At 32.4% G+C, this 144,179-nt stretch overlaps 5 protein-coding genes, 2 long non-coding RNA genes and 2 pseudogenes across 8 annotated transcripts; 6 read left to right on the top strand and 3 right to left on the bottom strand.

Annotated features, from left to right (window-relative positions):
• The first annotated feature begins 1,016 nt into the window (after nt 1-1,016).
• LOC139495918 (cathepsin L-like) lies at nt 1,017-10,242 on the top strand. Its single transcript, XM_071284326.1, has 8 exons — nt 1,017-1,156; nt 4,814-4,950; nt 5,906-6,011; nt 6,792-6,941; nt 7,316-7,439; nt 8,035-8,135; nt 9,551-9,822; nt 10,081-10,242. Exons 2-8 carry the CDS (start codon nt 4,814-4,816, stop codon nt 10,178-10,180), a joined length of 990 nt encoding a protein of 329 aa, XP_071140427.1. The 5' UTR covers nt 1,017-1,156; the 3' UTR covers nt 10,181-10,242.
• Nucleotides 10,243-14,600: 4,358 nt separating this feature from the next.
• LOC139495919 (uncharacterized) lies at nt 14,601-17,387 on the top strand. The gene is made up of 2 exons (XR_011657499.1): nt 14,601-14,735; nt 17,228-17,387. It is a non-coding gene; the product is annotated as an uncharacterized lncRNA (long non-coding RNA).
• A 1,277-nt stretch (nt 17,388-18,664) lies between these two features.
• Nucleotides 18,665-22,125, top strand: LOC139494902 (low affinity immunoglobulin epsilon Fc receptor-like; annotated as a pseudogene).
• Nucleotides 22,126-24,381: 2,256 nt separating this feature from the next.
• Nucleotides 24,382-29,619, top strand: LOC139494903 (perlucin-like protein). The gene is made up of 5 exons (XM_071283042.1): nt 24,382-24,695; nt 25,341-25,432; nt 26,328-26,418; nt 27,157-27,388; nt 29,525-29,619. The coding sequence occupies exons 1-4, from the start codon at nt 24,401-24,403 to the stop codon at nt 27,384-27,386; spliced, it is 708 nt and encodes a 235-aa protein (XP_071139143.1). The 5' UTR covers nt 24,382-24,400; the 3' UTR covers nt 27,387-27,388; nt 29,525-29,619.
• Nucleotides 29,620-38,834: 9,215 nt separating this feature from the next.
• On the top strand, nt 38,835-60,905 carry LOC139495920 (uncharacterized). The gene is made up of 6 exons (XM_071284328.1): nt 38,835-39,401; nt 39,574-40,248; nt 52,132-52,188; nt 54,182-54,371; nt 56,254-56,432; nt 57,469-60,905. Exons 2-6 carry the CDS (start codon nt 40,030-40,032, stop codon nt 59,437-59,439), a joined length of 2,616 nt encoding a protein of 871 aa, XP_071140429.1. The 5' UTR covers nt 38,835-39,401; nt 39,574-40,029; the 3' UTR covers nt 59,440-60,905.
• Nucleotides 60,906-71,409: 10,504 nt separating this feature from the next.
• On the bottom strand, nt 71,410-72,123 carry LOC139494426 (uncharacterized). Its single transcript, XM_071282589.1, has one exon. It carries the CDS (start codon nt 72,121-72,123, stop codon nt 71,410-71,412), a length of 714 nt encoding a protein of 237 aa, XP_071138690.1.
• Nucleotides 72,124-80,261: 8,138 nt separating this feature from the next.
• Nucleotides 80,262-88,191, top strand: LOC139495921 (uncharacterized). 2 transcript variants are annotated; one of them, XR_011657500.1, is made up of 4 exons: nt 80,262-80,298; nt 86,450-86,573; nt 87,208-87,693; nt 88,141-88,191. XR_011657500.1 is itself a non-coding variant. In XM_071284329.1 (2 exons), exon 2 carries the CDS (start codon nt 81,646-81,648, stop codon nt 82,561-82,563), a length of 918 nt encoding a protein of 305 aa, XP_071140430.1. In that variant the 5' UTR covers nt 80,262-80,298; nt 81,560-81,645; the 3' UTR covers nt 82,564-83,775. The 2 variants fall into 2 exon arrangements, 1 of the variants encoding a protein (XP_071140430.1); XM_071284329.1 differs by lacking the exons at nt 86,450-86,573; nt 87,208-87,693; nt 88,141-88,191 and adding an exon at nt 81,560-83,775.
• A 16,762-nt stretch (nt 88,192-104,953) lies between these two features.
• On the bottom strand, nt 104,954-106,294 carry LOC139494904 (uncharacterized; annotated as a pseudogene).
• A 13,825-nt stretch (nt 106,295-120,119) lies between these two features.
• Nucleotides 120,120-123,265, bottom strand: LOC139495922 (uncharacterized). Its single transcript, XR_011657501.1, has 2 exons — nt 122,888-123,265; nt 120,120-120,383 (listed from the first exon to the last, which is right to left on the bottom strand). It is a non-coding gene; the product is annotated as an uncharacterized lncRNA (long non-coding RNA).
• Nucleotides 123,266-144,179: the final 20,914 nt, after the last annotated feature.

A 144,179-nucleotide genomic window follows, 5' to 3' on the forward strand; every position in this document is an offset into this window, starting at 1 on the left:
CTATAACCTTTCTCCTTCATGGCTATGTGCTTGTACATAAAGCAATTACATGTTTTGAAGTCTCGGGTACAAACAGGTTATTGTTTGAAATTCAAACGAAGAATGACCAGGTAGGTCAACAGAAAAACTGCCTCTTAATTTTCATACATTGTCCGCCATACGGCACTAAGAGCATATAAGATTACTTTGAACTTTGTAGAATGTTGGAAATCACCGTTTATAGGTATGGATTTTGTGATGATGTACACAGGCAATCAACTTGAATTATATAAGTTTGTTTTACAAATCTTTATTACTTTTTTTCTACTTTTTCGTTGATTTTTCATACATTTGAGAAAACAATCAAATATGGGACAATAAAATATGTTCTCACTTAAGGTGGTACCTAAATCTACAGGGAGATAACTTTGTAAAGTCAGCTAAACGTTTTAATTACGTTGTGTCGTAATATTAAGCTTCTCAATGATCAAAACTGGTGTTTGTCAAACTGCTATATAACCAGTGTAATTTTTCTGACAAAACGGTTGGTCCAAAATTTTTGAAATTTTTATATTTTTGTTAAAGGGTCAAAGTAAATACTTTGACAAAATTTTATGAAATTAAAAGAGCCAAATTAATTTTAGTGAAAGTGTTGGGTACCACCTTAAGGAGACGTTTTTAAAATAAGATCGACTCTCCAGACAGACATTCAGCAACAGATTTTTGTGTTTCTTATTTTTCAATTGTGATAAAATTTCAGTAAAAAAATGTGTCGTTGTGTTTTTACTGTGAAACTACAACATTCATACATTGTATCTGAACATTCTTTAAACATTTTAATATCTCTGCTAAAATATGATAAATGTTGATCAAGATATATCCATGTGTTGGTTATTTGTGTTGCAGAGTTGCTGGCTATTACATTGACATTTGGCTCCTCGTTTTATTTACAAACTTATGCCAGATTTAAACAAAAAATAAATATGAGAAGTCATGCCAAATGACTGACAAAATTCAATATCATAAAGTGCAATTATTTAGATAAGGTCATATGTTCTAGATTGGACCACATGACCGTCACATTACACATCAAAGAAAGATAAAACGATAGACTGGAATAAAGACTGTTATCATAGCGGACCGCTTTACATATTTCCTTTACAGGTAGATCGGAAAGGTAGGTTCTTGTCTACTCCTTCTTAATATATATTTTTGCTTAAATTTGTAGAGGTACTTTGATGGCGCAAATATTTAGTTTCCCAATTGATTAATTTATTGAGAAACATCCATTGGCAAATATTTTATGCAAAGCTAGCACGGAATATTAATTTATTAATTGATTAATTGTTTGCCGAATGCCCAGTGGCAAATATTTTCATGCAAATTCAGGGCGATATGTTTCATTACGAATATGTTTTAATAATATATATTTTCATTCTTATCAAACATGCACCATTCCTTTCATTTGTATAGACCGAAAAGAAGACATCTCTTTGAATTATCAAATTATATATCAAACGTAAATATTCTGTTTTGCTGAAGACGATTTGCAAGACTAGTCTAAGTATACACCAATGCATAATTGGCAGTACCACTTTTTTTCATTACATTAAATGTCGGTTAGTTTCGATTGAAAAATTTTCGATAAACCAGTCAACCGTGAGGAATAGCATTCAATTTAAAGTATTTTTTTTCTCCTCGTTAATTGTTTTCTGGAATTATTCTGTTTTTTATGTGGTTTTTTTTCTTTTTTTTGTCTGTCTTGTCTGTTTCGATTTACTTTTCTTTTTTTTGGGGGGGGGTGTGAGGGGATGGGGAGGGTGAATTACCTTTTAAGAGTTGTTAGAGGATTTTATTTTGCGATTTGCCGATACAAATTTATATCGTAGGTTTAGCTACAGGTACATCAAAATAGGACTTTATTGCCGATTTTGGTAAATGTTTATATCAGTTGTTCTGGTCAACTTAATCTGGAAAGGTGACATAGAACTCGATGGCCATTGGCAAAAATCATCAATATTTACTTAATGAAGAAATGGGGTAGCTAACTACCTCAACACCTAGTAACTGTTGAATCAGATAGTAATTAGAGAGACCTAGATTAAGGAAGTAGACTCTTAAACACAATTGTACTTTAATTTGAGGGCTAATTGACTAACGCATGTACAATGTAGAGTAAGGTTTTGGTTAGCTTGATTCCTTGCTTGCTTTGTTCCCAATCAAATTTCAGATAGTACACATGTTTACATATGCCTGAAGATATTGATTGCAGATGCCAATTTTAATAAGAATGCTTGAGCAAAAGTGTATACAACCAAAGCAAGCAAGCCAAAAACAGATTTACCCTACATGTACATGCATTAGGAGTCATTTTCATGATAGCAATCGAAGCTTATAAATGTGACATGTTTGTTTCTGTCAATATGCTTGTAGATACGAAATTTTAAACTTGTTGTCCTCTTTCGGTCTTAAATTCAGAAATGCTTTAAATTATTGATGTAGTTCACGCATCATTGTAAATATAACGGAATTTGACGAGACTGTCGTACAAAGTGAGAGGTTTAGCGCTATAAAACCAGGTTTAATCCACCATTTTCTACATTTGAAAATGCCTGTACCAAGTCAGGAATATGACAGTTGTTGTCCATTCTTTTTTTTGTCATTTGATTTTGCCATGTGATTATGGACTTTCCTATTTGATTTTCCTTTTATAGTTCAGTAATATTTGTGATTTTACTTTTTGCAGGGGTTTAAATCAAGGTCAAGTTCAAGACTATCATACCTTACTTAAATCAAAATATCTGAGACCTCCACGACGCGATTATTTACTGATAAAAGGATAACCACCTGCCAATACACACAAGATAAATTGTTGTGAAACGACCTTAAAATAAGGAATCTAGGTTAAGATTTGTTTGTTGTGATAAATGGATGCTAGTTTAACGTCAAGTGGACAAGCTTCAAAGATAATGTTTTATTTTGATTAAAATCAGAAAATATTTTGTACTTGTTCGACTGTGATCCAGATTTTGGACGTGGTACAAATGTAGCTGTCACAATATAGGTTTCAGAAAGACATTCTTTCCTCCCTCCTCCGCGTTATTTTCTTTATTTTTAAATGTCCCTTGTACGATAAAGAATTAGCATTTACAAATTATAAGTTTAGCTTCCATTTTTCCGCTTTGTACCAATACCATAATAAAGATCTGCACCGTGGGAAAACTCTACGACATGCAGGGCTAAAATGAAAGTATAATGTTTACTCTATCTTCATGCGAATTTTCAGCCGTGAGGTATTTCGGTCCATTAAACTATTTAAATAAGCGACTTTTTCCGATTTGTCACTCAACTATAAGAAGCCAACTTCCAAGCAAGGACCGAAGCTCATAAACTCGGCAATCAATTAAACGCAGGACTTCGGGAATGTCCGGAGAACCGACAACCTTGCTTCGGAAGTTGATAATAAGCATGCCAACATAATGAATCAGAATCTTCAAAACCCCTGATATTGTAACAAAAAATTTGTTCAGGCGTGACATTTGTTCCGCCGGAACAAATTTCATAGGAAATATGTTCCACCAGAACTTATGTCACAGAAAATATGTTCAAGCACTATAACACTTGTTCCGGAACTAATTTTTTAACCAAGTGTGAAATAAGTTCCAGAACAAAAATCACAGTACCATGAGTTTTGTTCCAATATTAAAATTAAAAAAAAAGTGAAATAAGTTCCTGTGATATTAGTTTTGAACGAAGGTATTTGGCGGGGTTAGTTTTTCTCAGTCTTAAGTGTTTCCTGATAAAGTGTTTTGTGGACTTTATTATCCTTTCATCATATTTAGTTTTTCCATGTTGTTGTCAGTTTCACTTCAACTAATAAGTTTGTTATGTCCCCTTGGTACATTTTGCCTTTTTTTGTTTGTTAGACCAGCTCGAGGACTGACCGCAGTCACAGATTCACGTAACCAATGAAAACTCTTTTCTATGAGACCATCAGTGTGCCTTCATTTCTATAAGGATTGCACAATAAACGTGTAATATAACAAATAAAAATACAAATGCATACCGAAATATTGTTGAAATAAAATAACCCTTAATTACAAAAAAAGTATTATATACAAGTTAAATGACATATACATTTTTTTTAATAAGCTTAGTAATTTTAATTGTAAGAAAAAATACGAGGCGGCACCAATCTGTATTTTTTGCTATTAAGATGATATATGTTTCACAAGATATTTATATTTATCTTCTACTACTTTTTTTCTTTTTAAACGTAGAATAAATAAGCCAGTATATAAGTACATGTTATTTGTCTGTCTTTTTAAAATGTTGACTTTGCATAGACATGGTTACAAGGAGGCTATTATTTGGTTCCTAAAATTGCAGAATATAAAAAGATTTTCAATTCCATTTATAATTTTCTAATTATTAATTACTGTTAAATCAATGTCATGTTGTGACTTCGAAAATTAAAGATAATGGTGTATTAGCCTAGCATGTTTATTGCAGTAAATGCACATCTTTTGTGCGAGTATCTTATTAGTTACTTACTATTTTGAAATTAAAGAATATAACTGTTAGATGCTTCTAACATTATATGGATATATTTTTTACACTAATGGTTAATCCAAGGTTAAAAGTGGACTACATTTGTATTGCCTTCTATTTCCCCTGGATAGATGGTTCATTTTGTAAACAGGGACCCTTAGCCTGTTCCTGGACGACTAAGGTAATTGTATACAGGAAATATTTCTGAATAAAACGTTAATATGTCTTAAAAAAAAAAAGAAAGATAATGAAAATCTACATAACTATCGTTTTGATTTTGCAGATGATGAAACTATTATTGGTAGCCGTTTTGGTTGCAGTAGCAACTGCACGTTTGACTCAACCAGAACTGGACCAAGAATGGGAGGCCTACAAACAACAACATAAAAAGACATACGAAGGCGAGGAAGAGGCCAGAAGGTACATACATACATGTATTTGAGCAGAACAAATTAAAATTCTATTTCTAATTATAAGATATGCTTAAAGCCCTTCGGTGGATGAACTATGTTTAATGGACATTAAATTTCATTAATCTCCATGTATTTACATATGATAGAAAGTTAACCTGCTTTTTAGGTGTTTCGTGTTCATGATGCTGACATCATTTCTGCTGCAAAGTAAACATATACGTGACCTATAGTTGTTCATATCTGTGTCATTTTGGTCTCTTGTGGAGATTTGTCTCATTTGCAATTATACCACATCTTCTTTTTTATATATACAAAAACCTCAAACTGTTCTTTTTCGACTGCAGTAATTCAATAGTATATAGATATCAATATAAACATCGTATTATAATATTGTTACACGTATTAACATAAATCTGCTTTGTTATGTCGTACTAAAGATCATTTAAATCATAAAATTGAGAATGGAAATGGGGAATGTGTCAAAGAGACAACAACCCGCCCAAATAAAAAACAACAGCAGAAGGTCACCAACAGGTCTTCAATGTAGCGAGAAATTCCCGCACCCGGAGGCGTCCTTCAGCTGGCCCCTAAACAAATATATACTAGTCCAGTGATAATGAACGCCATACTAATTTCCAAATTGTACACAAGAAACTAAAATTAAAATAATACAAGACTAACAAAGGCCAGAGGCTCCTGACTTGGGACAGGCGCAAAATGCGGCGGGGTTAAACATGTTTGTGAGATCTCAACCCTCCCCCTATACCTCTAACCAATGTAGTAAAGTAAACGCATAACAATACGCACATTAAAATTCAGTTCAAGAGAAATCCGAGTCTGATGTCAGAAGATGTAACCAAAGAAAATAAACAAAATGACATTAATACATAAATAACAACAGACTACTAGCAGTTAACTAACATGCCAGCTCCAGACTTCAATTAAACATGCTTATTTTTCAGACGTGTTACCTGGGAACAGCATCTAAACTTTATTGAGAAACACAACTTGGAGGCTGACCGAGGACAGCATACCTTCTGGGTTGGAATGAACGAATACGGAGATATGGTAGGTATATTTGGATCTGAAGTTAGGGAGCAACTATTTAACTACTAGAGATTAGGGGGGGGGGGTATATTTTCCCCGTTATTTTTTTTACGTACGTATTGTGCTTCATACTCTATTATCAACAGTAGGTTTACACAACAAACATGATTTTCTTCATAACCGAGATCAAACAAATTATAGAAAATGCAAGTACATTGAATGTATACCGAAAACTGATACAAACACGAATAACTTTCAACGTTGTTGCTTTTCAAAATTCTATAACAAGCAAAATCATATAAAAAAAAAGTTATGTAGAATTGAACTTGGATATATACGTTCATTATAATTGAATCCATATGTTAATAGAGCGTACGAATCCATAGGTTAATAGAGCATACAAAACCATATGTAAATGAGCATACAAAACAATATGTAAATAGAGCGTACGAATCCCTATTTATATTGAACATACGAATACCTATTTATATTGAGCATACGAATCCATATTTATTTTGAGCATACGAATCCCTATTTATATTGAGCATACGAATCCCTATTTATTTTGAGCATACAAATCCCTATTCATATTGAGCATATGAATCCCTATTTATTTTGAGCATACGAATCACTATTTATTTTGAGCATACGAATCCCTATTTATATTGAGCGTACAAATTCATATGTAAATATAGTGTACGAATCCATATGTTACAGTAAAAAGTGCATACGTGTAATTTGAACTATTCAAGAAGCAATTTTCAATTCTATATTCCTCTTAAAAATCTTTTTCACTAAAAGGACAACGCAGAATTCAACAGAGTAATGAATGGTTACAAAATGGAGAAGAAAACAAGTGGATCAACCTACTTACCTCCATCAAATGTCGGTGATCCTCCAGCATCTGTTGATTGGAGACCCAAAGGTTACGTCACAGGAATTAAAAACCAGGTAGGGAAAGTCTCTCATGATAGAAATTGTTATAACTCAGTTATTTGAAATAATGTTTGTTTCTGTATGTTTTATATTTGTTTTCTTTGAGTAATGTTTTGGGTGTTGTTTGGGTATTATTTGTTGAGGTTGTCTTTAGTTGAATTTTGGTATGTTTGTAGTTTGAACATTTTAGTTCAGGATCAAACTTGACCGTAACCTGAAGTCCTTATATTGAAGAGCGCGAAAGACTTTGTAATAAGATCATGAAGATGAAAGAAAGAATACCGCTTCTTTATTACGAATATACCTAACATGTATTGACTATTTGATAATGAATTCACATCAATGACCACTTTCTTTATTGTGATCATTTATTAAATGTCTGTTTACAGGGACAATGTGGATCCTGTTGGTCTTTCAGTGCCACTGGATCTCTAGAGGGACAATGGTTCAAGAAGACAGGAACATTGACATCTCTCTCTGAACAAAATTTGGTAGACTGTTCAACAAAACAGGGTATGTACATTGAGTAACGAAATATCAGTTGTTATATTTCTATTTATATATAGATGGATATTGGATGCATTATAAATACTTTAGGATCAAATATGATCGTCATTAAATATTTCTAACCTCTGTGATTGTCTTGGTTAAAGTAATATGGAAACGTTGGTTTAATTGAGTTTGAAAATTTAGATTTTATTTGAATAACTTGATTTTGAAATTTATCGAGAATGTTGCATGAAATTTATCATGTGGTTTTCACGTGAAATTCACGTGCGTTTCTCGTTAAAATTAGTATAATGCGAAATTCACGCGAGTTTCACGTAAAAGGTAGTTTGATGTGAAATTCACGTGAGTGATATTTCCTTGTATAATGATAGCTGATGGCTGTGCGTGTCGGAATTGAAACGTTAATTCCGATGCTTCATGTTTGCTCTGCACTTGTAAGAAAAAATCCACTCAGATTTTTATTGCAATGCGTCATAAGGGATTGCATGCGCAAAAGCTTACGAATTTAACTCTTTTTGTATATCTTTTATCAACTTACTGACTAGGCAGCCAGCTTTCTTTGATGCAAAACGCTATGTCTTACATTTGATTTTTTTAGGTAACCATGGTTGTGAAGGAGGATTGATGGATCTGGCTTTCACCTACATTAAAACAAACAATGGTATTGATACCGAGGCTTCATACCCATATACTGCTAAGGTAAGTACATTAAAACAAACATTGGTATTGATACCGAGGCTGGATACCAGTATACTGCTAAGGTAAATAGCATATTGTTGTTTCTAATCTTATACCATAGACCCTTGCGTTCCTGTTGCTGTGTCGAATGTACAAATACATAAGCCACGTTCAATCGCAATGCGAACGTAAAATCTGATGCATTGAGTAAAATAATTGTATGCTCTCTGAACGATAAGTAACTCTTTAAGCATTTCGAAGTCCCAGCTCTTCCTATTTTCGTCTGTTCTACATAAACTACCTATTGTATTAACTGTGATTGTGCTCTCTATACCTGAATATGTATGAAATATTTGCGACTGGATATAAATCAAGCAACACTCAATCAATCAATCTTAGCAGATGCCTTAACTAATGTTATATTTCAAACGGTGATATCTGTACATGGTTATGTAAATGTACATGTAGATGCATTTATTGTCGTTGCTATCAATTTTCACAATTAGAAAATGATAATCAATTTGCTCCTATATCAACGTTCATCAAAATTTGTAAAGACCATGATTATGAAACACAATTCAAATACAATATTAGTTACATAGTGTGCTAGTGACCTAATACGGTATATATGGGGTCAGTAAATTCCATATGGGGTGAGAGCGAAGCTCGAATCCCCATATGGAATTTACTGACCCCATATATACCGTATTACGTCACTAGCACACTATGTAACGAATTTATCTTACCGACTATCTTAACGTGTGAAATTAAGACTAGTGATTCTCAAAATGAGAAAGTCTACTAAGAAAATACTTCCATTGATCCTACAAAAACAGATGCCTACAATAACGACTTGTAAGGTTTAAATGTGTTTTATGATTTTTTTTCAATCTTAATCATCAATTTCTTCGTCTGTTGGAACTTTTAAGATTTTTTCTCAGTACCGTTTTGTTTTTTATAAAGGGATATAACACCTTTACTAACCGTGTATGAAAAAAGCCCCGCCCCCTTCTTACCTAATAAGGAATATAAAGGGACGTAACTCCACTACTAACCGTGTATGAGATAAGCCCCGCCTCCCTACTAACCTAATATCAAATATACACGGTTTGCACGCGGACGCTTTTAACCAATCATATTCCTGGAAATGTATAGGAGGTAAGATAAGTAGTTTTACCCTTCTTGAGAAATTTTTGAAACATTTGTATGCCACGAATACTAGTAAGCCCATAGTAATTGATATACTTTTTAAATGATGTAACACAAAATACTTTTTAAAATAATGACAAAAACACTACACAGTTCATACCAGATGCACTTTTCTGTCTTTATACCTTCATCTAACCCAATTATTTGACACATACAGCCGGGGATGTATTCATATGGTATTTTATTAGGAGCTATATGTATATAAAACCATTAGCCATTTATTTCAGAATGGAAAATGTAACTTCAACGCAGCCAATGTTGGTGCCAACGATACTGGATTTGTTGACATCAAATCAAAAAGTGAGGAAGATTTGATGTCCGCTGTCGCTACACAGGGACCAATCGCCGTAGCCATCGATGCTAGCCATACAAGCTTCCAGCTTTACAAGACTGGTGTATACCATGAATGGTTCTGTAGTCAGACCAGACTTGACCACGGTGTTTTAGCCGTCGGTTACGGAACTGATAACGGAAAGGACTTCTGGATTGTAAAGAACAGGTCAGTTACATGGGGGTCTGGATGGGGTTCTCTGAATAGAGAAGATTTTGTCGATGATATCCTAAATTTGACGCGTACGAAGATATCCTGAGTTTGTCGATTATATTAGAAGTATTCCAACTTATCTTTTTTTTTTAATCCATTACATTTACTGTTCAATTGAGATTGCATACAGAGTTGACGTTAATTTATTTCTATATGCATATTTTATTTGTATTCATATATTTGTTAATTATTACTCAATCTCTTTATTTTCAGCTGGGGAGAATCATGGGGACAGAAAGGTTATATTCAGATGTCCAGGAATAGAAGGAACAACTGTGGTATCTCAACATCAGCCAGTTATCCAACTGTCTAATGTATGAACTGTCTAACTTTGTAATCAACAATATCAATTTGTAATAAAATACTTTGAAGTAGTATATCGTTATAATATAAAAAATCTACACGTTATTGTCAATGGAATTTTATATGTGACTGTCAAACAAGTGAGAGGTTCAACTAGCTACAAACCCAAGTTTAACTCACCATTTTCTACTTAATGAAATGCCTGTACCAAGTCAAGAATATGACAGTTGTTATCCATTCATTTGATATGTTTGAGGTTTGATTTTGCCAATTTATTAGGGACTTCCCGTTTTGAATTTTCCTCGGAGTTCGGTGTTTTTGTTATCTTACTTTTGTCTCTTCCAAACAAGTATGGTTATTTCCTTAAAAGGCAAGTTGTTCGGAAGAGTATATATTGGACCCTGTACTACAAATGTATATGTATGCTAATAAAGGCTGACTATGCGATATATGGGCTTTGTTCATTGTGGAAGTCCGTACGGTGACCTCTAGTTGTTTATTTCTGTCTCATTTTGGTCTCTTGTTGAGAGTCGTCTCATTAGCAATCATACCACATCTTCATTTTTGAATTTTGAGTTTGTGCTACTTACATAATCTAATATGGCTGTCATTGTCGTACATTAAACATATAACCGTATGAGAAAGACATATAAATAACCCAGGTTGTATTTGTTGTGGTACATTCAATGCATAAAATCGGTGGACTAAACACTGTCAAACACTAAAAAAATAGAACAGATACAATCAACACTAAACTGTGTCCACACTTTTAATATAAGAAAATATAAGTTTTCTGTCTGAAAGATCAAATTTATTTGTAATGGAAAATTACATTTAGTGTATAATTTTTATGATGGATGGATAAACGGTTATTGTACGTTCAGTGGCAAATTAAATAGATATAAGAAGATGTGGTATGAATGCGTTGTTATTTTGTTAATCAGAAGCAACATATTTCATAAAACAATTCTAAAGTTACAGGAAAAATCAATGTAACCAATATATTTCAAACGTAAATTTGAACAGATGATAGAATCCATCTAAAATCCAATACAAGAATAAATGTGTATTGTTTGTCAGCTGTGTGGAATTTTCCATTTTTTTTTAAAGTTTCCAAAGCATAAAAGCTTGGAAAAAATGGTAGAAGATGCAAAAAAATTTGCGAGATAGTATTAAAACAACGAATTAACAATTACAGTAGTAACTGGAGTTCACGGAAAACACTGAGCTCTTCAGATTAAAATTGATAATTGGAATCTGATTTCGAATTCAAATATATGATTTTTTATTTTTTTTTTTAAGATCTATTGCATTAATGTACGAACAAGAATTTGGGTAAATTGAGCCAAGTTTAGTTGAAATATAGAAATTACAAAATAAAATAGTTTAGTCCCAATTAATTAGGATTGGAAGACATTTACTAAGAATCAAATGTGATTCAAATTGTCTCAACCAATCAACGTACATGAGACGATAAACCAATCAACGTACATGAGACAATAAACCAATCAACGTACATGAGACAATAAACCAATCAACGTACATGAGACAATATCATACAATCAAGTAGCAGACAATGTTCACTTGGAAGATATCAATTGCACAACCCGTAATACATTCCTCGGTGAGACCGTTAAAAAAGAATAAAATTGAGAATATGTCAAAGAGACAAATCTCAACAAAGAGGACAGAAAACAGCCTAAGGCCACCAATAGGTCCTTATCACAGCGAGAAAATCCCGCACCAGAAGGCCGGCCTATAGCCGACACCCAAATAATTTAATACCTCTTATTGTAATTCCAATTGGGCGTAATTGTCGAAATACGTCGGAAAGCCGAAATACATTTTGTATAAAGCTTGAACATTCTATAATTAAGCGCAGTGTCAACACTTTTACAACCATAAAAAAATACTACAAGAAGCATGTAATACTAACAATTTCATTTCTTGCTTGGATAATAAAACACAATTTCTATCGTGCGTAAAGCGGTCACCGGATTTTAACGAGAAAGTTCCCGCTGAGTTCACAGCATACGGAAAACATATCGACGAATTGTTTAATGGAAGAAAACAATTAAAAAAAATGAATTTCTTCAAAATATTAACAAATAGTAGAATTTTCTTGAGAAAGTATATGTACATACGTTTTATAATAAAAAAAAACTAGCCATATATTTATTTTTATTAATTTGAAAAATATCCCCCTTTCCAGACATTTATACTGTTTCTTAATTTATATTTATGTGTAAAATGTAAAGGTCTGGCTCGTTTTTCTTACTTTCATGCAAGCATATGATTATTTATAAAATGATCGATAAAAGGAAATATAGATTATATTTAACGTGGGAAACTTTTTTTCAAATACTTTAATTTTTCCGGAGTAAACATATCAAATCGATTTCTTTTGTCTTTTGACGATTTGCACCTGATTAAACCAATTTTTCTTCAACAATGCTTTAAGTATTACTTGAGATTAAACAAAGATTTTTCCATATACGAATTTTGAAGAAAACTATCCGTCAATCAAATAAAAATAAGAAAAGTTTTAAGTTACCTATTTGTTTTGAAACATTTAGAGCAAGAGACTCGGCAAGGTTAGTGATGTAAAATTAAGCTTAGTTTTTGTTGTTATCATACTCAAATGCTTGAAGAAAAATGAAACACACCGTCCTGAAAACTGAAGAATAACAGTCAACATTGGATTTTTAACTTGGTCTGTAAATGATTTGAAAAATGATCTGTTTCATAATGAATTTTGATCTTTTATATGATTTAAAAAAATGTTTTATTCTAAATTATACAAATTCTCCGGATTAACTGACAGGAAAACAACCCACAAGCAACAATTGTTTCGTTGGGTTGACACGTTCTGTAATTTTTCTATAATCAGTTTTTAAGTTTCATCTAGCTTGATAACCATGCCTCATTGACTTTTGATCTACGACACATGCAGGATAACATGCATTGCTGCTTCTGCTTCACATTAATCAATTCATATTTTCTGCACAGAAAATAACCATGACAATAACACCAGTTATCCTAGTACATGTAACAACAATGTTGATGAAATTGTGTTGGTCCAATAAGACAGGTAAGTCACAACCTAAAACGTTTCTTTTATTATATTGACCACTTGATATTTCTAAGACATAATACTATTTTGACTTTTCTTTAAAATTAGTCAAAATACTCGATTGAAATTACATGTAGTTGTCACAGAATTCAGTACTACATTTTAAAATAGTCTAGAGGTTTTGTAACCTTGATTTAATCAAATTTAAAGTGTGTTTTTCATCAATTTTAAACATTCTTCCTTATATTTCAATATATAAGATTTGCTTCATAACTGATTTCATGATTGCTCCAGACGTTAGAATTTGAACTTACGGAACAAACCATTTCTTTTCAAGTTAATATGGGTTCTGGTTCAACCATGTGTGGAAACAGTATGAATTTCGATAAGAAAGAAAAAATATCTCTCTACTCCAATGGGAATCTATCAGATGGGATTTGTACAGTTGCGCTCCATGCGGTGCATTGCCAGTTCCCAACCTTCCGTGTATCTGTCAATAAGTTATCATTGGGTACCTGCTCTGCCAAGGTGACATTTACCGGAACATCTTTTAATGTGATTGGTTCACAGTCGAGAGTAAATATTTAGAGTCTATATCATATACCGAAAAATAAATCCACAACTTAACATATCTCAATAAAAAATATTCAGCGGTACATGTTGCCGTTAAAGGTATTTTAATATACTAGTTGCAATTTTACGTTTTTGTTTTTGTCAAAATATACGGTAGGACATCGTTAACCAAAAATGACAAAACATAGTTTTACTTTTAAGTGTTGTTGGGTTTTGATGGTGTTCGTCCTAATCCAATTTTTTGGAATAATTGCTCAAAATATGACAAATCTCTTAAACTGGGTTAATGGGAAGTCTTCAAAAATTATAAACTAATAACCTGTTTTGAAATAGGCTTAACGTTTGTTATAACTTTATATTTACAATTGTGTCAAGTTGCATGCTTTCAATGTTCATCATCAAACCCACAATTCTTCGCGACATATGCAAGAATCAGGTTGACTATGATAAAGAACACATATTTCGCTGTGATACTGTGAATTTATTAACAATTGAAGCACTCTTTGCAAATGGCCCTAGCATGATATAAAGCATGGGGAATTTTTTTTCCAGCCCTTTCCCCTTTTTATCGGTTCTACTCCCTCCTGATCCTGCTTCTCCTACTCTTTATCAACTTTATAATCAGAATCAACAACACCATCATCATCTTGATAAAAATACAATGATTTGCAATTCCTAAAACTCATTTTATCTTGAAATAGTGGATATAATTTTTGAATTTTTACAAACCTTTATTTTTTTTAGGAATTAAGTTGTTTTCCGATCTACCATAACATATTGTCTATAAATTCGAAAACAATGGTCATCACAGTTATAGAGGATCCAAAGTATACTGGTACATATGGATTTAATATGACTGTTATGTTAAACTGCGTCAGATCATCTTCAAGTGGACACGAACTGATGGAAACTAAGGATAGTAAGTTAAATTCAATATAAAATGAGAAGTGTTGATCTAACTGCCAATGAGACAACTATCCACCAAAGTAGACAACCATAGGTTCTTTAACAATGATACAAAAAAATCCATAATGTATAGTCGGCTATAAAAGTTCCCGTCATAACAAAATATGAAACAATTCAATAGAAGAAAATAACAGCCTAATTTATAACAGTGGAAAGCGTGTGACAGACACGAACCACTGAATTACAGACTCATGACTTGGAACAGGCACATATAGATTGTGGCAAGATTAAACAGGTTGTAAGGCGCCAACCCTGCATTAGCCATGAACAGTGACATAACCAGTCAAATACAGAAGAAAAAAACAGTAGTATCAACTGAAAAGGCATTCCTTTCAGTATATGGTTATATTTTATCTATAAATTAACTGTTTACAAAATTTTGAATTTTTGAAATACTAAGGCTTTTCTACCTCATGCATAGATTACCTTAGCTGAATTTGGCAAAACTTTTAGAAATTTTAGTCCTCAATGCTCTTCAACTTCGTACTTTATTTGACCTTTTTAACTTTTTTGGATTCGAGCGTCACTTATGAGTCTTTTGTAGACTAAACCCGCGTCTGGCGTATATATAAAATTTAGTCCTGGTATCTATGATGAGTTTATTTTACACTGAACGGCCGTGGCAGCGGTACATGTAAGTTCAGATCTGGGAGTACTCACAATTACTGACAGCTATAGTTCAAAGCCAGTAGCAACTTTAAAAAAATCAAGCATTGTTTTATATATAATAGTGTTATAGATAACTATTAATTTAAGACTGATTCATTTGATCAAGAACAATTATACGTAAACTTTTAAATTCAGAAATTTAAACACATGAGAACATAGTTTTTTAAACGAAACAACGTTTTGTTGTTATTGAATGAAAAATAGCTGGGTTTTTTTTCACATTAGTTTTACAATTACAAATTTAGGTGCAAAATATTTATTTCCGTGCAGCAGTTAATGTAGAATTATTATAAACTTTTGCAGGTTTATAAACATCGTAAAAAATACCAATATAAAATAAGAAGATGTGGAATGGTTGCCAATGAGACAACTGTCCATCGAAGACCAAAATGACATTCAAGTTAACAACTTACGGGCATCTTACGGATTTCAACAGTGAGCAAAATTCATAACACAAGAGTCAGCTATAAAATTCAACGAAATCACATCACACATATAAAACAATGCCAACAAATAAAGTAACGGCCTCATTTATGTACAAAAGTAAGGAAGATAACACATAATAAACAGCTAAAAAAAGTCCATACCCTACCCATACCTGGGGTATAATTAATGGTGTAACAGTGAAACATAAAATCAGTTGGAAAAGCTAAACTCAACAGATTGATACAAAACATAAATAGTTTAAATACACAAACAAAGACCGGACGTGGCAGTGTAATTAATACGACAAAAAAGACGCTACGTTCAGAAGTGAAAGTATATGCATGAGTCAAATAAAGACAACAGTAGTATATCGCTCTTGGCAATAAAGGCAACAGTCGTATACCGCTGTTCAAAACTCATAAATCCATGGACAAAAACAAAATCGGGGTAACAAACTAAAACTTAGGGAAACGCATAAGAGAACAACGACACAACATTAAAATGAAACACACACATACACACACTTAGAAACGGACTAAGCATTGGACAAAATCCTATGAGAATAACAAATATAACATCAAAACCAAATACATGAATTTGGGATAGTACCGTCACACGTCTTATAGTATCCAAAGTCATAAATCTATAGAGAGAAAACAAATCCCGAACAACAGAAACACTGGTGTGTAACATGATCAAAATGATGAAATAACATGAACTAATTGATACCAAGTACTACATTGAACATATTTGACTTTTGTAAAGATAATTATTATAACAGAATATTTTATCGTAATTGGCAGGTCTTTTTATCGGTTAACAAGATTCCATCTTCACTTATTAAACACATTAATGTTTAACTAAATATTTAAAAATATTTCAACCTCACGATCGGCACTGTCCTCAATGTCACAACACTCCATATGAAAACTCATAATTGTTTAGATTCTTCATTTATTTTCCCCTTATACCAGATGATATGGCCACACTATATAATTGGGTATCTAGCTATTAAAGCTGGTTTAATCCCCTACATAAGGAAATGCATATAATAAGTCAGAAATATGACATTGTTTCCATTCGTATGATTGGTTTGAGTGTTTGAATTTGATATTTGATATTTGATATTTGATATTTGATATTTGATAACGGACTTTCCGATTTGAATTTTCCTTTGAGTTCGGTATATTTGTTAAATACTTTTTTATAAACTTTATATCAGCGTTATGTTTAATACTGTAGCACGTACATTGTACACGTGAAAAATAACAATTATGAGCTAAACAAAAGATGGTGTTCTTGTGCACAAACTAATGACTTGCTTTTTGTCTTTTTATTTGTATTCTTCAGGTAAATCTATAGCCGAAATTGAAGATGAAATCAATGGCAACAGAATAATGGGAGTAGTGGTTGGATGTTCCCTGGCTTTGATTTTCTTGGTCATTTTGTGTATTGCCTATACTTACAATAAGAATAAACCCACATACAGACAACAAAGAAATATTGTGTACCAACCTACAGTTTAAATTATGATGTAATTGTATTATAGAAGAACACTTCACACTAGATTTTAACTACAAACTATACTCGATATTTACAATTGGTATTTTTATTATTTGATACTAATATCCACAATCCGAGGCAACCAACATCCGTCCTGGTTTTAAATGTGGTACTTATTGCGTATAATCGCAATTTCTGTGTTGTACTAAATTTGCCGATGATGTTTTTTTTTTATTGAAATCGTTTTTGTGTTGTCGTTTTCATTTCGACTCTTAAATTATTATCATGATTAAATGTATGATTTATATTGTTGTTATAGGATTTGAAAAAGAATAAACTAGACTATGACACGTGCATGTTTTTTTTTTAATTTACAGAAAAAAATAGTTAAAGGGGCACTAGCTGTCAAATTCATTGTAACCGATTTGACTCAAATTCACATATTTGGTTTATAACAATGTAAAACATTTATCCAAACTATCAAAAGTCTAAAATAAACAGTTTACAGAGCATGGGGTAGATAATATATAGGTTCGTTTCGTGTGTATTTTAGTCCAGACGCCATCTAATTAACTATCGATTTGACCTCAGATGACCATATAAGCGATGTAAACAAAAATAAAGATACGAATAGATTAAACCAACACGTGCAATTGCATTTTCATAGGTCTGTTTGATTTTATTTTATAGATTAAAAATAGATGTTTTTCTCATTGTTTTTAACCATATAAGAATGATTTTATGTGCATCGAATTAGTAATCAAATGATTTACCGTAGTTTCACTTTCATTGTTGACATTCTTTTTCTTTAAATAACCAGTACACGTACAATGCATGCGTTGTCAATCTCTACCTAGGGGTTAACTTGAAGTTCACATGAATACCGGTTAGAATGATGATGACGTTTTCACTTGCAAGTGAATCAGTCAGAAATTATGTTTAATCGCCTATTTCAACAAAATTAAAGGAAATTGATTGCTAAAAGCAAATTATTATTTCATTATTCCAATTTGATTAATGATTGATCTAAAAAAAATCATACTTTATTTTTTTATATATATCGTAGCTAGTGCCCCTTTAACAAAGAAACCAAACTAATGTAGAGAAGTAACGACACTAGAACACATACAACCCTACGAAGACAGATCAAACAATTTCCAATTTCATTACGGCATTACTCTAACAAACTTAATTTTCTGGCATATCCTTCCTGAAGAATAGTCTAATTTGACAATGTACCGAAACCCATATGTGTACCCAAAACGAACAAATTGCAATGACACTACTTGAGGTAGATATGACAAACATTGGTATTGCAAGGAAAAGGTCTGAATACAACAGTGTCACATGGTGGTATTAGATTTTTCTATTTCGATGTGTTCAATATTTTCCACGAAGCATATGCTATTAGTTACTTTTTTTTATTGAAAATCCAATATGTTACCAACATGCAATATTTTATTCCGTCATACAGCATTGGATTCAAAATGAAGTATTTGATTCTATTACCGATTTTGTGTGCATCATGTTTGCCTTCTGAGGAACTTAAGAGGTTTGTCGGATCATCGGATGCAGGAAAGACAGATCCAATGCTATGGATGATTATAAATCAACTCCAAGCTTCCCAGACGAAAATTACAAACCTCGAGCATAAGGTTGAGACTAAAATGAGCAAACTCGGCGAAAAATTAGAAGCAACAATAAGTGATCTTAGAGACAAAGACGACAAACTGAATAAGAAAATTACAGATTTGGAAAAGAAACAGATGGATAACCTTGGAAAACATTTAAGTAACTTCGAGACAAAGATGAGAAAAAATAGTGGAAAAATAATTATATGAAGACCGATATAAACCTAATTAAAAAATGTGAGTTGTTTATACATTTTAATTTGTTCGTATGCACAAGTAAAACGAGTAGTAGCATTTAACAAAGTGAAAAAGTTTTTGTTGCAACCTTTAATATGTACGATCATACAATGTTATACATGAAACTATTTTGAACAGACGGCATATCAGAAAACAATTACTAGTAACTATGCGTTGGGAAGAAAGAGAAATTATTGATTCTTTTTTACACGGTTCGTTAGTTTTTGTCATAAAGTACCATAAGATTAAAGAAAACATGCATTACCTTCAATTAAATGTGTTAGCAGTTTTTTTTTAAATCTACCTCTTTATACCAAAAGTTTTCTATTGAACGTTCATATGATAATATAATCACATAACACATGTTAATTCTTTACGAAGGGATGTTTGTTACATCAAAAATCCAAAAGAAAAGTTTCTTCTTTTATTATATATTTTAAACTCTTTGATTATTCATCGACAGATATGAAGAAAAATTGTAATACTGGATGGAAAAGGTTCAATAACCACTGTTACATGTTTCGATATGATAGACTTACTTGGCATCAAGCAAAGGTATAAATTTCTCCAAATTAATTATAAAATCCTTTAAAGTTTTATTTTAAAAGATGCACCGTTAATCGCCGTTAAAACTATCTGTAGGTAAAAAAAGTAAAATCACAAAAATACTGAACTTAAAGGAAAATCAATTCGGAAAGTCCATAATCACACGGCAAAACCAAATAACAAAACGCATCAAAAACGAATGGACAAGAACTGTCATATTCCTGACTTGGTTCAGGCATTTTCAAATGTAGAAAATGTTGGATTAAACCTGATTCTATAACGCTAACCCTCTCACTTTGATGACAGTCTCATCAAATTTCATGAAATTGAGAATGGAAATGGAGAATATGTCAAAGAGACAACAACATAACCTGAGAGCAGATAACAGCCGAATGCCATCAATGGGTCATCATCGCAGCGAGAAAATCCAGCACCCGGCGGTGCTCCTCAACTGGCCCATCAATAAGAGTGTGTATAATATGTATAAACAAAGGATCTTATCAATGCTAAAACAATAAACGATTATCAAATATGACAGACAACTGCTTAATTAATAACAGGCTCCTAACTTGGGACAGGCAACCAAATAATGTGGTGGGGTTTAATATGTTGATGAGAGCTCATGTACCCGCGTAAACTGTAAAAATCATAACAAGAGTATCACATCACAAGAATAACAACAAAAGCAAAAGGCTTAACAGTAACTGGTCAAATCGGTTAACCTATACGGTTTTAAAACTATATGTATTTCAACAATGTTTTACATTTACGTTTACAGCATGAATGTGAGAACAACAAAGCATATTTAGTTAAAATAGAAACGTCAGCAGAAAACAGATGGATTAGCAACGAAATACATTTTAGAGCAAGTTAGTTAATTTTTAAAGCGAAATCGAGTGCAAATTGCAGCTGATCTTCCAACACAACAATACTTCTTTATTTCATCTATTGTTCGTTATAGAATTCCAATCAAACAAAGTTTTGAAGTATATATTTCCGTCTGTACTTATGTTTGTCTGTCTGAACGTCCGATTATCTGTCGGTCCTGCTTTATGTCCATCGCATAGCTTTTGTTCATTTGAACATTGTTTGATCAAACTTGATATGCGTACACATCATGGATTTTTTTATTAGATTCTTTAAGGTGGAGAGCGGTCATATACTCACGACCTTGAATTTTATTTATTTTCTATATTAGAGTATTACTGACGATTGTTTTATAGACGTAACGCGCGTCTTGACTGTTATACTTATTGTTATTTTGATTTTTTCCTGAAAGATTTGTCACTAAACATAGAGCAAGCACAAATAAATCTATCAATGTCAACAAAGAAACAATATATTTAGTAACGATTTTTAGTATTTCAGTACTGCATAGATGAAATTAAAAGAAAATTAACCATCTTCCAGTTCTATGTGGGTTTTGTGTTGCTCAGTCTTTGGATTTATATACTTTATTTTTCTGTTGTTTTTTTTTTTAATTAGCCGTGGCGTTGTTAGTCTATTTTCAACTTTAGAAGTTAATTGTCCTTCTGGACTCTCTCGTCTATCTTTTTCAGAAATATATGCCATGATGTTTTGTATCGAAGTAGGGTTAAGAGCAACAGCGACACAAACTGGTATTTGTTGTTTTTTTTATGTTATTTTAATTTTTTTTATATGAGTAATTATTTTACATAGGATCAAGCCATGGACAAATCTGGATAGGGTTGAATGATTTGGTACGTGAAGGACATTTTACTTGGGTGGTTGATAACAGTTCAGTTGGTTTTTCAAATTGGTTGAGCGTTGAACCAAACAATTACAATAGAGGTGAAGATTGTGGAGCCATCCAAACAAATGGCCGATCTACATGGAATGATAATCATTGTTCACACAAAACTGGATATGTATGCGAGAAGTATTGGTAATTATGTCATGTATGCCATTGTGTTTTAACATTGTCATCTGCCATGCTATCTAACACGTGGCATCGTTTGATTGTCTAATATTTGTACAGTTTTTCCATTACTAAAACAATACTAACACAGTCGTATGTGTGCACGTTGCTTGGAACCATTTCGCAGACGTGTATTTTAAATGCTTCGTGTACAAAATAAATCTGACTGAGAGAAAATTGTCTCCGTGAAATTATTGTTGGTACACCATTTGAATTGGACCAAAAACAGGAAGATACATTCAAATGTATATTAGAGACTTCCAACTTTAACAATTAGAAATTAAATAAATTGTAAGCCATGTATTCTTTGCTTTGTGTCCTCCTACTGATAGATTTTGATGACTTGATGTTTAAAATCCATGTGAATGTGCTCAACGTAAACGAGATGAAGATACAGAGCAGAAAAAGAAATCAAAAATTGACATACGAATGTCGTAATGTTTGGTTTATAATAAAAGCACAGCATAATGATGCGTGGTTCGATTGATCAAATGTTGATGCAAATGTATACCTGTTTTGTGTAGTATTGTGTCTTTGAATTATTGTGTGGAATTCTTCCTATTTTGTTGGAAGGTGTTGTTACATGGAGTAGATGCCTTATGAAACAAACAAAAATATAATTACAACCTAATTCTGAAATGAACTGTCAATTTGAATAATTGATATATAATTATTTTGTTTCAGAATGATATAGATTTAAAGGAAGACTTGTTCATCGATGGTCTTGTAAGAAATAATACGAATAAACATAGACTAAAAGTATAAAAATATTTAAATTACTGTTTTATTATTTCATAATAGATGTTTCTAAACATCTTACGAACAGACGAAACTTTATGAACGTATTGTTAAGGAGCAGTAATTTTGTTCAATAAAAAATGTCCACCGATATTGCAGTATGTTTCAAGACAACAGTTCACAATATTATATTCTTTTTGCAACCTTGCATTTTATTGTTGTTGTTTAACATTTATAGTTCAAATTTATTTTGTGCTGTTGAATATTTCGTTATCTTACGTCGAGTTTCATTTGTGTACATGTCATATATGCGTTCGATTTATATCCCTTATCCATTTGAAAATGAATATTGTTTTTGTAATGTCGTTGTTCAGTCAATCACCGCATCTCGTTTGCATTTGATTAATTGATTGTTGGATGTTTAATGTTTAGTGGTAAGTGTTCAATGCATAAGATTTTAGCAAGATATTATCATTTGATAAAAGATTGAAAAGTTATTGAGATGAAATAAATTTAATATGTTTCAATTATAGTGTCCACAAGTCTTTTTGATAATCCAGCACAAATTTCAACAACACAAGAAAATTGCAATATTGGGTGACAGTACCAAGGCTCTAAATAATTTAATTTATTTTTACATTTTCTACGTTAACACGCATGCTTCTGCGCCTTTTTCCTCGCATCTGCTCGAAAATCGATAATAGTTATCAAAAGTACCAGGATTGTAATTTAGCACGCCAGACGCGCGTTTCGTCTACATAAGACTCATCAGTGACGCTCATATCAGAAGATTTATAAAGCCAAACAAGTACAAAGTTGAAGAGCATTGAGGATCCAAAATTCCAAAAAGTTGTGCCAAATACGGCTAAGGTAATCTATGTCTGGGATAAGAAAAATGTAAAGCTTTGTAAAAGTGTTGATTCTTTGTTTTTTGTGTGTTTTGTGCTGTGTGTGTGCTGATTTTGTGTCATGGATGGATATCTCATACACTTTGTTTTTCTTTCATATCATGATCGCATATATCCCGTTGAATTTGAAATTATGGATACAAAAGATACAACACAGTCCGTGTCATATCTTGCAATGTCACTTAGAAACTGACAGATATAACTCTGTAAAACATAACTGCACATCAACATGTTCTAAAAGAAGAGTCAAATTGGAATTATTCGGTTGAAAACTGGACTTCCCGATCATGGACCCATATATTAAGATTCTGAATGAGAACTATATGTCTGCAATTTGTTACAACCTTCCGATGTTTGCGTTTCTTCTCATTACTAACTTGATCTAGACATAGATAAATTTATTAAAACAAGAGGTCGAGGCGATTAAATCAGAGTCATGTGTATATTTATAAACACGGATTCGTCCCAATTATATTGTATTAATGACGTTTTTTATTCTAGTTCAGGACATCCCCCGATGCTGTTGTGCCAGCTTTAAATCATATTAGGGATACACTTACTTTTAAGGAGCACGAGAGAGTGCTACCCAGGATTGCAATAGGTTTCATGTTACCAAACATATTAATATTGTAGAATATGTGGACTTGTGCTAGTAAGTCATTTTTCACGGGTGTTATCAAATAATATATAGGAATCACGATTAAAGAAGAAACAAAATCAATCTCTAAAAGCATGTATTTTATTTAATTATGTACATGATGTATATCCACAATGTAATCAAAGAAAGTCACGAAATGTAGTTTTTTTTTTCATAAATAACAGCAAAGAAAGTTATTGCTTTAGCAAGTATAGTCTGAATACACAACATTACTACATAGTGAGAATTTTAATTTTCCCGTTCTAATATTTTAGCTATTTTCGATGAAAAGTATGATATTCGATACCTTATTTTTTTAAAAGTCAATCTGTTACCAGCATGCAATGTTATATTCAACAGTAGTGTGTACTCATTGAATTCAAAATGAAGTATTTGGTTCTATTAATGACTTTGTTTGCGTCTTATTTGCCGTCTGAGGAACATAAGAGGTTTGTCGGATCATCTGATGCAGGAAAGTCCGACCCTATGTTATGGATGATTATAAATCAACTTCAAACTTTTCAGACAAAATTGACTAACCTAGAACATAAGGTCGAGACTAAAATTAGTAAACAGTTTGATAAACTAGGAAAACAATTCAGTGGCTTTAAAACAAAACTAATTGCCAATAGCAAGAAAATTGCCGATTTGAAAAATGATGTAAAAGTAATGAAAAACGGTAAGTTGTGTTTATATTTAAATCTGTTCGTTTTGCACTAGAACATTCAACTTAACACGTTTATTATTTCGGAAAGTCGATTAGCATTATATTTGCAACATTGTCAATAAGGACACTAATTTAAACGTTTTACGGAAAAAAATGTTGAACAACATAAAACAAATACTAGTAAACAATTGAAAGAAAGAAAAGATGACTGATGCTGTTTGTACAATACCTCATGCAAAGCTCTGATTCCTTTCACGGATTTGGCTATACTTTTTGGACCTTTTGGATTATAGCTCTTCATCTTTTATATAAGCTTTGGATTTCAAGTATTTTGGCCACGAGCATCACTGAAGAGACATGTATTGTCAAAATGCGCATCTGGTGCAAGAAAATTGTTACCGTTAATTTTATTGACGTACTATGATTTTGTGTTATTTTTTTATTTTTTTTTTACTATGTCTTTAAATTAAGCCTTCGATTTTCAAATATGTTGGTCCGAGCATCACTGAAATACATTTTCGAAATGCGCATCTGGTGCAGAAAAATTGGTACATTTAATGGTAGTGTAAGATCAATGTTGAAAAGATTGACCGAACCTGAATACAGAAAGAACATTTATTCACTATAATTATATACTATTTAATTGTTAATTGACAGTTATGAAGGATATGTGTAATGCTGGATGGAAAAAGTTCAACAATCACTGTTACATGTTTCGATATGGCAAAGTAACATGGCATCAGGCGAAGGTATTAATGTTACAAAATTAATGAATAAAAGTATATGTTACTAAATATCTGTTCGAATTGCTTGGGATGTCATACCTCAGGAAAAGATTACCTAGGCTGTATTTGTCAAAACCGGAATATGTGGTCCTCAATGACCTTATTTGACCTTTTAATTTTCTTGATTTAGGAATGATTGATGATTCTTCCTATAAACGGCGGAACGTGAGTCTGGCGTATAGAAATGTCAATCAAAACAAAAACATGCTACATAAAACACGTTAAATATTTCAAATATTTATGTTTGATTTAACAAGTACCAATGAAGCAAGTCATGTTGATCGCAAGCTGGTAGTCAATGGAAGTAAACTCATCATTAATACCAAGATTGGAGTTTGGTGTAATTGCGCCAGCCGCGCGTATCGTCTACAAAAGACTCATTAGTGACGCTCGAAAAAATAAAGTTGATAAAAAGGCCAAATGAAGTACGAAGTTGATGAGCATTGAGGACCAAAAATTCCTAAAAGTTATGACATTCAAAATAATAAAAATCGTTAGTCGATTCAAACATAATTATTTTACATGCTTCTGTACAAACTCTGTAAATCTGTATAACAAAATGTAAAAAAATCAAAAGAAACAGCCAATCTGAATAATTATAATATCAATTAACGAAAAACATATACGACATACAGCAACCGACGATAACCACTGAATATGTAAAAGACAGGAACATTAATAAAATGTTGCAAGAATAAACATGATTGTTATAGCGCTCAACCAGAGGACAGAAAGGTAACGATACGACAAAAGAATAAACTAAACCAATCCGTTTGGAAAGTCATCTTATATGTTAACCTAAAATCTTTTAAGGAATCACTTGCATGATACTAAGTGGAATTTAATTTTTCATCTACAGCACGAATGTGAGAAAAACAAAGCTTATCTAGTAAAAATAGAAAGTTCGTCTGAAAACAGATGGATAGGCAGCGAAATAAATGTCAATGCAAGTAAGTGAACTTATCGAAGATAATACTTGTCATTATAACTAATCTTTACAGACAATATCGTTTCGATCACATTTTGTACCCTGCATTTTGTTTTTAATGTCCTGTACGGTTGATTATTAATAATGATGTCTGATGGAGTTTTAATTCCCTGAGGGTATCACCAGCCCAGTAGTCAGCACAGAATGTGCTGATATGAATTATCATTGATATGGTCATATTTATAAATTAACTGTATACAAAACTTTTGAATTTTTGAAATACCAAGGCTTTTCTACCTCAGGAATAGATTTCCTTAGCTGTATTTTGCAAACTTTTAGGAATTTTGGTCCTCAATGCTCTTCAACTCCGTACTTTATTTGTTTGGCCTTTTTCACTTTTTTTTCATGCGTCACTGATGAGTCTTTTGTAGACGAAACGCGCGTCTGGCGTAAACACAAAATTTAATCCTGGTATATATGATGAGTTTATCTCATTTCCCTATGTCATCGTCGTCATTGTAGTTGTTTAGCGGGTATCATTCTTTAGGAATCTAATGTATCCCCAAAAAGTGTCATATGACAACAAATGCCAACCATCCTGGCCGTTAAGGCTTAAAATATTAAGAGAATGCTGAAATTAAATCAAAGTATTTGGCTGTTAACTTGTATCAACAATATTTGTTAAGATCAATACTGACGCAACCAGTAAATAGAAATTTTATATTGCATGTACAATAATTTAAAGTAACTGTGTTTATAGGAACAGCCAGTGAACAGGTTTGGGCAGGATTGAATGATTTGTCAAGAGAAGGGCATTTCACTTGGGCACATGATCACAGTTCATTGATATATTCTAATTGGAATGGTGGTGAACCTAATAATGGAAATGGAGGTCCGTATGAACACTGTGGAAGTATCTATATGAATGGTCTTTCAAAGTGGAATGATGCGCCATGTTCGTACAAAACTGGATACATTTGCGAGAAGTAAAGGTAATAATGATATGCAGAAAATAAAATCACAAAAATATTTAACTCCGAGGAAAATTCAAAACTTAAAGTCCCTAATTAATCAAATGGCAAAATAAAACGCTCAAACACATCAAACGAATTGATATCAACTGTCAAATTCCTGACTTGGTAAATGCAATTTTCTATGTAGAAAATGATGGATAAAACCTGTTTTTATGGCTAGCTAAACCTCTCACTTGTATGACAGTCGCATTAAATTCCATTATATTGACAACGATGTGTGAACAAAATAAACCACACATGATAGGTAAAAATGTCAACAATTGGAGTACAGCAGTCAACATAGTGATATAATCTTAATCACTATTAGTACAACGAAATATGTAACAACGAAACACAAAGAGGCATAAAGATTAAGCACTGAAGAAAAAATGAAAGACAAGAATACAAGAATTTAGCATGGTACAATATTGGAGGGATTGTGCTTGATATTCATATGATGAAGACATAATCTTTCAGTTAGTTTAATTGAGGTCTGGAGTTGACATGTCAGTAACTGCTAGTAGCCTAGTCCTTTGTTAATTTATGTATTATTGTCATTTTGTTTAGTTTCATTTGTTACCTATTCTGACATCGGACTCGGTTTTCTCTTAAAATGATTTTTTAACTGTGAGTATTGTTGTGGCCTTTGTTAGTCTTGTATGATTTTGAATTTTAGTCTTGTGTACAATTCGGAGTTTAGTATGACGTCCATTATCACTGAACTAGTATACATATTTGTTTAGGGGCAAGCTGGAGGACGCCTCCGGTGCGGGAGTTTATTTCTGCATTGAAGACCCATTGTTTTCTGCTCTATGGTCGGGTTGTTGTCTGTTTGACACATTCCCCATTTCCATTCTCAATTTTAATAATACAATGACGAGATGTATAAGTACAGATCCACGTCAAATGGATGTCGTCTAAATCAGACTATTCATAACGACAAATAAAAGAATACTATTATAAGTTATATGGTTCCCTACTGACCCCATACGGATCCATAGAGGGTTAGTAAAATCCATAGGGGGTGAGGCCGGAGGTCGAGTCCCCTATGAATTTTATTCACCCTCTATGGATCCGTAGGGGGTCAGTAGTTAACCGTATAACGAATTTATCGGACGCTGGACTTTTTCTGCGGCGTTTTGTTGAAAAATAAACAATGAAACACAACAACATTAATAGATGACGTCGCCATTAACGCGTCATGAACCCCATATGAAACTTACTAACCCCATACGGTCTCATAGGGGGTCACCATGTGACGGCGTTTAACCAATCACAACGTGATAATTCATCTGTGGTCCGATAAGATACGTTATTTGGATAATAAACAACGTCAGTACCAAGAATCTATACTTCAAGATCATCGTGTATTATTTGTGAAGTTGATCAGGAATATTTATCAACAAGGTCTTCGTACCTTCCGATGAACCTTTTCAGAAAAAGGACGAGACGTACATGTATAAGTCATACAGATTTTTGAGCACATGCATACCAATATTCTTACTAACACGTTGTACCATTTGATTTTTAAAGTAAATTTTGTAAGGCATGTTTTTCATTCAGGACGTATTTCGAATACATGATCAGCATGATTGTGGGTGTTTACTGTATTTAACCAATATTTACTTGTACTGATTGACGTAGCGATTGTTTTGTTTGAAGATGCTATTGTGATGGATAGTTAAAATACACTTTTATGGTTAATTCATTGCATTGCTCCACAACAACTGTATGCAAATGACACATTATAAATAAGTGAAGGTAGAGTTAAAGAAATAACAACGAATGGTGTACTTTAGAAAAAAAAAAAAATTATGTTGGTTTTTTTTGGGGGGGGAAAGGAGGGGGGTGTTATAAGTTATTAGGTAAACTCAACATTTTTGGTTGATCAGCAGTGTATGACGTTCGAAAACCAAACAATTAGTGCCAAACGAAAAACAAAGAAAATTAATTTTTGTCTATTCAAAGGTCATCTTCTTCTCAGCAAATTTTTGATAAAAAAAAAAGGTCAACACCCAAGTACTGAGTCAAGTTATTCGTGGGCAGGACGTATGCTTGGCGACTGGTCTTTTTTTTATAAATAATTGCTTAATAGATATCATTTTATATTTTCAGATTGACAGTGAAAGGATGATTTTAGCAGCAATCATGTGAATAGAATGAAAATTGAAAAGAACAGTACTGTTTTATGATAAAAATGTATGCTTTGATATGTCTTGCTATTTGGCTGTTGTAAGGATTATGCAGAGCTGCAATGTTTTTGCACTATTATTTCTCAAATATGCTCAGTGTACAATTCAAAGAGGTTTTCTCTCTAGTATTGACACAATTCGTCTCTTTGAAGCTTGAAATTGATGTGTCAATTAAATGCTATTTGCCCTATTAACGTTTGTCCTGTCAAGATATATAACTTGGCTAAATTATACAAGATGTATATATATTGCCGTTAATTTCAACTGAAATTCAATTCAAAGTTTGCTATATGTGGCACGGTTGGGATTTTGCATCATTATCCTCTTATTACCAACAGGATGTATAATTCATTAAAACGATGAGATGTGAGATTATCAACTTTTCAAAAAGTGAGAGACATTTTTGCGGACAATTTTGTACTATATATACCATGGTTTTTACGAGTTAACATATTTAAACAAACGAATCCGAAGGATGAGTTTGTTTAAATATGTTAATGAGTAAGACACATGGTATATAAAATTTGTAATATAAATAAAATGATTGACAGCTTCAAGACCTTCAATTAATATTAGAAATTGATCACGTTACAGTTTTATCCAATGAAATGGAAGCTCGCGCGTCACTTTTGCGCTTCGTGTATGATCGTCTGTGTATTTTATGTAATAGAGCCCCTGAATTTGCAGAAAGTAAAGAAAATGTCGGATTTTCCCGATTTATTTTAGTTTTGCGCCCCGTGTATGATTGTATGAGCAGGTAATTTCATAATGACTGAGGTAAACAAAAATGTCGGATTCCAGCGACAAGGATTAAATGATTATTCTAATGACGGTAAGAATTGTTTTTCTTTGTTTGTTTTCAATGTATCATACAAGTTAATCATATTTTACAGAATTTTCATCTGATTGAAAAATGTTTTTCTTCCGTTATTTTATTAGATTATTTATTAAAACACAATTTTAATAATAAAACAATGTATTTAAACAGTGGCGGATCCAGAGGGCGTAGATAGTGTACGTCCCCCTAATTGATTGCAAACAAAATCATGTTTTTTTCACAGATATTTGTAGCTGATATTTAGTCCTTTTTATATCGAAATTTAATTGAATTTTCGCAAAGGAAATAATAGTTTTACATTTTTTTTTTTTCAAAACTGAAAGAAGAAACATTAAGTAATTGTTTCCAAAATTAAGGGAATTCGTAACAATCTTATAGTTTGAAAAAGGTTTCTTGAAATGTGGTACACATAATTCATTGCTTTTTCTTATAAAATGAAAACAAATGAAGATCTTGACCTTTTAGTACGTTTTACGGTTTCCTAAATATTTTAGAGGCGGATACATTAAAAAAAAGATGGAGCTTCAGCCATGGAATAACATGAAAATGAATATGTTATACCATGGCTGAAGCTCCGCCTTTTTTCCTTTGGATTTTAGTTGAGTTGCATATTTAATTAGAAAAGTATGGTACAACATAAATTTGCATATAATATACCATGGTTTTCCCTCACCACACTTTTTAAGCAAATTATTTCATAAAAACATCAAAGGAAAAAATCCAATTTATGTTACAACTGGTATTAAACACGATACCAGTTGCAGATGGAGTACGGACTTTTCACATAAAGATGCAAGTGTACATTCTTGTTTAGCCATTGTGCTGTCAGTTTATTTTCGATCTATGAGTTTGACTGTCCCTCTTTTGATCCTGTTTTAAGACACACCTTTAGTGTTATAAGGTTAAACATTCCGTACAACAACAACAAAAACATGTACACCCACTAGGACTCCACACAACCAATTGACTACTCTTATTATAAAATGTTTTCTTAGCGATACAAATATTCAAATTTTAATGACTAAATATCCATCAAAACGACTTCCTGCACTACAGGTCGTTCACTGATTCTTCCTAATGACATTTGTATCGGTTCATGTATAAAAAACTGAAAACGAAGTAAATATTTCCCATCTAGGATTTCTAGGTTAAAATATCCAAACATGTGTAATAATATTTTAATGATTTCTCTCCAATTTTTTCATAAAATATTACATACACAATGCAAAACAAATGCAATAACATATATAATGGGTCTCACTTTTGCACTGAAAATAGCTTGCCTTTTTTACAGTCAATACAAGGATACTTGAAACAATGAATGGAAATTTATCAATTATCAAGTTTTGGAAATATCATCAGAATTCCCTGGTACATGTAGCGTCGCCTTAATACAACATATCAGTTTCATTGTTTGAACAGTACAGCAGACATTTTTTTCATAGTTTTAAAATCTACTTGTCACAGATCGATAATAACTTTTGAAAATAGTCAGTTATGATTCATTTCAACATACGCCGTCCAGTTCTTGTATTAATTACATCTCTTTGATGTTTTAATATAATTCGATAAGTATATAGATATAGGAAGATGTGGTGTGACTGCCAATGAGACAACTCTCCATCCAAATAACAATTTAAAAATAGTAAACTATTAGAGGTCAATGTACGGCATTCAACACGGAGCCTTGTCTCACACCGAACAACAAGCTATAAAGGGCCCCAAAATTACTAGTGTAAAACCATTCAAACAGGACAACCAACGGTCTAATCTATATATATAAAAAAAAAGAAACGAGAAACACGTATAAATTACATAAACAAACTATTGTACATCAGATTCTTGACTTAGGACAGGTGCAAACATTTGCAGCGGGATTAAACGTTTTAATGGATTCAAACCTTCTCCCTTTTTCTGAAACAATAGCATAACATCACAACATTTTCCTACCGGAACAAAGCAAAGACTTGGTTAACTTGTAATGTGTTGATCTCTGGTGATCATGTATATCGTTTTATTAACCAACTAAGTTCATTATTGCCAACAATGACTGTTTATTAAAAATTAGATATTTTCTGTAAGGGCTCTGTTTTTCTGTAATGGCTCAGTTTTTCTGGAATGACCCCGTTTTTCTGTAATGGCTCAGTTTTTCTGGAATGGCCCCGTTTTTCTGTAATGGCCCTGTTTTTTCTGTAATTGCACTGTTTTTTCTGTAATTGCACTGTTTTCTGTAATGGCTCTGTTTTTCTGGAATGGCCCCGTTTTTCTGTAATTGCCCTGTTTTTCTGTAATGGCTCTGTTTTTCTGTAATGGCTCTGCTTTTCTGTAATGGCCCCGTTTTTCTGTAATGGCCCTGTTTTTTCTGTAATTGCCCTGTTTTTCTGTAATGGCTCTGTTTTTCTGGAATGGCCCCGTTTTTCTGTAATGGCCCTGTTTTTTCTGTAATGGCCCTGTTTTTGTGTAATGGCTCTGTTTTTTCTGGAATGGCCCCGTTTTTCTGTAATGGCCCTGTTTTTTCTGTAATGGCCCTGTTTTTCTGTAATGGCTCTGGGTTTTTTTTGAATGGCCCCGTTTTTCTGTAATGGCCCTGTTTTTCTGTAATGGCCCCGTTTTTCTGTAATGGCCCTGTTTTTCTATAAAAGCCCTGTATTAATGCCCAGTTTGTCTGTACTAAGCCCAGTTAGGGTCTTTGATAAAGTTAATAAAATTAAGTTGTAAAGAGTATAATACTTTTTTGTATTTTATCTAATGTAATCACCAGAAACTAACATTTAAGAACCATCCCGTGTTATTTTCTGAAAATTCTAATATGAATAATAAAATAATGAATATAATGAAATAACTACAAAAAAATGTAAGTTAGAAACAAATGTAGCGCTTGTACTTACAAACGACGAACGACAAACTGTAGACGCATCTTTAGCGGTTGCATAGTTTGTCAAAGTTTATGTAAACTTTGCAAACGTATGTTAGAAACAAATGATCAAAACATATGCGCGCTTAGTCGTTTGCATTGTTTGTGTTAGAAAGAAATGCACCCTGAATCGATCGATATCTGGTTAACGTATAGTGACAAATATTTATCTCCTGTGAATTCTAATGAATGAAGGAACTATGCTTCATCACTGATCATTATTTTTCAGGAAGGGTTGGGATCGTAAAGGATTTCCCTAGTTTTCGTCTCGATCGACCCTTTTCCTCTCTAGGCTGTGATATATTGAATTGACTGCTGTTTCCGGGTACCTCAAAAGTCAAAGTAAAGTTACAGAAATCAGTTTCTTTTTAAAACTTTTTTAATAAACCCCAAACGGTGATTGTCTATACAGTTGTTCATTGTAGAAAACTGTACCTTGGTTTGCTGTTTCATTTGTGTATAGCCCACATCTTGGGGTAAGGAGTATATTTACGAGATAACTACCTAAAATATGGCTGAAAAGAAGACTGTATCAAAAATGTACATGTATATGGATAAGAATACACCAAATAATTTAATAAAGTTTCATGAGACAGCAAGCCAACTTTACAAACACACAATAAAATGTTTATGTCACACGTTTGTTTCGGATTTATAGTTTAAATATTAAGCATTTAAAGAAAAAAGTACCTAAAGTAAATAAGTTAATAGAATTAAAGTCCCCTCCAAACAACAAAAAGGTTAAAATATAAAAAATAGATGTGTTTGTAACAAAGTTCGTTGCGAGGCATATTTAATAGTATTGAAATAACTAGTATTGTAATCCGGTACATTTATGCCAGCTGGTCAAAACATGTATATCGTTTTTCGACTACCTAAAGTAATGCTTTTCGCCAAGTTTATAGCATAAAGATATATTGAAATAAAACCGTACATTTTTGGTGTTTTAACGCCACTTTTAGGCTATTTCGTGGCGGCCAGTTTTTATTGGTGGAGGAAGCCGGAGTGCCCGGAGAAAACGACCAACCTTCGATAGGAAAACTGACAATTCTAGTCAATTAAGATTGGAGTCGAGTGCAGCTGTTCGAGCGGGGTTCGAACTCACAAACTCAGTTTTGACCGGCTAGTGATTTACGGTACTTAGACCACTCGGCTACCGAGGCCCCAATTTCATATATTCAATTGTTCATCGTATTATCTGCTGAAATAAAAAAAAAATATATATATAACTTTATGTGTCTAATGGCATAATCCATTGAATCAACAATACCTCACAAAGTGCAATTGTGTGGTCATTCACTTTTTTCTCGGTATTTCAGTTTTCTTCAATAATCAAATATCAGATAGAGTTGTCTCTCTTTACGTAATCGTTCTAATATCATTGACACGGGCACGCAACAGAGCAATGAATGACATACAAATTCAAGTTAATCCATTCAAGCTTTTGTTTCTATCTCCCACAGTTACTCTTAATCGATGTAACATATGTTATATAATTACTGTATGCCCAGCGTCTGCTTATCGGATTCTCCATCTTCAACTTTATTGTTAATCAGGGTGTTGATCTTCGACTTCATTTATTATTTAAAAGATCAGGGAGTTTTCCATTGATTGTGTATTGACCTCCTATGTAACAATAGAAAATTAAAAAAAGTTAACAGAGAAGCACTGACGGTACTGTTGTCAGATACAGATTTGTTTTGGAATTGCTGTTTTAAGGTAAGTTTATATATGTTTCACTGACGGTATTGTTGTCAGATACAGATTTGTTTTGGAATTGCTGTTTTAAGGTAAGTTTATATATGTTTCACTGACGGTACTGTTGTCAGATACAGATTTGTTTTGGAATTGCTGTTTTAAGGTAAGTTTATATATGTTTCACTGACGGTATTGTTGTCAGATACAGATTTGTTTTGGAATTGCTGTTTTGAGGTAAGTTTATATATGTTTCACTGACGGTATTGTTGTCAGATACAGATTTGTTTTGGAATTGCTGTTTTGAGGTAAGTTTATATATGTTTCACTGACGGTACTGTTGTCAGATACAGATTTGTTTTGGAATTGCTGTTTTGAGGTAAGTTTATATATGTTTCACTGACGGTATTGTTGTCAGATACAGATTTGTTTTGGAATTGCTGTTTTGAGGTAAGTTTATATATGTTTCACTGACGGTACTGTTGTCAGATACAGATTTGTTTTGGAATTGCTGTTTTGAGGTAAGTTTATATATGTTTCACTGACGGTATTGTTGTCAGATACAGATTTGTTTTGGAATTGCTGTTTTGAGGTAAGTTTATATATGTTTCACTGACGGTATTGTTGTCAGATACAGATTTGTTTTGGAATTGCTGTTTTGAGGTAAGTTTATATATGTTTCACTGACGGTATTGTTGTCAGATACAGATTTGTTTTGGAATTGCTGTTTTGAGGTAAGTTTATATATGTTTCACTGACGGTACTGTTGTCAGATACAGATTTGTTTGGGATTGCTGTTTTGAGGTAAGTTTATATATGTTTCACTGACGGTACTGTTGTCAGATACAGATTTGTTTTGGAATTGCTGTTTTGAGGTAAGTTTATATATGTTTCACTGACGGTACTGTTGTCAGATACAGATTTGTTTTGGAATTGCTGTTTTGAGGTAAGTTTATATATGTTTCACTGACGGTACTGTTGTCAGATACAGATTTGTTTGGGATTGCTGTTTTGAGGTAAGTTTATAAGTTTGAATGAATTTCAACAGTAGGAGAGAGGTTCTGCTTATGTAAATACTAACGAGGGCCCTCATGGGGTTTTTGATTATGTGATTACTTGGCCGTTTTTTTAATGATTATTTGATTATTAAGCCAAATATTTCATGATTATTTGATTACCTAGGACTGTATTTTTAGTTTATGATTATTTGATTACTAAAGATAAGCAAATATTTAATGATTATGTGATTATATTGGCAAAAAAATGGTGATTATGTGATTCAAACAAATTTACAGAGAATAACTTATCATCCCGTTGTCAAATGCAGATTTACTTTGCAATTATTGAAAGCTCTTTTGAGGTGTATACAATGAGCAACAGAATGAAGCCTTTGTGCATTTCACTAAAATCAAACATGTATGTTCACATTTGAATGAATTTCCAGTAGAGAGTTAGACTGGAGCTCTTGCTATAGACTTAAACCAAACAAGTCTACAGAAAAGTACTGTTAGTCTAGTTGTGAGATAAAGATTTGTTTGGCAATTGTTGAATACTATTTTGAGGTATGTACATTCAGCTAGAAAGAAGCCTTTGTTACTTCACTTACAGTAGTCCTACTCAACATAAATTAGCTGATTATGGTGTTTTCTTTCTTGTCTTGAGTTAAAGAATATATGATTTAATATGTCTGCAAATGACAGCTCGTAAAGTGTATTAATTTTACGCAATTGTATATAATTTGATATCATTTTATTACACCTTTTTATAGTATTGTGTCCCCTGTAAATGGACAAGCACATATATTAAGCCGACGAGCCTGAACAGTCTAACCTTCTATTGTATGTCCTCATTAGGGTTATACTTTGGGGAACACTTATGGGCATTATGTTTTCTGTCTGTGCGTCGTGCCGTACGTCCGTCCGTCTGTCCGTCCGTCCGTCCGTCTGTCCGTCCATTCGTTCGTCTGTTCGTTCGTTAGTACGTGCGTCCGTCTGTCCCGCTTCAGGTTAAAGTTTTTGGTCGAGGTAGTTTTTGATGAAGTTCAAGTGAAGTCCAGTCAACTTGAAACTTAGTACACATGTTCCCTATGACATGATCTTTCTAATTTTAATTCCAAATTATAGATGTAACCCCATTTTCATGGTCCACTGAGAGGGAATCCGTGTACTGAGGACACATTCTTGTTTTCCTTTGTTTTTCTGCAGTGGGATATAAACTTGTGAGTCGAGAACAATGAAAAAAGTAACTTTCTCCGAAATCATTTACCTTGGGATAAGAATATCACAATGATTCATCTCTCTTACTTGAAACTGGTTAAAATTTAAATACATCTTTATCAGAATAATATTAACTTGCAATGTAGTGTTTGCTAATGCATGTATGGTACATTTTTACATTTAGTGATAATTCTATTTGTTTTTGTGTTTATGTTTGATAACATTTACCTTAAAAGACATGACTATGAATTTAAAATTATTTAAAGCAAAATAACTGTTGTTTTATATTATTTAAAACTATAGTTTGCCTTACTTTCATTATTTCTCTCGTCCTGAATATGCATGAAATACTTGCTACTGGACATTAAGCAAGCCAGTCTTCAACATAATTTTAATAGTTGCATTTTAAAGATGTTCATCTTTGTTGCATATCGATAATTCCTAATAAAAATTCGAAAAATGATTCTGCAGAACCATGTGACTCCCATGTACAATATAATGGCTACTGCCGGTGTAAATGGGTAGTGGAGACTGTCAAAAAGTATGTCTATTCATCAATAAAATGAGAACATTTTAATGCCCCATTTATGAGCATTATGTTTTCTGGTATGTGCGTCCGTCCGTTCGTCCGTCTGTCCCGCTTCAGGTTAAAGTTTTTGGTCAAGGTAGGTTCAAGTTTTTGGTCGAGGTAGTTTTTGATGAAGTTGAAGTAAAATCAACTTGAAACTTAGTACACATGTTCCCTATGAATTGAGCTTTCTTATTTTAATGCCAAATTAGATATTCCCCCCTCCCCATTTTCACGGTCCACTGAACATAGAAAATGATAGTGCGGATAGGGCATCCATGTACTGGGGATATTCTTGTTTAGTTTTGAAAATGTATTAGATCTTCTGATGATATTTTGTTAATTTATAGAACGTCTTTCGAACATGCATGATGCACAACATTCCTTCAAGGTTTACCAAAGTCATTGACGTTTTTTCAAAAAGAACAATAAACCGTATGTAAAATAAAATGTTAACTGCAAATAACTAAGTCAATCTATAACAAAATAGAAGAAAAAGTACATGTGCGTCATATATATCGCCTAATGATCATAAACAAGCTTTTGCATATGTTTCATAAGATTATATACAGGTTAGACAAAGTTATTTCTGTTATATAAAACAAACTTTAACCCAAAACTTATCTGAAAAATTTAATTAATTTCCATGAATATTTGACAAAGTTATTGATGTCAAGAAAAACGTTGACCACAGACGGAACCTAAATGTTGACAAAGATGACGAAACGTTGGACCGCTATGCAGTCTTGAATCGCCGGCGAAACAATGTCGCAGAATCGGCGCCTGAAAACAAAATATACAAAAAAAAATTACAAAAAAAAAATCTTTTACTATAGTCTGGTGATGCAAGATCGTAACATACAAAGTTCTAGTTCTGCTTCGTATTTTTGAGTGCAAAGATTTTGCTCAATTGTTTCTACTAGTAAATGGAGTTTTTGTTTCTTTTTTTTCTCAATTATTTAAGAATTGTCTATACCCCGAGAGCTGGACGTCATCTGGTTAACACATATATACAATGAAAAAGAATCCGTATGTGTAACGTATCAAGGAATTGTATATTAAACCTGAGACTAAAATATACACGAAATGAAGCTACATATTATCGAGCTCATGTCCGATATATTGTTTATTTTATACTTTTTATAATTTGGCTACTAGTTTATGTTTTCACATTGTTATAAATGAAATATCGAAACTTAAGTTAAATCGAGTTGAATATGAATTTGACAGTTAGTGTCCCCTTTAACACAAACGTTACAGTAGTCTTAAATTTAAATATTATACAATTCCTTCAACTTATTCAAACACTTTATGTCGGTATTAAAAAAAGTAAAAATACAGTTATACTTAAGCAGGTGTGGTGACAACCCTCCTCGGTGCAAATGACTTCTTAATGAATGGAACGGTATCGGCTGCATTTTATTATACAGTGATGATAGAATTTTAATGGTGACTTACTTTCTTGCGGATATTGTGCTAGATTCATTGCGCCATATCGAATTAAAAGAATATTTTAACATTTTTTAAAAAGTTAATGTTAATTCAATATTAACTTGTGTATTCTATTCGGTTTGGGGTTTTGTAATTTTTTTTCATGACCTTAATTTCAATATTATAAATGATATTTTTTTAAGAGAACTGAGAAAAAATATATTGCGCTGTAAATGTTATTCTATATTTTAAATGTTATTCTTTGCTGTATCTAAGCTATTAATAGTTAATGATTATGCTCATAATTGAGCTTTCTTTAATAAAATATTTCGTATTTCGTATAAAAACTACGGAACATATGCATGGTAAATGATTTGAGTTTGTTACAAATATAATATATGCTTAACCTTTACATTGTTAAATCATAACCCTTGAATTTAAACAATTTACAAAATCAAGTAACAAGTCGACCCCGCATGTGCCCCAATCAGTTTCATTCATAAAGAAAATGGGCGGAGCCTAAATGTAATCTCGGAAGGTGTACGACACGAGAATTTGACTGTAAACAAATCCACATGTGTATCGGCGCGTAACTGCCGCGTGCCGATAGATGCTTTTGAAAGATGACAGTCGTATAGACACAAAAAATCTGAAATATGATCTTTGTTGGTAAAGTTAATTACACTGAGACGGCTCATAAACATTGAATGCCGGTTAAAAGAAGGATGTATATTTTGTAAAAGTTGTAGACACTTTGAAAACAAATATGTTTCAAATGAAAGACAAAAACAAAGAAAATAAAAATTCACGGGACCGAGTGAAGAAACACCTTGTATTAACTAAGCGTTTATGGATATTTCTTGTTCTTGGAGCAGTTGTGTCAATTCTTGGATTAATTGTAGGAGGGATTTATTTCAACATTCAGTCGGTCACAACATCATCAGATTTGACAGAAATTTTACCTACTTACATACTTTGTTTATTGGTAAGTTTACCGTTCAAAAAACTTGCAAATAATTTCGTTCTTTCATTTTTTTAAAATTTTTATAAAGGGGGGGGGGGGTGTCGTATTCGCTGAGGGAGATAGAACGAGCAGTGGACGAGTAGAAGTACATATAAACCCAATATACATGTAATTGCATCTACCATGTCTACATTTACACATCAAATGCACAGGTATAAATTCATGCACTTATTTTTTGCAACAGTGAACAGACTAATTGGTCAATGTTTTTAAATGGCTTTCAAAGTTCAACCACTTTTTACTTTTTCTTTAAAACATATTTTCAAACATGCAATATGCATTTCATCATATATTAGATTTAAGCTTTTCTTTGTTGCAATTTTCTCCGACCCCTTTTATCCAAAATTCTGATGACCAAAGCACTGACCTTTTGATTAACTTTTCAGTTTACATGGATCATGATTTTGTAAGAATACCTGTCTGTCATTAATTACTGTACCTGTCAGGTAATCTTGTTATCTCTGAGTTAATTACATCTGTAATTGTCAGGTTAAATCACTTTAGTGTATATGTTTATCCATTGGCTTCTTGTAAAGAATTGAGATTTAAACTTAAACCAGATTTTAAAGATTTGATATTGTCTGTTGACATTTCCTCTTTTTATTTTACGAAAGTCTGTTTTATCCATTGGGTTCTTGTAAAGAATTGAGATTTAAACTTAAACCAGATTTTATAGATTTGATATTGTTTGTTGATATTTGCCTGTTTTATTTTATAAACACTAAAAGTCTGTTTGTTTTGTTTTGTAAACAATTGAAAGTTTATTTATATATACAAAGAATAGTTTATTATTACTGAATGACTGATAGATTTCTACAGTATACATGGTACATGGTATAATAATGCAGTTTTACATAAAAGATTCTTTATGGAATAGTTGACTCATTTATGTACACATATGTGTATGTAGAATAGAATCGAATCGAATAGAACCGAACATACTGTATTGTTCATTTATTATTTATATATAATGACTGAATAAATAGCCAACGATAAATCTTACGGGGCGATTGATCATATAAATATGATACAGTACACTACAAAATATAATATAACCAGTCTAAAAGGGTACAACATTACCAAAAAAATAACAATAAAATGAACAAATGTACGTAACTATAGATATATTTCGAATAACAGATATATCCTTCTTCAGTATGACCACAATTTAAAATGAATCATGACGATGATGATGTCAATCTATATTTTAAGAAGAAGATATAAATATATAAAAATATATATAAAGAAGAAGATATAAATATATAAAAAAATAGAGCAGTGGTCATCAGGAAACAGTTTTGCCGATTTAGCCATGTGAGCTGCCAAAATATAAAATAAAATCACAATATCAATTTCCTCATGAGCCAGACTTCTTAAATTTGAGATTGATTTATTTAAATTCCTGCACATATTAAATTTAAGAGGAATTTGCATAATAATACCACCACCTGTCAATTTGTCCCAGGTAAATGTATGTTTCATTCAGGTATGACAGATTTATGTGTGTCAGTCAGACTCTAAAAGTCTGCTTGTTTTTCTCAAGAAATAGTATACTTTATTGATAGTCTTAAATATACAGTATAATATTTAGAGCTCTCTTATCTATATAATATAACATGAGTACTTAGCACTTTTATGATATGTTTTTTAAGATGTATATCTTTAGAATATGATGTAACCAGGTAATTGTATGTTTAAGGGTGTCAAGATTAAGGTAATGAGGACATAACTTTGGGAAAAAGAGGAATGGTAATTAACCCCACTTCAGTACACTCAAGAAATTTCATGGGGGACAAGGGGTTTCTCTGACCGTTTAAGAAGGGACCAGCTCCAGTCACTGTTCAGTGATTCCTTTATATAGTCAACCATTTTTTTCGACAAAAAAGAGAGGGGGTGGAGGTGCTCCCTGTGCCCACTATATCTGCCTCTGCTTTGATGTACATGTATCAATGGCAGACAGTTTGTATTGGTGGTAGAAGTCTGAAAAAGAACCCAGGAAAAGATCCAAAGACCTTCAACAGGAAAAAGAATAAAGATCTTTACAACCCAATATATATATCATGTATATACATCTCCCCTTGACCACTGATCCTTTCTTCATGCATTTGAATTTCAATTATTATTTTATGTTTCTTTAATCACTCTGTAATGTTTATGTCATGTTGTAATTAATGTTATGCTCTTAGTGGGCCCTTTAATTTGGAAAATAAAAAATATTGTATTGTATTGTATACATTTTTGAAAGTCATGTACTCATGTACTGTATACATGGTATAGGGCCTGAAAAAAAAATAATTAAATAGAATGAAAGCTAGGACATTGAATTTCTGTTTAAAAAAAGAGTATGATATATATTTTATGCAATTGGTTTAAATACAATAATAAAGTTACAAAATTATAGTACAATTTGTACCTTTAACATGTTTAAATTCTTTAAACTGTAAAATAATGTAGTACAAACATGTACAGTAGCAGTATTTATATGATTTTAAAAAAAAGAAAAAGAAAAAAAACATTAGAAAAACAATAAGGTCCTTAATTACAATTTGTACAGTTAAATTCTTTAAACTGTAAAATTATGTAGCACAGTACAAAAAATGTACAGTAGCAGCATTTAGTACAATCAATTAGACTACAATGAACTGAATTTTTTTTTTTAATTTTACCATTTGAAGTTTATATTTGTATTGTTTTGATATATTTCTCAGCCTCTCTATTACACCAGGGTCATTAACAATGATATTTATAATCTATTATCAGTATTGATATATAAATAGATTAAATAACTCCCATTAGCTGTTTAAAGATCATTTAACACAAACTTTATTGTTTTTTTAAACCTATAAATCTATATCCCTTACACAAGTTAAACAGAATTAATAAATATTTCCTTTGTATAAAGCCTTCCTTACTAATAAATTGTTTTTACATACTACCACTCTAAAAATCTAATAAATCTGGCTTGTTTTAAAATCGTGGGAAAATTTCTCATTTTGTCACAGTGATTTAGAAAGCATGTGAAAGTATGCATTTACTGTAAAAACTTGATTAACTAAATAGTGTGGGTGGTTAAGTGGTTGCTGTGATGATGATCAAGAGCAAATTGGTATTAAATTTGATTCTGCAATGTTTGTCCCCTCCAAGAGCATAATTGGGACATAGAAAAACTGTGTGAAACCTGTTCTGGTTTTTGTCTGTCTGTCCGAGCATCTGTCCCTCCAGTCTTGTTAACGCTCTCATGTGAACATTCCTTGCCTATTTCCGTGAAACTTATTACATAGGTTTATATCAGCAATGGCTTCAGACGTGTAATGTACAATTTCAAAAATCAGTGCCAATCAATTATTTTAAGAGTTATGCCCCTTAGAAATATTAATTTTATATATTTCGCCCTTCCATATGTACAATTTTTGCTAGATTATATTGAACTTATATCATAGGTTTGTATCAGCAATGTCTTATACTTAAGTTCGAAAATCATGTAGTATTTAATTATTTTTAATGGGTTATGCCCCTTAGAAATATTACATTTTGTATGGAAAATGCATCCTTAACACAGTCATTCTTTTGAACAATTCTTTCCAGATTTTATGAAACTTATAAATGTATTAAAATTTTATATTAGCAATGTCTGATAAGTTCTAAAATCAGTGCTTATAGATTATTTTCAAAAGATTTGTTGCCCATTGGTAACAATAATTATTAATGGAAAATTGCATTGTAAGCACTGTTGAACAATTTTTGTTATTTTTCTATGAAACTTTTTTTATTCATGTAAGTTTATAACATCAATCATGTCTCAAACCAATTTGAAAATCTGACAGTGTCAGTGATTATTCATAAAAGAGTTATGTCCCTTGGAAATATTGATTATATGGAAAATAGCATTGTAAGCGCTCTCATGTGTACAAATTTATGCAGAATTTTATGAAACTTATATCAAAGGTTTTATATCAGCAATGTCTTTGAGTGGACACTTTAAAAGATAAGTGCCGGGTTTGCCTTTGTTTTAAAGAAGAAGAAAAAAAGCTGTTTTTTTATAATTATTGCCCTTGCACCTTCGATAGATAATTAAAATATGTGCAATTCTGGGGACCTAATATTTTCAATATTTTATTGAAAAATTGGCTTTAAATTTAGCTACATATATATTACATTATGGGGATGCACCCTTCATTTAAAGTTTGCACCTGTCTACTCTTGAATCTGCCACTGATTTGTTCATCTTAAATTTCATCAGGAAACTGGTTTATAAGTGGCCATCAATTGAATGCCTAGAATAATTTAGAAAAAAACATAAAGCTTAAAAAGTATTTACTTATGTACAGCTATGCCTGGAGTTTGATTTTACAGTAGTAAAGTTTTAACATAAACCAGATGTTACCATTGACAGGTGCTAGGTCTTGAGTCATCATGTTACTTTTTATTACAACTTCAGGAGAATGTAATTTTATCTCTATTTTATCCTCTGTATTATGACAAAGTACAGACTTGCTAATGATAGGATCAGTATTTGATGTCCTTTGACCAGGTTAAAGGGATAAATATATAAAAATGAAAATGAGGTGAAATTTACATTTAATTTGTTTATGCATTTTTATCATATTTATATTAGGATGGAGTTGACAGATCTGTTTTGATGGCAAATGAAAACAAATGGGTTAAAATTTGCAGGGTTTCAATTTAGTAGGGCCTGAGGACTGTGGCCTGTTAAGGAACTTAAAGCAGTCTTCATGCATAACCACAAGTCCTATGGCATTGGCTTGCAACATTCTTCTCTACAAGCCAACAGAATTCAAATAAAATTTTCAAAAAATTGAGCTTGTGGAGTGGGGACTCAAATGTTAAGAGTAAAGAAAAATCAGTTATTTATCATGTTGATTTAGGGTCTGGGATGTACGGGAGGCTGGGGACAGGCAAGAGGCTGCAAACAGTGTTTGTTCATTAACACGAAAACACTTTGACAAAATATTTTCAAATTTCTTGAGGAATATATCTATCTGAACAAGACTAACAAAGTTACCACACAAAGGCACAAGGTGTAATTATGATTTTTAGAATGATTTGATCAATTACACACAAAAAATTACCATTTAAAAAACTTTTAAATCTGAATCAATGACACTAAAAACACTTTTTAAATCTGAATCACCAATAATTTTCATAATAGTTGCATTGCAGACGATAATTGTCATAATAGTTGCATTGCAGACCAGAGAGTAATAGTCTAGACGGGATCAGAAAAAGTTAATTGGACCTTATTACAAAAAAATGTACTTACAATAATTGTCATGTATTAGATATATTTGGTAAATTATGCAAACTATATTATATACTAGAACACACCCGTGATATCACGGGTCCGTGACTGATATATAACTACGCGTATGCCTTATTTTAGTATTGGTATTGTCATCTGATAAAGTCATGCCAATTATAACATGTATAAGGTGTACAGTTGCCTCTGCTTTCAAAATCTTTCTGTTTGAACCCGTCGACCTGGAACCTATCAGTTATTGGTAATATTAATAATTTGGAAAACAAAAGGGCCTGGAATGGAATATTTTTTACTCATTACAACAGTATACAGCAAAATTCTAAATACACTGTTTGGTGGTGCGCCTGTCTGATGCGGAACGTACAGATAAGGTAATAGGTAACAGGTGATTATACTATTGGTATCGGTGTCGGACTCGATCCGGAACTTCATAATTATTGGCAATATTAATTACGTGGAAAACAAATGGGCCTAGAGTGGTGTAATTTTTAATCAACACCATTGTACTATATTAGTTATATATAAAGTTGAATTCTTTGATTCATCGTTTTTACGTGATGACGGCTGACAAATTGGACCTCGTAATTTTAGTATTATAGATATATATTTGACATAAGCATGATCAATCTTCAATCTTGTTAATCATGTATATGTTATAAAGTTATTTACATTAATCTAGATCATTTTTAAAAGTGAAAAATCCAAAATTGTTTTAATTGCATGTATTGATGGTGCGACTTTGTAGTGGTACTATGAGGTATTTTATAATTTTATACACTATATAATTAGAAAATATTAAAAATTTTGCTGAGCTTAACCAAAAACATTCATATGATGTGTATATATAAACTAGGAGTAGATTGGATCCTATGTTTGTGTCTTAAAATGCCTGCATTAAATTTTGTATTTGCACATTTAGCAAGTACTAAAATTTGTGTTTGCCTTTAATTTTAAGTTCACTTAAAAAAGAAATCTGATTTTAGAAAATTTTCACCTTTCAGTGTTTAAACTTTTGCTGAAAGCCTGATTAATTTTTGTTCTTTAATGATCATTTTTAAAGATGCTTTGTGATAAAAATTGGAAAATTTGTAAAGAAAAATTTACAGTTTGAATCAATTATCTAGAAATAAATTTAAGGGAAACATCTTTGTGTGAGCTTAACAACAGTTACAAGATGAAAAGTTCAACCTTTAAAATTATCACAATGAGCTATTTCCCTAATTTATACTTTATAAGGGATTCTATAGAAATCTGTATTGTGGTAGAATGTTTGATTCATTGAGAATTAAAGAATATCTTTACACTTTGTATTAAAGAGCAATTTCCCCTACACCCAATAGTCTGGAGTAATTTGATTTGTATAGTCTGTTTCAGATAACTTGGTAATTTTAAAAAAGAACCGAAGTAACTTTTAGGGGTGGGGGCATCCAAGAATTTCAAACTGACTTCATTCAAGAAATCATTGAAAGAAACAAAGATGAATATTTTTGGGGATGTTAAAAATTAATATACTGTGGATTCATTATTTTTCTTTGGATACCAGTTTTCGTGGATTGGTGGGTACTGATGAACCACAAATTCAAATGTTTAACGAATAAAATTGAATAAAAATAAATGGGGAATGTGTCAAAGCGACAACAACCTGACCATAGAGCAGACAACAGCCGAATGCCACCAATGGATCTTCAATGTAGGGAGAATTCCAGCACCCGTAGGTGTCCTTCAACTGGCCCCTAAAAAATAACATGTTTTTGATAGACTTCATATAAATGGATTGGCAAAACCACGAAATCAAATATCCACGAATATATGCAAGTTTTCAGCATTCCACGAAAAAAAATGAATCCACAGTATGATCCACAGTAGAAGGTTAGAAATTTGAGATTTTGGTATTTTTTTTGCAAACAAAGGGAGTCTGGATGAGAAAACATACAAAATGTATACCCTCTAGACTCTGCGCCTTATACTGGAGCCTCCAATGTAACTAAAAGAGATTAAAAAGAGGAAAAGTTAAAATCTTAAAAAGCTAGTTCAACCTTCCAAAAATGTGCAAAACCCCTACTAATTAGTATGATATTGAAGGGCAAAGCAAAGGCCTAATTTATGACAAACAATAAACAGACTGGATCCTGACTTGAGACTGGCAGATACAGAATATGGTGGCAGTGGTTAAAGATGATTGCAACATTTTCATGAGGGTCTGGATGGGGGTCTGTTATTCTGTAAACATTTAGTTTTCACCCCTTTTTTCTCTAATCTTAAAAAAATTAACCCCTTTTTTCTCTAATCTTCAAAAAATTAGACCATGCATTTCTTTAATCTTCATTTTTTTTGCCCGTTAATCTCTAATCTTCATTTTTTAAGGGCATTATTCTTTTAATCATTTAACCCCATCCAAACCCTCTTTCATATACCCATCCAAATTAAGAAACAAGGGCTAGTATATGGAGTTACGTCCCTTTGATGAATATAATTCATAATACCTAATGTCAAATCATCTGTATAAATAAACATATAGAGGGGGAAAAATGTTTTCAAATTTGCATTTAAATGTTTGAATTAGTATGGTATAAATCTGATAAATTTCAATCCTAAATCTTATGGATAATTTTAATATTTTCATCAGAAATACATTAAATTTTGTAAAACAGACTATAAAAATGTATTAACTTTCCATCCATTTTTGGATGAAAAATAGCTAAAAAATGTATCCACGCGAGGAGCATCAGTTCGTCAAACCAACCAAGCGTAGAAACGTACCTCAGGCAACGTGAACGAGTACAATAAATTTAAAACCTGTTAAGTGTTATTAAACCCTTTAATAGCTGTGTTAATGACTTTTTAAAATTTGTAAATATTGGTGAATTAAGAGAAACTTTTAAGTTTTGTGGTTAAAATTTCTTTAGTTTGAAATGTAAACAATGTTCTATAATCATTATAATTTGTATGTTATTCAAGCTTAAAGGTATTCAAATTACTGAAGTGAAATGAATTTATTTTGACCTCTCATAGTTGATAGTAAATGGGGAACATCTGTCGTGTTTTAGCTTTCTTTGTGATGTGTGTGTTTTCCTCAAATATTTCACATAACTCTGGAATCCTGTTTTTTATTAGTTTTTGTATAATTTGTTTAGTTAAACCAGAATACATGTTTTTTCATTTGATTTAGTTTTCATACATGTATCATATGTCACATTTATTTTTCAATAAAGAGTTTTAGACATTTTAATTCACTATAATTAAATGTAATGCCCCAATTATTTTTCTCTCTATGAAAAAAGAATACCATTTTGTTATTTTTTATTTTTAAATCTTTCTTCACAGATAGTCCAGTCATGTCAGTTGTCATGGCTGTATATATATTTAATAGAAAATGTGTTGTACATAGAAAAATATTTCAATTAGAAAATATGTTTTATTAACATTTTTGGTTAAGTACGGTGACTGTCCATACATATCCTCCATTTCACTGAACTAGTAAACATGGTATACATTATTGCTTAGGGGCCAGCTAAACCCTGTGACTGGGTTCAGAATTTTCTTGTTGTGTTGAAGACCTATTGCTGGCCTTGGGCTGTTTTCTTCTCTTTTGTCAGGTTGTTGTCTCTTTGACACATTTCTACTTTACCTTAAATGTTAAACAAAAATCAAGGTATTGTACCTAACTTCCTATACATACTCTTGAAATCTTTCCTTATGCCAGGAGGCAGGAAATAAGTTTACATTTTTTGGCCTTAAGTAATTATATTTTGATGATGTTTTGTGAAGTCTGACAGAAGTTCATCATCTCTCAAGGACGCCCAGACAAGACGGAGATAAAACACCAAGTGGTTCCCCTTCTTCAAGTCATGTGAAGTGGTTTCTCACAGTTTCTCAAAGCTTAGGACGAACATTATTCTTAATAAAAGAGAACGTCAGTTTTTTATGAAGTCATTGGGATGAAAATGATGGGAAAATTATTATCTTAACAAGTAGCTAAAACATGATTGAGTAATTAGAAGGATATAATGGAGCTTACAAAAACATGTAAATCAAAAATGAAATATATTTGTTGTTTGACTTTTTATTACAAAAGTTTAAAAATGGAGCTTTGGAATATATTGAGTCACAGAACTTAAGAAGATGCTAATTATCAAGGCAGCATATGTTGTGAGGGAATTCCGCAGTAGAGCTGTTAAATGCATATGAGTCTGTCCACTTTAGAGAATGTAAATGGAGCATAAAAAATCCTGTAAAATATATATCAAATAGATCTGTTCTTTTAGTGTTATTTTGAGGGTATTTTGCGCTGTATGATATTGAGTGTGTCCACTTTAGCATGTTTAGAGGATGTTAATAAAGGATAAAAAAACTTGCAAAACAAATGAAATAGATTATACAGTATTGTGCCATCTCATCTATTTTTAAATGACTGCAGTTTCTTGCTTATAAAAATTTTGGTGGTTAAACCTTTGGACCACAACTTTTCAAGAACTCAGATGCTTTTAAACAATTACATAAAAAGGACAATTTTCTTTATCTTCCTTCAAAATGTCTGTAGAAATTCTACAGCATGTTGGTCGATACTTGTATTCATAATAAATACTAGTTTAATTTCATCTCCATATAGACTTTTTTTCACATGGTGTAAAGAAAGTCCATCAATCAATTATTAACAAGTCACTTTTCAGTTTGGTTCTGATTACCAAGTAATATATATATATATATATACTTTGTAATATGAATACATGTATATAGATCATTCATATTTCGAATAAAAAGAGAAATTCAGTCAACAAACTCTTCTTTCAATTTCGACAGCAATAATTTTCAACTAATTTTAAAACAATTTTACAAAGCTATATTTTATACAGAATTGAACTTTATGACTGTCTTTAGTCTAGATTTGATATTACTCATCAATGTAGAATTTGATGCATTAGTTAAAAATAAATTCCAGTGGCAATGCCCCAAAATGTAATGAGAATATAATACTTTCTACTGGTAACAAGTCCACACCCAAAGCCAAGAATAGATGTCTCTCAGAGGGGTTATTTGGGGTCGTGATTCTATGAATTTTAGTCATACATTTTAGCTCACCTGGCCGGAAGGGCCAAGTGAGCTTTTATTATCACTTGGCATCTGTCATCCGTCGTCATTAACTTTTAAAAAAATCTTCACCTCTGAAACAAATGGGCTAAATTAAATCAAACTTGGCCACATTCATCATTGGGGTATCTAGTTTAAAGAATGTGTCCAGTGACCCAGCCAACCAACCACGATGGCTGCCATGGCTAAAAATAGAACATAGGGTAAAATGTAGATTTTGGCTTATATCTCTGAAACCAAAGCATTTAGAGCAAATCTGATATGGATAAAACTGTTCATTAGGTCAAGATCTATCTGTCCTGAAATTTTCAGATGAATCAGAGAACCCGTTGTTTGGTTGCTGCCCCTAAATTGGTAATTTTAAGGAAATTTTGACATTTTTTGTTATTATCTTGAATATTATTATATATAGAGATAAACTGTAAACAGCAATAATGTTAAGCCAAGTAAGATCTACAAATAAGTCAACATGACCAAAATGGTCAGTTGACCCCTGAAGGAGTAATTGCCCTTTATAGTCAATTTTTATCAATTTTTTTGAATTTTTTGTAATCTTCTTCTAAAACTACTAAGACAAATTTAACAAAACTTGTCCACATTCATCATTAGGGTATCTAGTTTAAAAAATTTGATGACCGGTGAACCAAGATGGCCGACATGGCTAAAAATAGTACATAGAGTAAAATGCAGCGTTTGGCTCATGTCTCTGAAACCAAAGCATTTAGTGCAAATCTGCTGTGGATAAAATTGTTCATTATAACCTCAAGATCTATCTGCCCTGAAATTTTCAAACCAATCAGGCAACTTGTTGTTGGTTTGCTGCCCCCGAGTTGGTAATTTTAAGAAAATTTTGCAGCTTTTGGGTTATTATCTTGAATATTATTATAGATAGAGATAAACTGTAAACAGCAATAATGTACAGCAACATGACCAAAGTGGTCAGTTGACCCCTTAAGGAGTTATTGCCCTCTATAGTCAATTTTTAAAAATTCTCATAAATTTTGTAAAATTTGTAAATTTTTACAAAAATATTTTCCATCTGGGCCAAGTTCATTATAGATAGAGATAATTGTAAGCAGTAAGATTGTTCAATAAAGTAAGATTTACAAACACATCACCAACACCAAAACACAATTTTGTCATGAATCCATCTGTGTCCTTTGTTTAATATGCACATAGACCAAGGTGAGTGACACAGGCTCTTTAGAGCCTCTATAGTTTGTATGTATATATAGACTAGATAAGTTTTCTTCATTTGAAGTCTTATGAAATATGAAAATATTCTGCTCCCATTTCTCTTTTTAAATGTTTGTTAATTGTTAACTTTAATGTTCTCCTTTTTCTTTGCAGGTTAATTTATGTTCTCCCTTTTCTTTGCAGGTTGTAGTAGCCGGAGTATTTATATTTCCCTTTCTATTTGCAAATATACATAGTAACTCGCGCAATTATTAATTTTATGTTCTCCTTTTTCTTTTCAGGTTGTAGTAACTGGAGTTTTAATTATTACATTATTTTGGAGAAGATATATAATTCAGGTAAAGCTTTTAGAGAAATCATTTTAAGGGAGATAACTCTCTTTTCACATCAATGCATTTCTTGTCATTTTAAACAAAAAAGGAAAGAAAGAATCACATATCCATTCATCTATGCAAGGTCAAATTTTTGAGCTCATAGCCTTCTTTTTTTCCCTTCGTATTGTTCCACTGATAATTCTGGTCACATGTTTATTAAATGCTCAATCATGTTGGTACGTGTCAAAGGCGTATTTACAAATTTCAAAAAAAATGTAGTACAGTTAGATATTAAACACAAGATTCAGCAGGAAAACGATATAGTGAGATCAGATTTTTTTATTCACCAAATTTTGGATGAAGTCTGCAGACATATAATACACCAACAATATGTATTATTAAATACATTTACAGACATCAATATAAAATATATTTTATGTTATGGTTGTATTGGAAAGTTTCAGACATTATAATGATGACTTTTCTTTGTTCAATCATTTTACTGAAACATAAAATGTATTATTTTGATGTCAGAAACTCAAGAAGTTCTAAACAGGAACAATCATGATATTGTGAATGAGTTTATCAAAATCCTTCATTTCTTTGTATTTATTTTAAATTATGATACAGCAACACTAATCTGTACAATAAATAAGTTTTAGCTAGAATTTTATATTCATTCGGTAAGATTTTCTCTATACATCTTTGATGGACATAAAATGTATTTTTGAGGCATCTAGACACCATATATGCAGAGCAAGAATAATTTAAGCAAGTTCATTCCAATTCTCAAATCCTTTGTATCTTTCACTTTCACATTAAATTATGATACAGTTAGTTGTGCTACACTAATCTGTACAATAAGACCACAGTAAATCACAGATTTATAAGTAGCTATTGACATTTTATTATGAAATTTACAACAGAGAGAGAGATGTTATTGATATGTTGTTATTTAGTATTGTAAACAAAAGTGACATTTGTTGGGCATGATTTCTGTAAACATTGACAATTTCCCACGGTAAAAAAATTTACTATAGGAGAAAGAAACAAATTAAAAGTTGAAAAGATTTCCTTCTTGAGTGCAGGTTGTTGATGTGATTTTTATAAAGACATGAAAGAAAAAAAAATTTTATGTAAAAAATATAATCTTGGAAAGCTGTTTACAAATCACAGAGTTATACCATTGAATAGATTGAATAACCTTACTTTGTTCAGCAAACAAAAATTATTATCTCAGGTTTGCTAAGCTGCAATCCACACTATTTTGATGAGAAAGTTTAGCAAACAAGCAAAAAGTATCATACTTGCAGAAAGCCACATAATCTGTTAATTGGGTATGTTCTGGTCCTTTACATCTCTACCCATGTCTCAAAGCTGTAATAGAATAATGAGGGAGCTACCATTTGATTTTTATGGGGGGGGGAGGGGGGGGGGGGCTAGGATGTAATTTGAAAAAAATAGGCAGGACAGGAATTTTGAGTAAAAAAAAAGGCAGGATGACACACTTGCAAAAAAATAAAGGCAGGATGACAATTTAGGTAAAAAAAGGCAGGATAAACTAAAAAAAAAAGGCAGAGCTGAATAGAGTGAAAAATAAAAAGGCAGGACAGATATTACAACTAAAAAAAATGCAGGACAAAATTTTTCATCCTAGCCCCTCCCTCCCCCCCCATAAAAATCAAATGGTAGATCCCTAAGGGAGTGACTGAGCAGGGTGTTGGTGTAGGCAATATCATTTATAAGCATTTAATATTTGCCACTGGATGTTTTAACATCTAATCCATCCATCGACTCATCTCTCTAATACCAAGTTATATAAGTTGGGGAAAATCACTAAGATTCACTTATAAGATATGTTATAAAAGACAAGTCATGTTATGAAGGATATATATATCATTATAAGTTTTGTATTAAGATACCTTGAAAAATATTGGAAACATTGAATTAAATTAAATTCAGTTTTTAGAAATGGCGATTTCTTGTATCATTTATATAATGTTTTTTTATCTTTCAGGTTGTTTCAGTTATAGTTGTTTCCATAGGAACAGGGACTCTCTGTGTTGTTATATCCATACTTACAGGAACACACATACTTAAGCCACTTACCTCCCTTGAGTCATGTGATTACAGTATAACTACCTCAATTTGTTCATGTTTGTCACTTTATAAACGAGACAGTTTAGAATTAGAATATTCCAAAACAGGTGATTATCCCTCTTGTTTATTTTACTATTTTATAGGGCAGTAGAAAATGTAAAAAAAGAAGATGTAATATGATTGCCAAAGAAACAACTCTCCACAAGAGATCAAATGACACAGAAATTAACAGCTATAGGTCACCGTATGGCCTTCAACAATGAGAAAAGCCCATACTTCATAGTCAGCTATAAGCTTTCTGAAACAGTTTAAGACAGGGATAACATTATAAAAATAAGGAGATGTGGTATGATTGCTAATGATACAACTATCCACCATAGTTCAATGAAGGGGATGCAAGCAGTTATAAGCAACAATACTGTCTTCGACAATGAGAAATGCTGACACGGTATAAAGTAGGCTATAAATGCCCCAATCATGTAAAATGTAACACAATTCAACAAGAAAACTAACAGTTTAATTTTAAACTAATTTCTGGTAAATATGCACCAGTTTAAAACTTAAAATGACAAAAATATTTATAATGGAATTGAGCAATTAGGCCACAATTTTTCCTGGAACAGCAAAATTATATCTAATTTCTAAAATACAAAAAACCAAACTTCCATATAAAGCCTATATATTATATTCAACTTTTTAGCTGTTTTCGATTTCAGTATGAAGCATATAAACAAAGCAGTCTTTATACATGTTATACATGCATGTATCATTCCTAACCTACGGTATATGGTTATGTTGAGTTTCAACTGTCTTTTCTAATAAGTTAATTTCAGATAATTTTGACATTAAATTCTAGTTTTTCATTTGTAAAGTATTACTTTTATTTACACAATTTTTACACAATTAAATTACATTTAGAAAACATATCATCAAAACATATCTTAATTACCGGTAATTATTTATTACATGCTAAATCCAAATATGTATTGGTGATAAATTACTTGCCAAAGAGAGATAACTCTAATTGAAATTTTAACTTGCATTGAAAGAAAGTGTAATATGTTCAAAACAAAGGTTACTTAAGTATATTTTGGAATGCTTTCTGTAATAACTTTTTTTATTTTGTTCTATTATTCTTATTCTGAAGTTAAAATGTTTTCTAGAAACACAAATAAGTCAGTCAAAAAAGAATGTAGAAAATAGGAAGTGACTTTATATTTGTCTTTTTATTAGGTGTATTATGCATGTGTAAATATATGAGGGTCTGGAAAGGGTTTACAAAACAGAAAATAATGGACCAAAAATAAAAAGAAAAAGGGGAAAATAATTTACAAAAGAAGAAAAAAAAAATAAACAGAGATTAATGGTGTGATAATGTATAAAGAATAAAGAATGATCTAATGGTCAAAAATATAAAGGAAGACAAAATACCTAAAAATTTATGAAATATAGAAATAGAGGACCCTGCATCTAGTCTGTCATGAGAGGTTCAATTTCTAACATTGTAATGTACTTTACATGATGATCGTTAAATCTATATATAACTGCATTGAACTGCTGCAGTGGCGGATCCAGAACTTTGCCTAAGGGGGGGGGGGCCCGCTCCAGTCATGCTTCAGTGATTCCCTATATAATCAACCAAATTTTTCCCACGAAAGGGGGGGCCCGGGCCACCCTGCCCCCCCCCCCCCCCCCTGGATCCGCCTATGTGCTGCATACATATTTTGACTAGAATAGTTGTAGTGTTTGAAAGTTGTGATAATGTATGTCCAATTCCTTTGCACATATATTTGTAAGTAAGTTATATCTATTGTCTTCTAGATGACAAAAAGACAGTATTTGTCCCCAAAATTAAGTTTTCACAAGAAATGTAACAATTCATTGGAATGGAGATAAGTTAGTCATATACATACATATAAACTGCTAAGAATAATATGTTTACACTTTGCCTTTAAATACATGTTTTGAAACATTTTTGTGTAATTTCAGATAAAACGAGAGTTAATTTTGCGAGGACATCAAGCTGTAAAGCCATACAGGAAGTTTTACCGGCCTTGTTGTATACAGAGATAGGACTATTTTTAGCTGTGTTATGTTTGTGCGCTTTGACAATAGTATTAGCTTATCTTGTACTGAGGACAGAAAGGACTAGACTTAGACTTCTGCAGGTAAGGTCTAATAAAATTATGTATAAAAATAGACAGTTGTGGTATTGCCAATGAGAAAAATGTTCAAAAAAGACAAATATATCAGAATTTAACAGTTATAATTATAGATCACTATACAGCCTTCAACAATGAGTAAAACCTTTACCGCATAGGCAGCTTTTAAAGCCCTGGAAATAACAAATGTAAAACAATTCAAATGTGAGAAATAATGGCCTGATTTATGTAAAAATAATGAATGAAAAACAAATATGATATACAACAATAAGGGACAACCAATTTATTACAATCTCCTGACTTGGGACTGGCACATATGGAATGTGGGGGGGTTAAACATGTAAGATGCCAAGCTGTCCCCCTCACCAGTGTGTGTAACAGTACAACATTTTACAAACTATATAAATTAGGTGAAAGTTCTTAAAGGCTTTTAAAGATTGCCTCTATTTACCTCATTTGTGTTACTACTGTATAAATACCTGAATGCCCTTTGAACCTAAATGCAAACCTCTTATGCCAATTTTCTAAGCCTGATATTAACAGTTGTACCAATTAAGACAAAATTCAAAAAATGTCTACCGATATGTGCTATAGGTTGCATAACGAGAGAACTTGCATTCTGCAGAAATCATGAATCTGTCCAGTGAACTGTATATAAAGTTAAAACCATATATATTGAACATTTGTGATATAAGCTGTTTGTATGTATGTGATAAGGTAGAGGCAGGGGTGTCCCTTTTATTTTTATTGTATAAAGCTAAAGTGATCTTGTCCTGTTTTCTTCGTTTATATTTTAAACCGTGAACTTTGGATTTTAGTGTATATTATTTTAATCTACTAGAAACTTTTATGTGTGCGACAAACTTTTATAACTCCTCATCTGGAAATAATTCTAATGAGAAGGTGTTCCATAATTGGAATTAAATACAAATGTACGTATATATAGAAGAAGAAGAAGTTGAACAGTGTGACTTTTATACACAGGTATGACAGTAATTAAGATAATCATTGTGTAGTTAATGTTTATATATTATCTTTGCAGGAGGAGACATATGATGAAATATTTACAGTAAGTGGAAGTTCTTCAGTATCAGATAGTGATGATGACAATATAGGTAACCAGACTGCAGTGAATGATCTACACTCTGTGATTGGTCAAAATTCTGAACCAATCAGTAGCTTCCCAATTAGTATTTTGAAATCTACAGATAGACAGAATTCATTGGATAGTTCAAGATCACATGGGAAATCAGTTGATAGTGAGAGGTCTAATGAACTATTATTAAGAAATTTGAATCTTCCTGGGGTCAGGAGATCAAGGTCATGTGATTCATTGGATGACATTGATAAAACAAGAAACCTTGATAATAATTTAAAACAACAGAAGGGTCAAGGAAAACTGAAAGAACATAGGAAAAAGGGCAGAAGGGCTGTAACTCTTAATAATTTAGATACAAAACAGTTGATGCTTATTTTAGATTTGCATAAAAAGTATGCTGAAGAAACTGAAATATTGAAATCTCAGGGAAATTTAAATAAAGAGGAGAAACCAAAGTTTGACAATAGACGTGCTTTGACTCCCCAGCCTTATGTTAAACAAAATACAATACCCAAAATTATACGATCTCATACACCTCAACCATATCAAATAAATCACAGTAGCAGTTTTAAGAAAAACCAGGGAGAAAAAAAATTCAAAGAGGAAATAAAAGAATTATTTTTACAACAAAGTGAAAGGTTAAAGGCTGACCTTGAAAAGGTCAAGAATAAAGATCCTGTCAAAAGTGGCTCGAAGTCAGTTCCAAGTCACAAACAGACAATAGATGTTAATTCTAATTCATTATTTGATCCTGTGTATGGAGTAAATATGAATAAACAACAAAGGTCACGACCTTCTGTACAAAGTCATTTTCTTCCAACGGAGCCTATCCGAAGACAAAATGCGGACAAATTAATGTTACCTCCAGAACCACTTACACGTCAGTCAAGTCATGGAGATACTTTACCTCCAAAACCTCTTCAACGAGATGGATCAGCATTTTATGTTGTTGGAAGTCAGTTGGATCTCAGTCAAAATGCAAAGGGCCTGAAAACTCCCGGTGAAATCCGATGTGAAAAAGCAATTCAGGAAAATTTTAAACTGTGCAAAAAATCTGATGAAAATCCATATGCAACACCAAGAAAAGACTTGGGCTATCAAAAACAATATAGTGAGATGTCTAATAACAGACCATCTCAAGAAGAACTTGCTAATTGGAAAGGTCACAGTTCACCAGAAATACTCCCACCATATCCACATCCTCCATCATATTCTGATTTTGTATCCATATCCCAGGACAGTTCGTCAGTCCGCACAGATTCTCAAAGTGATACATGCACTTACGAAACAATGGATCATGGCAAAAGTGAAAGTAGTGATGTTCCGAATGAAAGTCGAGACAGACTTTTAACAGGATCTAGTGACGATGATGTGTTTGTTTCAGAAAGTCAGAAACCTCCTTATAATCAGACTGCTAAAAAAAGGAACATGCCAAAAATGGGAGTTTCAGCAGAGTTAAGGTTACAGCCAAGGACAAATTATCAATCTCCATTTCATCATTTAAATCATAATCATGTTTATGATTCATCTAATCCATATCATTCACCATCATCAGTCATGAAACCCAATTGTGTTCAAGTAGGTAATGTATATCATACATCAGCAAACATTTATCATACACCTCAGGAAATGCCATATCGTGTTCCAAGAACTCCTGTACAAAATTATCACAGATTTCCGGAATCCCCGTACGTTCAGCCAAATCCAGGAAATTTCCATTATTATGAGGAAATTGATAACATTGAGACAAGCTTTATGTACTCAGAAGACATGTTACCTTCTAATAGTAGCACAAGTAGTCAAGCAGCTTTGTTTCCTAGCAACAATCTGACCAATAAGGAGAAAGGATTAAAACCATATAGACCAATCACAACAGTCGATGCTAATGGTGAGGCATTGGAAACAATGATATAGATGTATTTTATGTGAGATTATATTTTATTTTTATGACCCCCTCACCTTTGCTACCTCGAGCAAGGGCTATATGAGTTTACAATAGACTATTTATCATGCTGTTATGCTCATTGTCACACATTGTCACTCATTTATCGAAATATCATTTATATTAAACCTGTAAAAGCTCCTCTTTATTTAAGAATTAAATGCTTATTTTTGTAACTTTATTGGGGTGAAAAAGCGTTGATCGAAGTACATTTTGTATGAAGCACGGAAGTGCTTCATTCTAAAAATGTATGCACGGTCAACGCTTTCACAACCCTCTGAAGTTACAAAAAGAAGCATTCAATACTTATAATTACATTTTTTAGCTAAGATCATAAAAACACGAATTTTATAATTTTTTTATTTAATTCACCTGTGCACTTTATTGTCGGACCGGACCATGTGTTAGAATGAATGAAAAGTTTGATTGAGTAATGCAATTGCTTAAGGAATATCATGTGATATGCAGTTAGCCAATCAGAATAAAATATTATAATGAAACATACATCTAACATCTAATGTAATTATTGGACAATGCAACCAACATGACAAGCATTAGTTTTACACTTTACTATATAGGTTAACCTTTACATCAGTGTACAACTGTTTGATATTCTGAGGAAGGGGATTTTTTGCAGATTTACGATTTGTTTTAACTGTTGCTAGTGCTACGCATGCTCAGATGTTTTCCACATCTTGCAAAACATAAATCTATTTTCACTTTACTACGCAGTTCTTTCTTTTTTTTTCTTTTTAAAATGCCCCCTGTGTTTCCCCCCTCCCCTCCCTAGAATATCTTATGGTTGTACTCAAAACCCAGGTTATGTCATGTTTCTCTGTTTATTTGACAAAAAAAAAACACATGTCTCCAATTATACAAAAGTCAAGAGTGTTGCAAATTGTTTTTTTATTTTAATTAAACTTTTTTTAATGCTCTCATTGAGAGAAGTTTTGATATCAGAATGTAATCACCTTCAATTAGGCATACAAATGAAGCCTGACTATGATCAATGTGTTTCTCAGTAAATCACTCAATACATTGTACCAGTAAGAGGGATTTTTCCCTGATTCATTTTGTTTTTTCTGTCTTGACTTACTCACGGTAAGTCTACTCACTGTAAGTCTTTTGACCCTTTTTAAAAAAAATACTTTAATAATTATATCTTTTATATCTTTTCTTGCATTGGTGGCATTTATATTACACATGTATTAAGGAAACATGCTTTTTTATCATGTTTATTAATATTTGTATACATTCATTTTGCATTTCTTGTTAATTCTCAAAAATATATGTTTTTACCTAATTTTAATACTCGCCAGTCTGCGAAAGATTGATGCTAAAATATAAATCATGTTAATTATGTTTATGTAGTAATTATATACATATAATGTATTTCAGGTGTTTATTTCACATATCGAAATATAGGATATATATTGTCGGGACTTTTATTCCATTTTGATAGAGCAAAACACACCATGAGTGTACATATATTTAAGTTTCTTCTAAATACACTTTAATACTGATATTTAGCATAAAAAGGTAGAGATATCAGGAGTCAACCTATATTGAAACGGTGAAATTGCATAGGAAAAATCTTCAATCCTCTCAATGTCTTGGTTGAACATGTTTCAAGATTAATTAATAGATTGTAATAGATTGATATAATCAGGACACTAACCATGCTTAGATATCTTGTTGTAATCATCATCATGATGATGTCATATATATACTATTGAAAGGAATAAGTTTGGTAAAAGTATATTTGGCCCCATGTTTCCAATGGCAGGAATGGTCAACCAAGATAAAATATTTTCAGGTTGAAAAAAAGACATTTATGATACTAAGTAAAATAGACCTATTTTTGACAAGCTATTTATATAAATTGTTCACATTCACATCCCAAGAAGGTCAACTAGTGGAGGGTATTTATGAAAGTTGACCAAATGATATGAAGTTTTACCAGATTTAGCATGTTTAGACCTCAAATCAAACTCCTTTATACTTGATCTAAAATGCGTCCGTTCGTTAGTTAGTTTGTTCATCTGTCTGTCCCGCTTCAGGTTAAAGTTTTTGGTCAAGGTAGTTTTTGATGAGGTTGAAGTCCGAACAACTTGAAACTTAGTACACATTTAATCTATGATATGATCTTTCTAATTTTATTGTCAAATTAAAAGTTTTACCCCAATTTCACGGTCCACTGAACATAGAAAACAAGTGTGAGTGGGTCATCCATGTACTGGGGACACATTCTTGTTTTTATTTATAAACACACTCCAAAAGTTAGAATTTTTACACATGAGATATAGGTTTTCAGGTGTTGCTGAAGTATTTGATGTAAAGAATTTGAAGTCCCATGTTTAAAGAAATTATTTGTAATAAAAAAAAATCAACCCAAACATACATGATAGGTTATTGTGACAATAATTGGTATATGCAGCTCTTTATTTGCAACCCCATATCAATTAGACCCTCTAACTAAGGTTGGGGCTAGATCAACGGTTCTTTTTATACGACCGCAACAATTGAAAAATTTTTGGTTGTATATTGGTATCACGTCATGAACGTTGGAGTCGTTGTCATCGTCGTCCAAAGACATTTGGTATTCACACTCTTGCTTTAGTAAAAGTAAATAGAAATCTATGAAATTTAACATAAAAGGAAGGTTGGGATTGATTTTTGGTGTTTTGGTCCCAACAGTTTAGGAGTTAGGGGCCAAAAAGGGCCCAAATAAGCATTTTTCTTAGTTTTCGCACAATAACTTTACTATAAGTAAACAGAAATCTATGAAATTTTAACATAAGGTCTATGACCAGAAAAGGAAGTTTGGGATTGATTTTGAGAGTTTTAGTCCCAACAGTTTAGGAATTAGGGGTAAAAAACAGGTCCCAAATAAGCATTTTTCTTGGTTTTTGCACAATAACTTTAGTATAAGTTAATAGAAATCTATGAAATTTTAAGACAAGGTTTATGACCACAAAAGAAAGGTTTGGATTGATTTTGGGAGTTTTGGTCAAAAGGGTCCAAAATTAAACTTTGTTTGATTCCATCAAAAAATGAATTATTGGGGTTCTTTTATATGCCAAATCTAACCGTGTATTCAGATTCTTATTTTTTTGTCTTGTTTTCAAATTGGTCTACATTAAGGTCCAAAGGATCCAAAATTGAATTAACAAAAATTGAATTCTTGAGGTTGTTTGATATGCTGAATCTGAACATGTATTTAGATTTTGGATATTGGACCAAAATAGATAAATGTCCAATTAAAATTTTGTAAGTTTTTTAGTTTAAGTTCTTAGACCACATTCATTCTGTGTCAGAATCCTATGTTGTGTCAACTATTTAATCACAATCCAAATTCAGAGCTGTATCAAGCTTAAATGTTGTGTCCATACTTGCCCCTGTTCAGGGTTCGACCTCTGCATATAAAGTTGCGCCCTGCGGATCATCTGTTTGATATATGATACAAGGAAGGATATAATATTATTGTGTTCATGACATGCATTGCTATTATGTATACTTTACATGTAATTGTCTTGTATTCATGTATATTCATAATGTTTTTGTTTGCATATTCAGTTTAGACAAATTTACTTAATGTAAACAAGAAACATTTTTTCATAAAGATTTTCATATTTTAACATGTTTATGAATTGTCACAATTTTAATTATTTGTTGCTGATGATTGAGGACCAATTGTTAATTTATTTGATTTTTTATAAAGAACTTTTATAGTTATTTGATTTAGATAATAAAACAAACCAAACAAAAATTGAATGTTGGTATTGCTTATTTTTCCCCTATCAACAAAGTCCAAGGGAGTTTTAGGTTTGGACTCCGTGTGTCTGTCTGTCAAACCGTCACTATGTTAAATCAGTTTTCCACACATGTTTTCTTCATGATTGGAAGAGATTGATTTGATATTTAGTAAGCAGTTATATCAGGACAAGTTCAAGATCATGTTAAAATTTTGTTCCGGTCTTTTGATTTTGTGCAGATTTATGGTCCTCACTCAAATAATCAGTTTTCCACACTCTTTTTCGTCATTCTTGAAGATCTTGATATGATAATTGGTATATGGTTTTATTATGACAAGTTGCAGATCACCTTTAAATTTTGTTAAGATGTAATGATTATATGAGAGTCATGGTCCTTGGACTTCACTCAAATAATCAGTTGTCCACACTTTTTTTCTCAAATAATCAGTTTTCTACACTTTTTTTCTCGAATAATCTGTTTTCCACACCTTTTTTCGTCATGTCTGAAGATAAAGACCTGCTATTGCTATATAGCTTGCACCATGACAAATTGAAGATCAAGTTAACATTGTACAATGCCTTTTTAACCGGTAGGGATTAATGTATTGCTATGCAATACTTGGGTTTTTTTTTGTCATTTGTTTAGGTGAACAGTATCCGTTTTCATGGTTTCGATTGCTATCAACAATTCTTTCACTTTCTACAACTATACTGTACAACAAACATACCGACATCAAAATGAAAAAAAAAAAAACGGAAAGTCCATAAACACTGATAAAATCAAACACTATTAATCAACATAATAAAATTAAAAAAAACTGCAATATTCCTGACTTGGTATAGATATTATAGCTGACTATGCGGTATGGGCTTTGCTCATTGTTGAAGGCCATACAGTGACCTATAGTTGTTAATGTCTATGTCCTTTTGGTCTCTTGTTGACAGTTGTGACTTGGTACATATATGTTCGGGTTAACATGTGTTACAAAAAAATGTATAAAAGCTTAACCGCCCATTTGACTGAAAGTTGGTTGTAGTTCCCAGAGCTGCGATGATACAGTGTAATCCGTGCAACCTCACTATCGAGATTCATGTAGATGCTTCACTAAAATACAACAATGAAACAAGAAATATACCCATCCAACACAATGGGAGTACAAGTAAACTCATCATAGATACCAGGACTTAATTTTACATTTACGCCAGACGCGCGTTTCTTCTACAAAAGACTCATCAGTGACGCTCGAACCCCAAAAAGTTGAAAAGGCGAAATAAGGTACGAAGTTGAAGAGCATTAAGGACCAAAATTCCTAAAAAAAAATCCAAATACAGCTAAGGTAATCTATGCCTGAGGTAAAAAAGCCTTAGTTTTTCGAAAATTCTAAATTTTGTAAACAGTTAATTTATAAATATAACCATATCAATGGTAATTCATGTCAGCACAAAAAGTGCTGACTTCTGGGCTGGTTATACCCTCGGGGAAATAAATCTCCACCAGGAGTGGCATCGACCCAGTGGTTGTAAATAAACTTATCATAGATACTAGGACTTAATTTTATATTTACGTTTCGTCTACAAAAGACTCATCAGTGACGCTCTAACCCAAAAGGTTTAAAAGGCCAAATAAGGTACGAAGTTGAAGAGCAGTAAGGACCAAAATTCCTAAAAGTTTTGCCAAATACAGCTAAGGTAATCTATGCCTGAGGTAGAAAAGTCTTAGTTTTTCAAAAATTCTAAATTTTGTAAACTATTAATTTATAAATATAAACACTGTTAAAAGTCTTTTATTATGGTTAGGAAGTTGGAGTACTCGCTGAAAACCAACGGCGGGAACAGACAAACCGAAGAGTCTTCATCAGAATAGTATCAAGGTCAAAGTCTGGAGCAATTTTGAACAACCGATGCCCTCAAAGTACTCATTATGTTTCAACTTCGGTCTGGAAACCAGAAATATGTGTGGGAGGGTAAAACAATCACACTTCTGATGTACAGAAATTTCAAGCTCCCCGAGTTAGAATCGAACCCTAATCATTCAGTAGTGAGTTTTAACCATGAGACCCCTCTCTTGTATTGAAAAAACTTGGTAAGCAATAGCAAACAGATTTACTAGACAATAATAGGTATCCTGCAGCCCAAACTGTAAACATCCATCACAGTTATACCACACAACTGAATAGGATAAAAATCTTTACAAATATATACAAATAAATCTAACAAAGACGCAAACAAAAATAAATAGTAGATTTGAATTTGACACTGTCTTAACAAAAATGTGTTTATCATTGATAGTACATACTGTATACGTAAAATAAAGTATACGGATAAACACAATTGAAAATAAACGTTGTAAAAACTCTTGTGTCCCCGAATCGCACGAAAAGCGAACAACATGAAGGTGGAATGTATACATATGTCATGTCAATGGCATTCGAACAAAAGGGAAAAGACATAATACTACGGAGAAGGAAAAAACGTACACAGCTTCAACACATATAATCTTTATCTCAAGACCATCTTGTATCATTTGTGAATTAGAAACTGGGTATGTATTTATCAGACCTGGGTACTTTCTGATTAACCTTTAGAGTAAAAAGACAAGACATTCTGTGACAAAACTCTGCCTCATTAATTTTTAAGGTCAAATACCCGTGACGTTTTACAAATTCTGAGTAGCAGCTGCTAGCCCTTGCATAGTGTTTGAATCTCGGGTGACGTTGGTTTATTTCTGCGAAGATGAAGAATGTTTATAATTTCAAAACTGAAATCGTCTCTCTATATATATATACATATAGTCTAGAAATAAGTGAACCACTGTTGTCAAGAAAGACATAACTTTTATAAAGTGAACACAAAATACTGAAATTAACATTGACAAATAAAAAAAAAAAATGTGACTGAAATCGTTAATTAGAAATACGTGCTTTAAAATAATATTTTTACAGTTTTTTAATTTTGAACTTGAGACTACATTGGGCAAAAATAAGTTTTATGATAGAAATACATGTAAGTCAATAATCCTTATTAGCAATCATTGCCCTTGAATAATGATTTGTAATTATCATAGGTGCTACCTTGGACGTGTGATCTAAGTAGTGCATTTACAACAATCACTAGCCTTTCCTAACTGAGATTGCGAGTTCAAACCACGCACGCGGCACTTTTCCTTCCAAAAGTCAGAACTTCATTGGTTGTTGGAACGTAATAAATAAAATTATCTTCCCTGTTTAGAGTCGTACGGGTAATGTAATTTACACATATCACTGAATATGTAAAATAGATAATTGAACTCATCATAAAAACTAAAATTGATGAAGGACTGTACATTTGTGTATATTTGTAAATTCCCCTTAGTTACGATTGTTTTTGGGGCTTTTCGAACATAATCTTGAAAACAGTAATGGAAAGTTGTCTGATAGGCAATCATACTACATCTTCTTTTTTATATGGATAAGAAACAGTAGTTTACCAGTTATCGAGTTCAGTAAATAGATCATGAAAAAAGGAACTATAACGAACACAAACTAAGGAAATCGCATGAAATCCCACAGGAGCAAAAACAATTGAGTGGAGAGGGTAAAATTCATCTCCCACCATGACTATCGTAGTTTTAATTTTCAAATGAATATGAATATTAACACTTTTGTTTTCGATTGATAAAGCCATGCCACCTTAACTCCAACATGTACATATATTGGTTGTATTGATACAGACGCGACACATGAATAATCCATACTATATTTTCATAGATATAAATAAAACTAATTTTTTTAAATCTTTTAATTGGTTAGTACAAAACTCACTGTAAATTTATTTATTTTATTTTATTACAGCTAAATGAATGATTTTCTTCTTTGTCACAAGACAAATGCATCAGCAACAATATATAAACAGCATATTCGGAATAACTCTAATTCAAATTATCCCTTTTTGAATAGTAATTGGTATTAGGCGAGTGATATGAGAGCCAAATATACATTTCTAATGCATCTACCTAACATACGGCTAAATTATATATCAATGGAAAGCTTAGACTGTACTTTCTAAATATCCCGGTCGTCAAAAGAAATTATGTGACGACCGGGCAAAAATCAAAGTTAAATCATTGTTCTTTCATTTAAAAAAGAAATTTGCCGTATGTTAGGTTGGTGCATTAAAGTCATTAACTGGACGTCTTTTTCAAATATTACACTCGCCTATATTTAGATAGTTCGGACAAAGTGTTCATATAAAAAAGATATTTTAACTTTTTGGTAACATATCTTTTAACATGATAAACCATTTGTACAACCATTTTTTATAAGAAATATTTGGAGTTCACTTTTTTACAGATGCGTTTATAACTTCCTCCTAAACATCGACATCGTTCTGACAAATATTCAATTAAAATAGGTAATAGTTATACACCGAGGGATATGCGTGTCTGGATAAGAAACCCCGTCGGTCGGATGCCGGACAGTTTTTTTTTATCAAGACACGCCGCATCCCGAAGTATATAACTAGCCTACACTCTAAGTTTAACCCTATATTTGTAAAATTGATTATCAAATGAAAAAGAACGGATAGTATATTTAGTGACAATATAAAACCAGGATTTATAATATTTTTTTACATGAAACCCCACAATTACCTTACTTTAAATTTTAAAGTTCCTGGTTTGCATATTCCTGTTAAATCCATGTGCTTATATGGATCTGCAGGTCAAGATTGACAGTTTCGTACTGTTCTTACAAACTAAATACATCACGCACATTGTATGTAGTTGTCAATATGGAAGGGTATAAGACGGATGAAATTGTGTGGCATGCGTTAGATTTGGTAGAAGAGACTAAAGATAATATTATACCCAAAGTTCTTACTTGTATCAGTTTAATAAAGGTAATCATAACGTTATTTTATATCTAACGGTTTAAAAACACCTCTTCTCGAGAATAAACAAACATTCCTATTCGGACATACTGAGGAATATGTGTGTCTGGATTTTGAAACCCAACGACCGGACATGCTGAACATACTATGATACAGATTGAATATTTAGGAACTCCCTTTTTGTGATCATCAGGGGCGGATCCAACCATTTTTTTCCAATCCAAGAAAAAGGGGGGAAAGGGTCGACCCCCTGACCCTGGATCCGTATCCAAAATTGATGCTAAATATTTTTTCGCTATAGTAATTTCCTTGACTGTGTTTTTTCATATTTTGAAAAATTTGTGGTGAACACTATTAGTAATTTCTTATGTTCATGCTAATTAAAAAATATTCAATTTCTATTATTATTAATGACAATGGACAGTGTTTTCGGGATGTAGAAGCAGGGTTTTCCAGAAACGAAACCCCCTCGTCACACCGTGTTGTCAAAATCTTTTGTATCCGTAACAATAGATCTATTCATATGGTCGTCAATGCTCTTCAACTTCATACTTTATTTGGCCTTTTTAACTTTTTTGGATTTGAGCGTCACCGATGAGTCTTTTGTAGACGAAACGCGCGTCTGGCGTATATACAAAATTTAGTCATGGTATCTATGATGAGTTTTTTCATTATACACTTGTTTCAGAAAAAGAAACTACCAAGTAGGTAATATAACAATGGAGCTGGGGTGTAAGAAATACGCATGTATGTTTCTCTAACAAAAAAAAACCTTCAATAAACCACTTAAATGTATATCAATAGCACTGTAATATCTAGTATGATGTGAGGTTAATTTTGTTTAGCAAAATACCTCACACTTGTTTCATTACTTGTCATATTTCCAGCTTTTACAATAAAAATATGTTTTGAAGATTTGTAGCTGTTTGGTTTAATGTGTTGTATGGCTCAGCTATTACATTTTAACGACGAATTGTGTATTCAACAAAATATGCTGGAATATGGAAGCGTCTCAAATATTCAAATAAAGAAACATTGTCGAATGACCTTTGTAAACTATCGGTTACCCTTTTGAATTTTGTTTCATAAATAATTATCAAATATGGACTTGGAAAAGGTCAATACGTTAAGTATTGGCCTGCTTAGATTTTATTGACCGAGGACAAAGTCCGAGGTTCAACATCATCTACAATTTTACCAGGCCCGTATATAACGTATTACTGAGTGAAAGTACTCAATTTATATATTTCATATGTAGATCATAGCGTAAGTTTGAAAAAAGATATTGTCTCGATGTTACTTCATTTGAAAATGATATTGACGCTGTGTTACATTTTTTGGAAATGCTATTGACGCTATGTTACTATTTTTGGAAATGATATGGACGCTATGTTACTATTTTTGAAAATGATATAATTAAATTAAAATACAAGACTTAGTGTAAAACCTTGCAACATTATACAAATCTCTGACATTGAACAAACTATTAAAGTATAATGTAATATGGTTCGCTACTAATTTTATTCACCCTCTATGGTCCGCAGGGAGTTAGTAGTAAACCGTGTAACGAATTTATCGCACGCTGGAATTTTTCTGCTGCGTTTTGTTGAAAAATAAACAATGAAACACAACAACATTAATAGATAACGTCACCATTAACAGTAGACACTACGTCATGAACCCCTATGAAATTTACTTTAACCCCTATGGATTATAGGGGGCCGTCACGTGACGGATATAATCCAACCAAAAAGTGGTAATTTACCCGCGGTGCGATAATGTAATGCAAATGAAAGAAAATAGTCTATTGAGCAATGTTTCCGTCGATAAATAATTCTTACATTAGGCAAAGTCATACATTTCTATTTTACAAACTATACACGATGATAAATCAAATACCATGGCAATGCTATCTGTCTACTATTAAACGTAAATGTATCCATGTAAAACAGTTAAAAATATTTGAAGCTACATATATTAACTTATATTCTCAATAGTAATGACTTTGTATTTATGTAAGAAAAATTTCAAAAAATTGTGTTATAATTCTGTTTCACTAATTTACTCTTATCCTAACAACGTCTGAACGAAGTTGATTTAACCTATATGTTATGGGAGGAAACAATATGCAAGGAGAAACAAAAAAGTTAGAAATCTAAGTACAAGATTAATTTTCAATCCCGGTTTCTTATATTTCAAAACCTTACACATATTTTTCCAATTGTGTGTTTGAAGTGATTTTATTCTCTTCCCCACCAAATAGTCGTGGAAAAGTCCTAGTTTACAGTGTGTTTTCGTTAACAAATTGTTTTCATTGAGTTTTATATCGTGTCACACATATTTGGAAAGTAATTAGGAATATAAAGATTCATATTAGCATTTCTGATACCATATTAGAATATGAAATACTAAAAAAGAAGAAGCCATGTTCTAAATAAAACACATAACAATCAAGCTTCTGCCCTTGTACTTGTCATTAAATAGTTTAATTGAACCTGAAGTACATGTATACCCACAAATTATTTCTAACTCAAAGACAATAAACATCTGAATGCAATATACATTGAAAATAGATACCGACTTTTAATAACCGCGTGTAGTTTGTACATGTTGTAACAGAATTGAGAAGGAAACATCAGAAAAAATGTTTATGAAAAAAGGAAGTCCTGGCCGTATCATTTACATAAAGCAATTGTAATAACAAACCTTTTAAATGCATGTTTTGCACATAAAAAGAAGAGAGGGTTTTAGACACCCGTAAATTTATGTTGACAATATACCAAATATACATGTGGAAATATATTACAAAATGAAAAAAAACTTTCAATCAATCGAGAAAAAAATGTAACGGCATTGTACATGATCAATGCAAATTGTAACTTTCCTTGTTTAAACCTAAGATTCACTTATAAATACATTTTATTATAAATATATAGATTTATTATTTTCACGATCTCAAACGTAATAAATATTTTTGAATAGCTATGATAATAAAACATATTTCTAAAGATATTTAGATAATAAATTTGATTTAGAATGTTGTTTATTTGAGTCAAGTTGAATTCTTTAAATTCCATTTATATTTATCAATTATATGTAACATATTTGAAATTATTTCTTCGACATTTATGCGTTTTAACAAAAGTTAAAAAGACGAAACTTGATATGCTACTACATTATAAAGCAACCGTTTTCGGGGGTATTTTTTTACTCTCAGACTCTTTAGAAATTTTTTGTCTCAACTCAGTCTTTTTTTGTTCTATTTGTTTCTTCTGTTTCTCGAGACCCTTTTTCGTTTTGTTTAGCTGCTTCAACTTTAGGTCACATTTGGAGGTCGATTTGTACTTCACGCTCCAATCCTCTCTTGTGTTGTTCACATTTACGATATTGGTTTGTAACATGGTTTAGTTTTACTGTGACTTCTAAGACTTCTGCTTTTTTATTTTTCAATTCTACATCGATCTCTTCTATATCTTTCTTGTTTGTAACCTGTACGTTCTTTCTAAATAACTCTGTGCGTTTAATTTTCAGCTGAGTTTCGTCGATACGATTATTGAGATTAATCACACTCGATCGAAATTCTGCATGTATTTCATCATACATAGGTTGATTAGGCATCGAAACCCCTGAATCATGGCTTTCAAGAGAAACACTGTCGGATTCTTCTTCGTCGAAATCGTCATCAAATAGATCTTCATCGTCGTCTAGGTTATACAAAGATTCGTCTAGTTGCTGTAAATTCACTGTTGTATTCAATGTTACAAGGGCTTCTCCCGCTTCTTCGATTATTTTATTTGAAAAATGACATCCGCTATTATCACTTACTACATCTGTTATAATTTTTAACAATGCCGTCACCATTTCATCTTTGCCCTGTCCCGTGGCATTGTTGTCTATTGCAATATGACGATCATTGTATTTCCTAATGAAATCAATGATTGGTGAATCTGTTTCCTCAACATACGACTCGATACTTTTCCCTTCTCTTTTTAATTCATCGGATCTTGTGAAGACTATTATGGAATAATTCCCCATAGATGTGCCAAAAATGTCAAATAATTGTTCTAAAGCCTCGGTTTCCTCGTTTGTTAATCTTGTTATTTGTAACACAATTTAAAATACATGTGGCCCTAGTAATGACAAATGAGCACAGCGAATGAGTTCGTCATTGATTGCAGTATGTGATAAAGTCGTGTCAAACAGTCCCGGTGTATCTATTATTACTAATTGCTTGCCATTGCATATGCCTTCAAATTTTTGACATATTTTAGTAACCGACTTGCCACTGAGATTAGATTTAAATATTATGTTTCCAATATTAATTAAATTACCAGTGGCGCTCTTGCCTGATCCGGTTTTCCCTAGCAATATGATTCGAATTTCTTCTTTGTTTTCTACAAACAAATAAAAAACACATACATAACAAAAGAGTATGTATTGTGCAATTATATAAAACTTTACCAGGATTTTCTTAACATGGAAAGGGTATACAGATCATCAAAACCAGACCGGTTATATTTGATCTATATTCAATTTGATAAATGTTAGAAGCATCAATATTTGTGTTCATATGTCATAGCTGTATGGCAAATCAAATATCGGTTCACAAGAAGACGTTGTGTAAGCTCATAATGCTTAAGGGGTAGGAAAACTTAAGTTTTCAAAATCATATTAACGTTTCATTAGACAATTTTACGAAATTGACCATATTGATTATTTTGTTGTGTGTTGATTAGGAAAATCAATGGGCAAATAATAGAGTCGCATTTAACTACAATTTGAAAGTAGTGATTTCCATATGGGAGTTTCATGACCCTGTTATAAATCTAAAATTTATATAAAAGAGGGACGAAAGATACCAAAGGGACAGTATTGTTGCATATGACTTAACTATTTATTGTATTGTACGCTTGAGGTTGTATGTTGGTTGCCTATACACATAGGATATAAGTTTTTGATATGTTAAAATATTTTGTTGGAACTTGTTTAAGACTTACAAATTAATTCGTTAATTCGTTATTTCATTTCATTTAATGTAATTACTATACTGTAAGATGTCAGAGGAAAGTCTTCAAACAAGCAGACAATTACTACCATAACTACGTTTCTCTATAGGTTTTCAGCGGTACTTTCTAAAAGTAAATTTTGAAGATAAATTAAGCTCGAAATTGCAACAAGATAATGTTCGTTCCATTGACAATACCAAATTTTCTGATCGGGTTTCAATAAATATATCATCCAGGACTAGAAACTAAAGACAAAAAAACACAGCTTTTTCTGCCTCATTGTTAGACTCATAACTCGACTTGACATAAGCGCTCACTTCAGAACCAGAATCTATGTCAAACGAGACGGTTTCAATTTTGTCAATTTGATATAAGCAACTACCCCACCTTAATAGCAATATACCAATTCCAACTGCATATGTGATATACATTTCCAACCTCATTCGGTTTTCAAGTGGTTGTAGCTTCTACCTATATTTTGTTAAACATCATTAGTGTCTGAGCAGAAAGTTGATGAACCAGTGTTATATCAAAGAACTTATCGTCCATTTTCTAAAATAGTTCATCGGGAGATACCAACACCTTTTTGGTAAGTATTCCGTGTCAATTTCACAAATATTACATGCTGGTCTAAAACTATAGATTCTAGGTTTTGACGTTGTTTATGATAACGTGTAATAGTGTTCTATTAATTCTCTTTGTAAAATAATAACCTTTACTTTTTACTCAATCTTGGTAATATCCTTTTGGCTTGGCTCGGTCATTTTGCATCCCGTCAATGTGCTTTGTCTCTATGCCAGTTTACATTTCTTTGTTGAAATATATTTTTTTTATAGAGATTTAGATTACAACACAATGTGGACTGCTGTACCCCTATTTTTCACCTTTCCCTCTTATGTTTATTTGTTTAAGTCACACATCGTTTTCAATATAAAGGAATACAAAATAAAACCAGGTTAAATCCATCCAGGAAATGCATGTACCAAGTCAGGTACTAGTATATGACAGTTGTTTTCCATTCGTCTGATGTGTGCACGCTGTTGATTTTTTTACTTGATAAAATATTTCCTTTTTTTAACAATACTTTTAGATATTTGGGTGATATATTGGCTCTCAATAATGACGATTTCAGTATGTATACTAAAGAATTTTTTCCTGTTGAACTTACTTTAAATAAAGCTTATACTAACAATGACCACTGCACTTTCCTCGATCTTGATATCTATACAGTTATCAAAGGTACCAGGATTATATCATTAACGGGAAGCTTAATACAAAAATTTATGATAAAAAAGATGATTTTTCATTTCCTATCGTTAATTATCCATTTTTAGATGGTGACGTTTCCTTGTCACCATCTTATGGTGTTTATATATCTCAACTTGTACGATTCGCTCGTGTATGTAACAACGTATTAGATTTTAGCGAGAGAAATTTATGTATTACTGAAAAATTATTACACTAGGGTTTTCGATATCATTTTATCATCAGTATAAGGAAATAATTCGTCAATATAACTCAACATGCAGACATCTCATACGTTCAGGTATTTCACATCCAATTTTTTATGGTAATATTCTTTACAAAGCACAAAAATGTCAGTATTCACATCAAAAGCTTACAAAATCTTTAAACAGACTTATTAAGAAGGGATATAGTTACGATACTGTTGTCAGGTCATTAAAGATTGCATATTTTGGCTTTAATATTGATTCACTTATAGGGTCTTTGCATCGGAACTAAACACATTTATTTAAAAAAAAAACAGTTGTTGGCATGACACGGGTTATGTTCTTCTCATATATGTTATGATAGTATGATACTTAACCCCTAACGGGAGGGATTGTGCCTGATATTCATTTGATGAAGACATAATCTTTCAATCAGTTTAATTGAGGTCTTGAGCTGGCATGTCAGTTAACTGCTAGTAGTCTGTTGTTATTTATGTATTATTGTCATTTTATTTGTTTTCTTTTGTTACATCTTCTGACATCGGATTCGGACTTCTCTCGAACTGAATTTTAATGTGCGTATTGTTATGCGTTTACTTTTCTACATTGGCTAGAGGTATAGGAGGAGGGTTGAGATCTCATAAACATGTTTAACCCCGCCGCAATTTTGCGCCTGTCCCAAGTTAGGAGCCTCTGGCCTTTGTTAGTCTTGTATGATTTTTAATTTTAGTTTCTTGTGTATAATTCGGAGTTTAGTATGACGTCCATTATCACTGTACTAATATATATATATATATTATAAGGGTCAGCTGAAGGACGCCTATGGGTGCGGGAGTTTCTCGCTACATGGAAGACACATTGGTGGCCTTCGGCTGTTGTCTGCTCTGGTCGGGTTGTTGTCGCTTTGACACATTTGCAATTGTGATATTTGTTTTATGCGTTATGATACCTTGTAGACTACAAAGTGTATTTGTTAATTGGCATTCGATCAATGTATGTTGTAGACTTTACATAATTTCCATGGCATTTATTTTACCTCTGTTTCTTGAGGTAAAATCTGCAGATAGAACAGGAATCCATCCTTCCTCCCCTTTATATTCCACCCAGTAGTAATCGGAATATTCATTTTTCAGTTTAACTATATTCCCAACCTGCACTTTCAATATCCCAGTAAGTTCCAGTATGATTTACAATCATTTTGTCTAAGATTTCTTAACTTCTTAAATAAAATTCTTATTATACAATCTATATTGATTACACTTTACTACACATTGTTAAATTTATCTAGCTTTCAGCAGTTTTAACTCTCCATAACTTTTTGCTCTATGATACAATTTGCGTTTTTCAGCACATTATCTATTGAACCATGGTTTCCTAACCTTTCTCTTTTTTTAAAGAATTATCAACCTTTCTAATGACCTTTTTTTCCAATTACAAATCCCATTGTGAGGCATCTTGTAAAATTAAAGAATTACATTAACAACTATTGAATTAACAACAATATTATCTATCAGATCAGTATCTATTCAAGTTTAACAACAGTTGAGTGAAAAACAGCTACATCAATACAATCATTTTATTTATTCCTTGGAAATGAACATAATTTTTCCGATTATAACCCTTTGGTAAATCATAATTTCTACTAACCGGAAGACTTATGCAAATTGCACAAACCTATCGCAATATAAATTCCTCAAATGACTTGAGTAAAAAAAAACTTAATCAAGTAAAAATATTATGGATGTAACTTTACAGGTTTTTCAGGTCAATTTAAATGTTTAAATAGTCTTGTGCATTTAAATAGTATTGCCTACACTCATCATTTCAAATTCAAATTAAAATATATCATTTTTCTGAAATTGCATATCTTCGATCTATTTGAAATAGACAAGTCATATGAAGGCAAAATTACAATACTGTCTTTTTAATTTAAGAATAAGTTTTGAGTAAAAAAAAATTACCTAAACAAGTAAAAAATATTATGCATGTAACTTTACAGGTTTTTCAAGTCAATTGAAATGTTAAATAGTCTTGTGCATTTAAATAGTATTGTCTACACTCATTATTTCAAATTAAAATATATCATTTTTCTGAAATTGCATATCTTTGATCAGGATAAATGAAATAGACAAGTCATATGAAGGCAAAATTACAAAACTGTCTTTTTAATTTAAGAATAAGTTTTGGGTAAAAAAAAATTACATAAACAAGTAAAAATATTAAGCATGTAACTTTACAGGTTTTCAGGTCAATTTAAATGTTTAAATAGTCTTGTGCATTTAAATAGTATTGTCTACACTCATTATTTCAAATTAAAATTTAAATATATCATTTTTCTGAAATTGCATATCTTTGATCAGGATAAATGAATTAGACAAGTCATATGAAGACAAAATTACAATACTATCTTTTTAATTTAAGAAGAAGTTCCGAGTAAAAAAATAAATTATCTAAACAAATAAAAATATTATGTATGTAACTTTACAGGTTTTTCAGTTCAATTAAAATGCTTTTAAAATAGTCTTGTGCACTTAAATAGTATTGTCTACACTCATTATTTCAAATTAAAATTAAAATATAGCATTAAATAGCGAAGTCATATGACATGTATGAAGGGAAAATTACAATACTGTTTTTCTTATTAAAGAATAAATGTTGAAGAAAAAAAAATACTTAAACAAGTGAAAAATATTATGTATGTAACTGTACAGGTCTTTTAGGTCAATTTAAATGTTAAAATAGTTTTGTGATTTTTAGTGGTATTGTCTACATTCATTATGTCAGAATATGTATTTTTTCTGAAATTGCATATCTTAAATAGACAAGTCATATTAAATTCGAATCCCGGTTTCTATGATGTGTTTATACATAAGTAAAGGCCATTCTATATATATAGATATGGGTAACTTATTCAAGTAAAAATGGCATACCCCTACCAAAAAATATTGAAATCACCACCATGGTAGCTTTACATGCTGTTCAGGTTAATTAAAATTTTTAACAGTCTTGTGCATTTATCCCAACCAATTACTTAATGAATAACACATTTTTATGAAATAAGAAATCACTGATCAGGTTATTGCATTTCTCAAAGGACTACCCTTCTATGGGATTCATATTGACTTAACAGCTGTGCATATTAACATGTCTTGTCATTATGTAAAGATTAGAGTTAAAACTCAAGTCTATGTAGAAATATGCTGAACAAGCATGCAGGAAAAATCAAAAGAAAAATATCATTTCTTATTGACAACAAGATATATATGCAGCAGAAAAGAATTACTCCCACAGGTAAACAAAAATATAATATATTTTTAATATTAAATTAGATACTCTTAAATGACTTAAATTATAAGTTTTCAGTTCAAGATCAGTAAAATATAAATTAATGGAAAAGAAGTGGAATTGTGACATGCATATTTGTTTATTTTGTTTTAATTTTTCTGTGAAGAGTTGACAATTTATTACAATATAATGACAAAGATTATTATATAATTATAATAATTTCTTTGTTTAAAGAGAGTAAATTTAGTTAATTCATGTAGTTACAATAAACTACTCTTCCCGGAAACCCTCATATTCATTGTTCATAATCTTACTCTATATTTCAACTTAATAGAATTAAGGCAAAATTACAATACTGTCTTTCTTATTCAAGAATAAGTTTCGAGTAAGAAAAAAGTTACCTAAACAAGTAAAAATATTATGTATGTAACTTTACAAGTTTTTCAATCAAAATGTTTAAACAGTTTTGTGCATTTAAGTGGTATTGTCCACACTCATTATTTCAACTTAAAATAAAAATATATAATTTTTCTGAAATTGGATATCTATGATTAGGCTAATTTAAATAGACAAGCCATATTACATGTATGAAGGGAAAATTGCAATACTGTATTTCTTAGTTAGATAAAAGTTTGAGTAAAAATAAAATTACCTAAACAAGTAGAATTATTATGTATGTAACTTTACAGGTTTTTCAGGTTAATAAAAATGTTTCAATCGTCTTTTGCATTTAAATAGTATTGTCTACACTATTTTCTTTCATCAAGATTAAAATATATTATTTTTCTGAAATTGCATATCTTTGATCAGGATAATTGAAATAGACAAGTCTTATGAAGGCAAAATTACAATACTGTCTTTCTTATTTAAGAATAAGTTTCGAGTAAAAAAAAATTACTTAAACAAGTAAAAATATTATTTATGTATAAACTTTAGAAGTTTTTCAAAATGTTTAAATAGTTTTGTACATTCAAGTGGTATTGTCTACACTCATTATTTCAACTTAAAATAAAAATATATCATTTTTCTGATTTGCATATCTATGATCAGGCTAATTTTAATAGACAAGTCATATTACATGTATGAAGGGAAAATTGCAATACTGTCTTTCTTATTTAGGAATAAGATTGAGTAAAAAAAAATTACCTAAACAAGTAAAATTATTATGTATGTAACTTTACAGGTTTTTCAGGTCAATTAAATTGTGTAAAAAGTCTTGTGCATTTAAGTGGTATTATCTACACTCATTATTTCAACTTAAAAAAAATATATATAATTTTTCTGAAATTGCATATCTTTGATCAGGATAATTGAAATAGACAAGTCTTATGAAGGCAAAATTACAATACTGTCTTTCTTATTTAAGAATAAGTTTTGAGTAAAAACAAATTACCTAAACAAGTAAAAATATTATGCATGTAACTTTACAGGTTTTTCAGGTCAATTTAAATGTTTAAATCGTCTTTTGCATTTATAAAGTATTGTCTTCACTATTTTTTTCAAGGCAAAATTACAATACTCTCTTTCTTATTTAAGAATAAGTTTCGAGTAAAAAAAAATACTTAAACAGGCAAATATATTATGCATGTAACTTGACAAGTTTTTCAGGTCAATCAAAATGTTTAATTAGTCTTGTTTATTAAAATGATATTATCTAATCTAATTATTTCAAATTAAAAAGATTATATAATTAACCCTGCTACACTCTGTATGATTGTTTCTCTCCTTAGTCAGATGCCTGTTATTCAGTGGTGGTTGTTTGTTCATGTGTTACTGTAATACATATTTTTTTGTTTTGTTCACTTTTTGTACATAAATTATGTCGTTAGTTTTCTTGTTTCAATTGTTTTACATTGTCATTTCGATCTCTTGTGCAGTGTTGTCTCATTGGCAATTTTGCCATATCCTTGATCAGGTGAATTGAATTAGACAAGTCATATGAAGGGGAAATTTTAATAATGTCTGAACAGAACTAATTTAAGAATGAGTAATGAGTTTTTTTTACTTAAACAAGTAAAAATATTATGATGGTAAAAAGGGGCGGTTCAATTTCCTAATTAATTGGTTTATATATGTGGATGTTACAAAAATATGGGTCATGCATTTTATAGACAAGTCATTGAAGGGAATATAACAATACTGTCTCGACTTATTTGAGAATAAGTTTCGAGTGAAAAAAAATTACTTAAACAAGTAAAATATTTTGTTTTCTCTATATTAAAGTGCATTGGGTTTTGAAATTTCATGTTTATCTTGGGTATATTCTACATTTTCTCTATTGATACCACATCTTCTTATTGATTATAAGTCACATGAAGGGAAAATGTCCATACTGCCTTGACCAATTTAAGAATATATAAGTTTTGAATAAACAAATATTAATTGAACACAATGTCATTATTTATTGTAATATTAACATAACACAATTAAAGAAAAATATAACATGCAGGAACAAGACAATGCAGATGGTAAGTTAAAAATATATGGGGTGATGTTTTTTTTATGTCCAGTTTCATATTCAGGACTGGTCATGATATTGAGAAATTATCTATGACCCTGCTTTGTACAAGAAAGATTGGTGTTCATACCATACTTTCAAGTCCTCATCTGAAGACCTTTGGTTTCTTGACAATAAGAAGTTTAGTAAGATGCCAAAATGTTTTGATATGCCTGTTTACGGGACGTATTACCGTTGTCTGTCTGTCCGTCCGTCATCAACATATCGGACAGTAACTCAAAAACCCTTATGCATGAAACTTAAGTGAATTGTTTATGTCTATTGATGTGAGCTCCCTTTTGTTGTTTTTTTTATAAATTTCAGAATTACCATTTCAGAGTTTGGGGTTTTATTCATTAAAAAGGGTTGATTTTCCATGTTTGTGACAATAACTTGAGAATGATTATGCTTTCACCAACTTGCAAGAAAATTGTGGTGAAATGTTTATATCTTTTGACATGAATTCTGTATTGATTTTTATGAATATTAGATTTTACGTTTCGAAATTGAATGGTTTTATTCATAAAACCAGGTGGATTTTTCAGTTTTCAAACAATAACTAAAAAAAGCTTTCAGCAGTTCTCATGAAACTTTGGTGAATTGTTTATATCTGATAATGTTAGCTGCCTTTAGTATTTTATAAATATTAGATTTTATATTTCTGAGTTATGGGGTTTTATTCCTTAAAAAGGGGGGATTTTCCAGTTTTTGGACAATAACTAAAAAATGCTTTCAGCAGTTATCATGAAAATTGGTGAATCATTTATATCTGTTGATGTAAGCTCCCTTAAGCATTTTATAAATTTTAGATTTTACAAATATTAAATTGCAATCCAAATTCAGACCTGTATCAAGCTTGAATATTGTGTCCATTATTGCCCCATCTGTTCTTGGTTGGACCTCTACTGGTGTATCAAGCTGCGCTCAGCGAAGCAGTTTATTTTGTTTCCTCTGCTAAGCTGGTCCTATCATTCATGATTTCTGGTCTTGTAAAGCATCTGGGCCTGTCCTAAGTCAGGAACCTATAGCTTTTGTTAGTCATGTATATTTTTTTACTTTTAGTTCATCTCCATGTTTCGAAGTGTAGAGTGGTGTTCATTTTCAGAATTAACATTTTTAGCGTCATTTTAGTTGGTTTGTTTTTAACAGCCCTTGAAATTGTGGAGTTTATAATGTGCACTATGATGTCCTTCATGTCCTGATGTCATGTATGTTTACCACTTTGTTTTCAGATGACTTTCCTGAATCCGCTTTTTATCACTTCTTGCTGAGTATAATAACAATTTATTACATTAGCCACCTCTAAGAAACATTTGCAATGTCTGCTTTTAACAAATATAACATGAACATATTGAAAGATATCTGTCGCCTATATAACGGAAGCATAAACCAAAGAAAACGATACCAACAAATCAAGTTTGCAGAAGAAATCTTTGTTTTAATGAAAATAGATGTCAAAAATGAATGTGAACAAGTTCATCCACAATTCCTTTGTAACACTTGTTCTCGCAATTTGTATAGATATAGAGACACAAAAGTTAGTATTCCAGAACTTAATTTAAGTCTGTACCACACGTTTGTACCACATTCTGAAGAATGTGAACTATGCAGTTCAAGAAAAACTCCAAAAAGAGGTCGTCCAAAAAAACGGAAGACAGATGATGCTTTGTTTGATCCAGTAGAAACCAGGATAAAAACAACATGTAACGAAACTGAAGACATAACAAACAGAACAGCAGTGCATCAGTCGGGTCAAACAAATAATGATGCTTATTTTGACAACCAGAACATTGTACCTGGTGCTATATCTCAGAATGAAAATTATTGCACAGATGTTGAATCATTCGACCTAGCTGCTGATGTACTAACAGTGCCGAAAACCTTATCTTTGATACCAGAAGAAACAAGGATGTCCCCTTCAAGCATTAAGAGTCCAGACCAACTAATAACAATTACAGGACAAACAAAAAAACATACCCGTATATCTGATGAATCGTCTCAAGAATGGAATTTACAGAGTGATTTGAAATTATTTGAACCTCCAGAATCAAAATTAAAAATAGAACAGATAACTTCTAGCAATTTGGTCAGAGTGGAAAAGTTACCTTTTATTGGTGCTGAAAATGATAAAAAAAAAAACACAACAAATGAAAATCAACTCAGCAGTGTAGACAGTGCATCTGAAATGAAAGGTCATTTTGATCATCCACTTTTGAATCAAAAGAGCCTTATGTAGAAGAACCTATTGGCAGTTATTTGATTGACCTGACAGAGGGGGATGTACAAGAGGAAAATATTGGCAGAAACATATCTGAACAAGAAAAAAATTCACCAACCATGGATGCAGATAGTTTGATGGAAAAATTTAAAGTTCTAATTTTAAAATGCAACGAAAAGCCAAATTGAAAGTCTGTTTTTTAAATTCTTAGACATGCTGCCTCCGGAAACAATGTCTGTTTTATGCAACTGCATAGGCAGGAAACAAAAGAAGAATATTTCTGAAGATGCAGATTCATTTTCACTATTTTATAAAGACATGGTTGCTATGTCAAATTTCAGCATATTGAAATGGTTAAATCATCGTGATGGGAGTGTTTTGTCATATTTGTTAGGTATTCTTGGAAATGAAATTTCAGATAGCGTTCCTGTTGATCTTAAACAGTTATTCTCTACTGATCTTCTTTTGGTTTCACGTGCATTGGAGCAATTGCATGCTTTAAGTAATAAGAAACTTATATCACCAGTTTCCTTTTTAATTAGTATAGCAGCATATGCATTCACAGGAAGCAAAGTAGTCGTTGATATGATTGGAAACACAAATTCTTCTAGTCATTACAAGATAAATGCAAATTGGTTGAAGTACCAAGGAAGTCAACTACCAGTAATCCCTGTGATTTGATGAATGTCTTTGATAATGAACAAGTCATTGGTAAGAAATATTCAATAAAGCCACGAAACCTAATATCTGTTATTACAAACAAAGGATATGTCAAGTTGCTCTCCAACGAAAATATGCAATGTAAACCAGACCTAAAACCAGAAACGATAATGAAGCCATTAAGAGATATTGATCAAACTGAGGAGGGAGCAATTGAAAAGAAACAAGGGAATAACAAATTGAAGTCTATCATTTCAGACATGATTGATCAGGATAGTGAAGACTACATAAGAATGGAAACACAACATAATGAACAGTTTTATCACCATATTAATCATGCTATACAGATTGTTTTAAAGGATCAAAAAGAGAATGGTTAAGATTTTACAGATTCTATAGACGATTTAGTAAAGAAGAATTTTAACAAGGAAAATTACATAACTTGCAAAAATTGTCATACATTAAATGATAAACTGAAACGAGTCTGCATTGGCTGTAGGGAAAGAGAGGGTATCAAAGAAACTAACGCAATACTAAAAGATAAAAAATCAACTCAACCAAAGAAAGAAATGATACAGAAAATTGTTTTTGAGCATGATAAAGAAAAGACAGACATGAAAGATGCGACTGAAGTACATTCAGAATTTGCCCAGTTTGACCATGTAACATCAAATCATCAAGGAAAGCATGAGTTGTTTCTGTCGATCCTGTATTTTGCAACCCTAATAGCAGTTTGTCAGTTGCTAGATTCTTACGAAAGATTGGAGAAGAGAATGACATACTTCGATATGGTGGTAGAAAAAGACATTGGACTTTTATCTGTTGTGATGGGGGCCTTCCATATATGATCATTATGAAGTTAAAGCAAGAAGCAGTTATTTGTGTATTTGCTGATTGCAACAAATCCTTTTTAACACTTGAAGAATATAACAAACATGCTAATCAGTCTCATCCTGAAGAGCAGAGAAAATATGACTGAGTTTGATTGGTTATACCTCAAGATTGGTCTTGGACATTATGAGATGAATTTGATAAAGTCTTTCTTTGAGCTGAACTGGGTACCATTTCTTGAACAAATGGGTGAAGAGATGGTGTTTGAGTCAGATGCATCTAAACTATTTGCAAAGAGATGCAAAGACCACCATAAGAGTTGGCGTCTCCTTCTCATTTTCCATCTTGGAAGTCTACAAGAACTGGTTTTACCATATGTACGCCATAGCCTACTGCTGAAATCAACACCTTCTGCTAAGGGCTTTCTAGGTTTTAATGCTAGATTTTATAGTTCTAAGGAGTATCCTAACCTAACTTATTTAATGGATCAAGTTGGTAAATACTCCCAAGGAATATTTAATCTTCGAATGGCTACACGTAGGAACAATGCATCATTATTGAGGAGTTCAATGTACATGACAAAAGAGTTGTTTCATGGAAGGCAGCACCCTAAGTACCAAATTATTGAACTGTATGATGCCATTCAATACAAAATGATGCCAGAAGATGTTAGACAGCTGTATGATAATTACTCGTCAATAACAACTAGCGGCAATTATTCCCTAGGAGAAGATTTTGACTTCGTTCTTGAGGAAAAGAATAAGCAGCTGAAATCATGGAGACCACAAGGTGTTCCCACTGATGAAATGTGGCAGACTGTATGTAGAAATATCACCCTACTGGAGAATATCAAAGACCGCTCACTCAGTGTACGAGAATTATCTTCATTAAAAAGTGGTACACACTCTTTGGGTATTGATGATGCTGCTCTTGCCTTTAGAGTTCTCTTAAGGAAAACCAACAGACCACACTTCTATTTCTGGTATGGCTCTTGATGAAGGGTTGATAGGATTCACACAGGCCGCATTGGGGAAAAGAATTCATATTATAAAAACAGAATTTCTAGGTTTACCCTTACAACCCGAGCATTACATATTTCGACATCCTGTTCCAGTCACACCTTTTGAGAGAGAGAAATTAGATAGTACCAGCAATATGATCATAAAAGTACTTCAGGAAAAATTTTTAAAACTTTTAAACGAAATTGCAGACCCTTTCCAATTTGAAAGAATTTCCAAAATATGTATCAGCAGGAAGTGAAAACAAAGGGGAAGGCCAAATATATTCATTTTCTGCAAGAAGTGAAAACAAAGGGGAAGGCCAAATATATTCATTTTCTGCAAGAAGTGAAAACAAAGGGGAAGGCCAAATATATTCATTTTCTGCAAGAAGTGAAAACAAAGGGGAAGGCCAAATATATTCATTTTCTGCAAGAAGTGAAAACAAAGGGGAAGGCCAAATATATTCATTTTCTGCAAGAAGTGAAAACAAAGGGGAAGGCCAAATATATTCATTGTCTGCAAGAAGTGAAAACAAAGGGGAAGGCCAAATATATTCATTTTCTGCAAGAAGTGAAAACAAAGGGGAAGGCCAAATATATTCATTTTCTGCAAGAAGTGAAAACAAAGGGGAAGGCCAAATATATTCATTTTCTGCAAGAAGTGAAAACAAAGGGGAAGGCCAAATATATTCATTTTCTGCAAGAAGTGAAAACAAAGGGGAAGGTCAAATATATTCATTTTCTGCAAGAAGTGAAAACAAAGGGGAAGGCCAAACATATTCATTTTCTACAAGAAGTAAAAACTGCTCTTCATACAGACAATACAGTTGAATTAGGATATGAAATGAACCAGGAATAAACATGTCATAAATAGGTACTAGTTTCGTTCTTTGTCTCATCCTTCATTTGTTAATTTAGGAATTGGGTTATTCATTTCTTTTTAAATAACGCATGATATATTTCATGTATTTTGGAATTATATACAACCATAAAAGTGTGGCTGCAATGCATGATATTATATCTTTGTCTTCATTAACCTATTTTTAAAATGAATGCTGCTTGACTGTGAATTAGATATGTAATATTGTACCCTTTTACCCATAATTTAACAAAATCGTTTTGAGCATCATACATATCATGCATGTTATTTGTTCATCATATGAATAATAAATATGTTTTTTTTCCTATTCTACATTTAAAATTAATTAAAATTTAATTTGAATTGATGAACAACTAACAAATTATGATTCTGTGATATTGTTATTTTTATTGGCATGCTTTATTCCTACATCTGACATTGTCTTAGACCTTATTTTTAGGCCCACAAAAGTAATTTTTCATATTCAACTAAAACATGTGCATGTGTGTATACAGTGAAACCTGTCTAACCCAATAAACATTATTCTATTTTAGATCGCATTTGGAATAAGGATTTATATTCTTCTCTTCAATTGGCAAGCATGTGTATCTTACTTGTTGTAATATTGATATTTTGGCTGGTGATCCAGCGATAACTACGCATTAATTTGCGAGCAAGGTATTTTAATCTGAGATTTTCCATAAACATGAATGTGGGCAGTGATCGCCTTTAATGTGCATGGTTTGCATGTGATTTTATACAGACTAAAGTGCTAAATATATTTATAAAGTAAGGAAAATTCAAGTGAATTCCAGCACTCCCACATTCATAGCTTTTAAGTTTTTTAGCTGAACAAAAATAACAGTAAAAAATCACTTTCATGTTTAACAATTTAAAATTTTAATGCTTTACACGTTGACACTGCTATTTTTAAATGGAATATGCAGCATGATTGTTAACACTGAATGCAAATAATCTAAGTTCACTTTAATGTTATGCTTATGACAGAAAAGGGTTAAATTATATTGAATTTTGTCTGTGCGGTTGTCTTCGTCAATCCTGAAGCAGGTGAAAGTAGTTCTGATGTCACATATACATTTTGTTATCTATAAAAAAAAAGAAGAGGCAAACCAGATAGCAGCAGATAATCAAACCCGGTTGTTGACGTCACATCAATAAAGCTATAAAGAAAAAATGCAAAACAGCCCCCTGCATAACCAAATATGTAAATGCCAAATGTTAGTGTTAAGCTATGAGTTATGTTGATTATTGCTTTTTCATGTTTATTTATTTATTATTCTCTTAATTTCAGTTTCAGAAACCAGTATCCTGACTACTAAAAATGTGAGACATAGGAAAGAGAAACCGGGGGTGCTTAAGACGTATTCGGATAAAAAAGACAAATTCAATTGTAGGATTAACGCGTTGAACGCTTCCAAATCTAGAATCATGTTAAAGTTAAAAAAATTCGCTATAAAGTTAGAGAAAGAGCAGGTTTACGAACCAGTAGATACTCTTTTCATCATAAGGAAACGGGGAACCCATTTATACAGATGTTTTGGATATGGGGAGCTCAGGGAAAGGTTTATAAATGGTGAAGTTCTGACAGACTATCCCCTATATTCAAATAGGAAGGAGCAATCCATGCCAGAGGTTGAAAAAGACACCCAAGTAGAGTTTCTGACACCTGGAAAAGACCCTTTCAGTTTCAGCGGGGTAGTGGCAAGACCCTTGCTGAAAGGCAAAAGGATAAGTTAGATATCTTGCCAATCAGGATAACTCCTGATGAAGTTAATGTGTAAGTAAAAGTTATCCTTCATTTAATAAACATTATTTTGAGGTTGAAAATTGTAAAATTTGATTGGTTTGGATAATTGATTTCTAGCATGTCCAAAATGTTGTAAGGAATTGAAACAATTTGCTGTTACACATCAATAATAAAGCACAGAAATATTTCTTGTTTATACTCCAAAGTACTCTAATTTGGATCATTAGTATGCTCAATGCATGTCTGGCGTAAAAAAAAGAAAAAGCCTAGAACCTTTGACGAGTTTTTATTGCTGTTTTTATCATCCTTCTGTTGAAACTTGTTGTTACTTGGCAATCTTTGTCTTCCATTAAAAGACTCCCATTTCAGTCTTGATAATGCATGTAATAGAAATCATTCAAATTGATATAGAATTTCTTTAATGTTTCATCTTTTTGTTTAAATTGTATTTAAATCCTTTTTTGTATGATGTTTCAGAGAGAAACCAGGACCAGCAAAAACTCAAAGATTAAAAAAGTTATTTGAAAGGTAAGAAGAATTTCAATAATTCTAAATGCAAATGTTTTATTCTATTAGTTTTTAGCTAATTATATTGACCGCATAAATAAGGTATTGACAGAGTTACACTTCTGCTATAACGAATGTTTTAACTAGATTATGGAAAAGGCAACTCCTCTCCTAAATCATGTATCTGGTTGGCACTTTCATTGAACATAAATACCATTTTGTCAGTTTTTAAATTGGGTACATTTGAATATAAATAAGATGTGATATGAGAGCCAATGGGGCAACTCTCTTTCCAAGACACAAGTACATGTATTTACAGTTAGCAATTATACCCAAAGTACAGTCTTCAACACTGAACACAGGCTCATACCAAATAGCTAGCCACAAAGGGCCCCAAAACGACCCGAGCAAAACAAGGAAATTTTATATCTTTCTAACAATTTGAATTTTATTTTATTGATTAATACATTGGCAAATAAAAATACTTTTTTTTATCCAGACCAGTAACAAAGAAACCTAGGAAGCAGTTGTTTATTAATGAATTGTAAATATGACATTTCAATCTTGGGAATATAAAGCTTCCATTCTTAAATTACAAAAAAATAAACATTGTTTGATTTCATCAAAAACTCATTATGTGGGTTCTACAATATGCTGAATCTAACTGTTCATTTAGATTTATTTATTAAGGGCTGTGTTTCCAAATTAGTTCACATCGAATTCCTATTAAGGGTAAAAAATTATTATTATGCCTGCACTCTTTAGAGTGGGGACTATATTGCAATCACCTTATTCGCTCGTTTGTTAGCTTGTTTGCTCGACAAATATTGCTGTCAAACTATTCTCTAAATTGAATGCGAGGAATGACTTCATACTTGGCCACCAGCTTAACAGTGATGAGTAACAACGTGTAAGCACTGTTCAGATTTTTTAAATACCAACTTCATGTTTCCAAATACTTTGAAAATTGACTTTTTTTAATAAATTGAACAGGAAGATAATGTATCAACCATTTTTTTTTAGTTCAAGTGTATCCTGTCAACATACCTCTACAGTCAGTGTGCCAACTGAAAGGTACTTTTTTTTTATTGTCAGACAAATTGTCATGATTGTCAACATACTAATAAATTTATCAAAATAGATTTTGTTAAAATTTGAAGTATTCAATGGTTTCAAAGTCCATACGAAAGTATTACAATGCACATAGGCATAGAAATACATCAAGATTCTGTCTGCATTTAAGACCAGACACCATGTTATTAAATTTCTGAAGATATTCGATGGTCATATATATTAATAAACAATACATGTGCAAGCACGAGCAATGGTAAATAAGTACATGAAGCCGATTTTCAAATATTCTTATAGAAGTTAATCATTAAGATGATGCGTTTGTAAAATTATTTGTGGCAGTTACATACATAACATATTAGTTGTGAAATTCAAATATAACCAGTACATCATATTATAAGAATGGATAATGTAATTTTGATATACTTATACTCTTACAGAATTGAAGACAGTCATGATGAAGAATTCAATGACTTAAGTCCTCTTCTTCCACTAGACTCATCTTTGTTAAGGTAAGCAGATAAAAAATAGGACTATTGTGAAAGAACTTTTGTTCTTGATTTTAAAATTTTTGATTTTCATAGGTGATCAAATCACAAATTCAAGTTTATAAGTAGGTTTCCAAAATTTGAAACCCCAGGAACTAACAGAATTTGGGTAAACCATGGAAATTGATACCCACAGAGAAAAGTACCTTTTGAAATGATTGAGGGTCACCAATGTCATGAATGTTGATAAATTTGCTGAAACCATTTATATGAGAAGCCATTGGTTTCTTTTCAGCCTTCAATTTCATTTGGGAAAAAGCAATACCAAAATAAAATATTATAGCTATAGAGTGACCTTGAAAACATGAAACTATAGAAACATATACACCTGTCTTGACCCCCCCCCCCCCCCCAAAAAAAAATAATAAAAAAGCATTGAATTTAATGTCACAGTTAACACGGTTAACATTTAACAGTTGTCATGGTTGTTATAAATTGTTTTTCATTTTTTTCAGTGAGGCAACAATTCTGATAAAAGAATACAGTTTAATCTAGAAGAAGATCAGGTAACATGTTTAATAAATAATTGTATAAAAATAATATGTAAATATTTCAAATCAGTACATTCTCATAAATTACAAGAAGTATATTGAAAACTAATTATCTGAATAAAAACATTATAGACATACTGGGCAAGAAAGATTTTTTATTTCAATTTAAATTCGATCATTTTCTATATTTCTAATATGAACATGATGGTTGACCACAGATTAAACAACAGCTCTTATAAGACAGCCGGATTTTGTTTAGGTTTATTCAAGGATCATTACCTCTGGACAGTATGAGTGAAAACATCAATAAATTTATAATCTTGACTTCTTTTCTGCAAAACAAACATATTGTATTAAACTTGACCGCTATTTTGGAAAACACACATTATAGAAGAGAAGTGGTTGAACAGTTTATATAAGTTATCACAATGCAACTTTTGAAGGCTATGTTGGTCTGCTGACATTTATACTTTACTAGATTAATATAGCAGAAAGAATTAATCTAGAAACCATTTTAAAAAGACCAAATCTTAAAAATCATAATGTTTGGATTAGGAGGCAGATGCAACACCTATTACAGTAGTCTGAAATTACACATACTTTAATGTAACCCTTTTTTATTTTCTAAAACAAGGAAGAAGGAAAGAAGGAAGAACTAGAAGAAAGCAAGAATGAAGCAAATGATGGAAATAACCTGGAAGAGAACAAAAATGAAGCAAATGATGGAAAAAACCTGGAAGAGAACAAGAATAAAAACCAAGTTATGAGGTAAAGACAATCTTTACTACGTCAATCAATTTTGATATACTGAGCACAACATTCTGTACAACACTGTCATGACAATTACTACAAAAACATTTATTATATTTTATTCACAAGATGACAGGCGTATCATGCGCGTATGGCGCAGCTGTTAATTAAGCAACTGCTGTGTTACTCATGTTGATGTTGTTGTGTTATGATTATGTATTTGTATATTAGGCTGAAATTATGTTATGAATGCAAGACATTTCAATGATTGTTTTTGTTTCAGTGATAAAAAATGATATAAAAAAACGCAGTCAAGCTGACATACATGTCATGGTGAATAGCCTCTAGTTTTCAACAGAATTAAAAAAAAACATGATTGACCTATAATGATTTGATAGACATGATAGACAACTAAAAAAAAATAACCAAATGTTTATCTTTTATTATTTTATTATTTTATAGGTTTTGTATTGGTGAACATATTAAAGTAACCAATGGTAAAATGGATTTCCCTGCTATTGTAAGTTTTAATAAAAACTGTTTTTGGTACAAATTACTAGACATTTCAGTATTTTAGAACCTGAAAATCTGTTAATATATATTCATTAGTTGCTTGATTTAAGGTTTTTAACCATTTAACTTGATTTGTTTTTAATTAATCATGCTTTCTTCTTTAGTTTAGTTTTATATGATTTTTTTTATTTTTTATATAATCTCAATAAATATTTGTATTTAATTAATGTTAGATATAATTTAAGATAAAACTACAAATGGCACTTTGTTTTATATAAAAATAAATAATTCAATGTTGATAGTTTATCACATGCCACCTGAACTCATACAAATGTTATATAACCTAGGAGTCCCTCTGTTTTGTCTGTAAGTGAATCTGATAATTGATTAAGTAGGATATTTGCAATTTATAGTATATTAGAAGTCTTTTAACTCTTTTTCAGGTTACTGACATAGATGATTCTGGCGTATGGGGACAGGTTTTTTTAGAAGAAAAGGTTCAAGCTGGGCTCTTGATGAAATCAAGTATTTCATAATGGAAAAAGACATTATTAAAACATTACAACCACCTGACCTGGTTCAATTATGTGGTTCCCGCTTTTCATATAAATTTGTTGAATTTTGAGTGTCATTAACTTTTGTCTTTTTATTTGGGGGGGGGGGGGGGGTGGTTTAACACATGTTGACATTTATTATGTTTATTATATGCCTTAAGTACCCCTGGTTTCTGATGTGTGTTTAGTTAAAACATTCTTTTGGTACCATTTTAAACTAGAATAACAAATTGAAGCAAGTAACATGCCTTTGTAATGATAACCTTGTTTTACATGCTGAAACTGATCAATATATTATAATTAGCTTTTCAATTTAAATGTAAGATAAGACATTTGTCAGAATAGAAAATGAGAAAATATTCTTGTCATTGAACTCTTAGGTAAAATGAGTCACTTGGTAATTGCTGCTCATTTAATGTGTTATAAAAGGTCAATATAAACTATTTCTCAGAAGAATATTACATACACCACATGTTACTTTACAATTGTACAATGACTTGCTTCAATTTATTATTGTTATTGTAACATGTAAAATGGTCAAGACAGAGCTATAAATTATTCTGTTTAAGCGTTTTCTGCATTTATGACTTGTGTTATACATTGATGTTAGTTGGAAATGTAGTTTCCATAGTTGGAAATGTAGTTTCCAATGGTAGTAATTGTTTAAATGGATTTCATAATGTCAAGAATGTTACCTGTATATATGTATATAGGATATGGCATATTTTATACTGTTACAACATTTTATGCTATTACACTTGTTTTGCTTTAGATATTTTTACAATGTTGTTGTTATTTTTATTATATATTTAATGAATAACGGGTAAAGCCTTTTTGGTGCTTTGTCCCAATTAGCAATTCATTTGCGCCAAAAATAGTGACCATATTTTATCGGTTCATTCTCGTTTATCCAACTTTTTAAAATTATAGGTAGTACAGGTAAAAAAAAATCAAACCCGGTTGTTGACATAAAGAAAAATGCAAAACCACCCCCTGCATAACCAAATTTGTAAATGCCAAATGTCAGTGTTTAAGCTATGAGTTATGTTGATTATTGCTTTTTCATGTTTATTTATTTATTATTCTCTTAATTTCAGTTTCAGAAACCAGTATCCAGACTATTAGACATGTAAGACACAGAAAAGATTGATTGATTGTTGGTTGCTTAACGTCCAGTGGCAAATATTTCATGCATATTCAGGACGAGAACAAGTTCACAATAAATACAATAGGTAGGTTGTTGTAATAGAGGCCATCTAGGATGATGGTCGGGGAAATTTGGACTACCACTGGAAAATGAGGGTATATTGGATAGGGACAGAAATTTTGCCTTGCAAAAGGCCACCTACGGACCCCTCAAAGAGTTGTTGCAAGGGTTCTTAACGTGCAAAGAGCGTGGCACTCTCTTTACACGAGGCATCGGATTTAACGTCCCCTTCTGACGGACGTGACTGCGAACTTGATACATCCCGCACAGCCAAACGGACGCCCCACTTCAGCAAGCGTTTTACTGCCGGTCGGGAGAAGACCAAGTGACCATATTTCTATACCCCAGTCACCCTTGGGGTTGACACAGAAAAGAGAAACCAGGGGTGCTAAAGACTTATTCAGACAAAAAAGACAAATTTAATTGCAGGATTAACGCGTTAAACGCTTCAAAATCTAGGATTATGTTTAAGTTAAAAAAAAAATCGCTATGAAGTTAGAAAAAGAGCAGGTTTACGAACCAGTGGACACTCTTTTTATTATAAGGAAACGTGGAACTCATTTATACAGATGTTTTGGTATGGGGAGCTCAGGGAGAGATTTATTAATGGTGAAGTTCTAACAGACTATCCCCCATATGTAAATAGAAAGGAGTACTCCATGCCAGAGGTGGACAAAGACACTAAAGTAGAGTGTTTAACACCAGGGAAAGACCCTTTCAGTTTCAGCAGGGGGTAGTGGCAAGACCCTTGCTGACAGACAAAAGGATAAACTAGACAATTTGCCAATCAGGATAACTCCATATGAAGTTAATGTGTAGGTAAAAGTTATACTTCATTTAATAAACATTATTTTGAGGTTGTAGATTGTAAAATTTGATTGGTTTGGATAATTGATTTCTAGCATGTCCAGCATATTGTAAGGAATTGAAATAATTTGCTGTTACACATCAATAATAAAGCACAGAAATATTTCTTGTTTAAATTCTTCAATACTATAATTTGGATCATCAATATGCTCAACGCATGCTTTAGGTACCCCTGGTTTTTGTGTTTAGTTAAAACATTCTTTTAGTACCATTTTTAACTAAATAATAACAAATTGAAGCAAGTAACATGCCTTTGTGATGATAACCTTGTTTAACATGCTGAAACTGATTCAATATATTATAATTAGCTTTTCAACTTAAATGTAAGATAAGACATTTGTCAGAATAGAGAATGGAAAAATATTCTTGTCATTGAACTCTTAGGTAAAATGAGTCACTTGGTAATTGCTGCTCATTAAATGTGTTATAAAAGGTCAATATAAACTATTTCTCAGAGGAATATTAAGTACACCACATGTTACTTTACAATTGTACAATGACTTGCTTCAATTTATTATTGTTATTTTAACATGTAAAATGGTCAAGACAGAGCTAAGAATTATTCTGTTTAAGCGTTTTCTACATTTATGACTTGTGTAATACATTGATGTTAGTTGGAAATGTAGTGTCCAATGGTATTACTCGATTTATTTCACTTGACTGGGCGGAGTTTAACCGGTTCGCTCATAATAAACCAGTCCATCTATAGATTTGTATTTTAGAATAAACTCATCAATGAAGTGTCCAGTCATTCTTTTGTAAATTCCTTTGATGACACTGATAGGTGATTACAAATTCATAATTATAACGGCGATCATCCTCATCATACACATCTTCAATAGACTGTCCTTATGCAAATTAAAACGTAAGCTCCTCCCGATCAGTTGAAAAAACATTGGTAATAGTAATTGTTTAAATAGAATTCATAATGTCAAGAATGTTACCTGTATATATGTATATAGGATATGGCATATTTTATACTGTTGCAACATTTTATACTATTACACTTGTTTTGCTTTAGATATTTTAACAATCTTGTTGTTATTTTTATTATACATTTAATGGATAACGGGTAAAGCCTTTTTGGTGCTTTGTCCCAAAAATAGTGACCATATTTCATCGGTTCATTCTCGTTTATCCAACTTTTTAAAATTATAGGTAGTACAGGTAAAAATAAAAGTTGGATAGATGAGATCAAAGGTATTCAAGAACAAAGGGTTTTTCAATTAGAGTTTGAGTTGAATGACAGGCGAAAAATAAGACTGAAAATTATACCCGGATTACATTTTCTGTAGTATTTTTTAGCATAGCATGTTTACATGTGCAACTGACATCACGAGCATCACTGAAGAGACATGTATTGTCGAAATGCGCATCTGGTGCAAGAAAATTAGTACCGTCAATTTTATTAGTTAATGCAATGTCAATCATTTGAAAGTATTTTAAAGTTTTTTTTACCGTTAATTAAAATGTGAATTGGATAGAAAGATATCAGTTTCACTTTTATTCATGAAGAGATTTGTCAATGAGATGAAGCTTTTTTTGTGTAATAGATCCTCTTCGTTCATTTTTTTCTATTTTTCTGACCAAATAATCCAAATGGGACAAAATGTAAGTTGAATGCAATTCAAGCACAATGGTTATAAAATACTGGCACAGAAATATCAATAGCACACCGTGACTAAATGAATGTTCAGTAGAGTGACACAACATACAATGGCACTAAAGGCATGTTCAGTAGATCTTCATCCTAGTTTAAGTAGATGGGATACTGCATCAGTGTAGTGATATACGTTGATCTGTCCTTGCTGTAATCTATCCTTAAGTTGGGTCAGTCTGTTGTGTATGTTGCGGTATTTTAACTTGCGAGTCTTGCGTTTACCCCTTCGGCGTACTGGATGAGTCGAATTTCTGAGGGTGGTTGTTGTCTCTTGGAAATCTGGAAACTAGATTATCTGTGGTGTTCACGGTGCCAGGGCAGTCTATTTCGTTAAATCAGCCTGATACATATAAAACATGAGCCATCAACACAATATTTGCTAAAGCTGCATGCAGTCTTTTGTTAGTGCTTATAGTGTTTAAATTTGAATGTGCTACTCCGATATAAATATTATGTGCTGATATTTGACATTTGTTTTAATATATATATATCTTGCTTAGCTTTTATTCTGCACGTTGTCTCCCTTCTCTTATATAGTTTTAGTTTTATTGTCATGTATTGTAGTTTCAATGGAAAAAAATCACCACAATTATTTGTACACTTTAATTTAAACTGTGATTGTACTGCTCCTCGTGGCGTCTTGATCGACAAATAAAAATTGTTGTTGTTGTTGTGCCATCTATGTATTAATATATATATGTGCTGTATGTTTGTGTTGTATGTGTATCTGATGTTATTACATGTATATTTTGTTTATTAATATCAGTCGGTTTAAAGAGCTCATGTTCATTGTTATAGTGTATGTATGTGAATGTAGGACAGAAAGTCACATAACAAAAAGTCACAGGACAAAAAGTCACAATTCATTTTTTCTGAATATTTTCTTTGAATTAAAAACACTTATTTCTACGAAAATATTTTTGTATTTTTTTTTAACTATTGTATATAAACCAATATTGTTAACAAAATTTATCCAAAAAATATCAAAGGTGATCAAATAATTGTTAAAAAAACAAAATGTCAACGTGGCTTTGCACTTAAATGGCTTCATGGTGCCAAGAAATATACCATTTGCATGATTAAAATTAAGTATAATGACACATTTCTTAAACTTGAATATGAATATATGTATTAAAAAGTAAATATTTCAAGATATTTTTTCTTATATATTCAAATAATTGTCACCAGAATATTTGTGACTTTTTGTCCAGTGTTTTTTCAAGTTTTCAAGTTTTTATTAAATCAGGAAAATCAATACAAGTATAATGATGTCTTCCCCCACATTAACATGATATTACGTGACTTTCTGTCCGTTTACCATGTATGCAACCCGACTACTTTACTTTGTATTTGACTCTTCATCCTAGCAACGACGAAATTATTTAGCATACAGGTAAAATAAATTTGTCGATGCTAGTATACATACCGCACCACTTCTCATAAAGGTCTATTATTTTAGACAAGTAGCCCTTTAAAGTAACATTGATATTTAATATCAATTAAATAGTTTTAATCATATGAAAATAGCCACGTAAATATCATGATATTATGTCTTTGTACAATTGTTCATCAGTGACGCGTTAGGTTACACAGGTAAATAAGTTTGACGTTGCTAGTATTTAGAGTTGTGGCAACGAGATCATTCGGTAACTAATACAACCATTAAACGATTATTAGCCTAGAGATATGGTGAACATAAGATTTTCTGGACCAAACAGTGACAGGATCGTCAACCTAATGTCAGGGGTCAATCGGTGGTAGAAGTAGAAGGAGAAAAATCCTTGTCAAAGAGTGGCATTGAGATTGGAGAAGTTTAATGCCTTGCGTGAAAGGATTGCTACGTAATTTGCTAGTTGAGATCATTTAAACACCTCATAGAGAAGCCCGTAGGTGACTTTACAAGTCTCAAATTTAATATACCCGCATTTTCACCGACCTTCAATCCGAATCGCCTCTACTAGTCTCGATTACAGTATCATTTGTATTTATTGCTAACGGAGACATACAAGTTGCTATTTTAGAAAGAAAAAAAAAGTCGATACGTGAACCTTAATTTCTTTTTTTCGCAAATCTTATTTCAACTGAATTGTAAATTATACCGCAGTGTTTTCATTATCATCTGTGTGGAGGATAATATTTTCTTTTTATTGTAAATCAGGACAATTTGGGTATGTTGAGAGTGGTGTTAAATATAAAGTGAGGAGATAACTAATGTTTTTATTTCGATATTAATTTTTACCAACGCGAAAGGTCGAAATACTTTTCTGTGAAAAAAACCCATATTAGATAGATATAGGAAGATGTGGTATGAGTGCCAATGAGACAACTCTCCATCCAAGTAATAATTTTTAAAAGTAAACCATTTTAGGTCAAGGTACGGCATTTAACACAGGATTAAACGTTAAAGTACGATGATTTTGCATAGAATATGGAATGTTTATTTTTACCAATAAGACAAAAGCAACTTACTTATCATTTGTTTGTGAATGCCGTAAAACCCTGTTCCACATACGAAATGGGTTTGGATCCAGCAAATACATTTAATTTGCTGCTTATACGTGTATACTTAATATACCTGTCCGAAATCAGGAGCCTGGTTTTTTTGTTTGCTTATTATCGTTGTTTGGCATAAAAAAAGTTGCCATTAATTTGATGCACATATATATATGCATAGTGGTGAAAAAATGTATCCACCCATGGGCGCTCTTATAACTTATTTGTATAACTGTCCATTAAACCCAAATTCATTGTTTCTAAGAAATAAGTTAACAAATGCAGTTAAACCTTTTTTGTTGGGAATCTTTAAAGGATATTCTTGTGCATCAATTAATTCTACTGCATTCAATTTGATAACCGTTTCTTTTAAATTAACCATGATCATATTTGTGTACATTTACGTCACATCATAGACAATAAGAAAGCATTCCCTTTTTATCTTATGTGTTACTCTATTTTATTAATGAAATCCGTTGTATCTAGAATTCAATTCTAAAGTTATGCCTCTTCAATTATGGTTTTATATTAGGTCAAATAATTTCTCAATCTCAATCCATCTCGTGGGAGAGTAACACCTATTAATGATCGGTCGTAAGGAACATTAATTAATGTACATTGTATCATACTAGTTACCAGTTCGCAATGCCTCATTAATTATTTCTCAATGAATTTTATGAATGTTTGGAAGACTAAGGTACATGTGTCCATGTTTTGAATCATTATTATTCTTTAAAAATTATACGTATGCATAGCTATTTCGTTTTTTTCTATATAGATTTTCAACTTTATATTTTATTATCATATAGCATATAAGTGAGTAAGCAATCAGTGTAAAGTTCTTTATTGCCCTGTTTTAAATATATTGAATACCCCGTATGGAGGTGCTCTTAATTGAAGGATGCTAATATAGATAAGAAGAAAAAATGTTCCGAATGAACAAAAAGAAAGTTTCCGAATATTCCTCCATAGACCATATTTCTAACTAATAATACAAGAGATTGGCAACTCGGCGAAATCCCGTAATTTCACACGGCCAGATTTATACCTCGCGAGATCTCTTTGGGTAATAGAGTCATTATCAAAGTATTAAAAGTACTCGGAAGTAAGGGTGAATGTTTAAGCATAAATTAACTGTTTCCGTGTTAAATTTAACATAAGTAATTAAATAATTTGAGTTCATACATAATTATTTATTTCAATGTCATTTAATTTTGATTTGTGTTATTTATACTCTTGGAAAAAGAGACATAATTTGATACTGAATTTAAAAAAAATGATATTAAATAATTAATACTTTATAAATTGTATCAGAGTTTATTTTATTTGATAGTTTCATAATGGGTTTCTATTGAATATACACCTATCTCGAAGATATAATTTCACAGGTGACATGTATATAAGGTTTGAATTATTTGAAGGTCAGGTAAATCACAACCTGTGAAAAAGAGTTTTAATGGGCACCTTGTAAACAAGGCGTTGTTAAAACACAGGTGTCCACACTCTTTCCAAAACTCATATTTACAAAAAGTAAAGATGATTAATGTGTTAAAAAAACTTAATTTGTTAGTATATTTATCGTTAATCGTGATCGACTTTTGTCTTATATTCATGATTTATATAGATCATTAAAAGTTGATTACTTTTTGTGTTCATTATTAATTGGGCTTGTATTGAGTGGTGTTTTTTTTTTAGGATTGTCGGTAAAATGTTGTTTTCTAAGTGTGATTTTCGAAATTTACATTAACACCTTGCATTGAGTTGTTTTTTATGATTGTCGGTAAATTTATGGTTTCTCCTTTTCACTGATTGTGTATTTAGGACTTATATTTAATAGAAAATGGCAATTTATGTCTCATTTGAAAAACTACATTCATGTGCACGCAATATGTCGAAGTCCGATTTTATTTCGTGGGATGACGATCTCAATAGTTACGACTTGGATATACTCCTAGGCGAATACACTGATAACGAACTTTTCGTCGATAGCGACATTGAAGAAGATATTAGTGAGATACCAGCAAAAAGACCAAAACAAAAAGAATTGAAGAATAGTGCAACTGCACATGGATATGAGTCTCCACTTTGCGATATATATCTAAAAACTTTAAGTGGGTTCCGTGGTCACACATCGAAGCAACACGGAAGACAAGACTTAAAAGGTACAGTGTATTTAATTTTCTTTGCATTATCATAAATACAAATGTCATAACCCTCGCCCTGAACGAATGTAGGACAAAAAGTCACAATTCAGCTTTGAACAGGAAAACTCAATTAAAAAAAAATCTTCGAGTTTTTTTCTTTTAACTATTTATTTCAAATATAAAGCAATTTTGTAGTTATAAAATTCAATAATGATCAAATTATAGTTATAAAAAAAATGTCAAAGTGGCTTAAGGCTTCATGGTGTCAAGAAACATATCCGATTAAAAGTTGTCAAGAAAAATATTCCATCCAACATATGTGCTTCATCATTCTTGTGTAAAAAAGTACAGGAGAATATAATGGAGTCCTATATGGTTAAATACTATTCCGAAAAGGTGTTTACAGAGATAGATTTTTCTCAATACATACTTGTTTTGGAGGACATAATCAAATTGTTTCTAACCATTCGTGGAAATGCTTTCACTCGTGTCCATCGTAATAATATAGTACAGAACAAAAAAGTTGTGAAAAAAGCTCAAGTAGTGTGAGACAAGCGTTGAAAGAAAGACATGTTAATAACTTAGTATGAAAGACATTAGTTACATGTAGTATGGATGTCAATACAAATAAAAAATATTTGTACACAAATTACTTATATCATTTCTAATAACAACAGTATTTACAAGGTGAACAGATGGACATGTACATTACGGTACATGTAGATGACCATGTATATATATATACATTAAATATGAATTATGGCTATCTATGTATAGCTACAGTGTACATGTACTTTATTGTATTCATAAATGTAAACAAGATGTCCTATTTTTAGTAACTTAATTTTAAGAAAACAGTGAAAATACCAAGTCGATAAAATAAGTCTTTTACAATTTTTTTTTTAAATTTCAATAAAGGTGAGAATTTTGATTTTTTTCTTTCAAAAAATAAATCACGGTTAAAGCAAACACCATGAGCTTGTTATGAAACTATCTGTGTATACCTATTACATGTAGCAAATATGAAAAGATTATACTTCATTATAAATATTATAATGTATAGGTATTACGGTGTTACATTATGGACTTTCATGCTTTTTAAATTTAAACTGACAGATTTATTTACCTTCTATATATTATACATGTACATGTATGTTATAGCTGTTATAGTATGTACGTATGAATTAAATATTAAATGTAATTACAGTCGTAAAACATGTTTATTCCGTTCCAATTATGAAGAAATCGGAGCCAAAATTCTAGGTCAACTCGAGATTCCTTGCGCAAATTGACATAGAAATGAAGTTCTTTAACCTTCGTGGATAATTTTATAAGATAGGAAACAAAAGATCTACCTGGCACAATAACACGTGATGCAAAGTTTAAATGGCCTAAAAGTTGAAGTAATTCTCTTTTTGTACATGTTGACTTTTGAATTATTGAAATTATAAATTTGCAAATTCTTTCTACTTTGTTTGCAGGTAATCTAGCTTCCAATTTATCTGGATCTAACACAATACCAAGATTTTCAATGCACGTTAGTGGGCCCATAGTTTTGTTTGCCGCAAGTGGAACATTTAATCGATTAAATATCATGGTCATTAACGCCATTGTTCTTTCGGCATCGAACTCTTGAGGGTCAACAGTAAGGAAGTCATCCAGTAAATGTAGAATATGTTTAACTTTGTAATTATGTTCTGCTATAAAACAAATCGCTGTAGAGATATTATCAAATATTTTTGAGCTACTACGGCATCCGAATGACAATCGCACATAAAAATATTAAAGAGATTCCCATTTAAAACAAAATAATGGCCATTGATTTGGTAGCACTGGGCATATTTTAAATGCATTTTGAATGTCGACCTTACAGAGTTTTGTCCCTTTCCCGTAATTAGTAATGAGACGAATTGCGTCATCTATCTTGACATACGTCATAGAGCACAAATCTTTGTCTATAAGATCGTTGATGTTAACGTTTGTATCGTTGTGCGGTGCGGACAAGTCTAAAATAAGACGCTTTTTGAAAGAATATTTACCTTCTGCAACTCCCAACGGACTTACTCGATAATCATCAAAAGGTAATTTTTCAAACGGACCATAAACGAAACCGTTATAAAGTAGTTCTTTGTTAATAAGATCTGCAACTGTATCTTTCTGTGACCTAGCCCTTAAATTATTTCTACATTCCATTGTTTTAATGTTATCATATTTAACCATAGTATCAAAGCCATATTGTAACCCATTACATGAATAATCAACGAAATGTTTGTCGGGATGATTCATTAGTTCACTTTTAAGCTATTTGACACTGACCGGGGTTGTAGCGTGCATATCAAATTTAGTTAGTCACATTTTACGAGATGTCTAAGAAGTTTCGTTATCAACCGGGGGTGTCTGATTGAATGAAGACGTTGCTGATTGGCGTTTCCCACATAGAGCCTGTGAATGTCCTGGCGAACGGCATTTGGTGCAAACATGTGAGAAAGAACAGGTGCGTTTTGTACACCCTCTAATGCTATTAAAATTATTACAAATCTCTTTACCGTCCTGAAAATATTTTGGTCGGCCGTACTTATCGTCACGATCATCATTTCTCGAACTATTAATCTCTTGATGATTTACTGTGTTTCTCAGCTGCAGTGGACACAATTCTGTAGTGTGATCGCACATGTGGCATAATTTACATACGCTGATTTGAATCCCTGCAGCTACGAGTGTGAATAAATCACGGTTACGTTTACTCCAGTCTACCTTAACGTGATGTTCTCTTAATAATGTGGACGCTTTGGTTGAAAACATTTTATGGTAATCGTAATACTTAAACCCGCAAAAATTACTAATATCAATTATGTCTTCTTCGTACGCATCTAATTCGACGCGTCTTTCTGGATAAGCTTTTGACATTATTCTTTTATATTTGCCGAATGCCTTAATGAATTCCTGAATGGTCAGTGTGCGGTTTAATCGTATGTCGGGTTTCCCTGGGAGATTAACCTCAATGCTGTCAGCAATTACGGTATGTGATTGTGGGCATTCATAATTAGGGATTAGCAAGGCAGCAATATTAGCATACTTACCGTCAATAATCTGTCGCTGCAGTGATGAAGATACAATATCTATACCGGTAAAATCATCTGATCTGGCTCCCTTGTTGGTGTCTACGGATACACAATTCTCCTGTATTGCGGAATGAGAAGCAGTATAGTTATCAACGGTAGTAGACTGGTTGTACCAATGTTGAAGGGTAAATCCGTCTTTGATTGTGTTCTGCTGCTTTTCTCCGGGATTCCTCAAAAGAAGTTGGGTAACGGTACTTTGTAAACCCGTAAAGCATTGGGACATAGCGACGAACGCATTACACGTGTTGCTCATTGGTATACCCGCCTCCGGTTCTGGGTTGATGAATGGGCGTTGCTCCGGTTGGGATTGTAGAGTTCCGATATCCGGAATTACTTCTGCTTCAATAACGGTTGCCTCCTTTCGTTTGATATTACTGTTGAATAATTGTAAGATGATTGGCTTACTAAGATCGACAGGAACTTCTATATCCATCCCTTTTAATTCTTGGATAAGTTTGGTCTTACTCCACGTGGATGGGTCCTCGCTAGAGTATACTGGCGGACGTTCGTAAGGCATTTTCCTTTTCGGTTGTCTCTTCGACTTTCTGGTAGTCATAATGTTAATAATGGAACTTGATTATAAAGTTAAAATAAAAGTTACCACTCACGTTTGAAAAAGGAATACAAATATCCAAGTTTACTTAAATCCAAGGAAGGAAACTAAATCAAAGCCGCTTAAAGTTCCAATCTAGATGACAACTAATATAAAAGTCTAAATCATAAAGGAAAAGAAAAGTACTTTTATGATATAGCACAATTAAAGAAAAAATTTGCTTCACAATATGAAATAGAGTTCTTCTATCTAAACAGAATAACAAAGATGAGTTCTGCCACGTGTATCTCTTCTAAATAAGGAACAAACAATAAGAGTAGCACATGCAGACACGAGCTTCTTTACACGAATAAACCACGCCTAAATAATATGTAAGCTAACAACTAAAGTACATGTGAATTCATACTAAAAGAAGAAAAGTTATACTAGTTGTCTATCATTTCCCTTATTATTACAGTTCAGGAGTCAAGATACTTTCCCCAGTCTATCTTCTTCTTGGTAGCTTAGTATTGTCTATTGGGATGTTTTCCCTGTTCACACTGATGTTACCTCTTCTTGGTTGGAGAAATATGAAATAGAGTTCTTCTATCTAAACAGAATAACAAAGATGAGTTCTGCCACGTGTATCTCTTCTAAATAAGGAACAAACAATAAGAGTAGCACATGCAGACACGAGCTTCTTTACACGAATAAACCACGCCTAAATAATATGTAAGCTAACAACTAAAGTACATGTGAATTCATACTAAAAGAAGAAAAGTTATACTAGTTGTCTATCATTTCCCTTATTATTACAGTTCAGGAGTCAAGATACTTTCCCCAGTCTATCTTCTTCTTGGTAGCTTAGTATTGTCTATTGGGATGTTTTCCCTGTTCACACTGATGTTACCTCTTCTTGGTTGGAGAGTCTGGGAACCAACGGCACGGAGTGTTGTCATCATATTTCTTACGTCATAAACTGTCGGGTTATTATTAGCTCCTGATTTATGTCTATAATGTCCAAAGTGCTGTTCCAGAGGATCTTGGTTAAAATGGTGAGCTAGTATAAATTCAGCACCAGCCCCAAGCATAAATTTAACACATTCAGTAATGGATTTTACACTGATTTTTAGTCCATCTAATGTTTGCATACTCAAAGTCATGGCTGCCTTTTGTTTAGCGGTTGCAGCAATGTTTCTATTTTCAATATTTTGTCGCCACTCCTCAAAGTATCCCAGAAATGTTGTTGTCAGCCCCTCTAAACGGTTGTCATTCACATCTGTATATGGGTCCAAAACTGGATTTCGTTTGTTGCGACCTTCAAACAGACTCCTCACATTAAGACAATCAAAAAATCTATTAAAATGTCTAATGAAACATACACTTTCATCGTAAAAATGTTCTAACGCATTTGCCACAGTTCCACTTAATATCTGAGCGGCCAGATTGACATATAACTGAAAGCTGTCAAATCAATATGCGGTCTGGACAATTTTGGACATGTACTATAAGTATCTTGTTCACAATGTTCTTCAAACAAACGGACCAAGTGCATCCATGAAATGTCTTTTTCCCTATTCCATAACTGACGAGTTTTCTTGTGGGAATACGAATTGCTTAAACAATTACTGGCGGTCTTCAACAGATGTGGCACATCAGAAATGAAATATAAGTTACGGTTCTCATCATGGGGGATCTTGGTGAAATACACAGGTTCTGTACTGTTGTCTAATTTGTGCAATTGGAAAAAAAAATCTGTTTGCAGAGGCCCCGTCCAATGTACAAAATAGGACTTTAAGTTTAACTGAGCATTCAAGGATTGATACAGCTTTCCAAAAGATCTGATATAAAAAGTCTGCAGTTATACTGTTTGTTGCAAAGCCTGCAAAAGGAAACTTGAGATTCGTAGTTATACCTCGGACCATTATCACTAGCATGAACTTTGCGACTTGTGTTGGTTTGATGTCATTTACAGCTTTCCCTAAGTTCATGATTTAGTTGCTTATAGAGTCTAAATCACAGTACCAAATTAATTCTCCTATGTGCTTGTCATAAACAAAGCTTCTTTAATCCGGATCTCATCAAACAATACTCCTACATAACTTTTGTAATTCTCTTCAAACATACCTACAATAATAATAACATCTCAAATTATTTTGTCTCATTATTGTACAAATATATATAATATATGCATGCATAGAATTTTATCAAGATAGAAGTCAACAAATTTTTTGCAATGGTTACATGTATGAAAAACAAACCAATACCGTAAAAAATTCAAACAAAAGAAATAAAACAAATATATACACATCTAACATTCTAAAAAAGAGTTCCAATACCAATATTCCAAAACACTAAACACAAGTCAATATCAATAAACATGATAAATGTTACGATTGACAGATTGCTTTGTCTGATGTGAAACAATTCATATCAATTTGATTTTGGTAAATTGCCAGACGTCATAATTATTTGGACTAGGTTTTTTGGTATCAATATGAAAATATTAGTCACCTTTGCTGAAATTTTTAGAAACCACTATAGGATCGAATTTTACGAAACTGGTCTTATTTTAACAAGATAACATTTGGAAGTAATATAAGCTTATTAAATTGCATATTTATTCGTTAATTTCTAAGTTTCATGAAAAAAATGTTAGTTCATAGCTGCATTTGGGTATCATTGCGAAAAAAAAATTCCCTTTGATGGTATTTTATGAAAACACTATTTGACCAAACTATACGAAAATAGTCTAATTTTAATTGGATAACAATCGGGAGTAGAAAAACACTACAAAAATGTATATACATTCTTAAATTTCTACGTTTTATGAAAAAAAAATGGTGGACCAGAACTGTTCTACAGCAATAAAGAGGGGAAGCTGAATGGACCGACTTTAAATTGGTCTGTATTTGATTATTAACATCATAGCAGCACATTAAAGTATAAACAAATTAGTAGAATTAGTAACATGTTTCTTTTGAATATACTTATATGCTTTAGCTGTGAAAACAATGGACATAAACGATAAACAAATATTTAAGCGTATCGTCTCTCTTTACAACAATGGCGGAATTTGCTCATCTTCACCCCATGTCACATCATCATCCCAAGCACTTCCGGTAGCCAAGTGATTTCATTGGCCGTTATACAGCTTCTACTAGAGTTGCCAATCTCTTGTATTATATGTCTGTGTTGCTAATATGTCATGAACATCCATGAAATATTGGCCACTGGACGTTTAACAAGGGAACAACCGTTTATCTTCAAATTAAAGTTATTTAAATAATTCATGACGATTGAAGAATCCGGTACACTCGTAAAACCGTTAATAGTGCTTAATAAGTGGTTAACTTTACACTTTGGAGTCATTGAAACTATTAGATTACTGTTGCCTTTATTATATCATTGATGAATATTGTTAGCTCACCTGGCCTAAAAGGCCATGTGAGCTTTTCTCATCACTTGGCGTCCGTCGTCGTCGTCGTCGTCGTCGTCGTCTGTCGTCGTTAACAATTTTTCAAACATCTTCTCCTCTGAAACTACTGAATGGATTTGAATGAAACTTAACATGATTGTTCCTTAGTATATCCTGCACAAAATGTGCGCTTCGATTTTTGATCCGTCAAAAAACATGGCCGCCGTTACTTAAAATAGAACATAGGGGTCAAATGCAGTTTTTGGCTTATATCTCAAAAACGAAAGCATTTAGAGCAAATCTGACATGGGGTAAAAATGTTCATTAGGTCAAGATCTATCAGCCCTGAAATTTTCAGATGAATCAAACAAACCATTGTTGGGTTGCTGCCACTTAATTGGTAATTTTAAGGAAATTTTGCAGTTTTTGGTCATTATCTTGAATATTATTATAGATAAAGATAAACTGTAAACAGCAAAAAAGATCAGCAAAGTAAGATCTACAAATAAGTTAATATGACCAAAATTGTCAATTGACCCCTTAAGGGGTTATTGTCCTTTAATGACAATTTTTCACAATTTGTTCATCATATTTGCTAACTTTAAAAAATCTTCTCCTCTGAAACTACTGAATGGATTTGGTTAAAACTTAGCATGGTTGTTCCTTAGATTATCCTGCACAAAGTGTGTGCTTTGATTTTTGATCCGTCAAAAAACATGGCCGCCGTTACTTAAAATAGAACATAGGGGTCAAATGCAGTTTTTGGCTTATATCTCAAAAACGAAAGCATTAAGAGCAAATCTGACATGGAGTAAAAATGTTCATTAGGTCAATATCTATCAGCCCTGAAATTTTCAGATGAATCAAACATCCAATTGTTGGGTTGCTGCCACTTAATTGGTAATTTTAAGGAAATTTTGCAGTTTTTGTTCATTATCTTGAATATTATTATAGATAAAGATAAACTGTAAACAGCAAATATGATCAGCAAAGTAAGATCTACAAATAAGTCAATTTGACCAAAATTGTCAATTGACCTCTTTAGGAGTTATTGCCCTTTAAAGACTTTTTTCACAATTTGTTCATCATGTTGACTTACATTGTACTTTAAAAAATCTTCTCTTATGAAACTGCTGTATCAATTTCAGCCAAACTTAGGCTAAATGAGTTTCAGAGTTTCAGAGTATCTAGTATAAATTTTATATTTCATTTCCTTGCATGTCAAGAAATATAGCTCCTATGGCTAAAATAGAACATAGGAGAAAATGATTTTTTTTTTGCTTTTGAAGAAAATAGGACGATTCAAAGAACATTTAAATAAATTGAAAAGCCAAAATAATCATTGATGAGAGATTAAACCAAAAAAATTCAGGTGAGCGATTCAGGCTCTTGAGAGCCTCTTGTTGATGGGGTGTTGTGGTCCTGTCGGGAAAACATATAAATCAACTGCAACAACTGAATGTGTTGCTTGAGGTCACAGGGTGAAGAAAAACAAGAGATGTGATTGTTTGTTGCTTAATGTCTAGTGGTACATTTATGCATGTAAAGAACTAGTACAAATAAACAATAGATAGATAAAGGCAGATGTGGTGTGAGTGCCAATGAGACAACTCTCCATCCAAATAACAATTTAAAAAAGTAAACCATTATAGGTTAAAGTACGGCCTTCAACACGGAGCCTTGGCTCACACCGAACAACAAGCTATAAAGGGCCCCAAAATTACTAGTATAAAACCATTCAAACGGGAAAACCAACGGTCTAATCTATATAAACAAAACGAGAAACGAGAAACGCGTATATATTACATAAACAAACGACAACTACTGTACATCAGATTCCTTCTCTATATAGGCGTCCTGAACATATATGAACTATTTGCCACTGGATGTTAAGCAACCAACAATCAATAAATCCTACAATTACACTCATTATAGTAACCAAGATTAAACTTTGGTATTCGAGCGATTCGTCTACAAAAGACACATTAGACAAGTCAAAAGACCAATTGAAGAACGAATTCGTAGAGCATAGAACAAACAAATCCTGAAAATTTTGCCAAATACAGATAAGCTAATCATTGTGACTTGAATGGAGAGTTGCCTCATTGGCACTCGTATAGTTTCTTCTAAATCTAGAGATATATCACTTGGCACAGGCATACCGGTATTACCTTCTGATTTTTCGTCCTTTAATAAAGATCTCAGATTCTTAAAATATTTATCAAAGCTTTCTCCCAAAAAAATATTACCTAATTTATATGATGCATATTTACACTCTAAAAATTGTGATTAGAGCCTAAACACTTTCCTAAACACATTTATGAAACCGATTTAATATGATAACAGCCCAGTCAGGATTCTACTTCGTCACTTCCCCATTACGCTAGTTCATTTTCACAATCAAAGAATTGGAAGCCATTGTAGGAATGACGCGCTGCCAATTTTGCTCTTGAAAACCGATAAATTTATCCACATAGTACCATTACGATCCTTATATGTCAGTTGTATTTTAAAAGACAAATGTATCTACTAGCTAATGAGCATCAGTTAATGATCTTGTCTGCATTGATTCAACTTAAAAATATTGTTTGATCGGTTGTCAGGTGGAATTTTCGAAAATTCTTAAACATTTAAAAAAAATCTTATTAAATATTTCGTGGAAGGGCAGACTAAAAGTTTTCAGTGGTTGAAGATTATAAACCCTTAGTTATCACACACAAACAAAATATTTTTTCGAAGATATGCATTTTCATCATCCAACCTAAAAGACTGTCGTCAAGTACTTTTAGTAAAAAAAAAAAGCTGTTTGAAAACATCTATTCTGTTGTTGTGATTCATTAGATAGGTATTTCACTTGACCCATATATTTCATCTTTTCGTACGGTGATTTTTTTATGTTATAAAGTTTGAATTTCATTTGACTGGGTGTTGCTTTTATTACATTCAGGTAATTTCTTTGTATGTGGTTTCACAACACTGCAAGTTAGATTGTTTCCTTTGTAGTGAGTTCAAGGTGAACATCGGAGCGTATTTCTCCAACGATAATCCAACCCAAAGGTTTAACTTTTGCGCAAATGGAGCCTTTGGTGGTCCTAGACGTTGATCAAGGACATGATGTGCCTCTATAAGGTGTCTTCCAATGAGCAATAGGATTTTGCATTTTCCATCAATCGGGAGGATATGTTTTTGTAGTTCTTGCAAGTGTTGATATTGCAATATATCCTCAGGCGTAGCAATTTCGTTCCGATTATTGAGAATGTTATCGCATTCAATCAGTTCAGGCAGATTGAATCTAGAATTGTCTTGTACAGACTTAACGACAAAGCCATTTCCTCGTTTACCGGAAGTAACCTTACTGCCGGAGCATTTGGGAAACAAAAGACTCTGTACGTTGAATAGGCTGAAGAATTCAGGAGCCACGAGAGACCGGTTGCTTTGGTCGTCAATAATTGCACACATGCGAATTACTTTGTCTTGATTAATTTTGTGAGACATTCACAGGAAGTATCTTGGCACAAGATTTACTACTGTTGTCGTCTTTGGAGATATCTATGCAAGTTGAACTAACAGAGGTTAGCTTGGTTAGCCGTCGACTGATCTAGGCGGTGAAGGCGGTGCACCTTTGGGTTGGAACACTCGATTGTGTGTAATGCGGTGGTGTGTTGTTTACTTCCGCATTCATTACAACTGATACTCGCGTTGCAATCACGACTTCTGTGCATAGTCGAATCACAGCATTTGTAACAAAGATTATTTTGCCTCAACAGTTTCTTGCGTTCCTCTATAGTTTAAGCTCTGAACCCACGACATTCATTTAGCGAATGTTAGGTATTGTGTATTATGCACAGATTTTGTTGCTGTGCAGTCTCTCGAGATCGTTGTTCGACCGCTGTCTTGTAAACGTTGATTTTTGTTCCAGGCTGAGGTGAGGTGTGAACCTTGGCACAGCACCATTTGTACTTAGTGGGACTCTTGACCCAAAAATGAATCCAGGATCGTTTTTTAATTCTACTGATTTCACTGATGAATATTGATAACTCTGTAAAAGGAGGAAAGGCAACGCCGTGGTAAGATTTGTATCTAGACGCCCTTGTAATCCACTTTTCCTGAAGTCCATCGGGTAGTTTTTCAATGACAGGGTTTATTACGGTGAGTGAATCAAAATAAGCTAGCAGACATCCCAGCTTGGGATTTTCCTTTGGGTATTCTATTTCTGATAGAATGTCAGACAGTTCATGGAGACGTGCGTTTTCTTTATTCTTCAAGGTTGGGAATTTGTCAAGTTTACTCCTGAGAGAGGCTTCCAACATTTCTGGAGCACCATATCGCTCATCCAATCTTTGCCATAACCTCTGTAGGCCTCTTGTAGGGTTGTTGGCATTTGATGCCCTTATACTCATGGCATGTTTACCAGACTCTGATCCTAGCCACTTAATCAGTAAGTCTATTTGTTCCGAGTCCTAAACTTTAATTCGTCTATGACGTTTTTAAAGCTAGATTTCCATGTATGGATTAATTTGTTGCTGGTATGCAACAGGGTCTCTTCTTTTACACCTTGTTTTTGGTTTGAAGCAGGGATCTCTTCTATAACTTCTTTTTTAATGCGTAAGACAGGGATCGCTTCTTTAACACCCTGTTTTTGGTGTTCAGCAGGGATCTCATCTGAAAGGCTTACTTTTTGTATGCCAGTTACAATTCCCAGATCCGGGATTAAGGTAACTTCCGGAGACTTCGGATTGGAAGGCAAGACAGCAGATGTCTGTGACGGTAAGTTCAGTGCCACAGATGGCACGAACGCTGGTGCTTCATGACTCAGCTCAATCTTAACAGGAATTTGTTTTATCTTTTGAGGTCCTGTTACTTCCCTTACAGCAGTTGGTACATGAAACTAAATGACGAAATCTTGCACACGCTGGAGAGGGTCTTCAGTTTCATCAGGGAGATCGCTAAATGCTTGGCTGTCGTCGTATTCCAGGAAACGAGCCTCGGCTTCTGGCAGCCTGTCTGCTTCTATAAGGTTTAACTTGGCCTTCAGCTCGGCTTACACGTGCAGCCTCTTGTTCTGCCTCATGCTCCATTTAAGCCTTTGAACGTGTAGTTTCCTGTAATATTTCAGCCTTTTTGCGTGCTGCTTCTTGTTCCATTTCAGCTTTTTTGCTTGCTGCTTCTTGTTCTATTTCAGCCGTCTTGCTTGTGCTTCCTGTTCCATTTCAGATTGTCTGAACAGGGCTTGTTCTCCAACATAGCCTCTTGTTGAAGGACAAGTGAATGTTGTTCAAAAAAGGCTATTTTTGATTTAGCGGCCTCTGCGTTGGCACGCTTCCTTCGTGCTAGACTTGACATGTCTGACACGTTAGAGCTACCGCTGTGTAAGGTGTTCTTACCCTTTGAGGTCTTTGTTTTAGTGAATTTGGCCTTTGTTAGGGCGAGGCGATGCTCGTGTAGTTTTTCCATAACCAGTTCCACTTTGGACAGTCGAAAATCCAAAGAGAGTTTACATGCATCTATTTCTTTTTGACTCTCCAATGTTCTGGTCCTTTTCAGAAAGTCTAGGTATTCATCTGTGAGCCTACGGTAATTATTACAGGCTTTAACAAGTTTGTCCTGGGCTGTTAGGAGTTGGCGTTGTGACTTCCAATAACTGGGATTCAATGTCTGGCAAGAGAGCCTCTTGTTCCTGACAGAACTTGTCACGTTTTTCAGTGAACGCTCCTTTTCCTTTTTCCGTGAGGTCACGTGCTTGCCTAGCTTCGGGATTTTCATCTGACTGTGTTGTTTTAGACGGATTTTCTAATACTTCAGGGACATCTCCATCTGGGAGCTGAATCTCTTCTTGTTGTTCCACATGACTGGGATCCATGTTGACTCAACGTTGTTGGGTTGCTGCCGAGTACACACAAGATATGTAGTCCACTGTCAGTGTAAAGGTATGTACGTTGTCGTTCCTTATCTAGATATGTAGAGACAGGTTGTCGTCAATTTACTAGCACAAAACTTTGTTGTTGAAACTTTGTTATTGGTCTGCCTACTGTCGTAGAGTTGCGTACGTTATTCAAGAAAAACAACAGGCAAGTTGCAGCTTTGTCACTGTACTGGCCGGACCAGTGAGTGTAACCAAAATGACTGGGTTTAAGTAAGGATAAAACAATCAGGAGCTGACTTTTATTTTACTACCAATCCAAATGGTGAAAAACTGAAAATACAAATATAAATACCATTCAACAATGTGTTCAAAGATAATCAAAGTCCATTAAAAATACGGATAAACAGTTCGTAGATATATAAAGCTGTTAAAGTTCTTTATAATAATAAATAGATGAATATTCTTGCACTCGTCGGGTTCTGTCTTGAATTAAATTGTGTTATCGCAGATACGAACAGCTTGAACGGTTAAATGTTCATAGTTTCTTTATAACATAGGAAAATATATTAAACAGTTCATCGCTGATGTAAATACATAATTTGTAATGTTTTAAAGGTAACTCGCGCTGTGGTTAGCCACGAATTGTTCCTTTGGACAACGTGTCCGCTGAATGTTCTTTGCAGTTGTACACATGGCCTGCTGAGCAGTTTTCGTCATTCAGAAGAGAGGGGAAAGTAACACGGATTCCTACACTGTCCTGTATAAAACTCCTTAAACTAGAGCACGTAAAGCGATGTACGCAATGAAACATTAACAATATAAAATGATAATCAAATGAAGAACAAATGATGAATGAGTGCCAGAACAATTTGTGTGTCTTCGTTTTTTCGGTCCTTGGTTACTATCACTTGGCATTTTACTACGTACATTCCTTTTCCATCTGATGTTTCTAATCTTTTGAGACAATTTTTGTTAAAACTAGAACACACCCGTGATATCGCGTGCCCGTGACTGAATTAAAGTATATAACTATGCGCAAGCCTTATCTTAGTATTAGTACTGTCATCTGATAAAGTCATGCCGATTATAAGATACACAATTTTCTCTGCTTTTAAATCTTTCTGTTTGAACCCGTCGAACTGGAACTTATCAATTATTGGTAATATTAAATATTTGGAAACAAAAGGTCCTGGAATGGAGTATTTTTTAATCAACAGCATTGTCCTAATTATTGGCGATATTAATTACGTGGGGAAAAAAGGGCCTGGAGTGCTGTAATTTTTAATCTACACATTTGTCCTATATTAGTTATAAATAAATTTGAATTCTTTGATTCGCTGTTTTACGTCATGCCCGCTAAAAAATTGAAACTTATTTTTAGTCCAGATTTTTAGTATTCGTATTGTTATCTTAGAAAGTCTTACGGATTAAAATACTACAATAGGTAACAATTTGACAATTTAGTAGTGTCAACCCTGTGATTATGACCCGTTTATATAGCATATTAATCCTGAATACATCGTTTGGTGGTGCGCCTGTCAGATGCGGAACGTACAGATAAGGTAATAGGTAACAGGTGATTATACTATTGGTATCGATATCGGACTCGACCCGGAACTTCCTAATTATTGGCGATTATTGGAAAACAAAAGGGCCTGGAGTGGTGTAATTTTTAATCTACACCTTTGTACTATATTAGTTGTATATAAAGTTGAATTCTTTGATTCGTCGTTTTTACGTGATGACGGCTGACAAATTGGACCTCGTAATTTTAGTATTATAGATATCTCTACAAAGATCAAAAGTAAGACCAATAAAAGAAATTGTACAAGAAGTCAGATCTAATTAAAAAATAAAATGGATTTGATCATAAGTTCAGAACCACAATTTCATGCAATATTGACAGAGGATGTCATAGGAATCTTCTTATATTTTAAGCCAAACCTTTGATAGTAGAGAGGCATTATGCTTTTTGGTCTGTGTTTTCAATCTGTCCCGCTTCAGGTTAAATATATTTGGTCAAGGTAGTTTTTTTAAATATCAATTTAAAAAATTGGTTACACATGTTTCCTATGATATAATCATTCTAGTTACTAGTATTTAAACTACCTTATATTCTTTGTTGGAAAGTTTAGGCTTAGGGTTTAAATAGATAACCATTAACATGATTAGTGATTTTTATGCCCCACCTGCGATAGTAGAGGGGCATTATGTTTTCTGGTCTGTGCGTCCGTCCGTTCGTTCGTCCGTCCGTCTGTCCCGCTTCAGGTTAAAGTTTTTGGTCAAGGTAATTTTTGATGAAGTTTAAGTCCAATCGACTTCAAACTTAGTACACATGTCCCCTATGATATGATCTTTCTAATTTTAATGCCAAACTAGAGTTTTTACCCCAATTTCACGGTCCACTGAACATGGAAAATGATAGTGCGAGTGGGGCATTCGTGTACTGAGGACACATTCTTGTTTATTTTTTTTAAACATGTGAAAAATCCTACCAACAAGACCTATCAATATATAATGCCTATGCATCAAATTATCAGTTAACATACTATAAAATATCTACCCATTTCAAATGGCTACATATGAATAAAATACATACCAATGGTTCTTTCATTGATTTACGGACTACGCATGGGTACCTCTTACACATCAGTCTACCAAATTCTTAGTAAGTGTCTAGTGATATCATGCCACCAACTGATTGTACATGGTATGCCGTCTCTTCAATAAACTTATCCCTCTTACTTTAAATTTTACCATTTTCAAAGAGAAGTTTTAAAGATGAAGAATGAAACGGCACATATAATTCTAGTGGTTTTGTTATTTGACATGTTGAAGGAACAGTTTTCTCTAATTCTTTTGATTTTGGTTGTGACACCTCAATCTTGAAGGTACCATAATCAGATGATCCATGGTCTGATACAATAATAGTTTCACATTCTTCATTCGGGATTTCTGCAATCCCTGACGAAATAGGTTGAAGCATACATGTATACTTGGATCCATTCGGTTTTTTCAAAGTTGGTAGTTTTTCTTCTTCGTCAATCTGTTGCTGAAGTCAGTGGGTTTTGTTAACCTGGACCTGAAAGGAAAGATACTTTTTAATCATGTTTTTTTTTAATTATATACATGATACTGTAAACATGCATGTTCTGTGTGAGCCAAGGCTCTGTGTTAAAGACTATAGTTTAACCCATCATGATTTAAATTATAAATTGTGGTGACTTGAACGGAGAGTTGTCGCATTGTCACTCGTACATGTACCACAACTTCTTTCATCTGTGTGTATATATTTATAGTCCAGGCATTGTTATTTGTGTACTAGTACATCGTTTTAGTTATGTGCATGTACATTGTACATAGAATATTATATATACCTAAATATATTTCAGGTTTGTCAATTATGTAAATTAAAAAAACCATACATATATAACAAGAATTCTGAGAGTATTGCGTGGCAATACATAGTCCCCTATATCTACTGATTAAAATCAATTGTACTGGAACGAAATGCTAGCTTTATCTATAATTTGACATGAGTAAACTTAAGAACAAATATTACATCAATATCTTAAAGCATAACGAACGAATGAATGATTTTTTTAAGTTTAGGGACAGCAACTATCCACACAAACTTTCCAGACCGGACCAAAATCCAAACTTGTCATGAGTTAACAATATACAATGTACCAAATATCAAATATCTTCAAGAAAGAAAAAAAAGTATGAAAACTGATTTGCCGGACTGACGGACGGACGGAGTGCAAACCTAAAGCCCCTTAGACTTCAACAGAAGAGGACTTATAAACCACACATGTAATTTATATTGAAAGAAAATGTATTGTCCTGGATTCAAAATTACTTAATTTGTTGCTATCTTTAAAAGTACATACCTGTTCTGATGTACTACTGATCTTGGAATGACATGTCCTATTAAGGTCTTTCATTTGCTTTAGCAATGTTATTATCTTCCTTGCTGGTTCTATTTTGCCAGGAAGCATTGAAAAAATGTCTTTTTCCTCAAGATTTATCAAAGTAAAACCATCAACTTCATTATCTAACTCAAATATATATAGATCTTTTCATCATTAGCTACCTTCACTTTTAAAATTTGGACAATAATATCACATTATCTCATAAGATATCCAATATACCCTCATTTTCCAGTGGCAGTCCAAATTTCCCCGACCATCATCCCAGGTGGCCTCTATTGTATCAACCTACTTATTGTATTTATTGTAAATTTGTTCTCGTCCTGAATATGCATGAACTATTTGCCACTGGACGTTTAGCAACCAACAATCAATCAATCAATAAAGTCTGGTATAAACTTAGACCTTAAATGTAAAGATTGTTACACTGTCTCTGTAGATGTACAACAGGTTTGGAATTATCTTAAGGAATAACAGTTCAAATATTTGAGAGCAACTTGAGTCTCAAAAATCATGTTACAGTACATGTGTTTCCTATTTCTTTTTTTTTTTTAATTTCGTTTTTTTCTTTAATAGATTAAAGGTTGCAATTGTAAAACTATAAATATATTGAGAATATTCTTCATTTCATACACAGCAGTCTAACCAAATTCTCTTCAAATCACAAGAAGGAAGTAAAATTAAAACAAACGTCCTTAAATGCACACACATTTGTTTGTAACATCTGATTCTTGTCCTTGTAAGTCTTTATATGATAAATGTCATACAAATGCTAGTCAGATACATCCACTCTTTGTAATAACAATCAAATATGAGACATTTTATGAAAAGGTGAACTCTTTGCTGCTGTGATTCCTCTTCAAACAATATCATGTTCTGAACTTCTCTTTACATACAGGTTGATGTCTGTTTACTGTTGTAATGTAAGAATGGTTCCAGTCTACTGGTACTTTGTGTAACAGGGTTCGTGAATGAAATAAAGTAATTCATCTATTTTAAAGATGTTCATGAATAAATAAATAACCCATGTATATTGTACAAATGTCCATCTCCTATTATTTGGTAACATCACCATATCATTAAAACATCAACATTCTCAGTGATTCTGGTCCTTATGTTTTTATCCAAATTAAATTAAGCTGTCCACCAAACATAAATACAAACAGCATAACACTATTCAGTTCAAAATAAATCCTATTCTAAACCTGTTTCCTATTTCTAACAAGGTTCTACATCAAATTATTGACTGATTTTTTTGTTGGTCTGTTTTGCTGCAAACATCTTTTATTCCATGCCTTGATAAATGCTGAACTGCTGCACTTCAAATAGTGCTGAGCATATGCTTACAAAAAGAAAACATAATATTATAAAGACTTACAAAAGAATCAAGAAAACATGTTGAGTACCGTAAATTAATGATCAGATAACTATTAATGTGTTGTGGAACTTGCATGAATATCGCATAAAGATTAGTGACAGAACACTAACACAATTGTCCAATATTTCCAATACGGACTGGCAATGATGTGAATATAGCTGTTTCATGTTTGCTTCCTGATTTACAAATGAGATCATCAATCTCAAAATCCTGCTTACAGCAGTCATTATGATTACAGGTGAGCTTGGTCCTCCAGTCATAGGATACGTTCACAGGAAAAAGATGTATGCTGCATGGTTATTTGAGAAGCAAATTGAACAAATATGTGCATATTGACAAGGTTGCCTATTACACGTATTATCTGTGAAGTTATTGCAAAGTTCAGTTTTCATTGTGTGTAACCCTTTTCCTGCCATATCGGTTCACAGCAATGTTTGAACTCGTTGAGTAATAAACTGTGCTGGTCATTTAGTTTGTTCCTATATTTTGTAGTTGTGGACAGAATAAAGATAAATGCATAGTTGATGAGCAATTGGAACATGATTTGACCTTGGCATTCTCCGCAACCATACTGAGCATGGCTGTATCTTTGGTCGACCAATCAACGTCAATGTTTCAGTTTCTCAATACGGCTGCTTCCCTGGCTGAAAACTGATAATGATAGTCGTAAAATTTAACCCCATATACATTGTATATATAAATAATATTTGCTTCATATCTGTCCATTTCAATTCTCCAATTAGGGAATTTTGAACACATCACTCTTTTTATATTTGCCAAAAGCAGTTATGAATTTACTTAAAGATTTCAAATTTTGTATCTTCATGATTAGACAAGCTAACCGTGATAGACCCTTGTTGCTGAACAATGTTTGTGTCTGCTTCGTGTTTATGGATAAACAGGGTCGCGAGGTGATCATATGTTCCCTCCCAAATACGTTTCTTAATAACCTCAGAAACAATGTCAACATGTGGGATGCATTCTGATGGTATCCCGAATTCCGAAATAGAGAAACGATACCCACCATTCAAAAGAAAAGTCTAGCTAGATTCAGCTCCTGAACTGGTACGTGCTGAGGTTGTTAATATGAACGGTTATTGGTCTGGCGTTGATATTTACCAATTGGCTCAATATCTTTAATTGTTTTTACATAGGCGGTAATGTTAAAGTTTTTTCCTGTAGCTCAGTCCATATCGTAAATTTGGATATGTATGATAGCTCGTTTCGAAGCTGTGACATTTTCACATATGTGGTTAAATTTTCGGGGTACGAAGTGAGATTACTTTTTCCGTAAATTAGCAAACCCCGAACATCCTTTTGTGATGCGGCTCCTTGTGGTAAAACATCCCCTTTTTAACACAATAAGTTCTGTGAAAATTTAATACTTTGAACATTCAATAGCTCCATAGTTTTTACACATTTATTCTATGTTCCTCTACTTTCCTAATCACCACAAATAATTAAGTTCAGTCATTTGTTAAAAATAGAAACATGTCCAATATCACTACACAGAGATTTTTTCTTTACACGTGACTTTTGAGTTCCTCATTTCGAGGCGCATTAGGGATGTTGTCCCATATTGCAATCCATAGTTCTGATTTTTCCAAATATTTTTATGTGATCTTCATCGGTATGACATTCTGAATAAATCTGTGTATTTTTGTCCATTTCTGAAAAAAAATAAAGTTGTTTCAGCACTATAAGGCAATGACACTTTTATCGCTATATTTATTTGTTTTGAATACAAAGTGTATGCATAATTAATTTCTTCCAGTATACCTTCACTAGTCAAAAGAAGGACAAAACATCTGAATGTAACCTTAAATTACAACACACAGACCCTGTTAAAGCATTCAATAAAATTTTCTGGTGCCTAAAATTGCATTTTGACAGAGAAATTATGCAAAAATGAAGATTTCATAAAAAAAAACACCAAAATACTTAATTATTCTAGCCAGTGGCAACCTTGTATTTTATACTGTAGAAACCACTATAAACTACTGTAAAAGTCAATTGAATCATATAATTAGAGTGCAATGAAGTGCAAATTTTCAAAACTTGTTCTTTCACATAATTCTATTTGAGAAAAAATGTTTTTTACATGTATTTCAGTGAAAATCTTTTATTAGTGAGATATCGGCATGAGGTTTTAAAGGAAACATTGTGGCGTCACACGTAATATGGCGTCATTAACTAACGACATATCAAAATAATGCTAATTATAGTTTGCAGTGTTACATGAAGAACAGTTGCCGCAAGGTTTAACTTGAAATATGGAGTCGAAAAGATCAGTAACCAAGCATTTTCATTTAATGCCAAGACCATAGCAACAGTTTTCATATCAGTATATTTTTAACATACCGACTGTAATTTGAATTAAATAAATACCATAAATAAACAATTTAGAGCTTGCCAAATAAAACAAACTAGAACACACCCGCGAAATCGCGGGCATATACAGCTTGTGAACTGTTGCAGGATGATTTTTTGTAAAAGATATTATGTATGGAGAATTACATAGAAGGTATACCTCCCTTTTTCCAAAGTCCGATATTTGTTTCCTTTCTGTTAAATTCAATTATATTTGTGTTTCTGGCCTACGACCACAATTATTCTTCTCCTTTGCTACAATGCTTCTTTTAGTAAAAGTCAAATCAAATTAAAAATTTGCACCGTTTCAAACATGAAATAAATGTAACTGCTAATATATAGACCATTATTAGTCTAAAAAATATGATAATTCATCAGTGCTTTTTTTTTGAGAGCCTTATTAACATGCCAATTGTAGGATTTGAATCATGTATAAATGACTAATACCGACTAAGGCTAATTTGAGGGGTTGTCGATCGGACGGGTCCTGATCCCGAAATCCCGGACTTAAGACCATGAAACTGCAGAATTTAAAGAAATTCATATCCCGAAATCGAAAAATATATTCCCGAATCCCGTAAGGATCAATCCCCAAATCCCGAGCTTAAAAACACCCGATCCCGACGCCCCGAAAAAGGTCCTGCCTCCCTCTAATCTCTACCTTACTTTCATTTTTGCCAAATCACTATTTTCCCTTTCAACAATAAATTTTTATGCCTCAATTATGGGCATTATGTTTTCTAGTCTGTGTATCCGTGCGTTCGTTTGTTCGGTCGTCCGTCCGTCAGTCTCGTCCGTCTGTCCCACTTCAGGTAAAAGTTTTTGGTCGAGGTAGTTTTAGATGAAGTTGAGCATGTTTTACTATTTCAATATATAAGACATGATAATATAGGCTATGCCTGTGTCGTTATTTACGTGACGATAAGTGATTGAATGACAATAAAACATGATAATATAGGCTATGCCTGTGTCGTTATTTACGTTACGATAAGTGAATGACAATAAAACATGATAATATGGGCTATGCCTGTGTCGTTCTTTACGTGACGATAAGTGAATGACAAAAATGATTGTGTTTATTTTCACACGGCCTGGGTCGTTGCTTACACTTGGGACAACATATAACGATTCAGGCAATGTGAAAATGGCTTGCATGAATCTTAAATAAAACATGATAATGTAGACTATGCCTGTGTGGTTATTTACGTGACAAATAAAACATGATAATTTAGGCTATGCCTGTGTCGTTATTTACGTGACGATAAGTGTGAAAATGGCTTGCATGAATCTGAAATAAAACATGGTAATATAGACTATGCCTGTGTCGTTATTTACGTGACGATAAGTGAATGACAACAATGACTGGGTTTATTTTCACACAGCCTGGGTCGTTGCTTACACTTGGGACAATGAATAACAATAATGATTGTGTTTATTTTCACACAGCCTGGGTCGTTGCTTACACTTGGAACAACATTCTTATATAACGATTCAGGCAATGAATCTTAAATAAAACATGATAATATAGGGTATGTAATGTAAATTTACCAAACTTCTGGAAATATAAACGGAAGAGGAAGTTGTCTATGAATAAAAGCCGGAGTGATGACGGACACATATCCGGACTTCTTTTTTTCCGTTTTTCTCCCAAAATAACCGAAACTGAATAATCATAAGAATGGATGACAAATGCGACTATGCATGGTACCTATAGGACATATAGTCACAATGATCAATTTATTGTGGAAGGAGGAGAAGCGACACCCAAAATGAGGTCTTCTCGTTTAATAGTATAGATGCTTACCAGTTATTCAGGACTTTTTAAAACCTCTAGTTTGCCATCTCAGGTTAAAAAGTAATGATATGTCTGGAACTGAAATAAGACAAAAAAATTACTCAGGCTGTGTTATTATTTGGTTTAGATACATAAGTATTATTGAAAGAGCAAAAATCAAATTCTTGAAAGTTTTATCGCAAAGAAAGAAAAATGCTTCTCCCTTGTGGCTTATCAACCTTCATTTAAATCTTTTATATTAGCAGTAACGAGTGCTAGCTAACTATCTTAATAGTTGAAAAGGTGCAGCAATATTGTTTTCAAAAGTTTTGTTGATCCTCCCCCTTTTTCACTGAGAAAAGACAATATCTTGTGATTTGCTAGTGTGCATTACAAATAATAATTCATGATTTCCTTAATACACTGTTTATTAACTGCATATGATATCTACTGACCATGGGTCAAATTATTGGATAAAAGCACATGTGATGATGTATTTCACTTTACTCGTATGAAGTGTGTTATCTCCCTTGATTATCAGTTATTCCTGTAAACCGGAGTGATAATTACATAACAAAGACTGTATTGTGTCATGTTTACTCACAGCTAAAATTATTATGTTAGTTCATGCCTTTTTCAATTCATAAACAAATTCCTTTCGGATCTCTCGGGGGTGTAAACAAAGTTAGAATTGTGCCTAAAAAAAGTGTTCAGCCCCGTGCCAGTAATGCATTTTAAAAGCGAAAATTTCATTGAGTATTTGCTGGTATTTATCTATAATGGTTATCTAAAATCATCTGGGATATCTAGGTATAAATAAAAAAAATACTAATCATCATTTTCACACTTTTTACGGGTGTACAAGGTGAAATCATCCATAGATCACTCTGAAAACTTCTGATTAATCTTTTTGTAAATTGGCTCAATATCTTTAATTGTTTTTACATAGGCGGTAATGGTAACGTTTTTTTCCTGTAGCTCAGTCCATATCGTAAACTTGGATATGTATGATAGCTCGTTTCGAAGCTGTGACATTTTCACATATGTGGTTAAATTTTCGGGGTACGAAGTGAGATTACTTTTTCCGTAAATTAGCAAACCCCGAACATCCTTTTGTGATGCGGCTCCTTGTGGTAAAATATCCCCTTTTTAACACAATAAGTTCTTTGAAAATTTAATACTTTGAACACATTCAATAGCTCCATAGTTTTTACACATTTATTCTATGTTCCTCTACTTTCCTAATCACCACAAATAATTAAGTTCAGTCATTTGTTAAAAATAGAAACATGTCCAATATCACTTCACAGAGATTTTTTCTTTACACGTGACTTTTGAGTTCCTCATTTCGAGGCGCATTAGGGATGTTGTCCCAATTTGATGACCCTCTGTTATAGACCAATCATAGTTCCTTGCATATAATGCATGGAATTCAAAATACCTGTCGTAACTTCGTTGTTGACATTACTGGCACGTCTGCGCCGACATATTGGATGACGAAGTTACGGCCATTCCACTTCGAGAATTCATCCGCGGTTCTGCCAAGGCGCTACTTTTAGCCGAATTGCTACCGCTGTCCGATGATAATTCTCTTTCAACTCGAGGAACTTGATTTGAGCTAGTAATATTCAAATTAGCACTTACATAATGCATCAGAAGAATGACTATTTGGTGCATTGTCTGCCGATTTGCACGTCTGTGATGAGTTGCATGCATCTATTGGTCAGCTTGGGCAACGTTCTAACGCGCAATATTGGCCAGGTATATTTTCTGGAGCATATTCTTTCCCCGTGAAACGGAGACAAAAATGGAGATATTTTGTAACTCGTCTTTACATGTTTTTAGCTGTCTAATTAGCTGGGTCGGCACTACTAGTATCCCACTGATTAATCCTGTCTGAAACGAGATGCACGGCGATCTGTAATGATCAGTGATAAATGAAAGGTTTAATGTCCGAGTGTTAAAGTTTAGATTCAACTTCTCCATTAATCGTAGAAAAGTTATATCCTTGGGGAAAACGTATATATCTCGAATGATAACAATAATGTCAAAACATGTTTGCTGGACTCATAAATTGTAGTACAGAGAGGATTACACACCAGTAATGAATGACAACTGGGCTTTTCATCGGATGTAGTGAATAGATACGGAGTTGTTTCCATTTCATAGCGGAGCATACTGCTCTCAGGGGTAGCATGTCTTATCTCTGAATCTTACATCTCCTTAGGATCGCTGCTGGAGCCATCTCACAAACTCTGCTCAAGATCACCTTGTGGCCTCGGAACCTATATATATATGAAACACTTGTTTCTTTATTACTTCTCAGCCAACGTTTGATTCGAACATTGGCGACAAGTGGTCCGCCAAAGCATATTCCCTCAGGCGCCTGGTAATGGCAGGGCCCCATCCCTTTCACTCATTCTCCATGTAAGTTCCTTATACTAACTGTAGGGGCCTGTCAAAACTTGGGATTCCCTACCTTTTCATGAATCTGGTATCTCTTTCGTAAATGCCATGGATGAAGTATGGCATGGATGAAATATGTAACAACGAGACACAAACGGGCATATAGACAAAGCATAACAGCAAAATACAAAAAAATGTTATTGTTCATGTAGTTCAAATCACTTCATTCCTGGTACAATTAAAACAACAAACAACATGTTCTACAAATGACATTTTTAGAAAAGTTATCTTTTTCAATCTTATATTTTTGTAGTCCCATCAGAAGGAGCAATCTCTGTCATCAATAACACATTGCCATTCAAATATTGTAGAAGTGAGCACTATTGTTACTGTCGCAGATTGAAATTGATATCTTGTAAATTTCCTCTTTCTCAACCACAAACTCCCCGGTACTTTTATACGCAGATGGATAATTGATTCCAACACTGAACTTGACGTTCTCAAACTTTATTATGCCTCTCTTCGTCCTTCTGAATGAAAGTTTTGCTGTCATGGCTCTGAAATTCATTATATAGAGTATTTATAAAATATTATCCGGTTGATGCCTCAGAGGTGAAACATGATCTTTAAACATTCCCTAAAATATGTCACCAGTCACACTAAGTATGATATACGATTTATAAAAATAATTCTGGAACATATTTTTGTTTTATATATTGCCATACATCTGTTGTAATCATGATACTTAAAACCGCAAGCTTTTGACAATATACAAGCTTTTGACAATATACAAATAAAAAAGCTAACCAAAAAACAGGACCCGGGTGACGTTATCAACACAGCTTCGGGAAGAATGTGAACAAAAAGAGACCGAAAAAGATGACACCAAAATTACTCCAGAGAAGGAGATATTTCTGATGCTTCTTCAATTAAACCAACAGCAAGTTAAGAGAATACAAATATGCTTTTATTCTCATTATAAAGTGTAGTCTAAATCATAAAATAGAATTTTCTTTATCACTGTATGCTCCATGACTGGCTATACAAATGTAAAATTTAAACAGTAGAATAAGTACTTCAATCAACCACATGGGTGGAAACACAGGATGTACATCATGTATATGCTCCCAATTACTTACGAGGGTGTTGATGTCCTAGCTAACACCAAGATATTATGGTTAAACCAATATGGCTGAATTTCATAATTTAATTTGAAGGTTGACATTTCAGTGAATTAACGCTAAGTTCTTGGGGGAAAAGAATTAATCACCCTATGATAACACACAATAATTATAGTAACCATATACTTACTTTTAATAGCCTTTCTCTTTTGTTCTGGAAGGACCTCCTTTCTGAATTGTTTGTTTCCATAAACAGTACAGTTATTTATTTTCATAATTTGTCAACGTATCTTATTTTGTTCAGAACCAACTTTTCCGGTGTTTTAGACACATTCTTTGAACGTTCTAGTATAACTGTTCGTTTCCATAAACAGCACAGTTATTTATTTCCATAATTTGTCAACGTATCTTATTATGTTGAGAAACAACTTTTCGGGTGTTTTAGACACATTCTTTGAACGTTCTAGTATTTCTCTATGTATTTTTATCCTATATTTGCTTGGTGCAACAAATGCTGTTTCTAGAAAGAACAAAAAGGACAATCTCAATTATATACAGATTCTATATGTATGCAAGTACATTATATATCCCTAAATTTTCATTTTCTATATTTTATGGTACATATGCATAATATCTTTAATCTAGCATCATTTAATTGCAGAAAGAGAGTGCCACGCTCTTTGCACGTTAAGAGCCCATGAACAACTCTTTGAGGGGTCCGTATGTGGCCTGTTGCAAGGCAAAATTGCTTTCCGTATCTAATATACCCGTCATAATCCTCGTCACTTTTATCATTTTCCGCAGCTGTAAATAAAACTAGAACCTTTTAAAATGCAGCAATTGTGTCTAGTAAAAAAGCTGACGTTGATTATTATATGGTAAAGTAAATGATTGATTTGTATTTAACAATGGTTTTACAACTTTCAAAACTATTGTGTAATTCATCGCAGTCAGTTTTTATTAGTGGAGAAAACCAGAGTGTCCAGAAGAACCATCGACAATCCGTAGGAAAGCTCTCATTTCTAGCTAATAAAGACCCCGTTTACACTGGAAACGAAATTGAATCGATCTTAAAAAGACCAGTTCGCGTTTACATTGCACAAGATATTTAATCCAGTGCGTTTACACTACAACTTAAAAAGAACCGGTATTTTTCTATCTAAATATAACAAAAACGAATATGATCGATCTTTTTAAAACCACCACTAGAGGTAGACGTTTTAGTTCCGATGGAAGACCGATCTTACCCGTTTACACTGGACCAAAGATCGATCTTTTTTGTCAGTTTAAACGGGGTCTAAGAGATGTTAAGTGCACCTGTACAGGATTTAAACTAACAAACTCAGTGTTCACTCCCTAGTGATATGCTGCAAACCTTAATTGTATTTGCTGTAACCTAGTATTAATATTAGGTTCTTCTTTTAGTCAGTGGTGCAAATATTAGTTTCCTGTATTTTAGGTGAACATATGGTTTGACCATGGAGATTGTTTTGATCACCATTTAAAGCTTTTCAAAGGTAGGACAATTAACCGCATTAGGAAAATCAGACTACCCAGAAAAAAAAGGCAACAGTAGTATACCGCTGTTCAAACTCATAAATCCATAGACAAAAAACAAAATCGGGGTAACAAACTATAACTGATGGAAACGCATTAAATGTAAGAGGAGAACAACGACATAAACACTACAATGTAACACACACAGAAACAGACCAAGCATCAGACAAAATCCCACGAGAATAACAAATATAACATCAAAACCAAATACATGAATTTGAAGTACTGTGACACGTCTTATCGCAATGTGAACAATATGCATGTTGTACCTCCATCTTTTCATGTTCATAATTATTGTGGATGTTTTCGTCGAAATCTCTTTTTTAAGAGTTGCAACTAATTCGTTTTGTTTCAAATTCTGTACTTACTGATGACTTGTAGAAGCGGAATTCAATGTTGCGACGACTGCACAGGTATACACTAGTGGGTAGATGTCAGTGCAAGATTATTAGGTATTGCCTTTTTATTTTAAATATTTTCTCAATATTTCAAAACACAATATAATATAAATAATTCAATACACAAGTCATTTTACATAACCAAAAATATATAAGCAAAATTTGTTTCAAACATCCGCCGCCATGGGGGTTTTGCTCCGAACGTTTTAAGAATTATTAAAGGGATCAAACAAGGTTTTTTCTTGTTTCCAAACAATAACTTGTGGAACAGTGTATTTGAAATATGCTTCTGAACAATCCATCAGTGTTTTTCTCTTGTTTTGAAAGCCCTATTAAAATGCCAATGGTAGGATTTGAATCTCGAATAAATGACTACGGTTAATTTCTATCCTACTTTCATTTTGGTCAAATCACCACTTTCACTTTCAATAATAACTTTTGTCGACATGATTTACTTATGTCAGTATATATGCAACTGATAGGACCCCCTAAACAGTAGAAAGAATACTTGGGAAGCATTACCCAATATAATAATTAAGAACTGTATTCCAAGATCACGAACAAAGGGAATTAATTGTAGTCTGGAGCCTTCGGTTAACTATAAACATACGTATATTGTAAATAAAGTGCATTTGCTTTAACAATCAATTCCAAGTTTGTGCTAATGCGGCGTAAAGCAAACAACAATCAATTTATCAATCATAAACCATAAACCATTATATTCATCGAGCAAAGAATTTATTGCTGCCGTAGAATTCCTATAAAATTTACATGTCATTGTTCTCTACTGATTTTACATGTACCGGACATTCAAGTTTAGTACCTTGACCATGAACATTCAAAAACCAGAGACAACGGCTTTTAAAGTCGTCTTTGCTAACTGACTTGTTAGCACCAAATAGAAACTTGAATTAATTGATTGGAAACGGAATGGATATTCTGCTCAAATGGCTTCTTCTAAGATATCAGAATATGCAAAAAAGCACTCTTCTGATACTTCTGGTTGATGAATATCATCTACCACATGTGCTGGTAGATTTCAGGCTGGTTCCCATGTTGATTCGTACTTGGGAAATTTTTCTCATTTGACCAGGAACAGCTCACCCTACAGGAAAAAAACAAATTAAGGAAATTTGAAATATTTAAAAGTCCTATTTAGAGGAGATTAGACCAAATATTGATGGGCTTTGCCCAATATACACCATTAATACCGACCAATTTTATTTAAACAAGAGGATAGGTCACAGACACTGCATTCAAAGAGTAAGGAGGGCCAACAAGCGATTGTCCTCTTCTTAAACCCACTGACGGGTCCAGTCCAGACCAGGTGTTCTTTTTCTCTCCATGCGCCTGGAATGACCTTCTTGAAGGCCATAGAGTCTCCTTCAGCTGGATTTTCGGTTGCAGAATACTTCCCAATAGTACCGTACCAATGTTAGATTCCTGACAAAATTTGGAATATTGGTTTGGTAGCATTCCTGACACCTAAAATACGCGAGACGTTCTTAAATTACATAGATATTATACGGTTAGCATCTCAGTTGAGTTAAGATGCAACGGATTTTTACAAACTTTTCCATGGTTTATCGCTATTTTAATAAGGTTCTCGATTGATTTTTCGGCGGTTACAAAACGTTTCTGTGTTGATGTTTCCTCATTACATGATGTAAAAGAACAGTTCAAAAATGGTATATTGTTTCCTCAGCCATATGTTGATCTTGTAGTTGTGTGATGTTGTTTTAATGTCATTACTTCAAATAACATTTCTTTATTTGTAGTCCTGTTTGGATTCCAACCACACATTGCCATTTTACTGTCATTGGTCATTTCATATATCAAATTCTTCTCATCGATAGATCCAGAAGAAATTTCTTTTTCCTTCAATAGGTTTTGGTTTTTCTGTCCTCATATCATTCCTTCTTTTAACACAGTTCCAATGACAATAAGATTGAGAATGGAAATGGGGAATGTGTCAAAGAGACAACAACCCGATCATAGAGCAGACAACAGTCTAAGGCCACCAATGTGTCTTCTTTAATGCAGCGGGAAACTCCCGGACTCGGAGCCGTACATCAGTTGGCTCCTTGACAAATAGGTATAACTAGTTCAGTGATAATGGACGTCATACTAAACTCCAAATTATACACAAGAAAACAAAATTAAAAATATTGTTTCATTATAAACTGGTTCTCAGAACTGACGACAATACCTTCCTTGAATTGGTCGACTGTTAATGTAACGGTTTATTTCTTCCCCTGTGATATTCTATCCTGAGGATAATTTGTCCCGGTAATTTTTTTCCAGGCTTGGTATTTCACAGGTTGATTTTTTCCTGAGGAGTGAAAATCTATCTGTGTTATGCGGATAGCATGTACCGGTATACATTTGCCGTACTCTATTTCACAGAACCGTGTGAAATAGAATCCCATTATTTAACTACTATATAAGTTACTCACAATCAATATATACCTGACTATAATTATAAAATGTTTCACAAAGGTAGACCAAATTTGCATAATTTATCAAAGGGAGGTGATTATGAGCAATTTATATTTTAAAGATATTAATATAATATATTTCTGAATCTATTTTATAGTGAAATTTTTCCTTGAATCTTATTTTTTATATCTTCATTTAAATTTATGTAAAAAGATGACTTACAACTTGATTTAATAAGACAGATAACATTTCACAGGTAAAAACTATGCAGCTTTTAAACATGCTTTTGTTCCAATATATTGTTATGCTATAATTTATCTGATTTCCATATAGTCAACAACTACATCTCTGTCCCCAGACAAAACTATTTATATATTTAGTTAAAAATATCATCAGAATCAAATTCTTCTATTACTGTTAACAGTAGTAATATGCAACTATATTTTACTATTTGTCTACCTTACTTTCAGATTTATATTTGTACTGAGATCTGAAAACAACTCACTTTTACATGTATTACACTAACCTTATTTGATCATGATATTATTTTCACAATTACGATCTTTGAAATTACTTCATGTTTTCTTCCCTATGTTTCATGATAATTTCCCTTCTAAAAGGATGATATTGACTTGAATAATTCAGTTAATTTTTTCAAGGATAATTTGTGAAATATTTCCCATTATAAATCTTTTTTTTTTTCTTTTTTTTAACAATTTCGCTTTATTTCAAATACACTTGATATTTCATAGTATTTTTAAAGGATAAGTTTTTTTCTAATAACTATTTAATAAGTTACCTGTCCAGATAGAACTTCACGGCAAAGGAAAAAATATTCCAGGGAAATATTTTCCTCCGGATAAAAATATGACAACAACTACTGTGACATTTTTTCCTCCGGATCAAATTTCACCCGGATATAATTTTGCTTTACATTAACACATGGATTATACCTCTAGTCAGCTGTGTCTGAACAGCTTCATGGACTGGCTAACTGTTGTAATTTGTATTCCCTTTTATTGTGCCTATAGTTCTGATGATTTTCTTTTCACTCACTACCTGCATAGTCCTTATTGTGACTTTGATCATTCTGTTTTGTGCCCTATTGAGATTTCTAGTATCCACATATCTTCGTGATGAACGGGGAGAGGATGATTCTAATATTACTTGCTAGAACGCGTATACCATGATCTCGTGACGGGCGGAAGCCATACCCGTAGCCAGGGGGGTCGTCCGAACCCCCCCCCCCCCTTGAAATCAAATATTAAGCACTGTTAAAGTCAATGTTTAGTTCAAATTGTGACTGTTCAAGTCGAGTTCAGGAGTCCAACGACCCCCCCCCCCTTTTTTGGGGATATTCCTGGCAACGGGCCTGGGAGCAGTCTTAAAAAAGACGAGGAAGCACATTTCCGTTATTAGAGAAATTGTCGTGTGAACAAAAATGTATATTATCTACACTGTAGAGATGATTGTAAAGTTGATTATTGATGTTTTTGACTTTTTCATTGAGCTCTGAATATTTGGTAGAAAAAAACTAATGAGTTTATTAATGTGTCAACTTTCTTAGATGCTTCATCTATTATTAAGACAAATTTTCGAACAACAGCATCTGCACTCTCTTGTTTTAAACTGTGTATACCTACATGCAGTTATCCTGTTACGAACTTTTGCGATCTCGTATTGTCTCTATTGTGTATGTCGTGTCTTTTGTACCATCACACACAGTTCCCGAAAGGAGTTTCCGAATATCAATGAAATTGGAAATGCTATCATGTAGAAACAGAAAATCAAAGTTGATGGCTTTAAAATCATGATTTCCTGACAATGTAGTTAAGCTCCTCTGTCAGCAAATTGTGCTCAATTTATATGAAGAGATACATTGTCACCAGTATTGTCAGATTTACTTGACATATTTTTTTGTTTGATTTGACTTTTTTCTATGGTTTTAAGTGTTACTATTTGATACTGTGTTTACATATTTGTTGTTTATTTGTGTCTTCTGAGCTATGCTGAATTGGTTGATCCATACGATGTGTCTTTGTCCAAACTAAGGACAGTTTTACCAAGTTTTATCGTCTGATCTTTTAAGTACCGAACGTGACTTCTTCCCGATTGTGACTGTTTTGCTGAATGTGAATTCGCTTTGCTCTAACCGGTGTTACGGTATTTTTCTATCCAAAATTCATGAGCAAATACTTTTTATAGGACAGTTCCAAGAAATTAACTTGGACATTGGTAATTTGAATGCTTTGAATCATTTAATGGTGAGATAAAAAAAAAAAAGAAGCCTCTTTGGAATCAGATTTTTATAAAATTATCTTCTAGTCGCTTCGTGCAAACTTTTAGTAACTGAATGTAACCAGAAGAGAAGATTATTGCTGAGAATCAAGCATCAGGTAAAACAGCAAAACTATTTATCACTGTACTGTTCTGAATACCAAAGACGGTCATGATGAACTCAAGTATAGCGATGAAATTAAACCACTCTTTTCTCATGACAATGTATTTTAATCAAGCACATCCTTTTTAAGAACTCCAAAATAACTATGAATAGATATGTCATTACAGTAGAATAATTACATTTGATTCATGTTTCATTGAAATACGTTATTCTAATTGGCTACACTGCAATCTCGCGTTATTTCTTAAGCAATTTTATTTCACAATAAAATTTACCACTCATGAAGACACGAGGTCTCACAATAAAGTGCACAGGTAAATTAAATAAAAACTTGATCGTGATTTCATGATCCTAGCTAAACAATCGAATTATAAGAGTTGAATGCTTCTTTTTGTACCTTCTTCTGTATGCCGACCCCCACCAGGAACCAAATGATGTACAAGTTAGGTAACGATATGAATGAAACAATGAGCAAAAACCATAACCATCTAGCTAGCTATACAAGGATTTGAATAATTGAAATAAATCAAACGGAGTTTGATGGTTTGAATTCTTAAAAACAGGCCAATGTTAATTTTTGTGTGCATTTATTTTTGCTGATTTTAAATAATGGACAAAAATGTGAGATTGATAATTGTGATTTTAGAAAAATCTGCTTACATATTATAAAATAGAAAATGGAAATTAGGAATATGTCAAAGAGACAACAACCCAACTTAGAAGAAGACAATAGCCTAAGGCCACCAATGGGTCTTCAACACAGTGAGAAAATCCCGCACCCGGAAGTGGTCTTCAGCTCATAAATATGTATCAGATATAAGAATGCAATACAGCTCTCAGTCGCATTAATAAATTTAAAAAAAAGGAAGGAAACTATTGATTTTTGTAGTCATTGATAAACAGAAGGAAACATAATTATTACCTAATTTAACAGTTAGGGCATTCATTACAATATATTTTTATTACGGTTTACTTACAGAAACTTACTACAGCTGCTGGGAATAGAGATATAGAAGCCTTAAAAGTATGTCTACAGAATGGTGCAGACATTGATTATCAAGATTAAATGTAATTTCTATGTTATACTTACAGAAACTTACTACAGCTGCTCGGGAGGGAGATATAGAAGCCTTAAAATTAATTTGCATGAATGAATTTGAAATTTATAGCAGGGAGAAAGAAAAGAAACAGTTAAATTATCCGAAGGATAAATGTAAAACATCTTGTTCGGTAAGTTTTATGCCCTGTTTTGATAATGTTTTTGCATCCATCTGTCCATTCCTGTCTCTAAATTTTATCCTCTTTACGTTTTTGGTGACAGTCGCCATGAACTTTAGTTGGTAACTTGTGGTTTTACATATATATACTAAACATTTAGTATGTTGATATTAGTGGGATTTTTGCGTGACATCCTGTCAACTGCTTGTTAATTATGTATATACATGTCTTAAAATTAATATCTGACACATTGGTGTTTTGTGAACTTGGAAATTAGTTATTTCATAGAATAATGAATGTTTTGAGATTATCAAAATACAAAATATCCCTTTTTTACGATTAAGTATTAAATAAAACAAGAAGTTTCGGATATATGTATAACGGTATATAAAAATGAGACAACAGGCGAACAACACAAAAATAAGGGGAAAAAACAATATAATTTTTATGCCACATTTATTATGCCCCATGTATGCAGGTTAAATGGTCGAGGGTAGTTTTGATGAAGTTGAATTTATCAACTTGAATCTTAGTACACATGTTCCCTATGATAGTATATTTCTAATTTTAATGCAAAATTAGAGTTTTACCCCATTTTCACGGTCCAATGAACATAGAAAATTAAAATGCAGATGGGGCATATGTGTAATAGGGGCACATTCTTGTTAGTATCAATGTTATAATTTCCAACATGTTTAAAGAGTTCAAGATATTTATTCATTGAAATAAAAGTTGAACTCTTTCAGAACTTCAGATGCGCAAAGAAGTGCTGTTTTTGTTGTTGGCGTTTTGTATAATATATTGCAAATTCTTGTGAAAAATGGAATGTATTGTAATTGCCTTAAATGTTAACATTGATCAATACATATATATATATAACTGGGGAAAATACCCAAATGTTTTAAAGAAGAATACATAAATTGATTGTTATGTAATATTAGAATATGAAGATGTGGTATATTGCTAATTTGACAACTCTCCACCAGAGACTAAAGGATGTAGGAGGTTAGCAACTGATGACACTGGACATCTTCAACAATCAGTACAGTCCATACCGCATAGCTATTTGTATTGAAAATCATATGGCATTGCTACATGTATGCAAACAATTTTGTATAAGCCATAACTTTAGATTTTATTGGTTCTTTTTTAGAAGGATTAAGTTGATTATTTAGAATAAAAGGAGAAAACACAGAAACAAGACCAGAATAAATTCAAGGACAAAAGTTGAATCAGTTATTATTTTCATCACTCAAGTCAATGAATTGAAGTTCTATTAAATACCAAAAGATATTGAAACAACACTAATGACAATTTTTAGTGCTGAATTACCAAAAATTGGACTATTCACAACGCTTAATGATAAGAAGCTATTGATTTTTAAGGGATATCCGGGGGGAATTAGATTTATGTAATTAGCTATGTTTAATAGCCTTATTATAGAGTTTTCATTGATTTCAAATTGGAAATGATTGTGTTTCAAACAAGTATTCTAGAATTCATAATTAAACATATATTGATACCTACATTTTTGCGCCTGTCCCAAGTCAGGCGCCTCTGGCCTTTGTAAGTCTTGTATTATTTTAATTTTAGTTTCTTGTGTACAATTTGGAAATTAGTATGGCGTTCATTATCACTGAACTAGTATATATTTGTTTCGGGGCCAGCTGAAGGACGCCTCCGGGTGCGGGAATTTTCGCTACATTGAAGACCTGTTGGTGACCTTCTGCTGTTGTTTTTTTTCTATGGTCGGGTTGTTGTCTCTTTGGCACATTCCCCATTTCCATTCTCAATTGTTTTATCTGTTTTATTGTTATTTCTTTTAGTTTTGAAGTTATAGAACATTATATTGCATTTACATTTCCAAGGAAAAAAAGATATTCAACTAAAAAGATTCATCTATTAACAATTAAATACCAAACCGAATTCGTTATAACAAACACATTACTGTATATTTATAATTATAGTCCCATGGGACTACAATTATCCCATGGGACCAAACAAAAGCTCATGATATATTGGTCAATCCCGTGTGATTTTGCCCTGTCCCATGGGATATCCCATATTTTTCTAAATCAAATTGCAAAATATATATAATAATTATAGCAGAAAAGCTATGAAATTATTGAATCCCAAGTAATTCCACACACTGCGGAAAAGAGATGATTTCAGATTTCCAATTGTGAACTTTCCATTTCTCAGTAGCAACATTCCAGCAGCACCAATTGATACGATATTCCCGTGCTTGCATATCCTATCATGATTTTCTTTATACAGGGTTGCTGCTCACAATGAAGCTATTAAACTAAGAGTTCCCAATGGTGAAGTTGAAATCACCCCTTTGAAAATTTTACGGACGCAAGCACGAGTTGGTTGACCGTTATGGAAAAACCGTTTCACAAATGATATCGGATATGTTCATTACGTCGTAACTACAACACCTTCCCTTTCATGAAAGTGACCTACCGAATTCGACTATTTTTACCGGATTTGTTATCACATAAGCAACACGACGGATGCCACATGTGGTGCAGTATCTGCTTACCCTCCAGGAGCACCTGAGATCACCCTTAGTTTTTGGTGGGGTTCGTGTTGCTTATTCTTTAGTTTTCTGTGTTGTGTCATGTGTACTTTTGTTTGTCTGTTTGGTTTGTTTTCATTCTTAGCCATGGCTAAGATCTATGAGTTTGACTGTCCCTCTGGTATCTTTCGATCCTCTTTGGTTATATACATGACACTGTAGCTTTAATTTGAGGCGGCGGCGGATTTGCAAATGAGTGTTTTTCAAATTAAAAGTGTCAAGTGTTTAAGGACGTTCCCTTTTGAATTTTCCTCGAAGTTCAGTATTGTGATGTTAACCCATCGGCGGATCCAGGGGGCGCCCCCCGCCCCCTTTTCGTTGGAAAATTTTGGTGGATTATATAGGGAATCACTTAAGCCTGACTGGAGCGCCCCCCTTTTGAAAAGTTCTGGATCCACCACTGCAACCAAACAGATAAATACATATTTTTAATTGTATATCAAATTCCATGCTTAATTGGTGATAATGGGTTATGTTAATTATTTGATATAGAAACTTTTAAGCAGAAATATATGGTTTTCTGTTGTATTAAATGCAATTGTAGATAGTAACGAAAGATAACTCCTGTTTTTCTGAACTTGTAACAGAAATATTAGTTTTCAGCTATTGCCTGGACTGTTATTTGATTGGTGGTTGATGAACTTCCAGTGGCAAATATTAATTATAGTATTTTTGTCACTAAAAATATTTAATCGTTATTTTTTTTCTCGTTCAAAAAATTACATGTAAACAAATTTCACCATTTTGCCGCCAAAATGTTGGGTTTAAATGCTGATTTTTTTCTTTAACGGTGACCTATATTTTTTTATTTGCTTATTCATTGAAGCGTTATTTCAGCTTTTAATATTACAGTTTTTGACAAGTGTCACAGACAAGTTATTTTGATATTCGGATAAAAATATGTCAACACATCTATTTTCCCTATTATTTCATTGAAAAATGGTTCATTTACATACCTGTTTAAAAGATTTTTTAGTATTACAAGATATTTCTCTTATAACAGTGGTTGTCTGCCCTTGAATTAAAAGCGGCAATGAAATTTTAGCAGAGAAAAATGCTGCCTACTTCCACGTTCCTCGACAGCATAACATCATGAAAATTAGTTAAAGTATTAGTAATTATATGAACTAATTCAATGTAAGTGCATCGCTTGAACTTTTTATTGATAATCCTGCATATGTAATAATTTTCAACTGTGCAAAGCGTGTATCGCACATAAACAAAATTGCTGACAATGAAATAACAATTGAATCCGTTATCAAAACAATTGAAAAGTCCAACGACCTTAATCTGGATAGCATTTTCTCAGAATATCCTCCAGAATGTATACCTACAAAGTTAAAAACGCCAGCAGGCGATAAGGCCAAACGAGCTAAATATGAGTCGATAGACATTAATCTATATGAGGACAAGGCAAACATGGTTGCCTTTCGTGTGAAAGTTGATCGCATTCTCTTGTGGATCAAAACTCTTCATGTATGGTATTATGATCAGCTTGGTAACTCCGCCGAACATGATATAAGGTGATTTGATGATCCAGCAGATTGCAGCAGATTGGTGTAAGAATGCAGGAGGCAATAAAGCCATATGTATTGAAATTTTAGCGAAGCATCCGCATGATACAGTTACTCCCCTTTTATACAAAGTTACATTTTTTATTAGCACTGGGGTCATCCAGATACAGGGTAATGCCAAAGACAAATTTGTCAAACGGGATTTTCCCATCTTGATAGCACTAATTAAGAAAATTAAAGAGTTCAATGGTGAACAAGTTATTCAACACAATACACCTTCAAGTAGCCCTGTAAAAGAGGCAAATGTGGAGGACACTTTAGGCAAACTTGATGATGATCAAACATGTGAAAAACAGTTATTTTAAAACAAAGGTGATGTAAACAATAACAATGAATCAAAATCAAGCAACCAAAGTATTGAATGGTCCGTAACACAATTTAGACCTGAAAAACTGTTAGAGAGGATAGAAAACTTTTTCGTACTCGCTCTAGATAAGATATGTACAAAACAATCTGAACTTTTTTCAGCCAAAATGAAAACAATGGAGGATTCATATATCAATCACATGAAAGAAAATGATAACAAACTTGCAAAATTACTTGAAAGTGTTACCAAAATTCAAAGTGCCAAATCTGATTCTACAAATGCATGTGATCAGAAAATTTTCAACAAATTAAATACACTTGAGCATGAGAATTCTGATTTGAAGATGTCATTGCAACAGGTTAAACACACAACAGAATTAGACAAGTTTCAGTTGCAGTCAAAACTTGATCAGCAAACATCTCAGTCTGAGCTTCAAAAGGTGAACCATAACAAATCACAAAAGCAATTAGAGTTTGAAATTAATAAATTAGAAACTACAATACATGAGAAAGATGATAAACTTAAAACTTTAGTAAGCTTATGCAATGAACTGAAATCTAAATTAGAAGAAAAAGATGATGAGCTATACAGTCTTAAACAACATGCATGTAGAGATGATGGTGCTGTGCAGTTTCATGATGTGCCATCAAGAAATAGAAGATCCGCTCAAAATAATACAGACAAACCACACGTTATATTAATTGGAACGTCAAATACTGAAAGAATTGATGTATCTAAATTGTCATCAAAGTTTACAATGGAGAAACGAATTGCGTATACATTACCTGATACCGAGTTAAGTTTGCGTGAAATTGAGCATGCTCCTGATATAATTGTGTTTCACTCCTTAACAAATGAGCTACGTGAAAAAAGTGCAGAAAGTTTTGTTAACAAAATGAAAGAAATTGTGTCTTTAGCAGGTGAATTATATCCATCTTCAAAAGTTATCATATCTACACCAACACCTAGAGCTGACAACGAAAGCTTCAATGTGAAAGGCCAGTTGATAAGTGTTTCATTTAAGCAGGAATACTTTGATACCGAAGAAGTATATCTGTGTGATCACAGTAATTTAGCAAAAAAAGGCAGAGCAGTACCTAGATTTCTCTGTGAAGATGATAAATATCACCTTTCAGATCAAGGTGTAAATGTGTTTGCAGCAAATATTCGAGATATAGTTGATGAAGCTCTTGATTTACCTAAACGTAGACCGTTCTATAATAGCAATGTTAATCTGAATAATGGATCAAGAGGTGAATATCGTGGACGTGGTGGATATCATGGACGTGGTGGATATCGTAGTCGTGGTGGATATCGTGGTCGCGGTCATAACAATTATAACAATTATCAAAGTCGGGGTCGTGGATATGGGTAGCCTTAATATCCTTCTATTGATTGATTGATTGTTGGTTGCTTTACGCCGCATTAGCACAAAAAGGCTATATCGCGGCGATCCTTATATTGAACTATCTTAACTATATTATTAAAGAAGATAAAGTTTGCCAGTTATAATTAAGCTTTGTTTAATACATATTGTAAGAAATTGTAGCTAGATTTTGTTTTGCTTTCTGTCTTGTATAAACTTAAATTGTCATTTATAATTATATAGGACAAGAAAAGGTTAATTCATTTTAACCTTTCCTCAGTTAGAGGAGTTATTTATTTCATAAGAGGAAAACGAGTTTTATTACTTTACAAGGATTTCATATTCATATTACATTGTACCTGCCCAAAAGCTAACTATCTATCTAAAAAAATTGTACAACTTAGAAGTGGTCAGAGGAAAATTTAAAAACAAATTGATTAAAGAGCAATTATGACCAGTCAAAAGAACAATATTTTTTTCCACAACATAACATTTGGTGTTTGGAATATAGGTGGGCTTATTTCAAAACACCATGATAAAATAACAGATCGCCTTTTTCTTTAGAAGATAAGAAATTATGTTGTGGTACTATTAGCAGTATTAAAAAAAATTTAGACTCAAAAATTAATCTTTCAGAGGACTATATTGAACAAGCGCCTAATGAATGTTTTAATATTATAGATAACGCTGCCAGTAAATGTTTAATATTTCGTAAAACAAAATTAAAAAGTGTACGTAAACATAAAAATAAAAAATGGTTTGACATAGACCTAGTACAAAAACGTAAAAGTCTTTCTAAAGGTAAGCTATTATCAAAACTCCCTTGGGACCCAATTATAAAAGGGTCTTACTATAAATGTTATAGAGAGTTTAATAAGCTACGTAAACATAAAGAAAGGAAATTTAAACAAAACATTCCTGACAGTCTGGATAATCTAAGTGATAATAATCCAAAGAGTTATTGGAATCTCATTAAAGAATTAAAAGAAGACATTTCGGATGGTCCAGAAAATTCTATTCAAAGTAATGTCTGGTTTTAATATTTTCAATCTTTAAAATATAACTCTGACAAATTTAAAGACAGATTAGAGGAAATTAGTAAAAAAAAGTAAAAAATTTAGAAAAAAAATCCAACTTTTTGTGAACTAGATTACAAAATAACCCTAAAAGAAATTTTGGATGCTATAAATAAACGAAAGAATAATAAAGCTGCAGGATTGGATGGTATTCCAAATGAGATATTAAAATCAGGGGGAAGTATATTTACACCTGTTTTGCAGAAACTTTTTAATTACGTATTCTGCTCTGGGAAATACCCTGGCAAATGGGCATTATCTTATTTATGTCAAATTTTAAAGCAGGGATTCCTAGTAAACCTGAAAATTACAGAGGCATAGCAATAAATTCATGCATTGGAAAATTATTTAACAGTATTTTTAATAAAAGACTTGACATTAATCTTGATAAAAATAATATAATTCATCCATGTCAGATTGGTTTTTCAAAAAAGAGTAGAACATCTGATCATATGTTTGTTTTAAAAACCATATTAGACAAATATACTAACAAAAAAGGGGGAAAATCTATGCTTGCTTTGTGGACTTTAAAAAGGCTTTCGACAGGGTCATATACTGTGGTATTAAATATAAATTACTGGAAAATAACATATCTGGAAAATTTTATACTATTTTAAAATATATGTACAGCAAGAATGAAATGTCTGTGAAAGTGGGCAATGTATTAACACCATCTTGCAGCCTCCAAAATTTGAGCAAAGTCCAGATACTGTTGATATCAATTGGCGTATAATTGATTGTCTCATGTACACTGATGACATTATTTTATTATCAAACACTAAAAAGGGTCTTCAAAACCGACTTGATATATTGCATACTTATTGTATTGACTGGTGTCTAGATATAAATTTGTCCAAAACAAAATTTTACTTTTTAACAAGCCTGGAAAATTTTTGAAGGAATCATTTTATTTAGATAAAGAGGCTATAGAATGTGTTAATAAATGTAAATATTTAGGGATAGTCTTTACTTCTAGTGGTCTTTTTCAACAGGGGAAAGAAGAGCTATTCAAAAAATCCTTAAAGGCAAAATTTAAATTACAAAAATCCATGTCAGCTTGTAATCCAAGTATTGATACTGCAATTCATTTATATGATCACACAATAAAACCAATTTTATTATATTGTAGTGAAATTTGGGGTTCATTTAAAATTAACTCTGCTGCTTGCAAGAAAAAAAAGTGATTATCTATTTGAATTAATCTACATAAATGATTATTTGGAAAAATCACATTTCAGATATTTAAAGTATATTCTTGGTGTAATTTTAAAAGAACGCCTCAAATTTAGCAGTGTTATCAGAGGAAGCAAGATTTTCTCTTTCTTTTTCTGTCTATATCTATGGTAAAATATGTACACATGCTTAACAAGTTGGACAAATGGTTACTTTATGATGGTTATGTTTGTAATAAAATTTTAGAAGCAGAAAACATTAATTGTTGGTATCCATCTATGAATATGTACTTCAATCACTTGATGTACAAAATTTAGATACAAAGCTCAATAAACTAATTAAATTTGTAAAATGTAAACTTTGTAATAGTTTTTTAAAAAACATTTTGGTTGGTCAAAAGATCTGAAACCTTATCACAAGGTAATAGTAAATTAGAAAATTATTTCAACCTCAAGACTGACTTTGTACAGGAGGCTTATTTATCAATTAAAGATTTTATTATAAGAAGAGCTATATATGTAAAATGAGAATAAGTGCTCGTGATCTTAAAATTGAGAAAGATAGATATAGTAAAAAATACATAGAGAGAACTCAACGTCTATGTCATCACTGCTTATCACATGGATCAAATTCTATTAAAGACGAGACCCATTTTACAGTAAATTGTCCATTATATATTGAACAGAGGAAATTATTATTTGATAAATTTATCACTTTTTGTACTAATTTTAAAGAACTACCTAATGATAAGAAATATTTCTGGCTGTTCACAAATGAGCATTTAGGGAGCTACCATTTGATTTTTATGGGGGGAGGGGGGTGGGCTAGGATGAAATTTGAAAAAAATAGGCAGGACAGGAGTTTGAAAAAAAATGGCAGGATGAGACACTTGCAAAAAAAAAGTCAGGACGACAATTTAGGTAAAAAAAGTCAGGATAAACTAAAACAAAAAAGACGGGACCGAACAGAGTGAAAAATAAAAAGGCAGGACAGAGATTACAGCTAAAAAAAGCTAAACAATTGACTACAAATTATTTGTGACATTTTTTCCTATCAAATTTGAATCTTTATGTCCGTTCACCCAGGATTTGTATACCAAAATGCGATCACCAACTACAGGTAATAATTGCATCACACGCGCATACCTCAATCTATGCACTAGCAACGACAAAATTATTTACCTGTGAGATCTAACGAGTGGGTCGATGATTAAATGTGCTATGACAAATCCCGTGTAAATTTACGACGCTATGTTTATATCTAAACTTTTTCTCTTGATATCGTTATAGTTAATTCAGGGCTACTTATCTTAAGATTGACCTTATCGAGTGGCGCGTATATTAGTCGTTTGACCTTATCGAGTGGTGTGTATACTAGTAACGACATTTCTATTTACCTGTTCCACTTTGTGTAAATAGTTTAGTCGTTGTAAGTAACAAGTAATTTTTATTGAATTACACAATAAACCCTACAATTATATAATATTCCAAATGTATGGTAACTTCAAAGCAGTCTGCCTACTAGTGGAAAACATTAGTGAAATTTTAAAATGTCAAACTACAGGAATAATGTTCTTCAAATTGACACAGTTCAAAAGACATCACTTAAATATTTAGCTATAAACCAAATTAAAAATGAAAAGACGCATATCTCCTACACCACATTGCAACCTACAATTCTTGATGTTCGAAACTACCCTATCCAA

Source organism: Mytilus edulis, chromosome 11, assembly GCF_963676685.1.
Source record: "Mytilus edulis chromosome 11, xbMytEdul2.2, whole genome shotgun sequence".
NCBI lineage: Eukaryota > Metazoa > Mollusca > Bivalvia > Mytilida > Mytilidae > Mytilus > Mytilus edulis.

What these genes read in the sequence shown, in the direction of transcription:
- LOC139495918 (XM_071284326.1), top strand. Translation starts at nt 4,814, where the DNA reads ATGATGAAACTATTATTGGTAGCCGTTTTGGTTGCAGTAGCAACTGCA. An exon ending in CATACCCATATACTGCTAAG is followed by an intron (nt 8,136 to 9,550) that starts GTAAGTACATTA and finishes CATTTATTTCAG; the next exon opens with AATGGAAAATGTAACTTCAA. An exon ending in TTCTGGATTGTAAAGAACAG is followed by an intron (nt 9,823 to 10,080) that starts GTCAGTTACATG and finishes CTTTATTTTCAG; the next exon opens with CTGGGGAGAATCATGGGGAC.
- LOC139494903 (XM_071283042.1), top strand. Translation starts at nt 24,401, where the DNA reads ATGAAGTATTTGGTTCTATTAATGACTTTGTTTGCGTCTTATTTGCCG. An exon ending in TGTAAAAGTAATGAAAAACG is followed by an intron (nt 24,696 to 25,340) that starts GTAAGTTGTGTT and finishes GTTAATTGACAG; the next exon opens with TTATGAAGGATATGTGTAAT. An exon ending in CGAAATAAATGTCAATGCAA is followed by an intron (nt 26,419 to 27,156) that starts GTAAGTGAACTT and finishes CTGTGTTTATAG; the next exon opens with GAACAGCCAGTGAACAGGTT.
- LOC139495920 (XM_071284328.1), top strand. Translation starts at nt 40,030, where the DNA reads ATGTTTCAAATGAAAGACAAAAACAAAGAAAATAAAAATTCACGGGAC. An exon ending in CTTACATACTTTGTTTATTG is followed by an intron (nt 40,249 to 52,131) that starts GTAAGTTTACCG and finishes TTTTCTTTTCAG; the next exon opens with GTTGTAGTAACTGGAGTTTT. An exon ending in ATTAGAATATTCCAAAACAG is followed by an intron (nt 54,372 to 56,253) that starts GTGATTATCCCT and finishes GTGTAATTTCAG; the next exon opens with ATAAAACGAGAGTTAATTTT.
- LOC139494426 (XM_071282589.1), bottom strand. Translation starts at nt 72,123, where the DNA reads ATGGGGAATTATTCCATAATAGTCTTCACAAGATCCGATGAATTAAAA.
- LOC139495921 (XM_071284329.1), top strand. Translation starts at nt 81,646, where the DNA reads ATGTCTGCTTTTAACAAATATAACATGAACATATTGAAAGATATCTGT.